Source organism: Desmodus rotundus, chromosome 8 (assembly GCF_022682495.2).
Source record: "Desmodus rotundus isolate HL8 chromosome 8, HLdesRot8A.1, whole genome shotgun sequence".
NCBI classification, from domain to species: Eukaryota; Metazoa; Chordata; class Mammalia; order Chiroptera; family Phyllostomidae; genus Desmodus; species Desmodus rotundus.
The window spans coordinates 123,395,732-123,510,288 of NC_071394.1; the positions used below are offsets into that span (position 1 = coordinate 123,395,732).

The window sequence follows — 114,557 nt, forward strand, 5'->3', positions numbered from 1 at the left end:
ACTCAGGGGCATTCCAGGGAACGGCTAATGAGACTCACGAGTCTCCTTCCTTCTGCTCCGCCTGCGTGAGCCTGGTGAAGACCACTGGCTGGAGAGCACTGGTGGTCAGGCCAGGGGAAGAAGGTGCTCCCCCAGGAAAGGGACTCAGGGAAAGAACTCCCAGACAGAAGTGCCACACCCTCCATTCCAACTCGGGCTCTGTGGTCAGGACACCACACGTGATGGTGGACTTCTGCCATCCGGCCTTAGGGTGGAGGCCCAAGGTCACTTAGGTGCAAACTTCCCCTGTCAAAAGCCAGGGATGGGGTTCATTGCCCTAGTTAAGGTCAAGCTTTATGTCTTAATAGCAAATGGTAATTTTTTACTTACCTAAAAGAATAAAAAATATAAACGAAAGTAATGGCCCCTCATGGCCACAGCCTGCTTGAGCTTTGGCTGCTGGGCTCCTCTCCCTAGGGGGCCACGTCCCCCCTTACTGCCCCTGGGGACCACAGGAGGCCGTCCAGGCCCTGCCAGCTTTGGGGCAGGGATTTCCCAGCGTGGTGCACTTGAGATCCTGGTGATCCTTTGGGTTCCCACAGTGTTTCTTTTTGAAACACAACTGAAAGTTGTAGTTCTTTATTCCAATTAAAATTTGTTTTTTCAGTCTTTGGAAAGCAATGAAAAAAAATCTTAAAGAAAATATGTACAATAATAGCAACCCAAATACAGAATAGAAAGGGATGGTGGATTTACAGGAAATTTTATTGCTATAATTTCTATACCTCTCTCAGCCCCTGCATCTACTTCCCCACCAAGTCCTGACATGACCTCTAAATCAGCAAATCCACCCACATCTCAGCTACCGCCACCCTCGTCCAAGCTACTGTCACATCCTGCCTGGACCGCTGCCATCAGCTCCTCATGTGTCCCGCTCAGACTCTTGCTCTCCTCAGAGCTATTCCACTCCAGACGCTGAAGAGGATTTCTTAGAATGCAAACGCCACTGAGTCCCACTCTCGCAAAGGAGTCTTCAATGGTCAATAAACATTTGAAAAGATACTCCCCTGTTTACGCACTTGACAAATGCAAATTAAAATCACAGCAAGATATCCCTACAAAACAGCTAAAATTAAAACGATGGAAGAATAAAAAAATTAAAAGATGCAAAATGCCAAGTTTTGGCAAGTAGGGAGAGAGACTGAAACACTCTCACCGCACAGATGAGAGTGTGAAATGATGCCACCACTGAGGAAGTCAGTTTTCCAGCATCTGCTAAACCTGGTCCATCATCCTGTGACCCTGCAACTCCACCCTCAAGTGTCCCTGCCAACGGAAATACATGTTTATCTAGACACGGCCCCAAGCGTTCCCCACAGCTTGTAGGAGCACCAAACTGGAAATTCCCCGGTGCTCATCCGATCACAAGGGGTAAAGCACTGCGGTGCATTCACACAGCGAGGATGGATGATCCACAGGCACAACTACAACGGATGAATCCCGTGGGTGGATGTTATTCTGAGCGCAAGAAGCCACACACCAGAGTATGTATTATATGATTCCACTTATATCATGTACAAAACTAGGCAAACAAATAGATGGTGTTGAAAGTCAAGACTGCTTCCTCCTAGAAGGAGGGGTGTGGCCGGAGGCAGGTGCAAGGGGAGAACTTTTGGTTTCTGCTAACGTTCTGTTTTCTGATCTGGGTGCTGATGATATGGGTATTCCGTTTGTGACAACTTCCACAAGCCATGTGCTTCTGTGCACCCTTCATGTGCGTTTAGAGTTAAATAAAAATTACTTAAGAGAAAATCCCAAATCCTTCACATGGAATGCAAGACCAAAAGTCATCTAGCGCCTGCCTGAACCTCCACCCTTCTTTCAAACCACTCACTTAACTCCAGGCACACTGACCTTGAACCAGTTCCTTATTGTAGCACCTTCCTTCCCACTTCAATGGCCTTGCACCTGCTGCTGCTCCCCAGGTCGAGAATAGTGGCTGGCAAACTATGGCCGGCCCACAGGCTGATCCTTTCTGCCACTTGTGTTTGTAAATAAAGTTTTATTGGTCACAGCCATGCTCATTCATTTATGTATTGTCTATAGTTGCTCTGGTAGTAGAACCGCAGCAGAGACTGTATGGCCCACAAGATTGAACATATTTACTATCTGGTCCTTTATAGAGAACTTGGCCAAGCCCTGGCCTAGACCCTTCTCACAGGCCTACTCTACCCCGTCTAACTCCTACCCACCTTTCACAATCCAGCAAAGACTTGTCCTCTGTTCAGAGAAGTGTAGGTCCACATTTTGTATATTCCTGGACCTTTCTTCGATGTCTCTCTCCTGCTTCAGATCCTCAAGTGGCTTCCCTTGATCTTAGCGCAAAGCGCAAAGTCCTTCACAGCCCACAGCCCCTGTATGGTCCAGCCCACCATGTTCCACCCCAGGCTTTTCTCCCATACTTGCTCATTTTGATGTGACCTGAACTTTGGCCTCATTCGAAGACTCAGTCAAGTTCTCCTCCACCTCAGGGTCTTTGCCTGTGCTGTACCTCGGCTTCGTATGCTCATTCCTAGCACCTCATCGAGCTGACATTTGCTCTTTCTTCACATGTCAGCTTAAAGGTCACTCCTGCACCAGGCCCCTCCCCTAGTGGGGTCAGCGCAACAAATGCTGGAGGCTCCTCACTCAGCGTTGGGTCCTGAGGTCCCCCCCTCCTCCAACTCGGAGCCATTTCTTGACCCTGCCCACACCAGCCCTTGCGTCCTGCTCCCACTGTCCCCTCAGCCCCCATGCAGAGCACACCACTGTCCCCTCATAATGAGCCCTTCTCGGGCTCCTCGCCCAGCTGATGACCTTTACAGGAGTGGCTCCCACGATGTCTTGCCCTCTTCCCTGTGTCCTACCCCAGATCCAGTGGTGCTTCTCATGAGGAAGGAAACAGAGTTACCTCAAGGAGGGGCTCTGGGCCTTCTTTATGCTTCAGACACAGAGATGAGCGCCCCCCAGAGCTCCCCACCAAGGGAGGACAAGTCACCTCCATTGTCAGTTCCTTCAGGGTCAAAGCTGCCTCAGCTGAGGTGATGCCCACATCGGTGACAGGCTGGGGTGAGAACATCAGGGCCAGGCATCCCAGTCCACCCCAGGGCAGCTCCGATGATTAACACTGCAGAACACCTGTATTTTGCCATGTATAATGTGCATTTTTTTGCCCAAATTTTTGAGCGAAAAATAAGAATACATATTATGCATGAGTAATACTAATTCTGTATCTACATAAATATTTTCAATTCTTTTATTTATGCTTATGCATTAAAAGTATAACTCTAGAAAGCAATAATGATTCCGTATGCAAAATAATTCCTGGAATATGATCATTGGTTTTGTTTCTAAATAAATTTTTTTTAATTGGATTAAAAAATTAAAAGGAAAGATTTTTTCCCTGAATGTTTGGGCCAAAAATGTGCGTGTGCTATACACACGGGAGTGCATTATACGTGGTTGAGATATGGTAGTTTTGTATCCTGATTGTGATGGCGTTATACAATCACCTACTTCTGTCAAAAGTCACAGGACTGTACACCTGAGGAGGGCGGATTTTGCCACACATAAACCATACACGTCATGAGAGGCGGGAGAGGAAAGGCCGTGTGTTCTTTCCGGGGAGCAGGTTGCCTGCAAGGAGAGCTTCGTTTGCTACTATGGACCCAATGACGCTGAGCTACAGACATTCTCTTACTTAAAAGGGACCAATAAAGAGAAGACCAAGCCCAGCAACAAAACTTGAAATTAGCAATTGAAAGTAAAAGCAATGTGAGCGATGTTTGTTTAGTATACCAGACACCCTGCAAGTGTACCTTGTATGATGCCTCAGACTGAGCTGACATTTAATAAATGCTAGTTTTCCGCCCTGAGACTCTTTTATCAGCTGTGCAGAAGACAGCAGCACCGCGGACGTCAGAAAACAAAAGAAGAAAGAAAAATAGCAGAGAACTTGAAGGAAACACCCTTGGAGACAAAGGTAAGAATACTCTTAGCACAGCTTTACTGCCTCACACAAATCTAAAGTGCGGTTTCTTGCCAAATGAAAGACGAGCGGGCAACTCTGAAATATGAGGTAATTCTCATACAAACTGTATGATGAACACAGAGAATCCACCACAGTGTCCCTGCGCTCCCACCTGAAATCCGTCAGTGAAAGGAGTGGTTTCCTGAACAAAAACATCACAGAATCGGCTATTAGAATAAATCACAGAGTTCATCCTGGTTTTCAGAGACGTAACAAAAATCGACATGGGGAGGAGGGATGGAGAGTTTCTGTTTATGGCTCTAGAGCTTCAGTTCACAAAATGAAAAGAGTTCTGGAAATGGATGGTGCTGATGGTTGTATATCATGAGTGCATTTAGTATCATTGAACTATATACACTTAAAATGGTTAATATAGGACATTTTATATTACGTGTATTTTACCACATTTTAAAAATTGAAGAAAAAGTCTATAGCAATTTAACTATTTTTGGAAAATCATTTGGCAATATCTACTAAAAGTGACTATATGCAAACCCTATTCTACTCCTTGATGTATAGAAATATGTATATACGTTCACCAAAAGGTGTGGCCAAAAATTTCTGCAAGCCATACTATTCATCGTAGCCCATAAACTACAACGTACCCAAATGCCCATCAGTCGGAGAATGCATTAAATAAATGGGCATACTTTCACACAGCGAAGTACTACACATTAACAAGAGTGAGTGATTACAACCACAAGCAACAATATGTATGAATCTCACAAACCCGCCATGGAATAAAAGAAGCCGGATGCAGAAGAGTACACACTGTCTGATTCCATTTATACAAAGGGTGAGTGAAACAAAACTGATATAGGAAGTTAGAAGTCAGGGCAGTAGTTATACCTGCAGCCTCAGGTCCCTACATCACCTGCCTTGTTTCCTAGAGGGATCCTTCTGGATCAGTCTGGGAGTCTGCTTCTCCCTCAGGGGGGACTCAATACCATGGTGGCAAGAGTCATCTCATGCTAGGGTCACCTTGGGTGGTCTCAAGGGGCAAAGGAGTGATAGGCAGCCCCTGAGCTGTGAGGGACAGGGCAGGCCGTGTATCCAGCTGTCAGGAAACTAATTTGGGACCTGGGAGTCCACAGGAGCAGGCAATGAGGAAATGGAGATGCACTTTTATTATCAAGTGACAAATAACTGCATTGGATCAGGAAACTTTAGTCTGAAAAGATGGTTCCTGGAAGGAGAAGAGACAGAGGCTGGGCACACAGCAGGATCCTTTCTTGGTGTGCCTTCCTGATATGGTTTGATGATTTTATTTTGCTGTGTTTACATGTCACTCCCTGACTATATTAACTGTCCCCAGCTGTAATCTCCCATGACATGGGGACCACTTCTCCCTCACTGCTCGGGCCCTGCTCAGCACCCCTTGTTAACAAGGCGGTCTGGAAGTGGGGAAGCACGGGAGGGAGCCCCAACTCAGCCAAGCCAGGCTCTTCCAATGGCTTGGTCTCAGTTTCTTCCTCTTTAGTTCCGTCATCCTCATCGTCGTCATCATCCAGCACTTTCTATGTACCAGGCACTATTCTAAGCACTTTATATATGCGCATGTGTTTTAACTCAATCCTCACAACCACACTAGAAGGAGGTACCAGTGCCACCCCATTTTACCCCTGAGGAACCAGAAGCACGAAGAGGCTGCAGTACAGTAGCTAACTTGCCTAGACTCACGTAGCTACTTAGTAGTGAAGTCTGAATGTGGACTCAGGCAGCCTGGCCTCCAAGTCCACACTCTCAGCAAATAGGTTCGATCTTATTGGAAACACCGATGACTACGTAATGCCACGGAGAAGGATTCTGAAACCACGTCTGGACCCAGGAGGAAAAGTGTCGTAATGGACGGGCAAGGTCTGCAGCGGCCGCGTCTATGCTGTTTTTTACCATCACGTGAGGGAACAAAAAAGACTCCATCCTTAACCAGACTGTAGTCAGGCTCCTCTGAGCCCTCTTTTCAACCAGGCCTTGACATTGACCCTCATCCTGTCTTTGGCCTGCCTAGTCCAGTCTCAACACAAATCCTGGAAAGCCAGGTTAGCAAGACTCCCTCCCACCTTGCTCTCTGCCCACGTTCCTTGTCCCCGGCCACTGATGTACAAGTTCTTGCTCCACCTTCAGTGTGAATCCTGATAAGTCAGTTTAACAAAATCCCCCTACATTTCATGTCTCCTTTGAGTGATTTTCTGTCCACTGACTCCATGACTCTGCTTGTCGGCCATGAATCCTCACTTGTCCTTGTTATATTCCAAGTTTGGCCTCATCTCTCTCCCCTGTTCCAGAGCCCCTATTGTCATAGGCTTGAATAACATCTTTCTCACCATTTCAACACGTGTCAGAATGATCTGTTATGTAACGATGATCTTCAGGGCGATATCTCAGGTGGTGAAGGCTTTTCAGCCCGAAGGACCAGCCCGTGCTGAGGAACGAAGTGCTGTGGACGGGAAGGCCATCAGGAAAATGGGAGATGACAGGAAGAGCCTTGTCACAGGTACTTTGGTTTGTGCTGAGAACACACAGAGACCTGTAAATAGACCCGAGCTTTATTTCAGAAAAAATCCCTTGGTGGTTACGGAAAAGAGAGGTTGGACTAACAAGAGTAAGGAATACAGGTGTGCGAGGTAAAGGCCAAGGGGAAGGACCCAAGGGATCGGGACTAGGAGAAGACACACTGAAGGCACTTTGAGGGTAGACCCAAAGGACTGGGTGACAGACTATGGAATGCGAGGGGCCGTGTGGACTTTCCAGGAAACACGACCGGAACAACATGATTCGCAAGCGAAATCACTGTCATTAACCTTGCTGCAAGGAGGAAGAGTGCCACTGTGACTATTGTCAAAGTGTCTCAGCAGGACGTCGGGAGCAGTATCTATAGGGTTTGGGTCTGGGGTCAAGTGGTTTAAGACACGTCTTCAAGGTGGATCACAGTCAGTGGCATTTGTAAGGCGACTATAATTTTTGTAGAAGGGGCTTAATTCTCCCTTTTGAAAATAAGGGAAGAGACTTCTCCCCTCTCTTTCTCTTTCACAATTCCTTTGTTCTTTTCAAATATATTTTTTTCATATATATAAGTACATAAAGATATAGATACTTTATGATGTTTTCATATATATAACATTGTTATCTTTGTATGTTTCATATATTTATATTATCTTTATATTTTTCATATATATATAAACATATATATGAAAAATATATATGTTTATATATCTTTATCTTTATAATGGCTACATAAGCCTCTGGCTGGTCTCACAACTCAGGAATGCGTCCTCAAAACCCTGGGAGCCGTCTTTTTGAAATGCGAATGTCCAAGGGGGTAGCACCCCGCCTCCTCATTCCTGTGGGAGGGTAAGTTCAATGGATATCTTGCTCCAATTTGCAAAACTGTCTCCCGTTGTAAATATTTGAGAAGTGCCTTTCCCGCAATAAAGCCACCACAAGGAGCCTCCCCAGTGACTGTGCTGGTCAGGACAAATTCCTGTAACCAAGGGTGCTGCCAAGTCTCCTTTCTTGAGGACTAGTCATCACATACCTGGGAAACAGGTATGTCATGGGAGGTAGCTGCTGGGCTGTAAAACAGGGTGCGATTTCTTTCTGTCTTTGCAGTGGCTCATGGGATGGCCTGTGCTGATTTACTCAGTCACATCCTGCATACAATAATGGACGTGTTTTCTTTTTCTACTACCTTTGTGGCGAGGACTTCTGTGTCAGAAGAAGATTCTGTTTTTAATCTAGTTCCCCAACACACTATAGTTTAGGATTGATGTTGTAGCAGAGAAAAGAAAAAATCCTTCTCTACGCTAAGCATCCTAGGTTCTCCCTGGGGCCATGTCAACGAGACGGACCAGAGACAAATTAACAAGAGAAAAGCACACAGATATATTCGAAAAGCACAGGCATCTCTCATACACCTGGGAGCACTCGGTGATGAGTATGTCAAAGGGATGGTTAGACTTGGGCTTAGATAGCATCCTGAAAAAAGAATAATACATTTCTAGAGAAGGGACAGAACAAAGGAATGAAACTTGAGTCTCTAGGGGCAGCCAATTGTGGGAGGCAAATGTAGGAAGAAGCTGAGTGTAGATAAAGCTTCCTTGGTAAGGTTTGTTATGTAAATTCCTTTGGTGTCCTCTCGGGATAGGACCTAGGATCTAGTCCTAGGATCCTAGGGATCCAGGGATCTAGTGGATCTAGCATTGACTCCAATGATTAACTTTCATTTTTTTCTGGTTCGGAGGGGCAGGCGCTGTTCTAGGTGCTAAAGAGGCAGGGGTGAATAAAACAGACAAAATTCCAGCTCTCCAGGAACTTACATTCCAGTGGGAGAAGACAGACAGTAAAGAAAACAAATACGTGAGATAATGTCTAATGGTGGTAAATCCCCTGAAGTGAATAAAACAGAAAGCCGTGACAGAAAGTGCCCAAGGAGTTAAGAAAGGTGAGCCTCTCCATTGCTTCTGGCCTAGCATGGGTCTTGGCAACTGAAGGCTATAGTCCTCATCTTCCAGGGGAAGAAGAGAAACACCTTGGAGAGCGGGGGTGGATCCCTCTGTCATTTCATCAGATTGTTGTCATCTGAGCACTGTTGCCAAGCAACCCAGACAAGCCCCAGGCAAACCTGGCAGAGAGCTTGGAACTCAGGTAAGCCAAGACTGGTCTCATTCAGAGCACCTTGGTGTCTGGACGGTCTCGCCCACTAGGTCCTTGAAGGAGAGAGAGGGAAGAAGCCCTTGTGAGGGGCAGAGCCGACAGTCCTAACCCTTGGTGCACCGAAAAAGACAAGACTGAAACATCTTTTCAAAAAGAACAGTGTCGACAGCAACAACACTTAGCATGAGACCAAGCAAATCTGGTTCCAGAAACATGGTTCCATGTCTGCCTTGTTTACGCCCACACTCCAGCTCACTGCCCCTCGCACAGTTTGATTATGATGTGTCGAGGCGTGATTTTTCATTTTTCAGCTGTCCTTTTCAACCCCCAAATTTCTATTTGTTCCCTTCATATAATTTCTATCACTTGATCGACATTCTCCACCTTGTGAGATGTTGTTCTCCTGGTTTCATTTAGTCCTCTGGCCCTGGGACACTAGGGCAGTGTCCTTATAATGTGTACAGTGGCCTTGAATGTGAAAGCCTGAGAGAGGAGGCGAGGGTATGTGAACTTAACTGGCTGTTCAGGAAGGAGAATTTACCAGCTTCCAGCCAGGGCCTTGGAACTGGATCAGGACAGTCGTTGTCAAACCCACAATGCACAAGGCCACAGTCGCTGTGGTCTTCCGGACTTCAGTCTACAGGGTGTGTGCTAAGGAGCAGCCAGAGGCGGAGGTTCTGGCGGCATTTGCTGAAAACGCTTACAGGCTAACAGGCAAAGGTCTGAGTTGCTGCTGCCTGAGATGTGACATAGCAGCTGGAGAGAACAACAGACCAGCCTAAAACTTTGGGAGGAAAGGCTGGGGGGGAGGGGTCAGAGAAGGGATGTATCAATTATTATTAATTATTGGGATTGAAAATCCATTGAGGTGTTCTAGTTACTATGGCTGTATAGCAAACTACCCTAAAACATGGTGGCTTAAAACGACAGCATTTATTTTGCTTACAGGTCTACAATTTGACTAGGTCTCGGTGAGCACAGCCTGTCTCTACTGCATTTGGCATCGTGGAGAGCAAGGACTAGAAGCTAAAATCATCTGGAGGCTTGCTCGCTCACAGGTCTAGTGGCTGATGCAAAAGAAAAAATGATTTGCGCAGGGTATGGAGAAGGTGCTGTGACTGACTGAATGTGTCAATAGTGGTTTGCAAAGTTTCTTGGTGCTATTGACATTTTGGCCAAACAATTCTTTGTGGTGGGGCTGTCCTATGCATTGGAAGATGTTTAGCAGCACCCCTGGCCTCTACCCACTAGAAGCCAATAGCAGGAGATACACATATTTTGCCATGCATAACATGCAATTTTTTGCCCAAATTTTTGAGAGAAATATAAGGATGCGCATTATACATGGGGTATAAGGATTACATACCATGGGTATAGTAATCCCATATAATAATCTCATGGGCACAAAAACGTGGATGCACATTATACATGGAAAAATCCAGTAGCAGACATACTCAAAATATCCGAAGTTATTGATGGAAATGGAAAATGAGTCTTTTATTTTATGGAAAAAATCATATGGACTCTTTGGCCAACCCAATAAAATGAGGTTATTAGAATGGGCCCTAATCCAATATGACTGGTGTCCTTATAAGAAGAGGAACTAGGACACAGAGACACAGAGAGAGGGAAGACCGTGTGAAGACACAGGGTGAAGGGCCATCTAAGAGCCGAGAGGTCTCAGGAAAAAACAAACTGCCAACCCCTTGATCTTGGACTTCCAGCCTCCAGCACTGTGAGAAAGCACATTTCCGTCGCTGAAGCCCCTCAGCTGGCAGTACAGGCTTACCTTGGAGATACGGCGGGTTTGGTTCCAGATCACCACAATAAGCGAGTATGGCAATAAAGCAATTGTAATCTTTTTTCTGGTGGAGGGTCTTGCCTTCAATTTATTAAAAACACCAACACCTGTGAAGCACAACACGCTGACCAAAAATATCATTTGTTACAGTGGGCTGACCAAGAATATCGTTTTTGACCAAATATATCGGGCTATCGTTAGTGGGGTGTGGGCCCTCGTCAGGAAGGTCTCGGTTCTCTCCTGAAGCCAAATAGGCAGTCCCCTCCCCACGCACACAGCATCCCCAGGCCCTCCCTGCCTGACCCACCCGCACACACCCACTCCACCAGTGCAGGATGAGAAAGGGATTTGTACACCCTTTTAGGCTGCAGGTTCCCACTTTATTTTTTAAAAATATCTCCTGGAAGAAGGGTAGACAAAACAGTGCTAGTTCCTTAGCAAAGACACCTTCTCAAACATATTTGCGGATTGCGGTTCCCTTGGACTAAAATGTCATGACTTAATTCCACCTGGACATCCCCGCGGCAGCCTGTGCATTGTTTTCCTTGGGATCAAATGCAAAGAAGAAACAGGAGGGATGAGAAATTCAGCCACTTGCACCCTCTTCCCCATGCCCCAACCCGCTACACACACTCGTATACACACACAGGCATGTGCGCACGCACTCTCACAGATTCTGGCCCCGGGCTGTGTCCTACCTCCTCACAAGCTGTGCCCTCGGGGCCCAGGCCGCGTCCTCCAGCACCGACCACCTGACAGCCCAGCACCTGCAGCATCTGTGTCTCTTCTAACAGGATTACTGCTGCTTTGCAAATGTTGTTCGGAAGCCCTTGACAGGAGAAAGATTAGAGTTCTTCTAGGAAAGTACTGTCAGGCCTCCCTGAAAACGCTAACCTCACTTGGGTTCCTAAGGGCTGAGTTTTGATGAGCCCAGAGAACTGATGATCGAAGTAAGCAAACCTGCAGTTGGTTCCCAGGCTCAGGTGTTTGGCATCAGGCATGAAAACTCCAGGACAGCAGACCGCATCCTCTACCTTTCGTCCTCGGGGTCCGACACCTCACAGCCCCAGTGGAAGGAATCGACTTTTTTTCCCAAGCTCTGACACAGAAGCTCTGAGTAAAGTTGAGAAAGTCACCACCCTGGTCTGTTCTGTCTCCTTCCTTGTGAAATCAGGAACTTGCCACTCGAGGGACCCTTTCTCTTCCTTGGGTGTGGCCCAGCTCTGTATTGTCCCAGGGGTCCCACCCGTGGGCTGACATGACCCAGGACATGGTGGGGAAGAGTCCCTGATGCTGGGTTTACCATTGGAGCTCTCAGCCAGAAAAGGGGACTTTGTGCTCAGTGACGAAAAACATGCTCCCACCTCCTTCCCGCAGCCGAATTAGCACCTGCAAGGCTGGCAATCGACACAGCCAAAGGACTCCAGGGAACTCTCAAAATCACAGAGACAGGAAGTAAAACGATGGTGGCCAGGAGCTGAGGAGGGGACACACAGGGGCTGTCCAATGGGTACAGAGTTTCTGTTTTGTAAGATAAAAAGTTCCGGAGGTTGGTTGCACAACAACGTGAATGTACTCACTACTGAGCTATGTGTGCCAAAACGGTCAAGGGAGTAAACTGTATGTTAGGTGTATTTTACCACCATTAAAAATAACCATAAACCAAGGAGTGGGAACGCCAAGTCCAAAGGCGAGTCCATGTTTTCATTTGAATAGGTGTTGGCGGATGTGTCCACCAGAAGGGCTGTGAGGTGTGACTCCCACTGCAGCGTGAGCGTGCCCTTCTCCCAGCCCAGGCATGGTCCACCCAGCCCCGGTCGTGACTTGGAGATGACAAATGGGGACTGATAGAGGGCGGACATGGACACTCAGCTTGCCCAGCACCTGCAGAGCCCCAAGGGTGGCCACAAGGAAACTTCGGTTGCAGGCGTAGGTCTCCGTGGACGCCGCCTCTGGAAGCTCCCGAGTTAGTCCTGCCCTCATCCCCCTTCCCACTCCTTACCCTTAAAATGCTGACACCAAATATCATAGACTGGCCTACATATTTCCCTGAAACAGCTGTCCTGCAGAATCACTAAAACTTGGGTTAAAAATAGTCTCGGTCTCTGAAAGAACAAAGCCCTCCTAGAAATGCCCCCACCTCCATAAAGGTCACCCAAAAGCTGATCCAGCTTTGTGCCCAGGGCTCATCATTGCTGGTGACCACCCCTCCCCGCCTTGAAATCTGGACACTTTCTTGGTCCACCTATGGAAGAGAGGCAGCGGGAGGGAGAGTAATGATATCACAGCCAAGCGACAAGCTTGTGTCTCTATTTCCACTTTATCAACCTCCAAACGGCCTCAGAGACGGGGTCTCCCCCGATTGTCCACTTCTGAACACCCCCCACCAACACCTACGTCCAGACTGCATTGTTTGTTTAGTCTCTTCATTGTGTTTTGTTTCTTTAATTTTACAAAATATTTTCAGTAACAGTTGGCATTCAGTATTATATTAGTTTCAGGGGAATAACACGGTGGTTAGACATTTAGCTAATGTACAAAGTGATCCCCCAATAAGTCTAGTACCCTTCTGACGCCGTACATAGTTATTGCAATAGTATTGGCTATATTCCCTCTCCTGTACTTTACTTCCCAGTGACCGGTTTTGTAACTGCCAATTTGCCCATTTTAATCCCATCCTCTTTTCTACCCATTCTTCCAATCCCCTCCCATCAGGTACCCATCAAAATAGTCTCTGAATCTATAAGTTTGTTTCTATTTTTGTTTGTTCATTTATTTTGTTCTTCAGAGACTTTAAATAATGTCTCTGAATTCCCAGGATGAGAAGCTAAATTTTAATCTTACGGCTCATTTCAAAAAAACTGCGATGAAAGTACTGTTTCCCGAGGGCAACCCCTCCCACAAAAAGATCCTATTGGGTTTTCAGGGCACACTGCTGAGGAGGGTAAGACCGTGTGTTATAAGCAGAGAACACAGAATTCTGACCTGGGTTAGCATTCTGCAGCACCAGGAGACGGGTTTCTAAACACCCCACCTGGAGAGCACCGGCTGCCTTGCTGACGGCTTCTCCCTCCCCCTTAGCGAGCAGGGAGATACATTTTCCTGGGCGGGAGGTAGGAGGGAGGGAGGATCAGCTGTCTGCTGTTATGGGCAGACCCGTTTCTCAGCTGGGGGAGGGAATGCCAGTCCATGGGGTTAAACAGGGAGGGTCCCCATGAGTCCCGAACCTCTGAGCTCTGTGGAGCTTGCTGGGTGGGGAGATGGCTCTTCATGCCGCCCACTTGGCCTTGCGCTCTACAGCCAGAACCTCTGAAACCTAGAGGGACAGGATCCAAAGCGAGTCGCAATCGCTTAGGAAAGATATTCGTGGCAGCAGGGAGAGCAGTTACCCACTGCCTCGGTTTACCCATCCTCTGGATCATAAACTTAAGGATTGCCCCAGGGACCCAGGTTTCTGGCAATTACATGGAATTGATCAGGAACACAGTCAAGTCATCCCAGCCCCCAGATCAGCCTGCTGGAGAAGGCCGGGGAGGGAGAGTGTGCGCACTACGTTAGAAGCATTGGGATGGTTATCGTGGCTGGAGAAACCGTGAGTGCTGGAATCCCGTCCTGCAAGAACCCTGAAGGAGACAGATGCAAAGGGACAAATGACCAAGAAAAGTGGCACAATACTGTGTTGTTAGCTAAATACTGTGCCCCAAACCTGCAAAGACAGTACATTTCCACAGCCCCCTCTGGCTCACATTCCAATACCCAGGACCGCCCCCAACAACTCAAATACCCCTGAGCCCCTTCCCTGTTCAGGAACTGAGCCCAAGGGGTGGCCAAGGGTGGCTCTTTGGGGAGGAGGGGGTACAGGTATAGAATGAGCTTGCACGTGAGGCTGGACTGTCCACACCCAAGCAACGGAAGTCCTTCACGGTGCAAGATAAAGTGAAGGGTGGGTGGGAAGAGAAGGGGTGGGGGAGAGGTCTCTTATTGTATTCACTCCCCACAAATGTGAGGGGCAGACGTGCCCTTTATGTGGCAGCTGGCAGTGGTAGCTGCCAGGGTCCCAGAGGAACCAGCCCCAGGAGCTGAGTGGAGAGAACCCTGCAACACTGGTCAGAGTAACTCCGCCTGCTGGCTGCCCTGGCAACCAGGTCTCCAGGGCTGGCAAAGCCCTGCACAGCCAGCTAGCCGTCAGGGTAGGGAGGGCAGGTGGTCAAGATAGCAAATGGTTGGTTCCAGGGATGGGCTCTGGGATCCCTCAGGGGACTGGGGTGCAGACTGTGGAATAACAGGGAGCTCTGCTCGTTGACCTCAGGCAAACCCCTCCCTTTACACATGTATAGATTAGCATGTACACATGTATGATCAGCATTCCATATTTTAGACAGCTGTAAGACTCCACAGATGCAACATGTCAAATAGTACCTGACACGTAGTAGGCCTTTAGTTCAGTTATCTATTGCTGTGTAACAACCTCCCCCCACCAAAAAAAAAAAACTTAGTAGCTTAAAACAATAATGCTTTCTTTATCCATTCTCCTGATTCTTGGCGACCAGAAATTTGGGCTCACCAGGTCTCAGCCGGTGGTGGCATCAGATAGGGTCACAGACTTGGCTTCATGGAGGGGGCACCAAAGGTTCCATTCCTGTGAATGGCACCTGCATAGCTTCTCTGCGTGGCCTCTCCACCTGGCTGGCTTGGGCTTGTCCACAGCAGGGTGAAGGGTATCACAGGACAGCTGCATTCCCCCAAAGAAAAGTCGAAGCTGCCAGGCCTCTTGGAGGCCAGGCGCAGAATCGGACAGTGTCACTTCTGCCACCATCTGCTGTTGACCTCAGCGTGTGAGTCCTCAGTGGAAAGAGTGCTGGCCAGAACACCCAGGTGCAGAACACTCAGCCCCGACCCAGACTGGCCCTGCCCCCCAGAGGAGGAAACAGCCATTAGACCTCAGTTTCCCCTCCAGCAACTGGGTGAGGTGCTGAGGTGCCAGTGCAGAGTGGGGCGGGAGAAGGAGTGTGCTGTCAGCTCTCATGTCAGTGTCCTTCCTTCTTTCCTTCCTTCCTTCCTTCTTTCCTTCCTTCCTTCCTTCTTTCCTTCCTCCAGTCAGTGAAAGACTGGAGTCTCATCCCCAGAGAGAATTTGAAAAGAATGAGGGCTCTTGGCTAAGAACAGTCAGGACAGCACATATCAGTGATAGTCGGGGGAGGGAGGGAAGGAAGAGCCCCCGGAGGTGCCAGGCCCCATCCCATTCCCAGCAGGCCTCCAGGGACCCAAAAGGCAGAATGGTGCACAGCAGCTACAAAGAAGAGGAATAAATGTCTGAGAACAGTCAGGAAACGGTGGTTCTTCACGATGGGCTTTAGGAGATGAACTAGCCCTGAAAGTCCACTCCCTTGCCTGGAGAAACAGACAGCAGGCATGCACATGCTTATCCCGCAGCTGGACCCATGGGGGGACCGGGAAGGCAAGCTGACAGGGTGATCAGGACGGAGCCCCTACGCGGGGAAACCCCCAGCACAGAAAAGCATTCTAACACAGCAGGCTCAACTACTGTCTTTTGAACGGCCTGCTTACTGGGGTGGCCCCTGGCTGGTGTCAGGGAACCTGGATTTTGGGAGGGTTCCTGCAATTCCCAGGACCAGTAACTAGCTCGCAGCGCCCCAGCAGTTCTTGCAAACAGTGTGGCCTCTGCTGAATACCTGCTGTGCACCTGAGGTTCTGGGACTTCCATATCCCACGTCGGGCTGGCCAAAAAGGCCATTTAGTTTTTTCTGTGAAATAAAAGACTTTTTTTTTCATTTTCACCAATAGCTTTATTGATTTGGATATTTTGAGTATGTCAACTATCTCCTATGTGATATAATGTTGATTGTTTTCAATTAATGTTGCGATTTGATCACTATCAACTTCCACTGGTCTACCCAACCATGGAGCATCATCCAGCGAGAAATCTCCAGCACAAAACATCACAAACCACTTCTCACTCGTTTGGTCAGTCACAGCGCCTTCTCCATGCATGGCACAAATCCTTTTTTTTGCATTGCAGTTGCGTTTTTACCTTTCTTGAAAGAATAAAGCATAACATGCCAAAAAGGTGTGTATTTTCTCCCACCTTCAATTCTAAAATGGCTGCACAAAAAAATCACCGATTGTGATAAGTATTTTTTTAAGTGCACACTGATAGACAGCTGTCACCATACGATCTAACAAACGTGTATCGAATGAAGTTAAAGACAGCTAAGCACCACTAGAGCCATCCTCCGGAAAAAGCCAAGTTAACTTCTCGGCCAACCCAGTGTATGTGCGGCAGAACGTGCCTGTGGACCAGCACCCAGTAAAAGCCCTGAGCTCTGGGGCTCCAGCAAGTTTCCTGATTGGCAGCACTGACACATGTGGTCACGCTTGTTGCCAGGGACTCAAGCACATCCTGTGTGACTCCACTGGGAAAGGACCCTTGGAAGCCTGCACCCGGGACCCTCCGGACCTCGCCCACACGCCCTTCCCATTGTGAGTGCTGTGTGATGTGCTTTCGCTGCGATCAACCAGAACCACGAGCAAAGCTCTGTGCCGAGTCCTGTGAACCCTCCTTGTGAATTATGGAACCTGAGGGTGGTCTTTGGGATCCCTGACACACACCCCCACCCTGGACTTCCAGGCAAGGCCTAGGACACCAAAGCGCCTGCTGCTGGGCTGGGCCTCAGGAGTCAGGCTGTGGGCCGGAGTTACCGATTCTGCTGCTAAATCTCACTCTCCTCCCCCAGGCTCCTCACCACACTCTGAGGGCCCTTATGAGTTGAGGACATGGATTCCTGGGAGCAATGCTCACGAGGCAGTTCTTTCAGACAGTGCTGATCTAGAGAGTAGCGGGATTGTCTTCCCTAGTCCTGGGCCCCTGGACCAGAGGACACGTGGCTTTCTTAGACCCGGCTGTCCTGCTCGCCCAGCACCGAGCAGGCACTGACATCACACAGCCAAGACCCGAGGGTGTTCGAACCCATGGCAACAGCCTGCAGGGCCGCTCTGCTGCAGGGCTGGGAGAAGGCGTAGACCGTTCATGTCCCACAAGGGTAAACGGAGGCCCGGCCGGGTTATGTAAACGCTGCTGCTACCTCCCCATGCGATCCACATTTCCACCGCGCTGCCTTTCCCTGTCTCCATCTCTCCCCCACACCAGATCACGAGCCCCCGAGGGTGGTGCTGCATTTAGGCACAGGGAGTGTTGACGGATGTGACTCACCCCGGGTTACCCGGCTCATGGGGGGCAGGATGAGGATTAGACACCAGGTCCCTTGCCTCCCAGGACAAGGGTCTTGTTAGGGGGCAGTCCCCATAGACGGCTGTGACAAAACTGTACAGTCCACACAGCACATGCTCAGGAGCATCCAGGTGGGAAAGAGCCCCTGTGACCAGCTCCAAGGCCCGGGCTGTGCTTCTCCCAGTCCCCGCCTTAACTTCAGGGGCCCAGCAAGCTCCGTCCCAGTCAACATCCACCCACTGACCAGAAAGACCCGCCCCCCAAGACTCATACTCCTTTACTCTCTGAGTGGAGCCTGGAAATAAACAAATGGACAGCGGCATGTAAGAGAAATGATTTAACTTTATAAAAATGTGATCGTATAGCAAGATTTGGTTGGGGTTTTTTTTCCTGTTTCTTTTTTTCTGGCAAGTGAAGTTCATTAAAAAAAAACCTGGAGTAAAAACTGGAAACATAACTAATAAAAATTAGAAACAAACATTTCAAGGAAATAGAGCCATCTAGAAAGACAGTGAAAACAAGGAGCAGCAAAAGCAGCAGCAACATGGGGGGAAAGTGGGTTCTGTCGTGATCACAGACAATGGAGGGCCGGGGGGAATCTGACCTTTCACCTGGGGTGCACCAAGGGGCTGAGAAAACAAGGGGCGGTAATCTCGAAAGAGGCAGGAAGGCTTCCCAGAGGGGATGCCATTGATGGCTGTGGGCCCGGTGGGGCGGGGGCAGAAGGCAGCAGCCTCCTGCAGACAGACCCAGCCCTTCCCTCCTCTCAGGCGCCTACCAGCCCCAGGCAGTGATTCACAGCCCTGTCCCTACAGATTGGCACTGAACGACTGGTTCCTCCTCTGTCCACTTGTCCCTAGCCTGCACCACTGCAGGTCCCTGCCCCACCGTGGTGAGCTCAACAGGAGAAAACTCTTCCAAACATCAACCTAAGCCAGGAGGACAAACTTGCCAGGGAGGACTGAGAAGACTAGACGTACAAAGCTACAAACAAAACACTTTTGGAAACGTCTGTACCATAGCCAAGGCAGAGTTAGGACCACCTTGGCGAGGCAGGCTGGGAAGCCCCCAGCAATGTTCCCCAGCCTGTCCTCCTAGGGGGAAGGTCCTGCAGCTGACCCCCCAAGGGACACTGGGCAGAGGGGGGTTCTTGACTACATTCTGAGGTAGTCTAACCGTGACTGGCACAGGATGAGGGTGGCAGTGGGGGTGGGGGGAAGGAGGGCAGAAAAGTCGCCACAGAGAGAAGAGTCTAATGTATGTAATGAAACAAACTATGCTACAAGTAGGCTCAGAGATGACCAGAGTGTGGCTGGGGGTCAGGGGTGGCCGGCGGCAGGACCCACACAGTCCCAGGCACACACAACTCTTGGTGCAGCCGTGCAGAAGGAGATGAGTGAACCCGAGGAGGGGTCTCCTGGCCCGGGGCGGCGCTGCCTCTGTGGTGAGGGGCATGCCTCCTACTGACGCAGGTCATGAAGGTTTCGGGCCAGAGAACTTGGGGGCTTTGGGGTGAGGAGCCCCAAGGTCCCCCACGGTGATGACTGCTCTCATCTGACGAGTGTAGGGGAACTGATACCGCTGGACTTGAACTGGGAAAGCACGAGAGGGCCCTGCTCTGAGGGGCGGCAGCTCCTCAGCCACCATGGAAAGAGAAGGAACAAGAAGCAAAGCGAAGAGGTCGGTAGGCTGCCCTGCGTTTTCATGCCAATCGACATTCTTTCCTCCTCTGCCCCAGCACTCAGGATGCGGAGTCAGGACGGAATGTTCTGAAGGTTCAGGCGGCGGCAGCTGTGTGGACCTTAGTATTTCCTTTGCTTTCCACATTTCCGCGGACGACTTCTGGGGCGGAGCTCAAAGAAGTCCTCAACCTCATTTTCATAGTCGTCTTCCTGACCGATACCTGTTTGACAAGCGAACAAACAAACAAAAAACAAAAAGAGAAACACGTGCAAAATGGTGATTTTTCCCCCCACTCCAACGCAAAATACAACATCCTAGTGAAACCAAATGGCTCTGTGATTGTTATTTTAAATTAAAGGGGAAAAGGCCTTCCTTCCACCAGGGGCCAGAGAGTGAGGATTTTTCTCTGAGTACCGATGCTGCTCCCCGGGATGAGCCAAACCCAGAGTCGCCCTCTTCTCTTCTCTAGAATTAACTTCTCCTAAAGGCTGGCTCCTCTGGCCTTTTATTAGAGGCCCTTTAAAGGAAAGAAATCAAACAAATCGTAAACTCAACCACAGACCTAAGTTGATATATCAGTTACCTTCCTTTTGAAACAATAAAAAAAAATCGTAGTCCCGGATTTTTTATTGGCACAGACAGTTGTGCCAAGTCCCCTCCAATTTTCCCCAGCTCTGGGGTCGGGATTTTCCAGTGGCGTTTGGGTTAAAAGGACTCACAGGAGGGCAACCTGGGGTGAGCTAAATACTCAGAGTAAGGAGTGACATCGGGCAGGGAGGGGGCAGCAGCTGGAACGGACGAAAGAGAGGCCTTTCCAGATGAAACAGAACTTGGCAGGACAATCCCGTCATCAGGGAAACCCGAGTCACTCTGCACAAGCCTTTAACGCTCTGCAGGAAGATGCGTGCGAGTGGCCCCAGTGATTTTGTTTTGTTCACAAATTCGTTTGTTTTATATCCCCAAGCCCAGAACCATACTGATACATACCAAAACCTCAACAAATAATCATTAGCTTACATGCCACCCCGTTGGTCAGAAATGGGCTTTGCAATACTTGGTGTATCCTTGGGGGCCACTGTTTTGAGCACGAGCAGTGACTGAACATCACCGATAATAGCTCTTGGGTGGCAAAAGAGGTTTTATGCAAAAGCAACTAACCTGCGCCCAGAGTAACACCCTCCCAGCCCGATGCAGAAACTCGGGTACTGTGTGGTTATAATTTGTCCCAGGGCGATGCTCCGGGACAGGGGGCAGTCACTACTGATGGCACAGGCAGCCCCCCTTCGGACTGACCTGACAGTCAGCAGCACCGAGAACCATGGGACCCAGAGCATCGTCCCAGGATAAAGGACTCCTTACCGTCCTCCTTTAAGTGGAGTTCTGTTTTCTTCAGCCACTCCCTCGCCTCCTCGACTAAGGGGATCAAAAGGCTGACGAGCCTGGCCATCACCTCCTCCGCTGTGGGAACCAAAGAACAAGGGCTCTGAGCGAAGGGGCCGCCTTCGGGCCTCGAACACCCAGGACTAGAGCCAAAGCCCCCACCTCCCAAGACCTTGCCTCTGCGCTTCCCCTGAGGAGGATGCCGGGGTGAGGACCCAAAGCCGCCCTCTGCCCCCAGGAGCATAAACCACAATGAAATGCTAGCCTGACGCCATGCCTGTGTGTCTGCAAAGGCTGCCAATAGCAAGCCATTCGTGGAAGCTTTGTTCAAAGTGTCACTAAACCTTAAGCAGCAGTGTCTGAATTATAGAATGATTCTGAAATACACAATCTCACTAATTTTATCTGCGACATAACTTCTGCTGAGTGTCGCTAAGAACTCACTAATAAGGAAGTTGGGGGAAATCTGATTCAAAGTCCACGTTAGAATTCTTGGCATTAACGGCTCACACTGGGTATGGTTTAAGGACCCTCCTCAAAGGAAGAGACCAGCTATGCACCTCCAGATCTTACTACAGAGTGGGTGCTCAAGGAATGCTCGCTGAATGAATCAGAAGCTTGAAGAGTTTCCTCAAGACTTTAAACATTCTCCCTATCCCATCTCCACAGAACCAGTTAGCAAGCCCTTTTCTTGTCTATGCAGCCAGGGGAACCATCCTGGCCCAAGGTAGTCAGGACATCTTCATGGGGTAAGGATGGTCCAAACCATGGGGCTTTGCTCTGATTTGAGAACACACAGTCCTCACGTGTATTTCTGCAGATGCCAAGTTCTGTCGCCCCAAGGCAGACTTCAAAACACACAGGACTGACTCTGATGTGTGTTCTCAAGCCCAGGTTCTACCACTACCTGAGCCCCCACTTCCTAGGACCCCTTACCGCCAGCCCAGGCCTTCTGCCTGTAGAGGTCCTCCACCGCGTCCGACACCTTCCTGATGTTCTCCTGGACCTTCCTCTGCAGCATGTGGCTGTGCTCTTTGGGGCCCCGGTGATTGCGAATCCAGACACTCTGCTCAATGTCCTGCACCACCAGTCTGCCTTCAGCAATGGCCGGGTCCACCTTCTCATGGAAAAACTCGAAGTACTTCTGGTAGGCTGTTTGCTGCTTCTGGTGCCCTTCTAGGAGGACGTGCTGCTCATAAGACTCGCTGTTCCTCTCCTGATCTGCCTCGTCGTCCAGCTCAGCCCCAGAAAGGGCCACAGCCTCTGAAGCCTCTCCCTCAAAGGCTTCACTGGGGCTGAAATAGTTCTCAGGGCCTTGGGTGAACTTCACTCCACACAGGTCGCACTGGGTCCTGTCGACGTCGGCCTTTTTGAAGATCCCGGTCCCAGGCTCCCCGGTCTCCTCCCTGGAGCACCCCGCCTGGGCACTCACCCTTCTCCTCCAGCTGATGCACAGGGACACCACCAGGCATGCTCGCCTCAGCTTCCGCTGGATGGAAGCCTTCCGCTGCTTCTGGAACAGGATGGTGGCAAGGAGGTGGTCTCGGTCCTCTGAGGCCAGTTCCTCTGTCTCGTCCTGACCAAACTCACCCTCTGGGTCGGAAAAGTAGTCCACGGGGGCCACATAGAGCAGGCGGGTGAGTTTGACCTCCTCATGATAGAGGCCGTGGACCCCTTTGGTGTGCACGCCGTCCCACCGCCAGTGGCAGTCCATCAGGAACTCCTCATCCCGCTCGAAGAGCAGGTCCTGCAGCGCCTCAGCCACAGACTTCACGTCGGCCGCCACCAACACCCGCTTCACCACTTTCCGGAGCCTCTCGGGAACCTGGTCCGGGTACTCCATGCTCATGACCTGCAGCCTTGTCTCAATCCCCTGGAAGTGGCTGTACAGAAGAGGTTTGCAGAACGACAGCAGGACCTCCTCAGCATTCACCAGCATCACCAAGCACAGCACCAGGGTCCGCTCCGCCTCACCGGAGACCACATAGTCTATGTCTTCAAAGGCGTCGAGCAGGACATTGAAGTGCACATTCTCAGAGCCGCATAGCACCTTGACGAGGTAGGAGAGGTGGAACCGGAAATCCTGAATGGCTCTTGTCACATCCTTGGGCTTGTATTCCTGAATGATGGAGAACACGCCTCGGAGCTCCCTGTCCTTCTTGCTGAACAGAAACTCCCAGTAGTGCAAGAGCGCAATGTAGCTCTTGGGGAGGCACAGGATGGCGTTCTTCCGGAGGCGGGCCAGGACCACCCCGCAGTGCACGAACTGGAACTCCAAGAGGGCCACTGTGTTTCCAATGCTGGGGATGAGCGGTTCTTTGCACCTCTTGACAAGGACGTTCATGAAACGGAAAAAGAACCTCTTGAAGTTTTCTGGGTTCCTGTACACGTAGAACTGGTTGATGCAATTCTCCAGCAGCCGGATGAAGCACACGTGAGTCTTCTCAGTACACTCGTCATCCTTGTTGGGCGCCAGCATGCCGAATTTCCCTTCTGCTCCTTTCGCCCTGCTGACTCTCCCCCTGCCCCTTTCCTCTTTTTCAGACTCGAAAGCTTTGAGTTCCCTATGGTAGTTGTCTTCCTCCTGGTGCAGCAGCTTTTCAAACTCCTCCGGGTAGTTGGAAGAGAGCAGGAAAGCCTGCATGGCGCTCAGCCACAGGTCTGTCGACTCCCGGCGGCTCCGTGCCCTTTCGCTTTGAAACAGAAAAGAGATGTACTCTTTCAGAGCAAACCTGTAGAATCGGAAGGACTTGTAAATTGGTCTGAAGATTTCTTTGCATGCCACGGGGTTTTCCGACAACACTCGTTGATGGAAATGCTTAGGGAAGAGAACATTCAGGAAGGATTTGCAATGGCTATACACATCTGCAGACAAGATATTATCGATCCCTTCAAGTTCTTCAGCTGAGAGTTTAGGGAATACTTTCTTGGCTTCCAAAAGCAGCCCATTGATTGCGACCTGGTGCATTTTTGACTGAACCAGACTCTTGGCCTCACAACGCCGCAGGGGTCTGTGGTAATCTTCACAGTTTTCATCCTTGCATTTTAAGCCAATGATAAACCTCTTGCAGGTGCCCGGGTAGGTCTTCCCACGCAGGCTCTGCGTGATCTGGCACAGCCTGTTCAAGAGGTGTTTGTTTAGGGCTAATTTCACTTGGTTGGTCATTATCATGAAATGGTCTTTTGTCTTCTTCTCTCTCAAGTTCAAATCCAGGTCAATAAGAATTTTTAATATGGGTCCAGGGTCATTCTCAGCTATCTGGCAATACTTGGCATCCACTTGCGAAATCCCAAAAAACTCAAAGCAAGATTTGACCATATCCTTCTCAGCATTGTTGGTTACTCTTTCGAGGGCCTTGACCAAATTGAGGAGGATCACCAGGCCCCCGGAAGCCAGGGCCAGAACCTTCTGAGGGTCAGCCTCACATTGGTTGGTGGCTTCGTAGAGGGCTTCCACCACACCCGCCGAGTGGTTGAGAGCGTCAAACCTAACGAAGGCGTCCTTGAGCTTCTGAAAGTCTTTCAGGATCACCCCCAGCAGAAACTGGGCCTCGGCGATGCCAGATAGCTGACTGGTCTGATTGCAGAGTTCCAGGGCTTCTTCCAGAATGGCCTTGGTGTGTTCTATGTCCGAATCCCTGGCCACGTTGAGGCGGGCAGCCTCCAGCAGACATGAGGCCTGGAAGTTCTTGTCAGCGGTGAGCCGGGCAGCCTCCAGGAGGCAGCCGTGTTGCTTCATCAGCGAGGCAGCCTCTTCCCTCCGGCCTTCCCTGTTCAGCAGGTCGGCGGCTTCTGCTAGTCGCTTCCGAGACTTCAGGAACACCAGCTGGTCGTCTATGTCTATCTTTGAGAGGACGGCCATCATCTCCTTGATCTTATTTGCACTCAGGTACTTCGCTGCAGCCTCCAAGTAAAACTGACTGGCTGAATAGGAGAGCTTGGCTACGGGCAGGGTCTTGGCCCTTAGCATTTCTTCATACCTGCAATGACAGATGACCCAAATGATAACTCATCACCCCAACTGACAGAACATTTCCTCCAAAACACAGCACAGAGCAACTTAAATAAAATTCCCACATGTAGACATACATTTATGCAAAACAGGACCTCAACTTATGCAGCTTCTTTATAAATGCTTCACTTTGCAATGATAAAATGAATTCTTTATTCTCCAAAGAAACTGAGCATTAGAGTGTTTAATTAGGGAAATATAGCAAGAGTTGCAACCTAGGTAAGTGAGAGGGAAGATTGAAAGTCAGTCTTTAGGGCAAAAATGATGCATGGCCAAAACTGCCCTTGAAAAATAAAGCCCGTCAGCTTGCGTGAAGGCACGATCCCCCGTTTGGGCACACAGCCCTGTTTAGTTTGATATGTGCTCACTGAGAGAGGGTGCAGATGGGGGCCGCACGCGCCAGCGATCACATTATCTTCCTCTCATCAGCCAGCCCCTGCTGTCTGTCTTCGTCAGGGCTGTGTGGGGCTGAGTTCTCTGAGGCTAATGAAGCTCTGAAGGGCTCCCTTTTACGCTGCCCATCAAAGCTGGTACATATTCCACACTGCCAATTTTTAAGGCACTGGCATGATCCAATAAAACATGCTTACTTTTGATCTCCCCTAGGACAAAATCCTTCCTCGCGACCAGAGAAGCGCCCAGGGACCTCACAACGCCCCAGGTTACCCTACAAACAACAGGTTTCCTAGCGTCACAAGCCCCCTGGGAAGGGGTAGAAATGAAGAGGAAGGAAGGGGACACACTGCTCATGAGAGCACTGGCTGATGGGGTACGGAGTGTTTTTAGCAAGTGGAAGAAACCGCTGAGGTATTTTCTTTTCGAGTCTAAAACATCCTCAGTGTATTCTGAGGACGGCCATCGAGCAATTGACCTCCACACCCGGAGCACCCGATGTTCAACGGACTCTCAGGCACACCCAGCAAGAGGTTCCAACAACACTTAGATCTGCACTCCACCCATCACTAAAAACTCTGCTGCGTACCCGATAAAGCTGATAAAAATAAACAAGGTCATCAGAAGCTGGAAAAAGATGTTGCAGGGGGAAATCTCTGATTATTCAATGCTCTTCTGTGAAAGCGAGAACAGAAGGTTAAATAAATAGTTGAAAGTATAAAAAAAAAAAACCAACACTCCATCAGTTTTGTCTTATGAACTTACAAGGGAGTCGGCCTGGGCCATCAACACCACTGCACAGCACCCTGATAAGGGGGAACCCGACAAATGTCACAGCTGGCACCTGGTATGGACTGACAGGTCGTGTCCCCGCAAATTCCTGGGTGGAAGCCTGAATCCCCCGTGTGGTTGTATTTGGAGACAGGCCCTCCAAGCAACTAATTAAGATTGAATGAGGTCATAAGGGAGCAGTCCTGGTCTGATAGGACTCATGTCCTTACGGGAGCAGGTGCCACAGAGTGAGTGCACTCCCCCCGTCCCTCCCTCCATGGGTAAGCACCAAAGAAAAGGCACCTTAGGGCGGTGAGAAGGCAGTCATGTGTAAGCCAGGAAGAGAGCTCTTATCAGTAACCCATTTTGCCAGAGCCTTGATCTGGACTTCTAGCCTCAAATTTCTCTGGTGGAAGCTGCCCGATCTATGGCAGCTCGTCATGGCACCCTGCGCTGACCAACACACATTGTTTTGTAGACCACGTCTCTAACGGCATCAACGGCCTGCGTAAAGGGACATGCTCAGTTACCAGCCACGGCACTGGACGGCCGCTTTCCCATTTCCAAAACTAAAACTCAATTTCTTTATCTAGGTGCTGGCTATGCAAGTGTATTTGTGGTGAAAATTATGTGCACTTGTTTTTGAATATTGGCTATACTTTAATAAAAGCAAACTTAAAAGTTAAAATCTAATGTTTAAAGATCAATTACATTCATTTCATCACATGCGTAATTTGCTACAAAGTAAAAAAGATAGAGAACAGACCCATAGCCTATTGTTTCTAGAACCGAGAAGGGACTCAAATCCCTGCTGAGCGGAAACGCAGAGCAGCAGACACTGATTCTAGCTGTCTCTCATCCCCAGATCTCCAGGGGCGTCAACCAGGCGCTGCTTCTAGATCCCTAGTCAGCCTTTAGCCCTCCCATCTCCACTTCCCTTTGGAATGTCAACCAGGCCAAAGGCTCAAGGAGGCCTCCACTGGGTCATGTAGGAAACAGATGTGCCTGACAACTGAGGGTACGTGCACATACGTGTCATACACATGTATGTGCGTGGACATGGCTGAGCATCTGCCAGTGATCACAACGAAGCAAGATCCTGACTGCCCACCAGTGCTCTTACCTTTATGCAGCCACCCATTGGTGAAACTGTCAACTCAGCAGTTACAGGTGAGAGGGCAGAACCGTCATGAAGCACAAAATTGCTGTGCGTTTTATATACACACTTGTAACATCTTCTTCAGCCCCTTCTCTTCACGACACTGTATCGAGCTCATAAATGGAGTGGAGAACAGAGAGTCCTGCCCTCCTGGAGCTCCTGCCCCAGCATCGAGGCCACCACTCAAGTGGAAGAAGGGTGACATGGTGAAGCCACTATGGAAGAACAGGGTAACAGCACCCAGGGAAGTCTGCCCCAGGGAGGAGGCAGGGAGGGAGAAAATAAAAGCACCTACTTTTCCACGGCAATGGCAGCTTCTTCATAGAGCTCCTCTTGACAGTACATTTTCAGTGCTAGATCAAATTCCTGAATCTGCTCGAAGCATCTGAAAGCATCTTGGTAGCACTGGCTTCGCTTATAGAAATAGGCCGCATCTCTTATCTAAGACGGAGTAAAATTCAGAACATAAGTCTGTCTCTTTGAAATGAACCAACACCTTCAATAATAAAGAGGGTGGTCATATGTCTTGCTATTTGTTAGAATCCAGTGAAAAACACTAAAACATAAGTAAGGTGCGGAAAATGAATTCTTTATAGGGAGAAAAATGAAGCTAAACCCCACCTCACGCCTTACACCACACACAAATTTAAACTCCAGCTGGGTTAAAGCTCTCTACATGTGAAAGCCATCGGAGGAAAGCGTGTGAGACTACATTGTGACCTGAGAGGTACAGAAGGTCTTCAAGTAAACGAACTCCAGGGGGGAAACTGAGGGATTTGAAGACATCGAAACTGCCCAACGAAGGACACGTGAACGCAGTTACCGGAGAGAAGATGAACATTAACGTCTGGGGCAGCACCGTCCCGTGGACCTTTCTGTGGAGACGGAAATGCCCCGTATCTGTGCTCTCCACTCTGGCAGCCCCACGCTTGCCATGTGTGAAGAGTGAGCGCATGAAATGTGGCTAGGGCAACCCAAGGAACTGATTTTTTATCTCATCTCATTTTAATTAATGTTGATCTCCACATGCAGCTAGTGGCTGCTGCACTGGACCAGGCAGGTCTAGAACGTAAGATGGGTTCCTGCAACCACACACACACACAGACGAACACACCGGAGAAAACCACATCAAGGATAGAAACAGGAAGTTCACGGGGCGGGGGGGGGGGGGGGGGGGGGAGGGGGAGCGGACTTAAATGATGACCAAATAAGTGAAGACGCACGGCCTCACTGATAATCAGAGAAATGCACATTTAAAGCACAGGAAGATCCATCCATCAGGTTTGCAAAAATCAGAAAGTCAGTCCCCAGAGTGTGGGGCACGTGGAACCCTGGGTCCGAGGTGGCATCACCGTCCTGGAAAGCTGCCACTTTCACTCAGTGACATTAAGTACGTGCATCCTGGGGGCCAGCAAGCCCATGCCCAGCCCATGTCCAGCACTGCACCTCTCGGCCTCAGGCAGGACTGGGGTAGATATGCTGCACCACGGTGCTACGTGTGGCAGCCAGGACTCGGTGGCGACTTGGATGCCCACCACTAGGGAAATGGCAAGTCAGGCGCTGTGGATGCCCGCTGGGGGACACCATGAGTGGTCAGAAGCCTGGCCAGACACAACACCGTAGCAGGAGGTGAGAAAAGTGAAGAACAGAACAAGATGCTACTTAGATAAGCTTAGAAGACAAGATACATACGGAAAAGGCTACTATTGATTCTTCCATTGCGCATGTACACGGGGACATATACTAAGCGCATCGGGATGGCTGCCAATGAGAAGAGAATGGGAATGGAGACTAGCTGTCAAGTGGAAGAGGGTGAACAGAACAAAAGGCAATGGGTGGCCTTGCACCACGCTCATTGGTGGGTGTGCGTGAATAGAAGAGTGCATCCCACTCCACTTCCTCGCAGCCTTCCCACAGTTCACCCTGTGCGCTTGGCTCTCCCAACATTTCCCAGATCTGGCCCCTTCCCACCACCTCCATCACCACCCTGGCCACCCAAGCCACGCATCTCGGCCTCAGCCCCCATGAGATTCTCCTGGTGTTTCTGCTTCTACTCTTGTTGCCCACAGATCTCTTGACAGAGCATCCAAACAATGAGCTTCCTGCCAGCCCCCCAATCCAAGCCTTCCACTGGCTCCCCACCACACACGAACCAAGTCCAGTCCCTACCAGGGACTCCAAGGCCCCGCTTGACTTGTTCCTGCCCTGCCCCTTGCTCACTTTACCATTTCTACCCCGCTCACTCTCTCACTCTGCTCCAGCCAAATGGCTTCTTTGCTGTTCTTCAAACTCGCTCGCACGCACCCCCCTGGTGGCTCATTGCCTACAGGGGTCCTTGGCCTGTTGTGCCTTCCAGCAGTTGTTCTCAAAGTCTCTGGTCCAAGGTCAGCTCCCTGACTGCCCCCGGTCTAAGGCAGCAATGCCTAACCCCCTCTGCCCTCTCACCTAGCCCTCCTCCCTGCTGACCTCTCCTGTATCACTGGCTTATCTACCATCTCCCTCCTGCATCAGAAAGGGCAGCTCCGCAGGGACAGGGACCCTGCTTTCATCCCTCCAGCTTGCTGAGCAACCACAGTGCCTGGCACATGGCAGGGATCTGTGGATTTGTTGAATATTTAACTTCATAGCTCGACTTGTTGACCTGAGGTCCAAAGAGAAAACACAATACATATGCCAGGCCCTCTGATAAACCTTAGCTGGGTTTTATTTAAAGAGACAAGCTACGTGAAGGGCCAACATACACAACAGATTCAGGTGTGAGGTTCTTCTGTGTCCAGAGAGCTCACGGACAGGGGAGCTCTGGGACCCGTCTTGCCACATCACTAAAACCCCATAACCAGCGCCCCGTCTCCTTTCCCCTCCTTGACGATGCTGATTACTCAGGAGAAAATTCCCCGAGTGTGGGTGAGGGCCCCATGAGGTTCCAAGTGTGCACCCAGGTGGAGAGAGAAGAGGGGGTGGCTCTAGGAGGCAGCTTCCCACTAGGCCAGCTCTGTTCCGTGGGGAGGTCCCCGCTGCTGTGCAGAGCAGGGGCTTTGAGAGGTTTCCAGGGAAACCAATGCTGCTCTCTGGAGAGAGAAAGGAAGCAGACGAGGCCGAGGGATCCCTGGAAGGAAATCTTACACTCCCACAGCCCCTCATTTCTTCCCACAGGCAGCTCACAGGCGGGGGCTGGGAAGAGGGAGGAGATTTGGCTTCTGGATTTTCACAAAGGATTTTCACCAAGCTGGTCCATTTGAGCCAGGCTGCTTGGTTAGTTTGAGGGGATGACCCCAAGAGGCCTGAAGCTGGCTGAGGGTCGAATCCTCTTCCAGGGAGGGGCCTGAGCAAAAAAAAAAAAAAAGTGGGGGGATGCAGATTCTGCCCTGGCTGGGGCTTGGAACTCTCAGAATGTACTGGTCGGGCCTGTGGAAGTGGGAGGATAGAGGGGCAGGGTGGCCTCCACACTCAGAAGACACTGAGTCCTGGAGAAGGGAATGTGGGCATGTGCTTGGCCTCCTGCCCACCCCCTCACCCCGCCCTGTCCCACTTTCAGAGGCAGAATTTTGCAGGCTGGGGAAGGTGAGGTGAGCAGACAAGGATGGGGTCTCTGGCTCAGCCATGACAGGCACTGGGAGGCAAAAAGGGGAAAGCAATGGGCTTAGGCCTATCGTTGTCACTGCTGGGGGCCCAGGGGGTGGCCTAAGAGACTGGAGGGTGGGGGACTCAGGAAATGGAAAGATCGGAGACTATTCTAGCTCCTGGAATTGTAGGACCCAAAACTTCTGCCCACACTGAGATCTCTATCCCATCCCCATCCCCCACATCTCAAGCAGTCACATCCCAAAACAAACACGGGGCGGGGCAGGCAACATTGGGGCCACCCTTCTAACATCCCAGAAGGTACCACCCACCCCACCCAATGCCCAGGATGCTCTGAGGATCCAGGAGTTACTACATTTCACATGGAGACGTGGAAACCCACCCCCCTGTTGGAGGGTCATAAAGCCCATCGAGAAATGCAGCAGGCACGGCTGGGCGCTGAGGAACACAGCCCCTGAGACTCCCCGTGGTCAAGGACCAGGTGGTTTTACACGTCCAGTCCATCACAGCCGATACATTAAAATGAGTCCTGTAAAGTCCAGCACGGGGACTCCTGTATATTTGAAAGTTGCTAAGAGAAAGAATCCTGGAAGTTCTCATCACAAGAAAAACATTGTAGCTATGTGTGGTGATGACATTAAACTCATTGTGGTGTTCATCTCACAGTATATAATGTATCAAATCACTGCGCTGTGCGCCTAAAGCTAATACAGTGTTGTACGTGAATGATAACTCAATAAAAATGATCACTGCGAAAATTATCACCACGTGGCTGCCACAGCGATGCTCAATGGCTATAAGAATGTCTAGCTTCTCACTTTCGACTTCTTTGTTCATCTTCTTGGAGACAAGCGAGACCGTGCAGCCCCCGGCCTGCCGGCTGGCCACCCCATGAGTCGCTGTGCTCTGGACTGGCAGCTCTGTCCCACAGAGCTTCCTGCGAGGATAGAATGTTCTGTAACAACAAGCACTTGAAATGTGGCTAGTGAGGCCGAGGAAAGGAATTTTTCATGTTCTTACATTTTCATGAATTTGATTTTAAATGAAATAGTCACACATGAAATAGTGGCTGCCAGAATGGTTGGTGCAGAGCTAGAGCAATTACAGGGAACACAGAGAAACCGCCATGCGAATGCCAAGCCATTCGCCAGGCCCACCCCAGACTGCGATCCCAGAGAAAGAGAAGGAATATTCTGAAGTTTGTCTTCCCTTTGAACACTTGGCCTCCCGCGGTTAATATCAGGTCTCAAACATCCCCGTAGACCCGAACACACACATTCCACACACACGGAAACTTCGTGAGTTTCTGGAGCTGTCTCAATTCTTGCACAAGTGGAGGAAGAAGGGCTACCCTAGAGCCGACAGGGCCCACCTCTCCCACTTCGGAGGACTGGAGCCCCTTTCTGAAGCATGCAGAGGCAGGCCTCCCCACCCCCCAATCTACCCAAGGGGAGCCCCGTTCTCCCAAGAGCAGCCACGGGCCAGGCCGTACCTTCCCCAGCCTCTCGCACAGCTGAGCGGAGAGCTGGAACTCCTTGGCGTAGCTCAGACACTTAAGGGACAGCTTTGGCTCCTTGCATTCCAAGTAGGTCTTAGCCAGCTCCAAGTACTCCGCCTGCTTTTCCCTGGGAGGACGGGAACAAAAAAAGAGTTTTCGTGGGATGTTGGCCTAACGGCCACGTACTTACCTGCTGGTCTCGTCAGGGCAAACCCGAAATGATCTGAGACTCTTACTTGGGGCTGACTTTCTTGGATTTCATGTTCAGGGCGGCGTTGTGGGCCAGCGCCAGTTTCTCCTTCTCAAAGGCACCTCCTTTTTGGTAACACTTGGCGGCAACCTGGAAGAGGCAAAAGGTTTTGACTCCCTGCCAAGGTAGTGGGCGTGAGGAGCAGAACCAGAGTCAGAGCGTGCGCTCTGTGTGCTCTGCCGGCACAGCGCCCTCTCACCACAGCCGACCCCTGCTGGCCGGCAGGAAGGTGCTGCCGAGCTCAGGAAACCGGCCTCCGAGGAGGAAGCCCAACGGTGTTACCGGTTAACGCTTTGCATGCAGGGGTTCATTCTGGAAGTGCCCAGAAGCCATGGACAGGGCGCACGATACAGAGTTTACAGGCCACCACGATAACACCCTGGATTAACCTTCCGACAGCCACGCCTGAGGAAGTTACAGCCCTCTCTCTCTCGTACACAGCAGCAACTGCAGGGGGGAGGCACAGAGTGATGGGCCCATAGGCACCCAGTGGCTTTTCTGGGCTCAACACAGGTCCCCTCTGTTGGGTAACTCTAAACAGTGAACCGGTGCTGTTGCCAGAACAGCCTCAGTACACTTACTGGGAATAGAAACGGGGATAGACACGGTATCACAACACACCCCGGAAGACAACCCACCAGACCCTTGGGACGTGCACATCTGTGTAAACCTAACAGAAGGTGAGCAGAAAAGTGTCACAGGGCAGTCCGCCTGCACCCTGATCCCTGCCCCAGAACGCTGTGTTCCTCAAACAGGAATGCTGACACCATGTCTCCAAGCACAGGCTACAGCGGCAGAGAGTTGACCCTCCGCCTGGCACGTAGAAATTGGGTCTCAGTGTGGGCAAGGGACAGGATGGTACCTCTCCCCCTCAGGCCCTTTCCTGCAGCCCTGTGGGCCTCCTTTCATTCCCATGGTCTGTGCCATGCCCCTTCCCACCACAGGGCCTTTGCACATACTGTTCCTCTGAATGAACTGTTCTTCTGCCCCTTCTCTGCCTAGTTAACTTCATCCCTCCCACAGGTCTCAGCTCAACGCTCCCCTGCTCGAAGCGGCTCTCCCTGTCCAGGACAGGTGGTTCTGGGGGGCAGCAGGTCTCTCATCTACAACACCTGCAACAACTGGGATAGTGCGCTCTTCTGTGTGCCGGCCTTGCTCACCCGCACATCCCCACCACTGAAACAATGTTGGTCCCTAGCTTAATAGGAATCTGTTGACTGAATGAATCTCAAGCAGTTTCCATTTGTACGGTGGTTCTGAAACATTCACTGAAACACAGCCAAAAACTCAATAAACCACCTGAGTCCTGAGGTCCCTTAGCAGAGCCAAAACAAACCCAGGCGAGGAGAATGACTTTTGTAAGATTCTTCTCTGTGCTGGCTCCCCCAAAAAGGTTTTAGGCGCGCCTATTCAAAGGCATTTTTAAAGGGATAAAGAATTGGAAATCCATGGGCAACATACGGGTAACACCAAGAGTGTTCTGAAAGAATAAAGGGAGAAACTTTATCTAGTTTTCCAGTTCACCCATACCTGCTGCCCAAAGTACCCTCCCTCCTCTCCCTAGCCCCTCTCCAAAAAAACCCCCCAAAAACCCAATCTCGGTTTTATAACGATAGCCCAGTGTTCAACTTTCTTTGCAGTTACCACAAGGGTGGGCAGTGAGTAAAGTTTCGGGGCTGTGTCAGCTTCTGCGGAGAAATACTACGCAGTTATGGAAATACTTCCCAGACACGCCCAACAGTATAAGGCCTGGTTTCTTACCCCTTAGGGTTGATTCAAGGGTGTCCACAGTCCTTCACTCCTCCCTGTATCTGTCCACACCCCTTTACTGAATGACCCTTCTCCTTCGCCCACCAAAAAGGCTGCCTTTCCCCCTCCATTCTGACCTGAGCCGTGACTTGCTAGGCCAGCAGAGCACAGCAGAAGCAACAGTGGACCAGGCCAGGCCGGAAGAGGCCTTGTGCTTCGGCTCCCCTCTCCAAACCCCGCTCAGCCATCATGTGGACACGCCCAGGCCAGCCTGCTGGAGACTGAGGGCCTGTGATCCAGGAACCCCACTCACCCCCATCACCCGAGCCCAGAGCCGGCCGACCCCCCGAAGCCACCCGCTTGTCAACTGGCAGCTGAGTTCACACACGTGAGTCCCCCAGCTGAGACTAAACCCCACAGCTGGACTCAGCTTTGCCAACCCACGGAACTGCGAGCCACATAAGTGACTCGTTTTAAGCCACTAAGTTTTGGGGGTGTTGGTTATGCAGAAAAGGTGAACCCCAGATACAAGTTACGTGCTGTAGACTTAGGCCCTTTTCCCTGCCATGGGAAACAAAATTCTCCAAGGAACTGGGGGAAAGAGAACCCTCAGAACCCCTTCTCCAGGCGTGTCAGAGGGAAGACCCCTGCAGCAGCGGCTCCTAGGAAGCCCTGACCCGCATTTGGACTGTGCTCATCACTTCTAGGGCCCTCGCTTGGGTCCGACCCTGAGAGCGTCCAGTGAAAAGAAGGATTATTAAGGGAGCAGGACAAGCTCTCCAGAGAAATCGCTGTCTCAAACGTTTGTTCAGGAGCACCAAGAGAAGCTGCGGGCACGCTTCCAGTAGCGCTGGAGGAGCTGGCCCAGAGCCTGGTGTGGAGGCACGGGAAGGAGAAGTGCTCTGCCCAAAGCTCAGCTCCAGGTGCTGTCTCAGGAAGCGCTGCCTGCTTCTGCATGCAGGGAGGACGCCAGGCACCTGGGGGAGTCAAATCTTAGGGAACTGCGCCTTTCCCTGTGGTCCTGCCCATGGCAGTCAGTCACCCACGGCGCCCACTCCGCCCTTTCTTGTCTGATGGCAGGACCTATGTGCCACTCTCCCAGACTCCTTTACAGCCAGGCATGGGCATGTGACCCAGCAGTGACCAATGAGAGGCAAGAAGAAGTCCACTGGGGACTTTGAAACAAAAAAGAGACCCATGAGAAGAAAGTGCCTGCCCTTCCTTCCCTGCTGAGGGAAATGAGATGGCGGGCACTGCCACAGCCACCATGCAGCCACGAAGGGAACATCTGTGACAAGCTGCGGATGACCCAGGGAAGAAGAGATGGAATGGGACTGAGCTCACGTGGACTTTGTTGAGCTGAAGGTGCCCGCGACCGGCAGGTGAAGGCATCATTGATGCTACATCAGGGCAGACACTCCCGCAGTGGTGCCCCACCCGAGACCACATGACAGGTGGGGACGCTGACTTCGGGGAAAAGGATGGGGCTCTTCAAGCGGGTCTCACGATTTCGAGAGGACTGCCAGTGATCACAGCTCTCGGACTAGGATGGCATGCGGCTGGAAACTAGCTCAGTCTAGTGGAAAAGCTTGACCTGTGCCCACCAGACTCAAATTGGCAGCGAAGTCGGTGATTAACTTAAAAAAAAAAAACACAAGACGACCAATCTGTTACTGTTTTTAAAATGTCATTTGATGACAGCAGAAGCTCTTACGCGTAGCACTCAGGAGGGAAAGAAAATAACCAGAAGTGTTCCTCAGTGGGGTGAAGACCTTCCGTTTTGGCAGCGGCACATGCTGGCTCTCGGCCAAAAGGAAGGGTGGTCATGGCCGCACTGGGGAAGGAGCATGGAGGGGACCTCTCCGCGTCAAGGGGTGGCCTGACGTTTCAGAAGAAGCGGCACAGGCAGCACGACCCTCGCCCTGTCCCGGTGCAGACCGTGATGGTGGAAAACCTGCCTGTGAGGCCTGCGAGGCCACCTGTCGAAAGACCTCGGCCCTGGCTCCCGGCCCAACCCTTACCTTCCAGCACTGGTGTTTGGCATAGTACTCCCCTTGCGCGATCCACTCCTCGAGGGTGGAGGTCTTCACGAACATGCTGTCATCAAAGTCTAAAAGGAACAGGAAAAGTTCGTTTGCTTCTCTGGGCCTTTGTTCACTTAAACCTGTTGTTATGGGGTGAATTTTGTCCTCCCTCCCCGCCCTCTGAAAATTTAAATGTCGAAGCCCTAACACCTACTAGTACCTTAGAATGTGACTGTGTTTGGAGACAGGGCCTAAGTGAGGCTGTTCTGCTAGGCCCTGACCCTATCTGACTGGTATTCTTATAAAAAAAGGAGATTAGCCCTGGCTGGTGTGGCCCAGTGGACTGAGTGCCAGCCTGTGAACCCAAGGGTTGCCGGTTCAATTCCCAGGCAGGGCACATGCCTGGGTTGGGGGTCAGGTCCCCAGAGGGAGCCGTGCCAAGAGGCAACCACACATTGATGTTTCTCTGCCTCTCTTTCTCCCTCCCTTCCTCTCTCTCTAAAATAAATAAAGTCTTTTTTTTATTTTTAAAAAGGAGATTAACAAACACAAAAAGACCCCAGGGGCTTACACAGAGGACAGGCCATCTAGAAGCCAAGCTCAGAAGAAGCCAAACCTGCTGACAGCTTGATCTTGGACTTGTAGCCTTCAGAACTATGAGAAAATACATCTCTGTTATGTAAGCCACCCAGCCTGAGGTGTTTTGTTAGGGCAGCTCTTGCAAACCAATATACCTGCGGCGTCTTTCTGACATTCATTTAAGGATACAGCTTCCTGGGCCGGGTTGTTGCAGCTTTTGGAAGGAGAGGGGGTGAGAAAAGACACTGTTTGATTTTTGAACTTTGCTCTACCTTCCCTTTCTATGTCTATGAATTAGAATCCAAAGCCAGTAGATTTTAGCAAACTCACTTGGGGGGCCCTTAGCAAGGGACAAGGAGACGGAATTTTCCAGGGCTTCCAAATGTGCAGACTTTGCCCTCATCGTGGTGAGCAATCTGACGCTCCCGTCGGGGACACAGACTGTTAGAACTGCCTGCTGTCGGACCACCTGTTATCCGCACTGGCCTGCTGGCGACTGCGTCCCCCTTCCCCGGCCCCCGAGCATCACCAGCAGTGGGCGACACTCTCTGTGGGATCTGAGCCACAGCTTCACCAAGTCCAGGATTGACAGTGGCTACCAGGACAAATCTGAGCTGAAGGGGTCAGAGATACTCAGGATAATGGATGTCAACCGGGAGCAAGGCAGACAGGCCTGCTGTGTTGAGAAGGTGCAAAAAACACTCGGGAGGCGGCCAGCCCGACACCCCCTGCTGGCCCTCGGCTGTGCCCTCCAGCACAGTGTGCAAAGATGATTCACAGCATCTTGTTCAGACTCCGTGTGCACTACCGGTACCCTGGTGACATGCTATCCCCACAGCAGAGCTCTGCGGTTTCTCTGCAGAGGGCCCGTGAGCTCTGCGGGCACCATGGTGCAGAGACCCAAACTGCACAGTCACCACACTCGCCCCAAGCTCTCTTGCACAGTGGGAACAGATGTTCTCCAGTACTTTACTGTGTGTAACTCAGAACACAGTTAAGACCGTACTTTGCTCGTATCCTTAAAGCTACCAAGACAAAATGAATTGTAATCCTCCTTCATTTTAGAATTTTAAAAATGCGTATCTTGATGATCTCTTATCATAGGTGTGTGAGCAGATTCTGAGACTAAAAGACGCACAGGAGAAATTAAGAGCGACCACAGAAGGCCAAGCCACTCGTTTTCATTTTAGTTGAGGAAGTGAAGGCCTAGGGAGAGAGAGTGGCGTCTGAACAAGGTTCTGGGCCTGCACAGGTGGAGAATTCTAATAAGACCCTAGGTTAACCCCAAGCCTTCGACTTTCCCACCACACCACAACCAGACAGGGCCTGGGAGCAGGATGCCTAATCCTGGTTCGCAGCTGAGCCCCAGGCTGTACCTAGAAAGAGCCTCCATGAAATGGGCTGCAGCATGCTCAGGACACGGGCAAATACCCCCCCCCCCCCCCTGCACAGCAGCAGCAGAGCCCTGGCTTCCCCACCCTTGGAGAAATTCACTAAGACCCACGGGGACCAACCCAACCACTAGCCCACAAGAGAGACAATTTTCCCCTTCAGGAGGGGCTGATTATTTCTGCCCTAGTTATCCTATCAGGAGACCTTCACACCATTTTTTTAATTAACTAGTCTTTGTAAATTATGAAAATGTAAAAAAAAAGCCTTGCTAACAGCCCAAAAGGGTATAAAGTGAAAAATTAAAGGTGCCCACATCTCCACACCCACCCGTCCCACCCAGTGCCAGAGGGGCCACTGTGAACAATTTTGTGTGGGGCGGGGGGGGGGGGGGAGGGGGGGCGGGGCACGTAGATCATTTTCAGTTTCTTACAGTACAGACAGGGCTGAGATGGGCACCTGTGTTCAGGTCTCTTTGAGGTTTTATACTCGTGAGTTTCTCTAGATTCCCGGAGTGGAATTACTAGGTCAGAAGGTATGCTTATCCTTTATTTCAATAGCTATTCCCAATAGTTATCCAAAAGCCCACAGCAGTTTGTAGTCTCCCGACTGAGCCTACCTCCTCTAACCCTTGACCATGACCCTCACGATTATAGGACAAATACAAGCCCTTTCCTAAAGGAGTTAACCCCCTGACCCCACACAACCACACTGCCCAGCACACCTTACTCATTTCTCAAATGATTAGAAAGAGACTTCAAAGACTATATACCCTTTACACCCGACCACAAGAACCGTGGAGAGTAACATGCTTTCTGCCCCACAGGCAGAAGATTTTAATGAGATCTGACCTTTATTTTCATCTGTCTTCACCACCTGGACAAAGTTTCTTCTAATGAAGTATTTGAAAGCAGGAGCCCGCTTCTCCGGGTTTTCGTCGAAGATCCAGAGGTTGGCGCGAGCCCGGGTGATGGCGGTGTACAGCTGCTTCAGCTCCCCGTTGAGGAGCTGCGGGCATGATGGAGGACAAAGGCAATGAGCCTCGTGTCTGGAGCTATGAGGTGACACCCCTCAATGGGCTTACTCCGATTGTGGAGAAATACAGCCAGTAAGCCACAGGGAAGTCTAGCACCGGCCGTGGAGACACGGGGAGCGCCCTGTGGCCGCAGCACAGATGAGCAGAGCTCTTGCAGGGAACACACCATGCAGTCAGGACCACCCTTGAATTTGGGGTAATGTTATCTTGCAAAATAATTATGGATTCATAGGAAGTTATGAAGAGAAGGTCCCATGTACCTTCCACTCAGTTTACCCCAAAGGTTACGTCATACACAATGACCATAACTTTTTTTTTTAATGAAACGAGTCCTACACTTCTGCCAGAACACTAGTGCTAAGTTACGCTTGACGTACCCCGTGACTGAGCACTGCGGCAATAGGGGGATCAGGACCTGGACATGGGGACGGCCCCCTTGATTAGGAATGCTCATTTCAAGACAACAGTGCGTTTGTGGCTGCCTGGGAGTTTGCAAAGCTTGGCAGTGATCTAACTTCCACTTCCGCAGAGACTCAGAGGCATTTACAGAAATAACCGGAAAGCTGTTATTCTGTTTGTCGTATGAGACATAAAACGAGGACTGTACTTTCTCCTGAAGTTTTTGGTTTTGCTGGTTCGATTTTCTGTGATGCCTCCCTCACGCTCTGGAGTTCCCCATCCACCCCTCTCAGGCGGGAACTCCATGGAACGTCCCAGCTCCGGCCTCCTCCTCAGTGATGCAGCTGGGGTGTGAAGGGCAAGGAAAGCCAGCTCCCTCAGCAGTCAAGGCTGCTGTGCCGCAGTCTCTACTAACGATAGTTCTGCGCTTCGCATCTGAGCTCCCCATCAGCAACATCAAAATTTCTGGACAGAGCCAAGTTCCCGAGGGGAAGAGAAGGTACGACCCGCCCCTCCCACTTTCAGACAGTGCCCTGCCCATCAAGCCCAGCTCCCCGCTGCGACCAGGGAGGTCGCCAACACCGAGATCCCTGCCGAGCGAAGCACAAGCCTCCATCTTTAATCTCAACTTCTTGTCCCAGCCTGGTCACTGGCTCCCTGTCAGGTAAGTGTGTGAACAAGGGCAGAAAATCACCTTGTGCATTTCTGGGTTCACCATGAGAGACCGGCCCTGAGCGGGGCTGAGTTTCTCCAGGGGCACTTCAATCAGTGGCCGGTTTTCCTCTCTGGAGTCAGATGATGAAGGCATGAAGGAGGAAATGATCTTCCATTCCTTGTAAGCCTGAACAGCAATGACAAATTCAAGACCAACGGAATATGCTTTTGAACTCTACACACACAGCCTCCCTGGGCCTCTGGAGAACTGAACCCCCCTCTCCCTAGCCTGGGGACCAGGCCTTCAGTCCCAGCTGTGAGGAGGGGACATTCCTATGGCCTCAGAATGGTGGGACAGGACTGAGGATGCACAGGCAGGGATCAGGGAAGCATCCAGGAAAAACCCCCAGAGGCTGGGGCGAGATAGCTGAGAAGCCAGGACGTGTGCCCGCTGCCAGAAGGAAGGCTAAGGGCCCAAGGAGCTCTTGTTGACAGAATTGCAGCAAGCAGCATGGCGAAAGGAGCCCAGGGTCCTCACCCCTTTTCACTATATGCGTAAGAGATGCCACTTTGGATCAGCTGCTAAAATACATGAGGCGGAATTTTCTAACTAAATTATTCAACCAAGGATGGAAGAATATTTCAGAGCTGTGGGGTATACTATGCAAGGTAGACTCTGAGGCCAGACAGAACAAATTCAGACCTCAGTTCTTCCCCTTATTGACTATGGGACCTTGGGCAAATTATTTGTCTCTTCCAGGTCTCATTCTTCTGCTCCATAAAATGAGGATGATAGAACAATCCAAGTTTATTGGGAAAATAAAAGGAAATCATTGATGTCAACTGTCCAATGCTATGCCTGACACATAGTTAGATAGCTCAGCTATTTTTCCCTTTATCTAAACTCAAAGCACAAAACCACACTGACTGCAGACAAACTTTTTCTCTAAAGGCTCAGATAATAAATATATTTGGCTTCGTGGGCCCCGTGGTGTCTCTTGCAACTGCTCGACTCTGCTATTGTGGTGCAAAAGCCGCCGTGGGCAATGCGTAAATGATTGGGCACGGTGCATTCCAATAAAGTATATTTTTCAAAACGAAATTGAACGTAATAGAATTTTCCTGTGACACAGAATACTACTTTCCTTCTCATCTTTTTAAACCACTTAAAATATATAAGCCATTCTTAGCCCACGGGCAGCACAAAAAGAGCTGGAGGGCTGGACTGGGGCCCTGGGGCCACGGGTTGCAGGGCTGGCGGAGTTAAAGTGCCCAGGTCACGTGCAGAACTTAGAGTCCAGAGTTCCCACAAAATTTTAGACTTCCTTCTTTACTGTGTCTTTTGAGAGTAGCTCACTAACTCTCCTACACTTTACTTTCTTCTATTCCCAAACCAGTGCTACTTGCCACCTATGTATCTTTTCAAGGAAGATGAACCAATGGAAAGGATATCGTTCATTACCTCTTTTCCGTAATTTAAACTATATAAACATTAGGTTAAATGCTTTAAACACTACCTATTAAATAAGAATGGTTACGCTAGGAACCAATTATGGAATTAATCACCAGGTTCTGAGAAGAGATGCGTGTCACATCACATAATCACGTAAGTTCTTGGGCGTTAAACATCTTCAGGGCATATTCTGACTATCCTCTTTGTAAAGCCGTTTACACAACTGAATTGTGTGCCGAGGAAAGCAGGCAAAAGACACAAGTACTTGCCGTCTGAGGACCTCCTGGCAGACATCAGGACGTGCAGGCTGCTGCCCTGGGATGGGCCACTGAAGCCCGATGTGCTTTAGAGCTGCTGGGTGGTAAGAAAAACTGCTCATACAGCACACAACTAACTGTTTCCATGAAGGAAACACATGGGACTTTCAAGACAACGCCCTTTGGGATGAGCACATGTATTTGTGCGCAAAGGCACAAGAATACAGGCCTGCAGCACTTCTGGCAATAAAGCAAGAAGCGTTTCAATCTTTCAGCTTCTCTTGGGATTAGTCGTTGTGAAGGAGTAAGGTTCAGTTTCTACTGCAAGCCTGCTCTCTAGGTTAGCTAAGCAAACTGCGAATGGTGTGGCTTTCAAAGTCCCCCCAGTCCTGTTTGCACAGGAGTGTGAAGGAAAGGACTGCCCCACTGGGGCAGACTGGAGATGGCAGGTGCCCTTCCAAGGCCCCACAGGAGAAGAGTTTGGGGGTGACTGGGAGAATGACTGCCCCTCCCCCAAATGAGGCAAGATCCTACAAGAGAAGGACTTGGTGTAACATTCCCTGGTTCCTTCCCCATCTCAGAAGATGGCCCTGGTGACCCGTGGTTGAACAGGTAACAGTGAATCCTCTAGGGTGAACAATCACAAACCAGGGCAATAAGAAGCCCCGTACACACGCACGCACACACACATACTCGCACGCATGCACACCCGAGCGACAGATGCTGCAAAGAGAGTGTCTGCCAGAAACATAAACGGGGTGAGGGGTGGGGGGCGCTGGAAGAAGAGGCCAGGGATGGAGTGGAGCTCTCCATAGTTCCCCCATCTCACATAGCAATTACTATTGAACAGCCTTCTGCCAGTCACCCCAAAAGAAGCCCCACAGGAGCAGCTGGCCCACAGGCGACCAGGGACTTATGTGATCCCTGTCTTTCCTCTGCTTTGATGAAAGCATTTCCTCCCGTGTGCTGACTGACACTTTTGGGTCTTGAAGTTGTAAATGGTAGACTGAGGGCGTGCTTTGTACCGGGGACACATAATTACATTGCCGGTACCTTGGAAAGCACCACAGCAGAGGTCTTTCTGTAAGTCTTACTGTGTACAAGGGAGGGAGTGGATGTTAGCATAAGATTCAATTTGTGATGGTTTTAATTGCGTGCATCTCACCGAGCCATTGGTGGGAGCACAGGGTCAAGGTATCCAGGCCCTTGCCATTTCCAGGATCAAGGTGAGACAATCACTGGATTTGGTTTTTTTTTCCTCACAGAGGCGACCACAAGTTACAGATCCATAAGTCCAGAGCTCCTTGAGCTTCTTACTGGCACAAGCATACAACTGGCACTTAATAAAGGACAGGAACAATGAAGTCTTACCCCTTTCTCTTTAGGAGAGCCTCGGTCCAACTATGACCAATGGATGTATTATGAGAAAAAAAAGTTAGTCCTCAGAGATTAAAAAGTGGTTCCAGGGTTAATGAGAGTGCATCTGATTTCATTAGCAAAAGTCAATAGAAAAGGAATGTACTTAAGGTATGGCAATGATATACTCATTGTGGAAGGTTCTGGAAGCTGATTGGCATGCAGGGCTTTAAAAGGAAGCGAGTACAGTGGAATTTAGAACTCAAAGCGTCTGAGTTCATTTCAAGGCTCTGCCACTTACATTATCACTACAGGCAATTTACCGAATTTCCACGACCCTCAGCCTTATCTCTAGAATGAAGGTAATAAGAACACAGAAAACCTCAGAGGGCTGGTGGAGGATAAAGTGAGACAAGGCATTCAAAAGGCATTTCATAAACTGGAAAGCACCCATAGCAACATTCGTCATAGGTATTATCAAGTCAAACGAGACATTTTTTCAAAGATTGCAAAAGAGTAAGCACTCCATGTAAAGGGTCAATTCTGGGGCAGATTTTAAGGTGTCAAAGTTAATGGTACTCCTGGCTTGGCTTTGAAAAACAGCCTCTTCAAGCATGCACCGTGTGCAGTGGGGAGTCTGCAACAGGGACCAGGGCACAGCCAGCTACGTCCCCAAAGGAGACCCCACAGCACAGCCAACAGCCAGCCTGAGTCCCCACCAAAAGACAGTGGGGAGGAGAAATCAGTGGTTAGAAAACCAAGGACAATAAGTCTTGAGTTAGTGGCTCCACCCATAATGCACTGAATTTGGGGAGAAAGACCATCAGGTCAAAGCAATGAGCTGACACGAAGTCACTGGGGGTCAGTCTGGGGACACTTTTGCTGCCATTGTCTGCATGGGTGGCAAGCAGTGGTGGTGAAGCCATGCCAGAAGGGAGCTCCCAGGCAGGGCGGCTGTTCTCGTCCCCCGCATTACCTGATCCAGTGGGCAGGAGCCAAGCCTCATTTGTCTTCCCGGAGTAGTCTCTTTCTATGGACTGACCTTGCCCAGTTCTGTCCTCATTGGGTGGACACTGCTAACCTTGCCTTCCTTTGTAAGGCTCTCCTTAGAGCTCACTCCAACTTGAGCATCCTTGGGAGTCAAGGATAACAGTAGCTAGTGAAAACCAGAAGCTGGCACTTGGGTACCAGGCATTTAGAAGAAGACGAATACAGGAGAACAGGGAAGGGCAGGGCACGGGGAGAACCAGCCCAGGACCCACTGTGAGACAACCCACAGCCACTGTCAAAACCCACGTCAAACACTCAAGCCCCACACGAACCAGATAATGCTCCAAACCAGAACAGGCACCTGTGACAAACTCTCTCCGACTCAGTTCCAAATTCTCTTTCCAGGAGTGGAAGTGTAACTCAGGCATACACATGCGTTGTTGAAAAGAAGTCAGTATGACATACCTCGGAATCAGTAAAAAAGTTGTAAAGGAGGACATCATCAAATTCTAAGCCTTTTGCTTCATAAACTGTTAGCACAAGTGCTAACCCCAGCTCTTCTGGAATCTTCTCCTTCGCCATTTCATTGGCGACAAGGATTACCTAGACCAAGAAAGGAGAGGTGAACACACAATACAATATACAGATGATGTATTATAGACTTGTACACCAGAAGCGTGTACAGTTATATTAACCAATGCCACCCCAATAAATTCAATAAAATTGTTTTTAAAAATTAGAGATAGGAGAGAAGAAAATATCAAATAATCTGAAGATAAATGTGGCAAAGCTCAGTCCATTTCTATAGGGGCAGGTGACATTATTACAGAGGAGTGGCCGGCGTGGACGTGGTCAGCCAGGCTGGTGGAAATATTAATAACAATCGGCCACTCCCCCATCACTGAAACGTACCCATTACGGGAGAAGGGCTATTGAATTCTACCTTGTAGACTAATTTAGCCTCTCAAACCTTTTTTCAACGGCAAACTACCTATTATTTTAAAACACTGAATCCTGAGAGGCTCACCTGGTGGGCCCCAAATTCGATGGGCTGGGTTTTCCTCTTGTTCCCACGCAGCAGAATCGCCAGGTCGCTGACACTGCAAGACTCCAGGACAGTTGGTTTGGGGCCGTCGAAGAGGCCAGAATCCCTTGGAAGACGATCGAAAGATTCTGGGAAATAGAACTGAAGCAAATCCACCACGCCCGACGCCAGATTGAGGATTCCTGGGACAAAACAGAGAACACACACACACACACACACACAAAACAGGACACACGTGTCAGATGCCGAACAACATGACAGTTTGCCTTGGTTGAAGCAGTGTCGGCCCTGATGGTATGTATAATCATAAGCTAATATCCAGTTCTCATTAGATTATCACTGGGGCCCCGAGCTGCTTTCTTCCGGGGACAATAGATGAAGGCAGATGTGTGTTGCTAGGAAGGTTCCGTGGGATGTAATTCGCAACCTGTATTCATACTGGAGAAAACTACTCCATAAGGAAGAGTCATAGCGGAAATGTAATCTGAACTTGGATTAACATGCACTTAGAGCTGTTACAGTGCCAACATAAGGGGGCTAGCAGAGATAGGAAGGAAGCAAGACCTACCCTGTCCCCTCTCATTGGTGCTTAGAGCACTGGAGACAAGGTTGCCATGGCAACATCAGTGCTGGCTGTTAGCTGGGGCTGCAACCAAGGCCTCTACTGCCCTTTCCCACCAGGTTTCTATCCAGCTGCCAGAGGACTAGACCAAAAAAAATGGTCAAAGTCGGAGAAAAGCTCTTCTAAAGAGCTTTCTGCCTGGGTCCCATGTTCTGCCTAAGCTCTGCAGTAACACCAATGGTGACGCTGACCAAATGCCACCAAACAGCAGGCACCCTCACAAAAATCACCCCACTGTATCCTCACAACTGCCCAGTGAGACAGACCAGCTTAACAAACGGGGACTCTGAGGTCCAAGAAGTCAGTCAACACCGTCAAGTGACCAGACTGGAGGCTGGACTGACCACCGGTCATGCCGGGTCTCCCCACTATTCTCAGGCGTGTGCGCCCTGTGCCTGACATGACAGAACAACTATATTCTTGGCAGATGCCTGTGAAATGGGCATCTATGTCCCCACTGCTACCACCAAACAGTAAAGGGAAATGCTACCATCGATACTTGTTAAAAGTATACAACAGAAAGAAATCATGAGCCCAAGTGGAAATTGCTGAGTCTAAGAAAATCAATTGGAAAAAGACATAACAAGTACGTAAAAGATAAAAACTGTTCCTATCTGCAGAAAAATGCCAAAATCCAAAAGTCAGAATGTTCAATAAGATTGTTAGATACCAAATCGACACACAAGAATAAACAGCATTCTAGACTATCAATGACTGATTGGAAAACGGGAAAAAAAAACAAGGGCAGCCATGGCAGTAACAAAATGTATAAGGTACCCGGGACAAAACTAACAGCTGTAAAACATGTCTGGAGGAAATTATAAAATATTATTTAAGGCATTAAACAAAGACCTGAATAGAGAAATATGTCATGTCATGGCTCAGAAATCACAATTACATAAAAAAGTGCCTCCTTCCCAAAGCACAATAGATTAAATGACCTTCCAGTCTGAATTACAGAAAGTCACTGAACAAGTTTGATAACTTCCATAAAGACTATGGTATTAATAGCACAGAACAGACAAACCAAATACAATAGTGAGCCCAGAAACAGACTCCCGGACATGAAAAACAGCATCACAAACGAGAGGGGAGGGTGGACTATGAGGTGGACGCATCAGCACAACTGATTATCTCCACGGAAAAAAGGGAAACTGCCGTATTTTGCTGTGTATAATGCACACCCATGTTTGTGGCCCGAACTTTCAGGAAAAAAGTCCTTTGTTTTAATTTTTTTAACTCAATTTTTTATTTATATTTAGAAACAAAACCAATTATCATATCCCAGGGCATCATTTTGCATATGGATATTGTTATTGCTTTCTAGGGTTACACTTTTAACGTACAAGCATAAATAAAAGACTTAAAGATATAAATAAAGACCTAAAGATATTCTATAGATACAGAATTATTACTACCCGTATATAATGCACCTCCTTATTTTTGCCTCAAAAGTTGGGGAAAAAAAGTGCACATTAAACACTGCAAAACACAGTAGACCACAGAAGGGTTATAAAGTGCCAAGGCTGAGAAACGCTGAAACAACCTTGTAATATTCCAGTAAGATCCTCTACGTCAGGACGCTTGCAACGTTGTAAATAAATGGACAGAATGTGTCGGCTATGGGCAGCCAGCAGCGAAGCTTAACTCACCCCAGGACTGCATGTCACAGTAAATACCTGGCAGGAACCATCGCCGGAAAACAGACAACAAAGTGTGCTGGACTCACAAATGGAACACTAACAAGTTAGCATTGCGTGGACTGCGGCTCCACACTATCGGCATGCAGAAACCCGACAACACGATGTTAAGCAGAAATGCACAGTTGCAAAAAGAAATGTCCGGTGTGACCCATTAAGTATAGTTTCTAAACATGTCAGATAATGCTGCATGTTATTCACGGACACATAGAGGGCGTAGGAGGTGAACTTGTGAGCGTTCTATAAACCATAAAGTAGTATTCTGGCCTTGGTGTTGTGTTGTTTAAACCCTCTGTGCCTCAGTTTCCTTCTCTGTAAAATGGGAACGATGCCTACTTCATGGGCTGAGGATAAAGCACAGGTAACTAGACGAAAACTGCCTGGCATCATGCCTGGCACAGAGATGGGGTACTAGAAAGGTACAAGTTCAAAGCACCTAAGTATGTGTTATCTCCACCCCCTGATACTCCTGTTTTTGTGGCTTCTCCTTAATAGAAGAGCTACTTAAAGGATTACTAACGTGGAATCCCTACGCTACTTTGCATTACATAAGCAGGTGCTTCCAAAAGTGCTTTACTGAAAGTTCTCCAGCAGTTTAAAGGTCCCTCTGACATGTTTTCAACCCACGGCAAACTCCCTAAGATGTAATTCCTTACGGGTCCATTTCCACTCAACCACTCGTTCTTATCAACCTAAGAATGAGTGGTGGCAGAAATCATAAGGCCTCTTGCTTGTGAGCGTATTTACTTACTAACAAGCTCCAAAATACTACCCTTACTGCAGCTACAAGACCCTAACAAAAGCTAGGCCACAGCTTCAAAAGCAGCCCGAGGCCAGTTCCCAGGCACCTCTCCCTGGACATACCTGAATGGGACCTGTAGTTCTGATACAACTGGTGGATCTTCTTGGGCTTGCGGACAGCACACTGCTTGTCCAAGGTGCTTTTGCTGGCGTAGTGGAACAGAGAGCGCAGGTCGCTGAAGCGGAAGGCCACGCCCTTCATGATGCTCTGGGCAGTGTCCCCGGTGAGGAACATGGCATTGGGGTCGTTGATGCACCTCATCAGCACAGCGAGCTCGGCCTGGGTGAAGTCCTGAATTTCGTCGCCGTAGAGCTCGTGGATGGACCACGGGAGCACCTTGAGCTTCGACAGCCTCCGGGACAGGTTGAACAGAACATCCTCTTCGTCGAAATAGCCTTTCTGAGACCTGATCTGCTCATACAGGCAGAAGAGGCTGTAGATCTCACTCCGGTCTTCCTTGAAATTGGGGGACCGCTTCCTCCCTAATTTCTTATACTCTTCTTCCATGAGTCTCCCCTGGGGGCTGCTGAGGGCCTCAAAAGATCCCTTCAAAAACGATTTTATCTCTTTCCAAATCAGCGCAGGGTTGTAGGAGGTTTTCCCTTTGTTCATTCTGGGCCATATTTCACTGGTGAACACTTCGAACGTCACATATACCCGCGGGTCGATGTCGCACAAACGCGTTTCCACAACTTTATCCTCCTCGCCGTTGTCCCCATCGGCCTCGGCCTCTTCTTCATCCTCCTGCCAGTTGGGGATGGCCGACTCTTCCTGTGTGGACCAGCCCACGATGGTTCTTTTCAAGCTGCCATCTTCATTTCTCAGAAAAAACGGTTTGGGCAGAGAAGCGTCAAGCAGGAGGAGCAGCTGCTTGGAAGTGACAAACAGAGGAAAGTTCTCGTCCCTCAGGTCCTGGAGTTTGTGCACGTTGGGTTCCAGCGGTCTGTAGTGACTGGTGGCCTTGGTGGACTTGGAGAGCTCGATGAAATTCCGCTGCACCTCCTGGCACAGGACGTGGTTCTTGGTCACGAAGACCTGGTGTAAGTGCTCCAGCTGCTGGGCAGGATCTGGGGCACCCACTTCTGCTCCTGGGCTGGGCCCCCCAGGCTCCCCGCTGGCTGTCCCTGCACAGGCCTCACTCCCCTGCTCCTCATCTATGCTGTCCACTGTCTCTGCTTCAATGGCAGCGTCCTCTTCCTCCTCCTCCTCCTTCTCTTCCTCTTCCTCCCCGCCTGGATTCTCCTTTCTGGGTTCCATTTCCAACCTTCTCTTCAGCCAGACCTGTTTGGCCAGCAGCGGGCTTCCCGCCTGCTCAGCCTTTTCCCAGTAAATGTGGAATTTCTTCCACAGCCTGTACAAGCAGCAGGTGGTCTTCCCGGTGCCACTCCGCCCGATCAGGATGATGGGCTCCAGCGGGCTGGGGTTCAGGTGGATCACGGCGTACTCGAGCTCGCCCACCCGGAAAGGGTACTCCACCGTGGCCGTCATGTCATTGAGGATGTTGAAGGCCATGTTCGTGCTAAAGCTGTGGAACTTCATGATGCTGTACTCGGTCTGCACCGCGCTGGCCGGGGGGAAGTACTCAGGCTTCACGCGCTCCCTGCCCTTCTCCGCCTCTGTGTCCTCCACATAGCAGCGGGGTATCCGCTTTCGGACTCTCATGTTGGCCGACACCTGGCCTTTGTTGATGCCCTTGAGCTTCTTCCGCAGGATGCAGGACAGGCCCCGGTTGTAGGCACTGCAGATGGCCCTGATGGAGTCTGACAGCTTGCCATGGTCTAGGACGATGTCCCAGATCCGGATGATTTCTGTATAGACCTGCCCCGACTTCCCCACGGAGTGGGGGTTCCGCTCCGTGGTGATGATCTTCTCTGGGTTCTCGCTGCATCGAGGGGAGAAGTCGATGGCGAGCTCCCACAGCATCCGGGCTCCTTTGTCCAGCTTGGCCTCGAAGAGCTGGATGTTTCCTTTCAGGTGCTTCAGTCGCTTCTGCAGGCTCTGGGTCCACTCGCCGTTGCCCAGCTGCTGGATGTCCTGGATGATTTTCTTCTTCATGACCTTGGTCATCACCTTACTGGACAGCTTCTTCAGCACCTCTGAGGTACATTCGATCTCCCACGTCATGTTCTCAAAGTCCTGGAGGCAGGCCTCCATCTCCTGCTGGTTGTCCTGGTCGCTGCTGTCCTCCCTGCATCTGCGACCAGCAGGGATGAGCTGCGAGGTCCCAAGGCCCACCTGAGCCTGTTCGCCCCTTGCCTCAAGGACAGCAGGGTTGTTCCCATTACGGTCAGAGTTCCCCACCCCCAGGGCTCGCTGGAGCTCGTCCTTCTTCACTTCTGTGCCAGCTCCTGTCTCCAGAGGCTTGGGGTCCTGAGGGCAGTCCTCTGGGAGGGGTGTATCCAATTCAACCCTCTCTATCAGAGCCCGGATCTGCTGCACAAGGCGGTCCCTGAGAGAGCAGGGCCGGCCCGCTCCAGGCTCCTGCCTCGCCATCTGGGCCTCTGAGAGAGTCTCCCAGCTCTCAGGGACCACAGCTCCTTCAGGCAGGCACCTGTCAGTGCCACCACAGGGCAGCAACTTGGACGAAACCTGGGACTTAAGCTGAGACGTGTGACCAGGGGTGGCAGCAGGCCTCGGGAGCTTCCCCAGGTGGGCAGCTGGGTCCTGCCGGGTCCTCCGCCGGCTCTCCGACAGAGCTTTGTTCCAGGCCACAAGCAGAGCATCATTCTTCTTAATCCGGTGGCGCACGTCTTTGCCCTCTTTGTTCTTCAGGTTGAAGTGGATGTCAAACTTCGCCAGCAGGTCTAAGAGCTTCTTCATGCGCCTCAGCATGCCCCTCTGGAAGAGGATGTGCATCAGTGTGTTCCCGTTGCTGTCCTGGGTGTTGGGGTTGAGGTAGTCAAATTCGGTGGGGCTGGACCAGAAGAGATCCAACAGGTGGTTGAGGAAGCTAAAGCCGATGTCAGCTGAAAGACACAAACAAAACCCTGTGAGTGCCCAGGGGCTCGTCTCCAGAACAGAGGCACCCAGATTTAAGAGAGACACCAGCCAGGAGCATCTCAGAGCACCTAACTCCTCTAAGTATTTGATAACCCTGTGGTTCTCAACCAGAGGCGATTTGCTCCCCACGAGACATTTGACAATGTCCGGGGACAGTTTTGATCGCCACCATTTGGGAGGTGCTACTGGCATCTGGTCTGGTGGGTGGGGGGTCAGGGATGCTGCTGAATATCCTCCAGGACACAGGACAGCCCCACCACAAAGAATGAGCCGGCCCAAATGTCAACAGTGCCAAGGCTGAGAAAGTCTGAGATAACCTTACAATTCTCCAGTAAGATCCATTATGTCAAGACCCTTGAAAATGGTGTAAATAAATAAAAACTTTTTGTAAGCGATGGACAGCCAACTTTGAAAGTTAATGCCCCTCAGTCAACCCCCCCTGGCCATTCACCATGGTGGCCATTCCTTCCCATCAAGCTATGGGCAGGCTGTGCCGAGAATGGGCTTCTTCCAGATCATTGGTGTTCCCAAGAGAAGGAAACGAGAAACAAAACACAGAGCATTAGTGCTATCACCCAGCCTCCTCCTCAAGGCAGAGACCAGCTAAAAACCAGAGGCCTACCGTTGATATCTAAAAAGATGTGGAGTGCTGCGTGCAAAGGAGTGTCGCCGTCCATGAGAGAAATGCTGCGGGGGTCTGCGCCCTTGGTCAGGAGAAGAAGAGCCAACTCCAAGTCCCCGTGTTTCAGGCACATGGTGAGCGGCCTCTCCCGGCTGTCCTGGAGGCCCCCCGGCAGGGCTGCGGGAAGCAGAGGAGAAGGGCACCTGTGAGCTGCGTTCACATGATGAGTACAGCCCGGCACACCTGGGGAGGGCAGGGCCACCGCTGCCATTTGTTCCAAGGGAGGAGCTGACATGCACCTGACTTCTGAGGCCCTCCTAGGACCCCCAGGGAGGCAGAGGCTTCCCAGCGCCCTCAGCATGAGAACCCAACTCCTTCAAGTGCCCTCTCTGTGGGACTTGCCTCTGCCACCTGTCTAGTTCCCCCTGTTGTCTCACCACAGGACCACGGACCCCAGCATTAGCACGGCCGGGGAGGAGGGACAGGGCCTGCAAACAACTGGGACACCAGTGCTCGCCTGACACCGCACCCACCGCAGAGTCAGTAATCAGGACATAACTACCACTCTCTACCTCCTGGGCTCCTGCAAAGCTGCTTCCCAAGAGCGCCCATCTGCCAGCAGTCACCACCTTCCCCGACACCTCTCCAGCCCCCACATACCTTCCTTTAGCTCAGTCCACGCCTCCCCTCTGCGCTGCAGACTCCCCAGCCTCCACCCGCTGTGCACCTGCCGCCCTCCTGCACGGGCCTCTGCAGCCACACATTCACTCTCTGTCCTTGGTCCCCAGCACCTGATCCCAGGGTGGTGCTCCCTAAGTGCTTGGTGAATCAGGAACAAAACTGCATCCCGTGACAGCCATAGTTTCTGGGCAGAGGGAGTAACGCTCCATACAAGGAATAGGTTTGAAGAAACAAACTATACGAGGCATTCCTTCCATCTGCTCCCTGAAACCTGTGGGTAGAACCAATGCCTGAGGGCTTCGGATGGCACTTTGAAAGCTGAGGACCAACGTGTCACCGCTCCGCTGAAACGGCAAAGCAAGCGGAAAACCCACAGCCACGGGGCTCTTCTAAGAACTGTTTCGTGAACTCACCTAACACTCCAAACACCCCTAAGAAAGGGGGACTGCTACCATTCCCACTTCATACACGAGGAGACAAAGGCACAAACAGCCCGCCCACGAGACACAGCTAGCCATGGCGGTAGTGGGGGGCGGGAGGTGGGGGCCGGAGGAGGTTGGTGTTTTCAGATTCGTTTGAAAGTAAAACCCAGTCCAGCAAGATGTCAAACGCTCCAGACACCCATCCAGCCAAGTGCGACTGTGCTGATTACAGCGGCAGATGTTTCCACCCACCGATTGTTTGACTGTTTCTTTAGAAACAAGCATCTCAGATCCCCGCGTGTTGATTAGAAAAGAATGTGGCCACGCTGACGAGGACCCACGCAGCAGATGCAGCTTGGGAAAAAGCCCAGCCAGAGGTCAGGAGGAAGGGACCACGGTGGGCTGAATCAGGGCCAAGGGCCCCCTCCACATACCTGAGGCCCCTCACATGAGAGAGCGAGAGAGAGAGAAGCCAACAGAGGTAGCAGTAATTCACAGAAGTGTGGAGTCCCAACAGGACAACACCCAGGGACAGGCCTCTGTGTTTCCAAATGAGAAGATACAGAGGAGGAGAAGGAGACAGATTTAAAGGAGCCTCCAGAGTTGAGCAAAAGGCCCCCGTGACAGGCAGCGGCCTGAACGCCCTCTGGAGGAACCCCCGCAGTGCTGAGCATCTCGCCAGCTCGGCACTCTCACCTCCAAGGTCTATCAGGCGGCCCAGGAGCTGCGCCCTGCGCTGGTCCCAGGCGCTGAGCTGGGGGATGATGGTGCAGAGGTCGAGGTCCGAGAAGTTGCAGTCTTTGATGAGGCAGTCTCCGAGCGGGGGCTCCCCGCTTACTTTGCGGGTCAGCAGCAGAAGCACTTCGGGCCATTTCTGCTTTTCCAGTAAAAACTTGATGAAGGCATTGGCACCGTCGCAATTAATGTCACAGACCAGGTCAGGAGGAATTTCTTTCAAAAATAAGAATACACCACAGTCCAAAGTAAGGTTCATATGGTTTCTGCCCCCAACCACAACTTAACACACACATATATAATTAACACAAGTCACTGATCAGTACTTTTAAGTACTAGAGAAACTATAAACAAGTAACGAATTACTCTGGCAGGCTACTTAGCCACCCGCGAAGACTTCTTGGGAAGGTTGGAAATACCCTGAGGAGAGCAGAGCCTGGTCCAGGAGGAGGGCAGGATTTTGGCTGTGTCGTAAGGAAGAATACCTGGGTTAGGACAGTTTACTGAGATCACAGGGCAAAAACCGGGCTTAAATTTTGCATAATATAAAGAGTTTGTCCTGCTGAAGGAGCACAAATACAGGGAGATACTACAGAATGATTAAAAAGCCAAGAGTTACAGGGTAAATGGTGAGAGGATGCTTTAACCCTCTATTCTTTGTACCTTGAGGCATAAAGGTTTCTATCTGATCTCTGATGACCAGGGACAGGATCATAGTTATCCCAGTTTGTGGTGCTGGTGTATCTTAAGTGTGGAAAACTTTTAAAGAGATCCTTAGCAAGTAGATTTTGCAAATAAAAATAGAGAATGCCAGTTCAATTTGAATTTCAGATAAAGTACAAATAAATTTTCAGCGTTAGTATGTCTCTTGCAATATTTGGAACACACATATACTGAAAATGTATTCATTGTTTATCTGGAATGATAATTCAGCTGGCATTCCGTATTTTGTCTGGCGATCCTATCAGTAAGAAAAGCAGGAAGGCAGAGAAGGGAGAAATCAGGGTTACCTGAGATCAGTCTGATGTGCATTTGCTAGTTTTTGCTTCCCATCTTTTTCTAAGTTTTCTAAAATGAATATTCATTTTACTGTTTAAAAGAAGCATTTGAAAACAAGAAAAAATATTTAATATAGGCTACCCTATCATCTTAACAGGAACCAGCAAAACAAAAGTGTAAAACAGAAACTTTTATAACAGTTGCAATTGTTGAGGCCGCAACCTACACTCCTGTCATCGGGCGAGAGCGCTCACCCACCCGCCAGCCCTCTCCACTCCCGTGGCAGAGATGGGGGCAGCACTGGATGGGGGTCTGAGCCAGTCGGTACTCTCCATCCCCCTGACCACAGATACCGGTTTGGAGGTACACCCTGTGACCAAAAGCAAAGGACTTTTGTTCAAACAACTCAGACAGAGGTGAGTCCGTGGGTCCAGAAACCCTGGACAAAGTTAGTGGTGAGAGACCTGGGTCTTGTCCCCAGAGTCTGAGAGGACAGCAACCAGAGGACAGCTGGGCTGAAAGACAGTACATACTGGGTCCTGTTGACATTGGTTCGGTCCCTGAGGACAGCTGTACCCGAGGCCAGGCTCACATTCCTACTATGACTGTCAAAAGTGTCACTTTTTTGCTGGTGTAAGCCAGTCTGAGTCAGTCTGCCACTTCCTACAGCAACAGTTCTATGTATTCTACCCTGTGGCCAATGAAGGAGAGAAAGGGGGAAAGCAAAAGGAGAAAAAAAACCAGAAGAGTGGGATGGATTAGAGATGGTAGAAGAGAGAAGAGGAAGACCTTTGGGAAAGATAGGCAGAGTGGGGAACAGAGAGAAACAGACAGAGGGACCCAGTGAACGTGAGAGAAAGAGGAGCCACGCCAGCAGGCGCCCCCCCCACAGAGACACAGAGACACAGGGGAGCACAGAGCAGGGCCCAGAAGGACTGGCAAGTAGCAGCATTTCTGCCTCGCAGCCTCCCAGATGTTTGCCAAACACCCAGATCTTCTGCTCCGACCTACGTATGAATGAGGACGGTCTCCATGGGTCACGAGTTGGAGGACATCAAGTCCAAAAGCCACAGGCTCCCTAGAAATAGGTGCACAGCATGGCCTATATCTACTAGGTCCTACACAAGGTGGCCCACCCCAGAGTCTCAGGTGAGCTGTTTACCTGTGACCTACTCACATCCAAGAAAGAAAGATCATTCTGACAACCTTGCCTCACCTCCACCCAACCTGCATTTTATGTGCGAGATATTGGACTACGTGCTCGACACCCATCACCTCATGAGGTTCATGGTCCACCCAAGGCAGAGAGGAGGAACACACTGAAGTGCGAAGAAGTTAAGTAATTGGCCCAAGGTCACAGGCCTGGTAAGTGGTAGAGTTAAGATTCAAAAGTCCAAGCCTTAAACTCTAAGTAAGACCTGCTGCTCACCCTGAAGAGCAGGCTGGGTCCTCTGGCCATGCCTCCCTGTGTTTTCTGTGGAACTGGGGAGCCTCAGCCCTGCGAGTGATCCGAGTGAATGCTTCACAGCCCATGCTGACTGGCGATCTTGACAACTAAACTTCATCTACTTGGGATTTCTAGAATCTTCCCTAATTATCTAAAGCCTGTCATCCAAAGTTCTTTTCTAGAACTTCCCTGATATCCCCATAATGAAAAAACATTAAAATTAGCCCTCAGTTCCACAGTAACCATATGCCCCAATGTTAGCCAATATCTATACAAGAGAGAAACATCTGTGGTCTTCTCAAAAGGTTAGTCTAAGCAAAGGGTAATTCTAGGAGGATTCATGAAAAACCAGTAACGGAGGTTGCCTCCGGGATGGGATTAGAGACTGAAGCTCACGGGTAGATAACAGACTTTTCACTGATGGATAACTGATGTTCTGTGCTGTTTTACATGCAGACTGTTACGTTTTAAATCCATTTCTAGGAGATACACAAAAAGAGTTTGAATGAACACAAACCACCTTTCCCACAAGTGAATTTGTGAGAAAGATTACCTTGCAGAGAAGAAAGGAGGCGCAAGAACCTCTGAACTACATCTTGCTTCATAAAGTTTTTGTGTAGTAACCGGTTTCCTGAGTTCATGTACTTCACCAGCTGCGCACAGGCCTTGCGGAAAATGTCGCTCTCACTAGCGGGTCCATCACCATTGCTCAGTCCTGCAAAACAGCGCCAGGTGATGCATCCGAATACAGAGGTCACAGCTGTGGGGGACTGCAACACTTGCAATTCTCCACCACTCCAAGAACCCACATGCTTTGCCATGTGACTTTGCAGCTGCTCCCATCAAGAGGTAGAGCCCATTCTCCTCCCCGCCCTTGATTTTGGCCTGGTTTCAGGACGAATTATGACCAACAGAATGCAGTGGATGTGATTTTTGTGCTGGAGCTGAGCCGAGTCCTCCAGAGGCCTCATTTAGTTCTATTTGCTCCCTTGCAACCCTGGCCTCTGCCAAGTGAACGGGTCCAGGCTGGTGTTCGGGGGGATGAGGCAGCACACAACAAAGAGGAACCAGCCCAGTTGTCCAAGCTGAGGCCCCACAGATGTGAAACAGCCTGGCCAAGACCAGCAAGACTGCAGACACCTGAAGGAGCTCAGCTGCGGCGATGAGAACGGCCCAGCCTAAACTGCTGACCAGCGGGGTCATGAGCTGAATACACATTTATGGCTTTAAGCCACTAAGCGTCGGGGTGGTCAGTTACCAGCAGTGGGTGACTGATGTAGCAGTTCGGGGAAGTGACAGAGAGGGATGACAGAGTGCAAGCGCGACATCCAACCACAACAGTCCCCCCTTATCTTCAGTTTCACGGTCCGCAGTTCCAGTTACCCACAGTCAACCCTGATCTAAAAATACTGGATGGAAGATTCCAGAAAGGAACAATTCATAAGTTTTAAACTGCACGCCATTCTGAGTGTCATGATGGCATCTCACACCATCTGCTCCCTCCCACCTGGGACATGAATCATCCCTCTGACCCGTATCTCTGTGTGTAGGTGCCCCCTGCGCGTCAGCCACTTAGCAGCCGTCTCGGTTTCAGAGAGACAGAGTGACCAACCACATCCACATATTTTTAATTGCTCTTTTTTATAATTATTGTTAACATCTTACTGTGTCTAATTTATACATTAACCTTTATCAGTGGTATATAAATGTAGGAAAAAGACAGTAAAATAGCATTCAGTATTATCTGTGGTTTCGGGCATCCACTGGGGGTCTCGGAATGTATCCCCTGCAGGTAAAGGTATCACCTGTACATGACTGCCACCCACATGTCTTACTGGCAAACAGTAAAAGCCAAGAGAAAGGAGCCATCTCTCTGACCAAAGAAGGGAAGACAGTATCTCCTTGGTTCAATGTATTCGAGAAAGTAGTTATGATTAGAAAACTCCCACTGATGGAGTGTTGAAAATGAGCAACTGTTATTTATTGGGTATCAGATTCCACACTGAAAGGCACCCTCGGCTAACACGGAACCTCACTGCATAGCGTGGGGAGCAGAACTGGGCATCCTTTTGCACAGATGGAAGGGCCTGGCCCGCAGCACAGGCGCCATCACGTTGTAAAGAGACCAGCAAGTGTTGGGTGTCCTGTTCTGACGGAGGGAGAAAAGTGAGAAAGCATCCTGTCTTCAGTCCAGTTTCCAGCAGCAGCAGACCCCGAGTGCGGGACTGGTGTGCCGCTGGTTTATCAGGAAGGACACCATGGAGGGAGTAAGGGGCAGGGAGCCAGGCCAGGGTCTGACCCGGCCGAGTCCCACCACGGGTGGCCTCTCCTGATCCCACAGGGGAGTTCTGGAGTGAGTGACATCTGACAGCTGTCCCCATCCAGGGCCAGGAAACGAACTTTCAAATTCTCACCCTTCTCTGTCACTAGCTACAAGGTGCCTAGGGGGGATGTCAAGTCCCAGACACTTCTGGTTTGAAGGATCGTGAGCAACACGGGCTCCATAAGCCCCCAGACTGCTGAGAACAAGCCGTGGGTGCTGACTTTTCAGAGTGAAGGCCCAGCCACATCAGGGAACACACAACAATGGTAACAGGAGGTTGACCCAAGGAGAGCTCTGACATCATCTCCTGTACCTTCTGATACACAGCTGGATCACCTGTAACAAATCAAGTCAGAATGCCGAAATCACACACACACACACACACACACACACACCCTTCTGAGGCAAACTTCCATTGCTCTCTAATCCAGAGACTTCAGGTGCGGGACAGAACAAGACTCACTCTAGCACTGTCCTCTGGGGAAAAGAAATGGAAACCATCTGGCAAGGGAAGCCTGTATCCCCTAAGCTAGAAGCCCACTCGGAGACAGAAAATGTGTGTGGGTGTATCAGTGACTGGCTGACTGACCCTCCTGAACTCAGCCCCCGACCTTCACCCTAAAATTCCCAGGAAGACACAGAAGACTGCAAAATCACAATACAGAAAAATAGGGCCCTTGGGAAAGGGGGAACTTCCTTCGCTATCAGGCAGACGGAGACCTGCCTCCCTGCCTCATGCCATGACAAGCTTTTTGGGAACATCGTTCTTCCACCAGGGTAATTAGTTTAGTGTAAAAGTCTCCTGAAATTGAACAGAAATATACTAAGCTGGACAGCAGAGATAATCAGATGCAGCTGTGTGATAAGTGCAGGCTTGTGTGGTTAAGAAGGCAGTTATAGATCAGAGAAATCTCCAGACACCAGGGACGCTACAGAAGGATGTCAACCCTGTAAAACGCATGAAAGGCACGGTGCTAAAGCTCTGAGATGGGTCCCTGGCGGGGCATGGGTAACATGTTTACTACTCTGAACTTGTCTGGCTTTTTAAAATGTTCCTGTAAGCTTAATAAGAGACAAAAGAAACGTCAGGATATAAAGTTGCTGATACATTATAATCACATAATTTGTTTAAAAGGTGAATATGTAAAAACTAAGCAACAACGACCAAAAGACTGGATGAAAATATGCCACACTGTGATTACAATAAATTGTTTTTATGTAAAAGTGCATTTCTACAAACTTTCTACAATAATCATGTTTAGTAGATACATAATAGCAGATTTGAAATTAAAAATGAAAACTAAAGGGGACCTTCTAAAGATGCAACAGTGCCCAGAAGTGTTACAAAACAGAAATAAATCACTTCAAAAAGAGATTTTGTTTTTGCCTGAAATCTTTCTGTCAAGCTAAAAAAGACAAAACTGCTATGTTTTATCACATGAGCTCGTACTTTTTATTATACACATTTTATCAATTTACACGTACATCACCATCTCATTTTTATAAAAGAAAATATAAAAACATATAACTGTAAAAGCATGAAACAAGACTAAATAACCGAATCACAAATATATTAATTTGCAGGGGTAGGTGAGTTCATGGAAAATTAATATTTTATTTTCTTCTCCAATATTTTGTAAATTTTCTTTTAAAAAAAATATATATAAAGAGTATATATATATAACGAGTATGTATGTATATATGTGTGTGTGTGTTTATGTGTGTGTGTATATATATATGTATATATATATATATGTATATATATATATATTACCCTGGCTGGTGTGGCTCAGTGGATTGAGTGCCAGCCTGCAAACCCAAGGGTCGCTGGTTCAACTCCCAGTCAGGGCACGTGCCTGGGTTGCAGGCCAGGTCCCCAGTAGGGGGCATGTGAGAGGCAACCACACATTGATGTTTCTCTCCATCTCTTTCTCCCTCTCATCCCCTCTGTCTAAAAATAAATAAATAAATTATTTAAAAATAAATTTTAAAAAGAATATGTTGTTTTTTATAAGAACCATATTGTGGACATCCCTTGAGGAAATACTGCATGCCAGCATTTACTGAAAACAGGGCACCGTCTTGGTGCTCAGGGACGTGAAGGTGACAAACCCAGGCCTCTGAGTCACAGGCTCTGTCTGCAAAGGAAACAACACACAGAGAAGGCCTCAGTATCCTCTGAGTGCCGTGCTAGAGAAAGCAACTGGCTCCCTCAAAGAAAAGCTTCAGAGGACTGGATTTGTTCCCACTTCAAAGCCGTGCATTAGGGACTGTGAGATCACTCACTCAGTCCAGTCCCGGATCCTGAGCTGAGCTGCTAGGGAAGGTGGATATGCTGCCATCTGGTGGTGGCCGGGAGAGGCACGTAAGACAGTTACATAACCCTGACCACTCAGGAGAAAAAGCCTTCTGTGCGTGGGCTCTGGCCCCCACGGCAGCCGGTGAGAATCTCGGGGCCTGCCCTGAACCGGCTGGATGAAAATCTGCCCTTTAACAGGCTCTGCAGTGATTCGCTTGCACGTTCAGTCGTTCAGTCGGGAAGCTCTGGTTTAGAGAACAGCGAGAATCTTCAGCAAGATCCTTTAATCCTCAGGCTTTATTTCGCACCCAGATGCAAAAGCCACCCTCTCCACGTACACCATCACTTGCCAGGTCTTCCTGATAATTTTCATCCTCCTTTTTTCTGATTTTTATCAGTTTCTTTTGCTTTTTTTTTTTTTCTTGACTCAGTGTTTTCCTATAATCATTCGATACTCCTATAGCGTAGCAAGGCAACCTTCCTTCCTGGTCAATGGTCTGGAAAACTCTAAAGTAACCAGACATGCCATAAGTTTACCGATGAGAACTGGGGACTTCAGGCCTGTCTGTATCCACTCCCTTACCGACTACCCAGTCAGCCCCAGGGCAGGCCTGGGTGGGGCACGTATCTCCTGCGGTGCTTTCCAGCCCAGCAGGGACAGTGAGTCCTTATAAGTAAGGAAGGGACTGGCTGAACGCTGAGTCTATTCTCTTGGATCAGAATTAGTTGGTTGGGAGCAAGGAAGGGAGGAAGGAAGGGAGGAAGGGAGGGAGAGCAAGACCCTGTCTCAGTAGATGAGATGTTTTTAAAATCAGCAGATATTCAAAAATTCTATTATATAAGGAGGCTGAGAAGATCAAAACTTTAAAAACTAAATAAAAATGAATGACTTGTGCCAAAGTCTGTAACACTAAATATAACATACATATACTTTATTCCAAGAATTAACATTAGAATTAATAAACAACAAATCTGCCAACAAAGCAGCCACTTTCTACCATTAACTGGTGGTCGTTTTTTGTTATTTTAAAACTTGGAAATTCACTGGCGAAGACAGTCAGTTTCAATTTCCCAAACGGTAGAAACCATTTTGAAACAGAGATTACAAACACAAGCTCTCAGAAAGCATTTCACAATGATTTAATTATACTGCCTCACAGAAAGAAAATCACAGCTCCTTCAAATAGAGTTTGTTAAAAAACTACCCGTGATACGTCACAGCTTTAAAAGAACATGCATGAAACACAGAGGACACTGTAAATACGTTTGATTCCCCTCATTCCTCTGGTTTTACGGGAACAACAGAAGATATTTTAGATAAATAAATGAAAATGAAAATACAGATGGGGAAATGAGCGGGGATGCTAAATGAAAAGCAGCTTTAATTGCCTCTGTGTAAAATGTTTCTGACCCTGGCTGCCGTCCACTCTCAGCACCCCGGCGCCCGAGCACCCTACAGGCTGCCTGCCACTTGCCACCTACTTACCCATTCCAGGGGACACATCCGAATAGCTTCAGTACATGCACACTTGCCAGCTATTAAGTATTAATCAGTCTAGTCTTTCGTTCATAAATGCAAAGAAGATAATTAAGGAAAACCAACAGCACAAGAGAGAAGCAAGAACATGAACAACTGACCCCAAAGGAAATACAAATAATTCTAAGAGAGGAAGATGTTCTTTTTTAAAAAAAATTCTCGATATTGTTAAATACCATTCAAGAAGTGGCAAATGTAAACAAGCACAAGCTTCCACAGAAAAGAAATCATCAGAGAGCAAGAAAAAGTTCTTCAAAATTAAAACTGAGCTTCCTAATTTCAATTATTTTATTGTTGTTCAATTACACTTGTCTGCATTTTCTCCCCACTCCACTACCCCACCCCAGCCAAACCCACCCCCCTCCCCTGCTTCCACCCTCCCCCTTGGTTTTGTCCATGTGTCCTTTATAGCAGTTCCTGAAAACCCTTCTCCCCACTGTCCCTTTTCCCTCCCCTCTGGTTATTGTTAGATTGTTCGTAACTTCAATGTCTCTGGTTACATTTTGTTTGCTTTTTTCTTCTTGAGCTTCCTAATTTCAAAGTGCAATGGGTAAGCTGAATTATAAAAGGAAAAGCTGAAGACCAAGTTAAAGATCTGAGAAGGAAAAAGGAGATAAAAACCTTAAGGAAAAGGAGAGAGACATGTAATCAATTCAGGAAGCTCATCTGTCTAACATAGTGACAAAGAGACACCGAGGGGAATGAAATGAAGACAATCGTTTCCCGGAGCTAAAAAAGTTAGATTGGAAGGGACCAACAAGTGCCAAGCAAGAAGGACGAATAAAGACCCATACCCAGACACATCCCAGGGAAATTTCAGAACTCGAAGGACAGAGACATTCCTAGGAGGGAAAATAAATGGGACAGACATCAGACGCAATCAGCAGCAAATGGGGGCCGGAATACAATAAAACAGTTTCTTCAGTGTGGAGGAACAAGGGTTTGTAGCACAGTCATACATCTGACAAACCTCAGATTGTCAGACACACCAGAAAAGGCTGGGACATGTCAAAGATTATGAAACACATTCCAATTTCGAAGATGTTAAAATGTGGGGAAAAGTGTAACTTGGAATCAATGAAATGCAATGCCTATATTCCTATTATCAACCAATAAAGGATGAAATAAAGACTTAAAACTCCAGAAGTCTACTATCCGTGTCTCCTCCGTGAGAAGTTTACTTGAGTCAGTGCCCTAGCAGAACAAGGGAGAAGTCTAAACCGACAACATGAGCCACAGGGTCACGTCTGAATAGAACAGAAAGAAGTATAATGTCTAAGTAAGTCTACGTAAAGTCTAAAGAGTATATGTGTGCATGCAGACATACACATATATGCAATAATACACATGTATGTTTCATTAAACTGGAATGCCTAAAAAGTGCCACATTTAAACTGGTTTTTTCACCCTGGCTGGTGTAGTTCAGTGGATTGAGTGCCAGGCTGCTAACCAAAGGGTCACTGGTTCGATTCCCAGTCAGGGCACATGCCTGGGTTGCAGGCCAGGTCCCCAGTAGGGGGCGTACAAGAGGCAACCACACACTGATGTTTCTCTCCCTCTCTTTCTCCCTCCCTTCCCCTCTCTCTAGAAATAAACTAATTAAAAACTTTTTTCAATTACAATTGACATTCAATATTCTATTAGCTTCAGGGGTACAGTAGAGTGGTTAGACATTTATATATAACTTACGAAGTGATCCCCCCTATATATCTAGTAGCACCTGATGCCATACATAGTTATCACAGTTTTTAAAGAGCAAAGTTTTCAGGACATGTGATAATTCCCTTCAATGGGTCTGGTTATATGTTACTGGTTGTAGAAAGTGTAACATTTCTACAATCATCCTACCCTGCCAATGCCACTTACTGGTTTCCGAGTTTTAGAATCAATCCATAGATGAAGCACAGAAAACTGAGGGTTAAGGGACATAAGGCAAATGACACAAGTAACATTACTAGACAAAATTCAACAGGATGGGCCAACTTGCTGCACTTCATCTTATACAGCAGCCAGCCGATGGACGGTGTCCCAAACTGATAAACCAAGAAGTAGAAACAGAAGTTCATATGTAAGTGCATAAGTGTAATTGAGTGTAGTATACGTGTGTTTTAAGTTATTGGCTGTGTCTGTTTCTGAGGAGTAGGAATGATTTTTGTTATCTCCTGTTCTGATTTTTTTCTCTTTTACTCTATACATGCATTGAAAAAAGAAAAATTCCCCGTAGTACCAAAGGTGAACCTGTCCAAGTTCCCAGAAGGTCACAGATGCTCTCTAAATAAGGGTTCTCTCATTCTATCTTCACAAAAAGAAAAGCAAACAAGTTTTCTATAGATTGAGAATCTCATTTCCGTCGTCATACACCAAGAAAAGATGCACCGATTTGTATCTAATATCACAGAACCAGTTTTACCCACCCGCATGCCCCCAAAAGTTAGTTCACGGGAAGCCGTACCTGATAGGTCCTTGGAACACGCAGCCAGTTTCTCCAAGTGACTATTGATTTTCTCGATGGCTTTGAAGTTCTTATTCCTCTTCAGCACATCCATGGGGGTCTGGGAATACCGGTCCAGCAGGGTGGGGTCGGCCCCGAACTGCAGCAGCATCTGCACATCCTCCGTTTGTCCTAGGGCGGGCCAGAAGGAAAGGGGGGCATTGTCACGGTTCCTTCCGTAAGGAGATGTCCCCATGAGTGCTCGTCCTCCCAGTTTCCTGCCTGAGCTGCTGGGGCAAGGAGACCAAGATCCCTCTGCTCACAGGTCTTGAACTGCTGGCCTCGGGCAATCCACCCAACTCCCGGAAGCAAGGAGTCCTGTGTGGAGTGGGAACGACAATAGCATTTAAGAGGTTTAGAAGTGCGCTCCTCTATACCTTTCTCCCCTCTCCTTGGCAACAAGCAAGGAGAGGGGGAATCTGGTTACTAGGCAACAGTTATAGCTGTAAGGATAACAGCAAGCTGTGACTTCAGATTTCTTTATTCCCTAGAGAGGAAACAAAATATTCTTCCAGAAAAAGAGTCTGTCTGGGGACAGGAGAAGAAAGTGGCAATTGCTCTTGCATCAGGGTCTTTTTGTCGTCGCTGTTTCCATCCTCCCAGCCCCTACCCTCTGGCTGCCAGTTCCATTTGCGGTTTTGACGAATCCATTTGCCAAGCGTCAAGGTGTCTCTGTTCTCACAGATGCAACAGTTTTCGGAATGTAACAGGTGTATCCCCAGGGTACAAAGACTCATGGGGGCAAGGAGAGGAGGATGAATCGATGCCTGAACCCCACTTCCACACCCATGCTTCCTTAAAATCCACCGCCTTGACCAGGCACCTGTACGCCAGGGGCTGTCCTGCTCATGGTGTCCACCTCTCACATCTCCCCAGTGACAACTGCCCTTCTTCCACTTCACAGAAATAAGGCAAAATTCAAAAGTCCTACTTTTTCCTTCCCCATCGAATCTCTCACAGGGGAAGGCAGAATTCTAAGATACCCCCTGAGGTTCCCAGCACCTGGTGCACACACACCTTCTCCCAGTTCTTCACTTAAATACTAATCCAGGTTTTGCTGTGATGAGACTCTGTGACAATGTAATTAAGGTCCCAAAGTAGGTGACCTTAAGATAGGGAGATTTCCCAGGAAGGCCTGACCTACTGATTACAATCCTGAAGGTCAAAGGTGTAGAGGTCAGAGATTCCAAGTACAAGGGGGGAATCTGAAGCACAAGAAATTCTCCCCTGCTGGCTTTGAAAATAGAAGGGGCCCCATGACAAGAAATGTGTGTGGTCTGTAGCAGCTAATAGCCAGCGAGGAAACGGGAACCTCAGTCCTACAACCACAAGGAACTAAGTTCTGCCCCAACCACGTAAACTTGAAAGATGGCCTGGAACTCCAGATACCAACACAGTTCCAGCCAATAGCTTAGGGAGACACTGAGCAGAAAACTCAGTCACGTGGATGCCTGTCTTCTAGAAGGGCTGCTCTGTGTCCTCTAGGGAGGACAGGGGATGGAACCCCGTGCCCACCGTGTCACTCATCTAAGAGTGACATGTTCGAGTAGCCCGAGCTTTGTCTTCTGTGAGGTGAGACTCAGGATGCCTTCCTCACGGCGGCCCCGGAGGGTGACTGAGGAAACCTGTCCAAGTACACGGCATGTGATGGGACTCCAGGGCCCTTTCAGCATTGGGACACAGCAGCAGGGGCTGGCCGGGCCCCAGCGCCAAGGCTGGCATCAAGAAAAGTCATTCCTCATTGGTTCTACTAGTGAGAATGTAGGTATCTTTGGAAGGAAGCAAATCTCTCTCGGATATGCCTTTGGTTCGAAGTTTTCAATACATACAAAGCAGACTTCAAAACACTGAGCTGACTGTGTATGGGTGCGGGCGGGCGTTTCTATGTCCCCTCTAGCTCTGTCATCTGAAATACGTGTTCACCCGGGAGCTTTATCCTCAGTTTAGACCAGAGCTGGACTTCCAATCTCCAGGTTAGATATCCCAGAAAAATGTGCTTTTCTATCCTAGACAAGTGATGGTTACGGTAGGATTGCTCCAGTTAAGTGAAAGTCCAGGAAACACTGGCTGTACCCACAAAATCAAGCTCCCAACCTCCACCCCTCTCTCCCACTTCGCTGCGCAACCCCCCGCTAAATTCTCAGAGCTGCAATCCTGGACCTGGCCACCAGGTGGCAACATATCTATTTGCATTTTTGTTCTTTTTACTGAAAATTTGGGAGTGTATTTTGCAAAGAGTAAAAAATATCATGAAACGGTTTGTTTACTAAGAAACCAACTATGTTTGAAATATCTGTATGTATGTTAAAGCAGTAACCTCTGCTGCTGACTTACCCAAAGAAAAGAAAACTCAATCATATCACTCTAGTCTACCGACCTGTGGAACTGTGGGCTAACAAATGGGTGTTGTTTACACCACTTGGTTTATGGTGCTTAGTTTCATAGCATAGAAAACTAACACAGTTACTGGGGTGTACTGACCCAAATGAGGTGAAAACTCTGACCTCCAGGGTACCATCTATGGGAAAATTAGTGCCTGCCAAACCCCTTTCAAGAGGCTCTGTGATCCATCCTCCTTTGATCTCCCCAAATTTTTATTATTATCTTTATTGATTACTTATATAAACTGTTAATATATTTCTGTTGTTTTGATTTCTGTGGTAGTGATTTTAGAAATAATTCAGTCCAAAAAATAAAAAATAAACCCTTACAATATTACAATCAATGAAATTTTTTTTGTTAAAGTTATTTGAGTACTTTTCTTCCAGAAGAGTATCACTGAATGACCACTAAGACTGTGAAGTGTGAAGTATATTGGAGCACACTTCTTTTCATAAAATAAACTGGAAATATGAGTTAAAAATTCACATTGGATATTTTTGACTACTGAAGAGCTTGTCCACAATTTTTAAAATGAATTTAAGGGGACATACAATTGTTGTGTGCTTCTATTCTATTATATATACAAGTAAAGGAGTAAGATCGAAGTTTTACTTTAAAATACCAATGTGTACAAAAGTCTGAAAATTGCCTGTCCTTACAATTATGTAGATTTACAGATTATAGGTTCTAGATACCAGCTTAAAAAGATGTATAGTGGTACACAGGTTTCTTAAATTCTTGAAGGGATAAGAAAGCCAAATTTAAAGACCACTGACATACCAGACTTCTCATTGTTTTACTTGACTAGCACCCATTCCCCCTTTTCTGATAGCGACCTCCAGTTTTCCTTTGGGAAAGCACCCCTGCCCCATTCCCAGCCCACCCAACTTGATAGGAGTGAACACCAGACACACAAGGCTGTCACCTCATCCTCCACCACTGTCCCTGGCCGCGGCTCCAGGGGCGAACACCTGACCGGGACCTGGCCAATGAGATCATTCCATCCCTCTGGCTCTAGTGATTAGTTCATTGTGGGGAGGGCAGGCCTGTTACAAAAGTCAAAATCCCAGCGATTCTTTCCTAGGACTTTTACTGAAACACTGGGAGAAGATGTTCTCCTTGGCTGAGATTGGCAAAAGGGCAGAATATAAGCCTGAAGAGTCTGGTGGCCTCAGCAGAAAGGAAGCCTGTCTAAGAAAGGGCCTCACACAGAAAGGGCAGAGTTCAGAGGTAAGACCTATTCTTGAAGAGAACTCGGGAGCAGCTCGACCAGACTGGACTCTTCAGTCACACGAGCCAGTAACTTCCCTTTCCTGCCTCAACCAGCTTGAGTGTCTGTAGCTTGTAACCAAGACGGATGCAACTACTCCCGATCTGTCCTCACTTTTTCAGTTCGAGGTGATGACCAGTTCTAGGCTTCGGGGCCCGCTGCTGCCTGGCTCTGATGCCTCCCTGAGACTCTGTCCCTGGGCCTTTCGAAACCACTGCTCCCAAGCCAGGGGACCATCGTAATGACCAGCACCCACCACAATGCCAGCAGAACTGAAGCTGTCTAAGGCCCTAGGATGCTGCAGGTATTTCAAATGGTGGGTTTGAAACCTCTCTGGGGTTCAAGTTAGCAACAGCTTTCGTCCAAATACACGTCAATATGCTAACATTTTAAAGCTGGATGTGTGTTTCATCTGTACATACGTAAAATATTTATGGAAGAAAACAGAAGATATCGATAATATTGGTTCCTCAGTGGCTGAAGGACAGACATAGGATTGAGACTCTCAGTGTAGACCTTGTGCACCTTTTGATTTTTTAATGTAATCTATTTAAAATTGGAATGAAGTTAGAGTTCGTCCAGATAAATAAAGTGTACACATTCTTTCAATAAGCAATTTCTCAACTAGGAAATTGTCCTGTAGAGACATTCATGCCAGTTCAAAAAGGTATAGAAAAATGTTCTCTGAGCAATGTTTTCAGCAACAAAATAACTGCGAACCATTTAAACATCCGTCAGGAGGGTACGGACAACACGGTGAACAGAGGCACAGACTTTAACCACAAATTACTAGGCTAATGATGGCTTCAGCCCAGGAGTGTGCTGGACCATCTCAGACCAGCTCACAAGGAACAACTGTTACACATCCAGGAATGTTGCAAGCTGGTTGATTAAAAAAAAAAAAAAACAACCAGCCATCATTAACAACAAAATTATTTCAACTTACAACTAAATTATTTAAATTTAAACAAATAAATTATATGAAAAACAAAACTCATCCCTTCCTAGTTATTTTTCCCCATTTTGCTATTACCTATGATGAGGTTGCTTTGCATCTGTGTTAACACGGACCTGCGTGGTGAAAATGCAGTACAACCGTGCGTCATTGCACAGAGCCCAGCTCCATGGTCAATGCCATCGGAAGCTTGCCATCAGCCACGGTGGGAATATTTTCACCAGGGAAACCAGCAAACAGTGCAGTTCAGGACTTTTCTTTTGGAAGGCCCCGTTGTCAAACATTTGTCAGGACACCACTGCCTTTAAGAAGCTACTAAAACATGTAGGACATCAAAAGCTATATCATAACAAGTGGTGGCAAGGATATAGGAAACCGGGAACCCTCCCACACTGCTGGTGGGAATGTGAAATGGGGCGGCCACTTTGGAAAACAGTCCGGCAGCTCCTGACAAGGTTAAACAAAGAATTGCCACATGAGCCAGCAATTCTGCTCCTAGCTACCTACCTGAGAAAAATGAAAACATATTCCAACACAAAAACTCACACACCAATGTTCACAGCAGCATTATTCATTATAGCTAAAAGTGGAGACAAGTATCCATCGGTGGACGAATGGATAAACAACACGAGACATACGCGTACAATGGAAAATCACTGGGCAATAAAAAGGAATGAAACACTGATACACTGCAACATGAACGAACCATGAAAACGTGCTAAGTGAAGGAAGCCAGTCACAAAAGACCACATAGTGTAGGGCTCCGCCTACAGGACATGGCCAGAATAGGTGAGTCCCCAGACACAGACAGTCGATGAGTGGGTGCTTAGGGCAGAAGAGGTAGGGGACACGGGGAGTGACTGCTCATGGATATGGGTTTCTTTTTGGGGTGATGAAAAGGTTCTGAAATTGTGATAATGGTTACACAGCTCTGGGAATGTACACAAAAAGCCCTGAGTTGTCCACTTTACACAGGCGAACTGTATGGTACATGGATTGCATTTCAAGAAAGCTCGAAATAAAAATCCACAGACACCCCAGACCCAATTCCTGGGACCCAGTTCAGCGGGGCGGTAATGACAGAGGACCGAACCTCACCGGGCTGCCCCCGGGACACACTGAAGAGAGAACCACACTTTCCTAGGAGGACCCACTAGGCCAGAGGCCCCCGGCCGCAGGACCTCCGGCGGGGTCCAGTCCACAGCATGTTCAATTTCAAGCTGACATTTTATGATCGTGAGTTTTCTTATTTTTTTTTAAATCCAGCTCTCCAACACCTCTCACCATGGAAGGTGGCAGCACGGCCCGGTTCTCACAACCAGCGCCAGAAGGCAGCCACGCCGGGCACAAGCCCCCCATGGTTCCGTCCCCTTCCTTCCGCTGGGGCTGAAAGTCCATTACCATTTCTTCTCACAGCTACCCTGTTTCTATGGAAGAAATATTCATGGTTCTTCCTGCGTCGCAGGCTAGCAAGGAACGTCTGTGTCAAGAGCCAGCTTCGCCTCCCAGGCGTCAGCCCCACTTCTGCTCACGGCCTGTCTGGCCCTGGCGCACAGGCGGACTGCAACTCCTGTGTTGGATTCTAAGTGCCAGGAAGGCAGGACTATGTCTGTGCTCTGGTTCACGATTTATCTCTGCTGGAGCACAGACTTGGCATAAAATACAGCAATGAGTGACCACGTGATGAGGGCGGGAACAAATGCGACGGGAAGCCCGCGTCCTGGAGTCACCCGACCCCACAGAAGCCATGTGAAGCCGACGGAGCACAGAGAGCCAGCAACCCTTCCCTCTCTCGCCCACCCCCTTTCTGCACCCAGCCTGCCCTCCCCACCACGTTTAACTCCAAGCAGTTTACCCCCTGAGCCTGCCACGGGACGGCACAGGTAAAATGTAATGGCCTGTTGTGTGGGCTCCCCGGCACCAGGAGTCCTCCAGCCCAGCACACCCTCCACTGTGGCGGCGCCACTCACGCTTGATGAGGTATCCGGGGGAGTAGGCGGCGACCACGTGCAGGACGGTGCAGCCATCCTGGTCCTTCTGGTTGACGCGGCCTTTCCACTCGGGCTGGAACTCCATCAGCCACCTGAAAAGACGGCTCTCCCCTGAAGGGCATTGAGGGGAGTTACTGACGTGCTCTTCCGCACGCAGGCAACCAGCACAGCGATCCACCGGCCGCACACTGGGGGAAGCGAGTGGGGGATCCAGCACACGCCGCCACTCGCCACTCACAGGTGTGGGAGACACAGGAGTTTGAGAATCGAAAGGCTGGGTTGTAGAAGGTTATTCTTGATGCACTCAAGTCAGATGGCCTAGAAGCAAAGCCTCAGACAAAGCTTCTTGGCCATGCAACTTATTGAGAGAGGGAGCTCAGGAGACAGAGGGAGGGGCCAGGCCAGGGCAGGGGAAGGAGGCAAGCAGGCCTGATCCCATGGGGAGCTCCAGGGCATGGAGTGCACCACAGAGTTGAGCCACCTGGAGGCAGAGGCTGACCTTCTGTACCCCCGTGTCATCTGTGGAGACCTACAGAGTACCCCCAGGGAGGAAGGTGAGGTTGACGGAGAACCTCCCTGGGATGTGGTGACCGTGGGCAAAGAGCAATCCTCTGTTGGGGCCTCCAACACTCATAGCGAGAGGGGCTGGTAAAGAGGAACCCTAACAGCACCTGGCAAGTCCGTATCTCCGAACAGATGACTCTACTACATGACTATCAACGGGACGTGTATTTTAAATTCTTTTCCCAGAGTCCCTTCCTTGTAGTGCCTGGAACTGAGGAAAGCCACACACTTCTGCCAACACGGCGGACACCACCTGTCCCTATGTCAGAGCTTTCCGCGCAGAAACGGATCCAGGACAAACTTGAAGCTCGCTCTGATCTGTGGGTACAGCTCCTGTGCCCATGGGAGCCGACTTAAAGCACGGACACATGAGGAATCAGGACTTTCATAACCAGAGGCACGGTTCTCTGGGCTCCAGATCCCTGATTTGAAACTGGGAAACTGGATTAGACGGCTTTTAATCAAACTTTCCTTGATGTTCTATCCACCAATCCCTGTGTAAGAATATAATCTCTTATAGATTCCCCAATACACACAATGAATAATGGCAGAGCAAATCTAGTGGAAGCAAAGATGGGGGCCCAGGTCTGCAAGCCCCTGGCCACCTCCACGCCCTCGTTCCCAGGGAGACAATACAGCCAAGAAGAGGAAGACTGTCCAGACAAGCTCTCATGGCCCCTTCTGGCTCTAAAATGACGTGGTAAGTGTCCAACCGGGATACCACGTCTGCCTGGAAAAGAATAGCAGCTTCTATATAAAGTGTAAAATGTGTGTGTGTGTTTTGAATTGTATGGAAATAGGAGTCCTTTAAAAGAACCACGAGCGATCTGTATCGGCAATAGCCAGTGCTTCCCTTGGGATTCTACCCCACAGCATTCAGCCCTCCAAGCTACAGAGAAAATGAACCTGAACCTGGAAAAAGACCACATCTGCCTTTGCCAGAGGGAGGAAACTCCACAGCTCTCCTGGGAGCTCTGCCCAGCAAAGGCTGCCTGTCCCATTCCACTCTTCGAGTCCCCGGGCTCCACCCTGCTGCCTGGGTCTGTCTAGGAACACAGAATCCTTTCAGTCTGGGCCTCCTGGGGCTACTGGGTCCCAGGAGAAATAAAAATGATGCTGTGTCCCTGCTGTCTTCAGTCATTTGAATAATCAATCATTGAATATTCAAAACATCCAAATTGCCTCCATTCAGGTGGCTAAGTTGTGCTTTCCCTTGAGCTCAGCAGAGTGCCAGAGCTCTGAGCTGGAAGGGCGCCCGGGTGGGTGGGTAACTGGGAGAAGACTCACTTGCTTGGATACAGAGCCGCATGAGGGCATGGAGCGGGTACGGTCCTATAGTCTCGATACTTGCGCCGATGGAGATGAGCCACTGGACTAACTTGGGCACCTGTTCCATTTTCTCATAAAGTCCAATGACATATTTCTAGGAAAGAAAACAGGGGAAATCATGGGTGTCACTATATCAATATGAAAGTTCAAACCCCTTCACCCATAAAGTTTGAAATCAGCAAAACCTGGATTTGTTGTGGCTCAAGCGTAAGATTATTATAAATAACACATCTGCAGTTAGGCAGCCGAAAAGGAAGGTCCCCAACACAGGCCCGAAGTAAAACCATATCCTTCCAAAAGCCACTTTACCTCAAAGAGACTCTTCAGGGATAAGTCTGGGACATGGATATTTCTCGGTAGCCGATCTTTTTTCGCTGACAGTAGTAGAAATGACTGACAAGGGGAGCAAAAGAAAAGGTTGATGCTTTAAAACAAACAAACAAAAGATAAAACAGAACACCCTCTGGCCCTCTCTCTTTTTTTTAAGCCATCTGCCAAGCTTTTCAGCACAAGCCACGATAATCCACGTCTGTCTGTCTGTCTGACCTCCCCTTCTTGACAAGAGCTAAACTCTCTCCACATTCCCTCAAAGCCTGCTGAGAACAGGAGCGGTGGGTGTCAAGCAGGCTTACAGAGAGCACAGCGGCAGAGTTCTTAACGCCAAGCAAGCAGAACACCCAAGTCCTTCAGAAATATCCCAACTAAGCCTTTGGCACATAAGCCCCAAGTCTCTGGGGTCCATGAGACCCTATCAAGTGGTGGGCTGGAGCCGGCTCCTACCAGCTAGTGAGAGTTGACTGCGTACATCTCTCCCCATCTCCAAGTCCTGTAGTTGTATTAGGCGTATTGGGAGCTTGGAACTGGCCGTGGTCCAGGTATTTACACTACAGCAATTGGCAAACACTACAAACCAGGACTTTGTTTTTTCTCAGAGAGCTTGTTGTCAGACCCCTGAAGAAACAGAAGCCCAGAGAGGTTACGCGAGGTTTCCTGGGTCACACAGGTAGCACACCCTGAGAGGCCCTTTACTGAGACCGCCCAGGTACGCCAGCAGGTCTAAGGGTTCCAGGCTCTGCTATGGCCACGACTGGGGGCCCGGTCTCAAAATCAACTTTCTTCACGTGTCCGCTTGTCACTAACTGAGCCTAGGACCACGCTGGCTTCCCCACTCAGTTGGGTCCCCACTCTTAACAGCTCGCTCTGAGCAGGCCCCACTGCCGATAACCAATTCAAGTTGACAGTCTGAGGCTCTGACAGTCCTGGTGGCTAGCCTGGCTTTTTGTTTTTGTTTTTGTTTTTGTTTTTTTTTTTTAAATAAGTGCCTCTGTGTTTCATGTTTGAAAATGACCTAAGCCCCATGGCCAGGAGGATATTGGACCTGCCGTTTGGGCTGGATTCCTGGGTCTTCCCAGCTGTCTGTCTTCTCAAGACCTTTTACTATGAGAACAAGCTTCCGGGACCTCGTGGCCAGACACCCTACAACCATACCCGTAACTGTGCGTGCACGCAGAGATTCCCACCGATTTCATTAGACTTCCAACGGAATCCATGCCCTTCCCAAAAAGTGAGGACTTCTGTATTGCAAAGTCGTTTGGCTTGCCTGGCCCTAGAGTCCTTGCTTTGCCCTGGCAGGCTGCCCTTGCTTTGGTGACATTCCTGGACTTCCCAGCTTTGAAAGCCCCACTAGGTCCTTTCCGATGACACTCCCAGCCTAGGCCAGCCCATTCTCAGAGCACTGATAGGCCACCATCAACGATATCTACTATCTAGTGGGCACTTAGCATATGCCAGGCATTGTGAAAGTCCTTTAGCTCAGTCCCTGGCACATGGTAGGCCCTGAATAAACATTAGGTGAGGTTATTATCAGGTGCTCTTGGCCCATTATTTCTAATCCTCACCAGAACCCTGAGGAGATATATCCTTTATATTGCTTTATATCCTGCAACTTACAAATGAGGAAAGTGCGGCTGAGAGGGGAAGTAATTAGTCCAGAAGAGGAAGTGGAGGGTTAGGGTTCAGACACATCCCCATGACAGCACAGCCAGGCTCCACAGTCCACTCTGCTCCTCCGTTCGCTGGGTGCCTGGCTCTGGGTTCGGGTCCTACAGCCTCAAGGGCACCTCTGGGCAGCAGTCCCTTAAAAACAACCCTCCGAGCAGCACAGGCAGGCCGTCCGGGCCCACACCAGCCAGGGCAGTGTACAAAGATTGTGAAGACGAACGTGCTCGTGTGCTTCCCCCACTCCATGCTACTGCTCACGTTCGGACATCGCAGTTCTTTGATGGCGTTGGCGACACAGAGCAGGGAGCGCGGGTGCCACAGACGGGGCAAGGGTCTTTCTATTTTAAAAAATGGAAGCTAGCTAATTCATATATCTCAATGACTTTCCATCTTTAATGACATCAGAGTTAAAAAGTTATTTTGGCATAAAGATGAACAAATAATAAATTACCATCCCCCAGGGCCCGCAGAAAGAAACCATTTAGTGTAGAGTGCGCTCTCCCACAAGGGAGCCGTCTCCTTCTACTTACATGCCATAACCCTTTCTTTCCCAGCTTTTCTATTACAGATTGCCACACTTCCGTTGAGAATCCAGTAGAGAAAATTTGATCAAAGTGGGGCATGAAACTTTGCAAAACAATGGGGTCACCTGAAAAAAAAGCGCCATAGTTCAGAAAGTTTAACTTGGGGAAAGTCCACAACCTTTGGGGAAAGGCCTTCCAATTAAGACTGCACGTAGACAAATGATAAACTAAACACATGTGAAGTTGCAATCACTTGAAATTCAGGTGACAGTCAATCCCCCAAGAGTTAGCATCAGGTGAGCCAACATTCACTTAGCTTTTCTCTTCGCCAAATCCAGTGATATGCACTTATATTTAATCCCTCAACCAAGCCACGAGGGCAGTGCCTGTTATCTCCATTTATGAAGGAGGAAATGGAAGCTTAAGGGAAGTTACAAAGTCCACTTCCTAGAAGAAAAATGCAACAATTACTATTCTCATCCAGCAGGTGAGAAACTATCACCAATGAAGTCAGGCTTCACGGCATTTCATGCTGCTGGTTCATGACAAAAATCAGGCCTGGAACCCACATCAATATTCATTCTTCTAACCTGGTGGCCCATCAACCTTGCATCTCGTTATCCTTCAAACCCCATTTCTCAAACTCGTGGATAACAAGAACATCCAAGGGGACAGGGCAGACAGAATAAGACGGCATTTCTTCCAGAGTATTAATTTCCAATGAAAAATAAATATCTACATAACCATATATTATGATGGTGAAGGGGTACAAAATTCCCATAAATATATTTTTCAAGATTTAGGAACTGGGCATGGGCACACTGTCCCGCTGCAAATAGGAGCACGTTGGTAGGAAAGTATGGGATGCGTTGCCCTAAGAAGTCCTGTTAACTGCTCTCTCTAACGATGGGGGAAGAATGGAAACCATCCAGATTTCTTCAAGGGACAGCCACCAAGAGCAGGTGTTTGGCCAGCGTGGCTTCTGACAGAACGATGATTTTCAGAAGACACAGAGAAGACAATGAAGAAGTGTACGGAAAGGACAAGCCATGGGGTTCTGAAACTCCCCCACATCAGACTTACTGCCCATAGTGGTGAAGACTCCAACGAGGAAATCGGCGAACTGGCTCTGGTCGCTGCTGCCCTGCAGAAGTTCGAGACCCTCAAAAAACATGCGCGCAGCTTCATAATGCTTGAGCAACCGCAACAAGGAGTAGCCGGCTCGGTAGTATCCCTGGAAAGGGGAGAAAGGAAAACCTTAACGATACCCCTCTCTTCTCTGTGCTGCTGAAGAACATGACTGATGACACGGGAAACGGGCTCTAGAACCGCACTTCTGTGTAAACACAGGTTTCCAGCAGGCACTGCATGCACAAAGGGTTGCCACATTAGATTCTGTGCCGCATTTTTCCTATGGTTTTCTAACTGTTAAGAAAATAATCACTTTCAAATCTATGATGTACACAGCATCTAACATTTGACACAGACAGAGAAGGATGCTGACCAGCTTCCAATTACATGTGTGGTTTATGTATTCATGCCTCAAATCACAGCCTAAGGGAGCCAGAAGAGAAGAATGAAAGAAAATGCCGTGACCACAGTGTTCTGGGAAAGAGTGAGATTGTCGTGTAAACACAGAGGTCATTCCCTGGTCCTTTCGATCAATGAAACCCAACTTGCACTAGACATGTAGGGGGAAACTGCCATCACAAGCCTTGAGATTTACAGACATCCACATTATAGGCAATATATACCAGAGGCAAAAAAATTTTTTTTTATTTCTGTAGAGAGAGGAAAATTATAATGCTTAGTACAGGAAAATGGCCTGTGATGCAAAAGGCCTCCCGTGCACGCTGTACTGTAGACTGAGTAAGAACAAAACGATACCTACGGCCTTCCCCACTTTGCCCATGCAACTGCAACAGTGCTTAAAACTCCACTTAACACAGATCTTTAATTATTTATTAATTTGTCTTAACCTTCATTTGAAGGCCTAAACTTTAGATAACAATCAGGAAAAAGAAAAAAATGTGTTTTTTTCCCCAAGCAGACAAGCTGGTACAGAATTTCCCACTTCTTTGACTTCCTCAGATTTGAGTCCCATATTTTTATTTTAGAGAATGGTAAGAGGGATCTGACTATGCCACGCCAAAATATGAGAAAGGAGGACTGCATAAATCCCCTCTCTCAGGCAACTTTTATGGCCATGAAGAAGACAGAAAGTCGGCACTGAGACGAGCCTGCAGAAACAACCCTTGTTAAGCTAGCCCTTCTCTTCCATTAGTTTCCCCGTATAAGTACTTCTCTACAGTTTGCAGCCCATAAAAGTCTTTAAAACACTGTCCTTTGTCTTGCCGCATCGCCACAATTTATTGCTCTTTGTTAAGACGGTGTATAAGCTCCTCAGCCCAGCCACTTCTTTGGAGTCCTCAACTCTTTTCTCAGAAGTCTCCCATGTCACATGAAAATTAACATCAAATAAAATCTGTATGCTTTTTGATGAGACTTCCACTCAAGATGGAGGCATAAGTAAATACACTTCGCCCCCTCACACAAGTACAGAAAAAATTACAATAGACTACAAAACAAATATTGCCCAGAACCATCAGAAAATCTAGCTGTATGGAAGTCTGACAACCAAGGATTTAAAGAAGCCACATTCATCCAGACAGGTAGGAGGGCAGAGATGTGGAGACAGGTGGAGAGGTGTGGAGAGGTAGTGCGACAGGCAGTCCCACGTTCACATGTGATGGATAAAAATCAGGAGGGATACCTTAGGAGTGAGGGATTCCAGCCCCAAACCAGACCACCCAGCCCAGGGTTCCAGCACCAGAATGATAAATCCCCATAACTTCTGGCTGTAAAAACTAGTGGAGGTTGGGGCAGGGGAAGAAACTGCCAGATTTTCAGGAGACTCCATTTAAAGGGCCTGCACGGACTCACAACTTATACATACCTACCCCCTCTGGGATTCAGCACCAGGACAACAGCTGGAAGGGCACCAGTCCCATATGGGGAGAGAGTGAAGTGACTGGAAACAGGGCAAGTGCCAAGCAAACCCCCAGAAGCCAGGCAACAGCACTGTTCCCTCTCCAAGCCCTCTCCCCATACAGAGCCACAAAGTGGTGAGGCAGGTTGCCCTGCCCTGGCAATTACCTAAGGCCCTGCCCCACACAATTTACAGGTGCCTTTTCTATAAACACTACTAAGACTGGGAGTCAAAGCAGCTCTACCTAATACACAGAAACAAACACAGGGAGGCTGCCAAATTGAGGATACAAATAAGGCCCAAATGAAAGAACAGAACCAAACCCCCAAAAAAGAACTAAATGAAACAGAGATAATGAACCTATCAGATGCAGAGTTCAAAACATGGACCATCAGGGCACTCAAAGAACTCACTGAGCAGGGCAACAGCATAAAAAAGGCCCAGGCAGAAATGAAGGTTACACTAAGTGAAATAAAGAAAAATCTACAGGGAAACAACAGGGAGGGGATAAAGCTGAGATTCAAATCAACAATATAGAACGTAAGGAAGCAATAAGCATTCAATCAGAATAGCAAGAAGAAAAAAAGAATTCAAAAAAACAAGGATAGAATAAGGAGCCTCTGGGACCCCTCCAAACGTATCGACATCTGAATCATAGTGGTGCCAGAAGGAGAAGAGGAAAAGCAAGAAATTAAAAACTTACTTGAAAAAATAATGAAAGAAAACTTCCCTAATTTGGTGAAGGAAATAGACATACAAGTCCAGGAAGCACAGAGGCCCAAACAAGTTGGACCCAAAGAGGACAACACCAACACACATCATAATTAAAATACCAAAGATTCAAGATAAAGAGAGACTTTTAAAAGCAGCAAGAGGATAGGACAGTTACCTACAAAGGAGTTGCCATAAGACATCAGCTGGTTTCTCAAAAGAAACCTTACAGGCAAGAAGGGGCTGGAAAGAAGTACTCAAAGTCTTGAAAGGCAAGGACCTACATCCAAGATTATTCTATCCAGCAAAGCTATCATTTAGAATGGAAGGGCAGATAAAGTGCTTCCCAGACAAGGTAAAGCTAAAGAAGTTCATCATCATTGAGCCATTATTACATGAAATGTTAAAGGGACTTATTTAAGAAAAAGAAGATCAAAACTATGAACATTAAAATGACAACAAATTCACAACTATCAACAACTGAATGTAGAAAACAAACTAAGCAAACAACTAGAACAGGAAGAGAATCATAGATATGGAGATCATCTGGAGGGTCATCAGCTGGAAGGGGAGGACAGGGCAGGGGGGAAGGTGCAAGCATTAAGAATAATAATTGGTAGGTACAAAATAGACAGGGGGATGTAAAGAATAGTACAGGAAGCGGAGAAGCCAAAGAACTTATATGCACGATCCATGGACATGAAATAAGGGGAGGGGAGGTTATTGCTAGAGGGGAGGGGGGGTACCAGTCAGAGGAGGCAAAGGGGGAAAAATTAGAACAACTATAATAGCATAATCAATAAAATATAATTTTTAAAAATCTGTATGCTTTTCCTCTTTTTGTCTCTCTTTTTAGGCACATTTGTGGGACTCTAAACCAAAAGAGGGTAAAGAAAAGGTTATTTTCTTCCTCCAGTATGGTAGACACTTGGGGGAGGGATGAGCAGAGGGAAAGAATGGAGAAAGAGAGAGACACCCAGAAGCTCTGAGTAAAAATGGGCAGCTGGTCCTGGTGGCTCTGCCGTCAGGGGCTGCTGCAGATGTGGCCACTCAAGGAAAAGCCCAGAGCATCATCCAGGACCCCATGCACCCTGTCGGCCACAGCCAAGCCTCCACGTCCGAAATGCAGGCAGACCCCAACTACTCCCCACCCTATCCCAGGGACAGGGTGGGAAACTTCTAGAAAGTCTTTGGGCAGAATTCCTCAGGAATGCATTACCATTTTCAAAAATACTCAATAATTCCTAAAGTATCCATCCTCCAAGAGAAGAGGTTTACTGTAAAATACATAAATGCCTTCCTCCGGGAGGGTATGCTCTGTGGGCTGAACTCCCCGGCCCCTGCCCACTGTGTTGTTTCTAGCAGTCGCACGCAAACGCAAACCCCTGAGGACATATGCAGACTGCGATTTACTGAGCGTCAACAACCATACTTCACATCTCCTTAATCCCCGAAGCAAGTCTAAGGCATAGGTATCATCTCATTTTACAGGTGGGGAAATGAAGGCTTAGAGGGAAAAGTAACTCATCCAAGCTGTGGAAACCAGCCCAAGCGAGCGCAAGGGAGAAAGGGCTCGGCTCTCCCCACCTTGTGGTGGAGCCTCTCTATAAACTGTCTATACCACTAATTTGACACTTAGGTGTATATTATCGCCTCAGAGAGTCCCATGATGTAATTCAAGGCCCCTGATTTTGCACGTGGTTTTCCTCTCCCCAGCCTGACTGTGGATTACCCAAGGTCTGGGATGGTGTCATCCACTCCTCTCATCTGCCCCGACACCAAGAACTTGAGGGTGCCTGGCAGAGAGGGCACTCAAAGCATTTTAGCTAAAAAAAAAAACAATCAAATGATTACTTATGGACCTTTGTTAACAAACCTAAAGGGCCTTCCTAGCCTCTCAAACTTCCCTGATCCCTCCAAAGGGCCTTATTTCTACTGTAAGAAATGCTACTTCAAGAACCAGCATCACGTCGTCCACCGAGCTTGCATCTGAAATAAAGCTTTGCTAAAATCAGACTTCAGAACGGCCGAGAATGTGAACACCCTGTGAATTTTGATGTAACTACTTCAGGACAAAATGAGCTCCGAGAGGAGCTCCCCCGCACTCCACCCGCCAAGAGGCCCAGCGCTGCTCTCCCCTGCCAGGGGGGCATTTCAACACCTGGCCATCGCGGTTTTCACTCTTCTCTGGGCGCCACTCACGTGCCCATGGACATCCATGTGAAGTGCAAAGAGAGTAGAGTGAGGAGCACTCCCCCTTTAGAAAGCAGGGAGGGACGGAGGCAGGCTCAGGGAGGGGGGTGGCAGCTGCCCCGAGCTGTCCCTTGCACCATACCTTCACGTAGGACGGGTCCCATTCCAGACATTCCTTGGCAGCCGCAAACGCCTCCTTCCATTTCCTGAGGTTGTAAAATGCATTGGATTTGTTGCACAGTAGTACAGCCAACTCCCTGGGGGGAACCCTGTGAGAAAGAACAAGCTGGTAATCGTAAAACTATCTTCCTGCAAATGCAGAAAGCAATCCTTGAAGGCACCATTTTGGTGCTGGCTGCCGCCATCACGAGGAGGTTTCAGCAGGAAATGTCCCAGTTGTGCCTGTCAGTGCTGACCCTTGTTGACCCTGAGAGAGTCTGGGGCACTCGCAAGGTATAGATCTGTCCTTCCTCACTGACTAATCCTCCACTCTCAGCTTTTACTGACAAATGTTCTCAACACCTTGGTTCCATTTCCTGTCGATCACCAACGGTCACCTTGGGGACTGTTGGTGAACCTGCTGCAAAAATGGTGCCTGGTCCCAAGGGTGGGGAGGATGGGAGCTGCCCACTGCGCATGAGCAGAGTCCAGACATGGTGTGAATGTACGCATGTCCCTGCCGCAAGGAGGCAGAGCTTATCACAGGAAGGGCCTCTTCAAACACGTGAGCACACCAGCCCCATGGACCCACCCCGAGAGGCCGAGGATGTGCCCTCTTGTGTTACATTGGCAGGGCCACCCTCACATGGCGGGGACCGGAGCCAGGGCACCAACAGAGGCCCACGCACCATGTGGCTAATCTGCACTGCCCAACACAGTGGCCGCAGGCCACACGTAGCTACTTAAACCTAAACTACTTAAAATTAAATAAAATTTGAAATTCCGTTCCTGCGTTGTATCGGCCTCTTTTCAGTGCTCAGTAAGCACAATCACAGAAGGTCCTGGTGGACAGTGCTCGTCTCAATGTGTGGAGGCCACCACTCAAGCTTAAAACGTCAATAAAACATGTTCTACCCTCACACTGAACTAACCAGCAAACAGAGACAGACGCATAGATAGAGAGCAGATGACAGCTAGTGGGGCGGTGGCAGGGGGATTCAGATGGTGGAGGGACTGAGCAAAAAGGAAAAAGGACTCACGGGCATGGACAACAGTGGTGATTGCTGGGGGGAAGGGAGTATAAGGGGACCAAATGGGAATGGGAAACACATAATAAAGATTTTATATATGTGTAAACCCTCCCAATGTATAATAACTGGAAGGCGAGGTTCAAACTTAGAACTGCAAGCTCTCCCGCAGGAGGCACAATTCCAAGGTCCACACCCCTGACCTTGGCCAGCCCTCAGAAGAATGGGTACAGGGAGGAGGCTTATGCAGGGCCTGGGAACAGGGTTCTAGGCAGAAATTCCAGGGTCCCGGTACCCACACTGTGGACCAAAGAGGACGAAAGGGCTCTGCCTGTACAAAGCCCCTGGCCCCACAGACTCCTGCCTGTGGGCAGTGGTGCAGCAGGGGGCCGGTAAAGGGGCCTCTCTGAAGTGGGGCAGCGCAGGGCCCCTCGTGCCTGGATCTCGGGGTAACACAACAGCAAGGTTAGGGCTGAAATCAGGTCAAAAAAAGAAGGAAAAACACAAATTATATCACAATATGTTAACAGAAGCCCAGGTGCCACTGAATTCAAGACGCATGGGGTGGGAGCTGGGGGGCAAGTAAGGCTTATGCTTCTCTTTTATGGGATTTTTGTAATGGTGAAAATGACACAAATCGCTATTGAAAGGTTAGGTAATGCAGGTAAGCACAGAAATAAAGCAAAGAAAAACATCACCTCTACTACTGTCCCCACCTCAATGCTTTGTGCCCGGCTTCTCTTGGCGTCCATCATTCCCTCTAAGGCAAGAGATGAGGCCCCAGAAGCCCAGAAGGGGCACTGGAGCATCCAGTGGGTGACTGGAAAGGGAGCTGAAGTGTAGCAGGGGCCCTGGTGTCCAGCCCAGAGACGCTGCCCAGCGCAACCATCCCCATCTGCAGTGAGTGCTGGCTGCATCTAGGGGCTCCAGAAACTTGTCCTCAGCCTAACGGGAGCAGCCTCTCCACAGGAAGTATGCTCCTGCTATGAACTGAATTGTGCCTTGCCCCCAGTTCATATGTGGAAGCCCCAGCCCCCAATGTGATGCTGTTTGGAGATGGGGGTTAGGGGGTAGTGATCAGGTTTAGATGAGATGATGGGGGTGGGGCCCTTGCCATGGGGTTAGTTCCCTTATAACAAGGGACACCTCTTCTCTCTCTCCACCACACGAGGGCACCATGAAAAGGTGGCCATCTGCAAACCAGGAAGAGTTCCTCCCAGTCTCCAGCTGTGAGAAATAATTCCATGCTGTTCAATCCATCAGTCTATGGTATTTCGTTATGGCAGCCTGAGCAGATGAATACAGCCCCACTCCCTAGGACAGCTCCGGCCTACCACCAGTGACGGACTAACATGGGAATCAGAACATCAGTCCCTGGCCCCAAAGTGGGACCAGCTCTGCAGTACAGCTCGTGCTCCCAAGTTCCCAGGAGATCCAGCTGCGGGGACTCCAGATGAGACAGCATCCCTGCTTGCAGTCTCCCTCTGCCCCATGCTCCTTCCCTCAGTCCCACTCTCCTGAGAGCACTTGCTCTGTAAACCACAGGCACCTACATCCCTTTGTCAGCAGGAGGGCAGGCAGCAGGTGATGGGCGAGAGACACAGTGTCGGGAAGGGCCACCAAAGGCAATGTGTGAGGGTCCGGGCAGAAGTGCCATCCATAGTCACACAGCTAGCAAGCGGTGGAGCTGAGATATGAGCACGCATGGTGTGGGGTCAGTCTATGGCCGGAACCACTTTCCAACGCTACCGCTTTAAGAAAGCTGGATGTTTTGCCCTGAAAGAGGAGCTCTAGGCCCAGCTCTGACGCACTTCTGATCTGAACCAGAAGGGGGCAGAGTGACAGAAGTACGGACCCAAGCCAATTACACTCAACTCAAACCCAGCTAGAGTATAGATACACCATGGTGATAGGGGGGTAGGAGGCAAGAACCATATTTCCGTAATTTAATTGAGTGTCATTTCTGAGTACAAGTTTGGGCTGCACATGCCCTACAAATGCCAAGTTCTGTTTCTTCTGGGAACCTCTGGGAGGTCCCCAAGGCCATTTCAGGTGGACCACAAGGTCAAAATATTTTCACAATTGTAGTACACTTAATAATGATCCCCAAATGATGCTGGCAAAAGGGACTTGGAGATGTGTTTAATTTGTGAATCTTGAGAAGAGGTTTTACCAGATTATATACAATCACAAGCATCCTTATGAGAGAGAGAGAGAGAGAGAGAGAGAGAGAGAGAGAGAGAGAAACTGGGTGATAGCAGAGGAGAAGGTGATGTGATGACAGACATAGAATGGAATGATGTGCTTTGAAGACGGAGGGAGGGGCCATAAGCCAAAGAAAACAGGCAGCCGCTCAAAGTTCAAAACAGCAAGGAAATGGATTCTCCTCTGCAAGGACCCAGCCCTGCCCAACACCTTGATTTTAGCCTTGTTAAGACCCATTTCAGACTTCTGACCTCTAGAACTGCAAGATAATAAATTTGTATTGTTTTAAGTCACTAAGTTTGTGGTAACATGTTACAGCAGCAGCAAGAAACTAATCAATAATAATACTAAGTACACCTTTTTCACGCTCATTCCCTCACACGTGTTCGGGGGGCTTTCTAGAGGCTACATGATGTGATATCACAACAGATTGAACGCAGAATCAGATGTGAGAAGCTAGATGTTTTCTACTGAGACAGATGTTAAAGGGATTTGCAAAAATGTAAAATGGCCAGTCTTCTCACCAAATTGTTTGCTTTGGAAAATAGAGTTATTTTTCTGTAAAATATGTTATTTAACCCTGACCAGGGTGGCTCGGTTGGTTGGGCGTCATCCCGCAAAGCAAAAGGTCACCAGTTCAATTCCCAGTCAGGGCACATACCTAAGTTGTGGGTTTGGTTCCCGGTTCGGAAACATAAGAGAGGCTACCAATCGATGTTTCTCTCTCACGTCAATTTTTCTCTCCCTCTCTTTCTCCCTCCCTTCCCCCTCTCTAAATAAATAAACTAGTAAAATATATAAAATACGTTTATATTAATATGTAATGGATTTCTTAGTGATATTTTTAAATAGATGAATAAATATGTATTTTAAATTTCTCTCAGTTGTAAGTTTTGATACAGACTATATTAACAGCTAAAAAACCTACATAAACAAGAGCTCTTTGGGGTCCTCCACAATTTTTAAGCATTATCGTGACACTAAAATGTTTGGGAACAGGTCTACTAGAAGCAGAGGGGGCGGGGGAAGAGGTGAGCCTCAGTTCCCGAGTGGCGCGCACCGCACGTGGCCAGCGGGTAAACGGCTCAGGTAATCAGGAAGGAAGATGACGCGGCCCAGGCCGAGTAGTGAGTAGCTCAGCTGGTTGGAGCACCATCCCAATACACCATGGCTATGGATTTGATTCCCAGTCAGGGCACATACAAGAATCAACCACTGAATGCATAAATAAGTAGAAGAACAAATCTCTCTCTCTCTCTCTCTCTCTCAAATCAATCAATAATTTTTTTAAAGAAAAAAGGTGACGAAATGAATGACAACTGAGAAATTTGGGGACTTCAGTCATCCCAGAAACTCTGATCCTGTCCCCAGACAGAAGCAAAAGTTTTGTAATGTTTATCAACAGTCCCTAGGTTTCATTTTCTCTTTCCCCTGTTAGTCTAGTGTCGTCAGTTCAGTTTCGGAGCTAAGGTAGAGAAGATCAACAGGAACTGAGCGAGAAAGGAAACAGAAATTAGGCAGTGTGGTCAGAAATGTCAAGAAAACATAACCAACTGAGTTTCCACTTACTTGCCCTCCCCCCCAAAACAAAGTGGAAAGAAAATACAAACACTTACCCCCACTGGAATAAATGCAGGAGAACCTGAATGGCTTCATCGTACTTCCTGATGGCCAAAGAGAAGTTGCCATTCCTAAAAACTTGGTTGCCAGATTCTTTCAACAGCTCAGCATAAGCTATAGGGTCCATCCTGTAAGGAGTGAGAGGAAAGGCTGGCTGCCAGGTCTCCACATAAGGAGCCAGAGGAAAGGCTGGCTGCCAGGTCTCCACGTAAGGAGTCAGAGGAAAGGCTGGCTGCCAGGTCTCCACGTAAGGAGCCAGAGGAAAGGCTGGTTGCCAGGTCTGCATGAGGCCGGCCTCCTTCCCATCTGCACTTCTGAGAGTCTGGAGAGGCAGTTAGTTCACTCTATCCCCGCCCACCTGTCTAGGGCACACCCTTGCAACACCCCTCACCACCAGGAGTCCCAACAAAGAGTCTGCGGAGGTCATTTTTATCTCAGTCCTTTTCTGGCCTCAGGGCAGAGGCCAAAAGGATTCCATTCATTCTGTGCTAAAGATCAGCTTGGTACTGAGCAAGGAAGCTGCTTCCATTTTCAGGACAACACAGTTGGTGGATAGTTTGGCTCAAGAAGTGGCAGTGGTTCCTATAATTGGCACTGTTATTATACTTTCATTTACCCATCACCACAGCCCATAATAAGGGGTCATTGTTCACATCACTCAGATTTGGGAACAATTCTCAAAGAGGTTCATGTCCACGGGCCTCAGGATTTGCTAATGGCATTCCCTAGTTCAGACCCGAAATTCAGGTTTCTGCTCTTGAGCACGGTACCCTATCGCCCATTGGTGCAAACAAAACTGAGCTTGATAGTCCTACTCAGAAGGACGGGGACAGGGGCAGGGGGGGAGGTGCAGTTCCGAAGGCCACAACATACGAGGGACTGAGTCACAGGGCCATAATCATTGCCTCCTCGCCCATCCTCCTACCTTCCTAAAATACTGTGAAATAAGCCTCAGAGCATTTGTCCCTGGGATTTCCCTGCCCTTGCCATTGCCTGCTTCCTTGTCTGTGCCTCCCCAAAACACACTTGCCTCTTCCGGGTCACGACTTCTGTTTTACTCACCGTGTGCCCCTGCTGCCTAACATATAATGGCTACTCAAATATTTGAATGCAGGACCCTGAGGCTGCCTCCTACTGACTGATTCTCTGCCTCCGGCATGGCCTGGAGCGTCAGAGAGAAGTGCTGCAGCCCTGCCCACGTGATGAACCTCAGGGACCACCTTGGGGGGCCTCCAGGAGGTGGTGGGGGACAGCAGGCAGCTGCAGAAATGTCCTTTAGGATTTCCTCTTCCCAAGATGGCAGAGAAAAGGGGAAGGCAGCGGGGAAGGTCTTACATGTGAGGACAATTCAGGTGTTTGCAAATGCCATGTACCTGTGGGGTCCTACAACCTATTGGGGGTCTTGTTGACCAACACAGTTCTAGGATATATGATAACTCCTATTTTTGGTTTTATTGTTCCAAATCTCGATGAGGGGTTTCAGGTCAGGGGAAGCAGACCCACGCAGATACAAGTGGTGGCTTCTTTTAAACCCATATATGCTTATCAGATATGGGTTTGTTTGTTTGGCGTTTTTTTTTTAACTGTGCTGCATTCCTCAGGCAGAGCTGTAGCAGAACAAGACACAGATTCTTAGAACAAGTCAGAAGGTGAGATTCTGCCTACCCCCTTCATGAAATGATCTCTCAAATTTATGGCTCGCATTTACACAGAGAGGACTGAGAAGAACATGAAAAACATTGAAGAATCAATTGACTAGAGAATAAAAACATGTTTCTTTTTCAAGTATTGTCAGCCATATGTCCCATAAACCGTTTTTAAACTGGCCATGATCAGACAATTAGGAAAAGGAAATCACTATTAACAACTGACAAAGGGTTAAAAGCCCTCTTTGGTAAATACCTTTCCAAGGCAAGAAAAGATGCAACACCCTGACCAAAATGTGTAAGGTCCTCAACAGACAATTCGCAAGGAATACAAGTAAAGGCTAAATACATGGAGGTAAGATAAGCAGGATCACCCTCACTAGTGAACAAGAAAGAAAAAATTAAAACAAGGTATCACTGGAAAATAATTAAAAGAGTGACCCCAAGTATTGGGCACTGTCATATTCTCTTACAAGGGAAATATTATGTATCAAGGATAGATTTAGGCCTGTGGACATTCGCCACAGTGTAAACTGGAAATAACCCTGAATGCTCCATAACGCGTAATGGATTAGAATCAGTTGTAGAATATCCATATGGTGTAACGCCACGCAGTTATTTTTAAAATCATTCATGTTTTAAATGAATGTTTTTTGTTACTACCTTAGGCTATCATTGAATGTTTTAAAAAAGAACATTCAATGATAGCCTATGTTAGGAAATAAAAAAATACAACCCACACGAAAAGGTATATAATCCAAAATTCAATTTTAAAACCATAAAAGGTATTGAAAATATGCCAGATGTTAGCAATCACGCATTGGGATTAGGCAGGGTTCTACTTTTCCAACTTCCAATTGCTCTACAATGTACAACCTTAATAATCAGAGCATAAATGATTTTTTTACAGTTCTGTCTACACTAAGCAGTGTAAGCCCCACCCTTTATTCATTTTGCTCCTAGTGCTGCTCTTCTTTCACTCACTTATTAATTCGATTAAGCATGTGCTCCGTAGGCATTAAGGAGGACCTCACCTCTAGTCACCAAGCAACATCTCTGAGTGTATCCTTCCTTATATTTTACAAGCTGCCTACAGGCACCTCAAAGTGGAAGGAGGTGTTAAGGGGATGGAAGCCATTGCCATCAACCTGTATATTCTTTATTTTAAAATATATGTTATTGACTGCTATTATAGTTGTCCCATTTTTTTTCTTCCTTTTATTCCCCTCTGTCCTGTACCTGCCCCCCTGTCATCAGCATTCCAATACCTTAGTTCATGTCCATGGGTTGTACATGTAAGTTCTTTGGCTTCTCCATTTCCCATACTATTCTTAACATCCCCCTATCTATTTTGTACCTATCATTTATGCTTCTTATTCCCTGTACCTTTTCCCCCATTCTCCCCTCTCCCTTTTCCCACTGATAACCCTCCATGTGACCTCCATTTCTGTGATTCTGTTCCTGTTTAGTTGTTTGCTTAGTTTTTTTTTTGGGGGGGGGGGTTAGGTTCACATGTTGATGGTTGTGAGTTTGTTGTCATTTTACTGTTCATATTTTTGATTTTTTTTCTTAGATAAGTCCTTTTAACATTTCATATAATAAGGGCTTGGTGATGATGAACTCCTTTAACTTGACCTTATCTGGGAAGCACTTTATCTGCCCTTCCATTCTAAATGATAGCTTTGCTGGATAGAGTCATCTTGGATGTAGGTCCTTGCCTTTCAAGACTGAGTACTTCTTTTCAGCCCCTTCTTGCCTGTAAAGTTTCTTTCAAGAAATCAGCTGATGTCTTATGGGAACTCCTTTGTAGTTAACTCCCTGAAAGAGGAGTTCCTCTTTTCTTGCTGCTTTTAGATTCTCTCCTTTCCTTTAATCTTGAATAATGTAATTATGATGTGCCTTGGTGTGTGCTTCCTTGGGTCCAACTTCTTTGGGATTCTCTAAGCTTCCTGGACTTCCTAGAAGTCCATTTCCTTTGCCAGACTGGGGAAGTTCTCCATTATTTTTTCAAATAAGTTCTCAACTTCTTGCTCTTACTCTTCTCCTTCTGGCACCCCTACAATTTGGATGTTGAAACGTTTAAAGTTGTCCTGGAGGTTCCTAAGGCTCTCCTCATTTTTTTGAATTCTTGTTTCTTCATTGTGTTCTGGTTGAATGTTTATTTCTTCCTTCTGCTCCAAATCATTGATTTGAGTCATGGCTTCTTTCCCTTCACTATATATTTTTCTTTACTTCACTTTGCATAGCCTTCACTTTTTCCTCTATTTTGTGACCATATTCAACCATTTCTGTGAGCATCCTGATTACCAGTGTTTTGAACTCTGCACCTGATAGGTTGGCTATCTCTACATTGCTTAGTTGTTTTTCTGGAGTTTTGATCTGTTCTTTCATTTGGGCCATATTTCTTTGTCTCAGTGCACCTGTTGCATTGTAAGGGGCGGAACCTTAGGTATTCACCAGGGCAGGGTAACCCACATCAATGTGTTGTGGTGCTGTCTGTGGGGGAGGGATCCAAGAGGGAACAATGCCACTTGCTTGGCTCTCAGGTGGCTTTCAGTCACTTCCTCCACTACCCGCAAGCAAATCAAGCCCTTCTGCTGCTGATTCCCAGGTGGGTGGGTTTGTGTACGTTCTAAGATCCTGTGGGTCTCTCCAATGAACTCTCCTATGAGGCTGGGAGTTTCTCCTGCTGCCGCAACCCTCACAGCTTTTTATGGTCAGAGGTTTTGAAGCTTTATTTCCCCGCACTGGAACCCTGGGTTGCACAGACTGTCTCGCTCCCCAGTTGTTCCTCCCAGTTTATCCGCACACATATGCGGGACCACTGGGCCTACCAGCCACCACTTTGCCCGCCCTGGTCCTCCAGCCACCTCCTTGCCACGCATCCTCTCTGCCCTGGCTTCCTGTCTCTACCCCTTCTACCAGTATGGATGATTGTTTCTTCTTTAACTCCTTGGTTGTCAGACTTCCATACAGTTCAATTTTCTGGCAGTTTCAGTTATTTTTGGTTTTTAAATTTGTTGTTGTCTTTCTTTTAGTTGTGCAAGGAGGCAGAGTGTATCTACCTACACCTCCATCCTGGCCGGAAGTTCTCTCAACTTGTACATTCTTAAAAACCATTAAAACGTCAGGCCCTGTGTTTCCCCCTTGCTTATTTCTGCACCGGTGTCTCTGATGGACAAAATCAACCTTGGGTACTTATTGAGGGTGCTAACAAATCCTTCTGGGCCGCCCTCCATGCAGGGGTCTCAGCCACTCTCATTCCCTCCCTACTTGGCCTTGTCACTGGGGTCCTATTTTCCCACGGGGGAGTGGGAAGGCATTTTTGTTGTCATCAAATGCAACCTTCCCAGCAGCTTCCCTCAAAAGTCAGCCTCTCCGGATGGATGTTGTTCTTCTGGGAAACTCAGACCCACCGTCTCCACTCTGGGTTTAGCTCTAACAGACACCCCTCCACATGTCCATGGACTCTGCAGGCCCTGTTTACGGTCCTGACGTCTCCAGCAAAGACTTCCAAATGCAAACAAGATGACCTCCTGTCCTCTAAATATGGAGGATTTGTCACTGAAACCTCTCTAGATGGAGCCCTACTGCAGCCTGAGCAATCAGTGAGACTAGGCAAATCTGAGCTTCAAACCCCAAAACTCTCCTTCAGTGAGCCCCCAGTGGGCTTCCAAAACAGTGCTTTGTTTTCACTCGGGAGCTTGCTACCTGACCAAAATTCACTGGTGAGCCATTTGGTCCTCGATGAGCTGAGGTCCTGATCTGGACCCGTCAGTCCCTTCAGAGGTCCTGTTGCTGGAATTCAGCGATATGAGGCCTGTCAGCTCCGTGATATCCAGATGGGACCAGGTAAGTGCTTCCATGTTCTTGCCAACACTTGTTACTTCTTATTGTTTTATAATAGCTTTCTGATAGGTGATATCTCACTGTGGTTTTGATTTGCATTTCCCTGATAATTAGTGATATCGAGCATCTTTTTATGTACCTATTGCTATCTCTACATCTTCTTTGGAAAAAAAAGAAGACATTTTGTTCTGTCCATTTTTAAATCAGATTGTTTTTTCTGACTTTGAGTTGTATGAGTTCTTTACATACTTTGGATATTTGCCCCTTGTCAGATACATGACTTGCAAGTATTTTCATTCCTCCATTCGGGAGGTTGCCTTTTCATTCTGTTGATGGTTTCCTTTGCTGTGCAGAAGCCTTTCAGTATGCTATAGTCTCATTTATTTATTTTGTTTTGTTGCTTTTCTTTCCATTATCAGATTCAAATGTTCATCACCAAGATCTACATAAAAGAGCCTAAATCCCTCTAGGAACTTCATGGTTTAGGTCTTACATTCAAGCCTTTAACCCATTTTGAGTTAACTTTTGTGTATGGTGTAAGACAGTGGTCGAATTTCATTCTTCCGCATGTGGCTGTCCCAATATCACTTATTGAAGAGGCTGTCCTTCCCCCCAGTGTGTATCTTGGCTCCTTTGTCATATAGGAACTGACCCTATGGGCATGGGTTTATTTCTGGGCTTCCTATTCTGTTCCATTGGTCTATATGTCTGTTTTTACATCAATATCACAGTGTTTTAATTACTATTTTAAATAACATGTAATCAATGTTGAAGAACTCAAACACAAAATAGTTTCCACTCTGCTTACAAATGTGCTAAAAACTATTCATGTCAGAATATTTGGGTTTTTTATACTCCTCTAGAAACCAGGAGCGAGCTCTTAATGCTATGCGGGCAAACATCCCACGTATTCATGCACTTATGTTTCCGCTTTTTGTTGGTACCGACAAGCCACAGGGGAAAGTGAACTGCCAAACACACAGAAGGCTTTTCGCTTCTTATTAGGATTTATTGACAGTTACATTTTTATGATAGGAAAGAATGCTCTTTCTCTCTGCTTTAGAGCACAGACAGCTCAGTTGTTGGGTCTTTTTTTCTTTTTAACAACTGGGTGGCCTATGTGTAAGGTGAAATCATTAAATACAAGTGGCAATAATTTAACAGAATGACAATATGCTTGAGCACCGACTATGGGCTTTTTATATCACTGAGTCATTTTATCCTTGCAAAAAGCCCCGTGAAATAGGCATGATTACGTCCCCATTTGACATACAGGGAACCTGAGGCAAAGAGAGATCACACTACCCGCCACAGTCACACAGACTGCGGTAGAGCAGGAACCCAAACCTAGATGGCCTGACTTTAGGAGCTCAGCTCCACTCTGAAGGGCCAAAAGGGGGGCTAAAGGTCAGAACCCAGTCAAATCACTACAGTGTGTAATGTTCTGGCTGGCACCCAGCAATCACTCCCCTGTACTTTTGGTTTTGCTAATGGTGCCAAACTAAAAGATAAGTAAGAGACATTTTCACAGCTGCTGCGTTGGCTTTCAGTCAATTTCACTACGCGCCTCTGAGAATTCAAGGTCCAGTTTTTGGGAGGTGTCACGGGCCGCCTAGCTACACACAAAGAAGTAGAAGCAAGAAAAACACAAATGCACTGAGCAGATTTTGAAACAAGCAAGTTTGAAGGCAAGTAGACCTGGGATGTTGTGGTTTGTATTATTCATTATGTATCTGCGCATGAAATTACACAACTGACTTAAAGGAAGAGAGCAAAACCTGCCAACAGGAGCGGGCTGGGGGCCGCTGAAATGGGCAGAGGGAACTTTACTTTCGCAGGTTATCTGGGTACTACTTGAAATCTTGAAACCAAATTAACTTGCTTTTTTGGTTTTTAGTGGTATTCTTTTTTAAAATAAAATCCTTTCAAAAGACCCTAAAAGCAGTCAATGATCCAAGATCAACTGTGGAGTGCTGGGGGGAGAGCTAGTTCCAGACCGAGGCCAGAGAACAATTCTTCAAACTGCCTCCTTCCTACTCCCCACAGGAAGTCGGCCAGGAAAAGAATCCAAGTCAAACTCATTCTGGGGACTCCAGTTTATTTTCTTTGCTTTTCTTTTCTTTCTTTCTTTTTTTTTTTTTTTCTTGAGGGAAAGAGGGCAAATGCAAAAGGAGAATAGTAGGGATTTTCTTGAGAAACTCACTCAAAATCTATCAAAAGGCCTCTGGAAAAATATGAAGTAGTAGGCCCAAGCCTTTCCTACTTGGGTGTCAATATAGAACAAGAAAAAACAGACCACCCTGCCATCCTACCTCAGTTCTCTCACCAGCCTGCCTTAAACCTCGGGCTGTCCCAGTCCACCACTCTCCTTTGTCCACCAACTTTAAATTATTCTGCCCTGCCTTGGCTGGTGTGGCTCAGTAGATTGAGTGCCAGCCAGTAAACCAAAGGGTCACCAGTTCAATTCCCAGTCTAGGACACATGCCTGGGTTGCACATTAGTCCCCAGTTGGGTCACGTATGAATGGCAACTGATTGATGTTTCTCTCTCCCATCTACGTTTCCTTCTCTCTTTCTCCCTCCCTTGCCCTCTCTCTAAAAATAAAAATAAATGAAAAGAATAATCTATTTTAAAACAATACAGGAGGTGTCCAAGCAAGGGGAACAGTATGTGCAAAGGCTCCTAGCTTCACAGTTCAAGAACTGTCGCGTGGGTAGGGGACAGAGGAAGAGCTGCATCAGATGGGGGGCCTGGGACCTTGAGGGTCACCCGAAGGTCTTAGAATTCATCTTAAGTGCCACTGGGAAAGGGCTGTCCCTTAAACCTTTCTGTGATGATGAGAATGATCCATTCTGTACTAGCCAGTATGGTAGCCACTAGCCGTTTGCGGCTTGTCATCCATTTGAAATATGGCTAGTACAACTGAGGAACTACATTTTTCACTTTATTTACTGTTAACTAACTTTAACTTATATAGCCATGAGTGAGTAACTAGTGGCTACCATACCGCACAGTACGGCACTAGAGGGCTTTAAGCTGGCGATTACCAAGAACTGGCTTATACTGGCTGCAGGCCAGATGGACAGAAACAGGCCAATGTAAAACAAACTCGGGAGGCAGAGTCAACGAGAGTTGCTGATGGTACTACATGGGAGTAAAGGGCCGGCAAATCAACTCCAACGCTTTTAGTCAAACTCTACTTTGCATCCCAGAAATGATGCAAGCTTTGGTTTCACATATAAATGTATATAATATTGAACTTTCAGCCTAGCCCCTGAGAATAACCATTCTGATGCCACTGCCTCTAACAGGCTATGGTATATACTCTATGAAATAAATAATGCAGGGAAATACGTGAAAGTCTGAGAATGGGTCACTTGTGACTGTCAAGGACACACCAGGGAGAAGTACAGTCCGTGGGAAAACATCCTGCAAGCCAGACACAGCGTCATGAGCCCGTTACAGCGTTCCGACAACAGCGGCCGCTGCGGGGGCCGGGTTGGGGGCAGCGGCAGGCAGGCACGGAGAGCCACTCCCCGCTCTGGAACAGAGGACGCCATCCCCACTCCGGCACTGGAAAAGACGCTTCTCTGCTGCAACCAAACCAAAGTCAGGATGCTGCCTTTTTCTGTTTGCTTGTTTGTTTGCTGGTCTGTTGGCTTGTCTGTTGAAGGGGCAGAACGTACAATGGGGGAGGTTGAGTTAGCAGGAGAAGGGAGAGTGGAAGTGAGTTTAGAATTGTCTTCAAGTGTCATTTCTTTCATTACCAGGACATTTAGCAAATTTGGGGCTCCCTCCATGTACATTAGTCTGGAAGTGATTTTCTCTATAGCATGCCCCCTCAACAGAGCTAAATTGTCCCCCAAAGGGGTGAAAAATGGTTCTAGAGGAGTGAAAATTGTTATTCCTTTTATGTACAAAGCACAGATATATCTATCTATCTATCTATCTATCTATCTCTCTCTCTATATATATATACACACACACACAATACACAAATAGATATACAGTGTATCTGTGGTGTTAAAATTTGCTACGGAGGCAAAAAAAAAAGTTACATGGTTGGAGGGGTGGCTATAATGAAAAAAATTAAGAAACACTGCCCTAGGGATAAAGAAACCGAGGGATAAAGAAACGTTAAAAGTAAACAAAAGATCCGTTTGCAGGCAAATGGGCAGACAAAATGTGGAATACACATACAACAGAATTCCGCCTACAAAGGAAGGAAATTCTCACCCATGCTAACGACATGGATGGACCTTGGGGATATGTGCTGGCTGAAATGGGCCAGCCACAAAAAGACACGCACTGCGTGATTCCACCTGCATGAGGTCCCTAGAAGAGTCAAATTCATAGGGACAGACAGTACAATGGTTGCCACCTGCAAAAAGTAGGTGGCTGCCGGGCTGGAGGGAGGAGGCAGAGTTACTGTTCGCTAAGCACCGGGTTTCGGTTTTGCAGGATGAAACAGTCCTGGAGATCTGCTGCTCAACAGGGTGAGCACACTCACCATTAAAATGGCCAAAATGGTAACTTTTATGTTATGGGGGGTTTTGCCACAATTAAAAATTTTTTTCAAGTAAAAACAAACTAAAAGCCCAGAAAGGAAGAATATTTTTCCAAACTTGTATTTCCACTCCAAGTTTAACAGAAAAATCATTCACTTCGCCTATGTGTGCTATGTTACCCACAGATACCCAAAACCAGGTACCCAAAACACGGCAGGGCACCCAAACCTCCCCGACTCACGCTAGTCCTGATGTACACGCACACCCAGGAAAGGGAAGGCAGCCAGGACACTAACGGAGAGAGCCAGGCGGACGTGCAGGCCCCACCGGGAAGACGGAGATCAAACCCCTCCCCCAGTCAGGGTGAGCTTAAGTTATCTGAATGTCTAATTGCTCTGCGGTGCACCTGAAGTTAACATAATACTGTATGTCAACTGTCATTGAAAAATAAAACGTTTTTAAAAAAACATCCTCCAAATCCTGTCTCAATGTATACATGTATCAAATCATCAGATTGTACACTTTAAGTATCTAACAACTTTATTTATCAATTTCACCTCCACAAAGCTGAGGTGGGGGAACATCCTCCGGAAGGCATCACATCGTGTGGGTTATAGTACTCAAAGAGTAATTTCTATGAGCATAAAAAAACGGACATTATGCAAATAATGTGTTTGGACTTAGTCAAATTGTTGGACAACATACATCAACAATTACATGCCATACTAATGAAAAGATGTCTGTAACTGGGGTGTCCTAACCCATTACCTTCAAAAGGCCCGATTTTCTTCTTTTAACATCCATTGCCAGCGAGGTAAAACCCAGTAATGCGCAGTACACGCACCAATCTTGGGTGCTCAGATCGATGAGTTTCTAACCCGTGTAACCCCATCCAGATCAATATACAGCACCCTCTTACCCCTGCCTTGTGCACACACGCCTTCACCCCTATTTTGATCTCTCAACTGCAGATTAGCTTTGTCTGTCCTTGAACCACCTAATCACACAGTGGGAATTCTCGAGCCCGGTTTCTTTCCTTAAACATTGTATGTGTCAGACTCGCCTGTGTTACTGTGTATGAGCCGTTCACTTATCTTACCGCTGTGCGGTGTTGCACTGACGATTTACACCACATTTTATTCATCCAGGCCACTGATGGGCACTGGGTTGTTTCCAGTTTGAGGTAATTATGACCAAAGTTGTTATAAACATCCTTGCGTGTGTCTCCCAGTGAGTAACTGTCTGCGTTTCTTCTGAGAACATAGCCCAGAGGTGGAACTGCTGGGTCCCAGGGTGCTGTATGGCTTTGGTAGACACTCCCGGTCTCCCAGGTGGTTGGACCAATTTGTACTCTCAATAGCAGTGTGTTGGGAGCATAAATTGCCAACATTCGTCAGTACTAGGTATTGTCAGTCTTTTTAATTTGAACCAAGGTGGGATCTCATTGTGGGTTTAATTAGCATTTGCCTGATGACTAGTGATGGTATGTGCTTTTACATAAAGATGTTAGCCAAACAGACCCAATCTTAAAAGGAAAGGGTTATTTGTTTTGGCTTTAATAAGTAACCACTAGGTGACCACATGCCAGACCCACTTTAGCTCCTTTTTTTTTTTTTTAGCAATAATGTCTGCTTGGTGACAGGGAGAGGGCTGGACTCTGACCTGGACACCCAACAGCCCTCACCCAGCGCAGCAGCACACAGGTGATAAGAAGCCCAGGACCCGGACTTCCTAAAGAGGCTTTACAAGTGCATGGCTAACGAGCACTCACTAGATTCTATAGTGACAGCATGGTGTCAGAGCCAAAACTAAACACAGGTTGGCTTTTGTGGCAGCCACTTGAACGTTGGCTCTGAGCATCAATTAACAGTATTTGTAACTCAGAAGGCTTGGAGTCAACCCATTTCGCTACAGTGAGCCATCCTGGGGCCTTGAAATTGGCCACCTCTGCTTAACTGAACCCCAGTGGTTACGTTACTTCCCCTTTCCCCTAGAGCCACTAGTCTCGCAGGAAGCCGACCGACCCCACCCCTAGTTCCTGAGCAAATCCTCCCTGCCAGGGACTGGCTCAGTGCTGGGTGTAGGACGCAAACTGGGCCCTTGAAACTTATACAGGTGTTTGTTAGAGGCTTCCGGGAGCATTTTTTGCTCACTCTTCTGAACAAGCTTCCAAAGCAAATTTCTCTGTTATTTGGGGCGCTGTCCAGTGTAGAAGTGAGGTCGTGGCTCTAGACACCAAACACGCAGGTACACAGCCCGTGTCAGCCTGGAGCGGAGCCAACACAGAGTGGAAGAGGACAGGGCCCAGGGCATCACGGGAAAATACATAGGAGCCATTGGTCTGAGAGAATCCCGAGGCCTGCCTTATCCATGTAGCTATTTTACATTTCAATCTAAACTAAAACTAAATTCAGTGGAAAGCCTCAGTGTCTCGGTCACTCTAGCCACATTTCAAGTGCTCAGTGGTCGCATGTGGCTACCGTACCTGACAGGACAGGCATCGAGAAAGTTCTATTGGAAGAGTGGCATGTCACTAGAGAGCAGAGTAACCTGAGTGCAACATCTGAAATATTGCTTTTCTGCTCAGTGAGCAATGGAGCCTTTTGTCCCTCGTGCGTGAGAGTGGTAGACGTGAGGGCTGTTGCCCCAAATTTCGGCGTGCAGGGTCTCGGCCCAGGGACTGGGCGTCCACGTTTCTTGCGCTACCGTATTCCCACCACTGCGTGTCGTGCCGTCTTTCTGTCCCGCACAACATCTAACAGACTAACAACACCTGCAACCAGGGACAAGTTTGCTTGGAATTGCTTCTGCACCATAGTTTGGATAGAATGCGGGGTCACAGGTTGTACTGAGTGAACCTGTCCTTATCTCCTCCAAGCATCCCATTTAGTGCCCGAAGTAGTTCACCTAGAAACTAGCTCATTGCTCCATCGCTTCCCCATGAACACAGAACCTTAAGTTTCTCTACTTATTCCCTTAACTGAGCAAAGACCTGCAAAACCGAGGCACAACCCAAGGAAACTGCTGCTGACCTTGTAGAGCAAGAGTGAAAGAAGTTTCCTGACATGATTTCATAAAGCAACTTGGATATTTTATTTGAGACAGGGATAAAATAGTTTTATTCTGCGATTCCAGTTTTATCCTTGCGGAGTGACTGTCCAGAATTTTCAATGCGGCCAGCTTCCCCTGGATGTTCCCATTAAGACTCGACTCACCTCAGACGGCCTCACTCTTGTCTTTCGAGCAAGCAGCACAGCAAACCACGTTTTGTGTTAAATTCTAGATCATACATGGACCGTTTCACTATGTGGAGAAAAGCAGAAAGAGGAGTCCTGGGAAGGTAAATTATATTCACACTGCTTTATGATTTCATGTTTATAGGCTAAAATTGACACAGGAATGAAATAACCTGTATCTGTTCGAGCTGAGGGAACAAACATATCTAAACTTCTCATAGAAGCTTCTTTTTTTAAAGCTCCTGCTAGAATATCCACTACCACTCGTAAAACTGCAAGACTTACAGGGATTAAAAAAGAAAGAAAAAACTTTACTCAAAAAACAGTCTTGACTTTTAAAAATACCCAACATGTTTCTGTTTGAGCAAATTACTATTATAAAATGTCAAATCCTCGCCATATTAATGAATTAATGTATATTTTCAACAAAACTTCAGTTAAAAAACAGGATGTTGAAATTACTAATTCTCAACCTCATCGCAAAGAAAAAACAGGCCAGGAGAGCCGACATACTTTTAACAAAAAGAGAAGTATTAAGAGGAAAACTTCTGTGCCATTTTAAAGTGCATTCTCAAACTCATCTAACTTCTAAGCGTGACGCTGAACTGAGAGGAAGGAAACCGATGGAGCACGCGGAATAGTGGAAATAATGTGCACTATGCAAGAATTTCACCCGTGATAAAGGTGGTCATTTAAACTGATAGGAAAAGACCGAATCAGTTGCTACAACCGGCCAGACGGAAGAGAATTTAAATTTCTCCTTCATACCATGCGGTAGACCAATAATGGACACCTCCCCACAAAAAGCCCACACCCCAACCCCCACAACCAGCAAAAGCATTGCACTGCATGGCAAAAGGGACTTGGTAGATGTCATTAAGATTACAGACGTTAAGATGCGGATGTTACCTGGATGGCCTGGTGAGCCCAATCCAGTCACATGAACCCTTTAAAGCAGAAAACTTCCTCTAACTAGAGTCGGAGAGACCCCGGGGAAGAGGAAGGCAGGGGAGACGCGGCAGGGGATGGGAAGCATGGAAAAGACACCCATTACTGCAGGTCTGGAGGATGGAGGGGCCAATGTGATAAGGAAGGCAGTGGCCTTGGAAACTGAGAGGCTCCTGGGTGACAGTAGGTAAGGAAACAGGAACCTCAGCCCTACAGCTGCAGGGAACTGGGTCCTGCCAACCCCGGGAATGAGCCCAGGAAAGGGTTCTATTAGGGCCCAGCTTGATTTCAGCCTTGTGACACCCGCCAAGCTAACCCAGACTTCTGACCCACAGACTGTGAGATAATTGCGTAACTTGGTTGTCATAAGCCACTAAGTTGGTGATCATCTCTTCTGGCAACAATAGAAAACTAATACACATCATATACCAAAGTCCGTTCTAAATGAATGAAAAAATGTTAGTGTAAAAAGAAAAAAAACCACAGCATAAATCGTCTAACCGCTATACTATACACCTGAAACTAATATAAAATAGTGAATGTCAACTGTAATTGAAAAATAAAATTACTGTAAAAACCCATAGCAGTAAAAAGGAACAAGCTGATGACATAAACAGCAACATAAAGAATATTCAAAACACGTGATGCGGAGCCAAAGGAGCCACACGCAAAAGAGCACATACTTGGGATTCCACTTAGGTCAAGTTCTAGGACTGACAAACGTAAGGAACCAAAGGGAGGGAGGGGTACTGACTACAAAGGGGTGACGCAAAAGCACTTTCTGGAGGATGAAAATGTTCAATATTCTGACAGGGAGGAGGTGGTCATACAGGAGTATGAATTTGTTAAAGCTCATTGAACAGTATACTTAAAATTTGTGCCTTTTATCACACGCTAGTATCTAATTTTCTTTAACAAAAAAGGCATTGGGACAAAGAAACCATAAAAGCCAAAGAAAATATATAGGTAGACATTTTAGATCACCTTCAACTGTTCTGGGAGAAAATCTGGTTAATATCTAATAAGTGACATGTACATATGGCCTTTGGCCCAGTAATTCGGCTTCTGGGGATCAATATTACAGACTGATTGCACACATAGGAAATGGCAGACGTACAAGATTATTCACTGTCAAACTCGTTATAATAATAAAAGACTGGGGCCAGCCTTTAATGGCCAGCAACAGGGGACTGGTTTAATAAATTAAAACACAGGCCCCATACAGAGCATTACACAAGTGTGGAAAGGAGGAAAGAAGGAAGGAAGGAAAAAAAGGAAGGAAGGAAGGAAGGAAGGAAGGAAGGAAGGAAGGAAGGGGCGTGCTTTCTATGTACTGATTTGGGAAAGTCTCCAAAATATATTTTTAAAAAGCAAATGCAGAACAGCGTGTACACTCTTCTCCCTTTTTTGCAAAATTAAAAAAAAAAAAAAGAGGGAAGGGCTGAACAAGAATGTATATTCGTATTTGCTTATATATGCATAAAGAAATTCTAGAAGGATCCACCAGAAATAAAGTAATTACCCTTATTGGGGAATGGGGTGGAGGGCTGAGTAGGAGAGCCTACTCCCACCTTTTCTAGTTTTTGATTCTTGAATCACATAAATTCAAAAGTTTTAATACCACAAAGAAATGTCATGCCAGCTTCACATTCCAGAAAGCCGTTCTAATGATAACAAAAGCAGAAACCATACAGTGATAGTCACAAATCCATGAAAAATGTAAAACTTCTATACATCAAAAAGCCCTGACAATAGTGTCATAACACCCTAAATCAGCGACATTACGGATGGAGGGCCACTGCCACGGGCTGCTGCCGATGGCAAGACTAGGTGGTGAAGCGTCTACCTATAGCAATGTTAGATGCACTGGGAATTTCTTCTACAAACCTATTTCATTCAAGCACTGAGGACACTCACTGCCTCGTTCTTTGTAGAAGCAAAACCAACAGAAATCCAAAAGCCCAACAGCTGGGTTTTATATATTTTTTTAAATGGTATAGCTTGGTACAGAACACCATACAGTTGTTAAAAACTATAAGGCAGATCTAGATAAAGAGGAAGAAATGTAAAAATATGCAATTAAGGTGAATTAAGCAAGTTGACGGACAATTTGTCGTGCAACTCGAAGAACTGAAGGACATAGCTGTGTGTGTGTGTGTATACATTTGATCTATGAGGAGAATTTTTGGAGGGACACTTACGAAACTAACAGGAGTGGTAATCATTGGGAAGTAGATCTGGGAAGCGGGAGATCACCCAGCAACCCTCTCTGAATATGTTCACAGAATCATACAAATAGAAAGGATTTAACAAAGTGAGATGCTTGGACTAAAATCCTGGAGCAAGGAACCCAAAGCTCAGAGATTCAAGGGCCTAACACAGTGGTGAGTGAGCACAGGAGATGAGACCCCAGCTTATCTCCAGGCCCCCACTGTGGCGCCCTGCTCCACACCTCCCGGGGATGGACAGGAAAGCCAGGACCAGAACCCAGGTCTCGCCCCTGGTCCGCAGTGACTCAGGGCACTGGTTTTGGCTGTGGTGGTCCCTGCATGTAATTTGAGTGTAAACCCTGCAACTTGGACAGAACCTTTGCTTTGTTGACTCAGCAAAGAGAAAATATTTGCTAAAAACAGCCCTAGTATTTGCCTGTTTTCATAGGGCTTTCCTGAAATCACCAGTCAGTTAAGCAGCTGTAGCTAAGAGAATCTGTGAGATTCAAGGCCTTGGAGGAAGGGCAGGAGGGGTCAGGGCTAGCATGTCTGAAAATGGCCCCAAGTCTTTCTCTGTGATTGTTCCTTTGGGAAGAAGGGCCCAGCACCTGCTCACAGGCCCTAGAATACCCTTTGCAGCTAGAGGACTCTTACCATGGTAATCATCCACTGGGATGGCTGCTCAGCTCAACACACAGACCTGCTCAGGGGAGAGCCAAGGTGCACAGAGGCAGGCCCTTGAGTACAATCTAAGCGTCAGACCTGAAAGCTCGAGCCCCTGCAGGAGTGTTTGAACTGGCACTTCTGGAGGAGTTCCTCCCGTGGAGGCAGCTGAGGTTGGAGGCTCCAGATGGAGTGGCCTTGCCCCTACCCTGCAGAAAAGCCACTTTGGCACGAGAGACTCCAATACCCAGAGACAGGTGAGGCAGAAAGCGGGGTACCACTGCCTCTGAGGCCAAGCTGCTCCCTTGCCATTTCCTTAAATACCAAAGACATCAGCAGTCTTCCAGAACTTTCCTCTTTTTTGCTTAAGTAGCTCTTCTCTTTCATTCCCTAGTGGCATGCCTATTTCATCTCCTCCTATCACTTCACATTAAACAAGGTCTCTATCAGGGCTCTCCTGCCCCCATCATCTGCTAGGTCTCCAAAGCTCCATGCTAGACCTTTGTTTTTCTTTTCCCATTAGACTGAGCTCCTAAGACAGAAACTAAGTCTCACTAAGTTTTGTTATTTCTGCAACTGGAGGGCTCAGCGCTGTTGCATGAATAAATGATTTCCTGGCTCTTTACTTATCAGAGGCAAACGATTAAGCTGGAGGAACTGGAAAGGAAGAAATGTTTAGGGGGGTGGCAGTTAATTTCACTGGTGGTTTTGGGTTTCTCACCATCTCCTGGAAAGCCAAGAATTGTTGAACTGTCAGCTGTTCCCTTGGAGGACACAAATTTAATGAAAGCCAACCACACAAAGTACAAACCAGAAACCACGAGATGGATCCAACCAAAATAAAACTGCCATAGCGGCTGGCTACTCTGCGAAAACAACGGAGAGATGTTTACACATTCATAAGCACCTGTTGAAAACTCAATGGTCAGCAAATAGTGCCACATATTCCCGTGTGAAATTATATATCCTCCCAGAGATGCAGAAATGCTCAGAGCAAAGAATAACCCTGTAGATCAGTTTGGAGCTGGCAAGCAGTAACATTTGCACACACAGAAAAGAAATGAAAAGGAACCTAAACAGGGTTGCTCACTCCTTATTTTGCCACATAAGAACATTTTTAAGAAAGTGTACCATCTTCTCTCCCCGTAATTTCACAAAAGAAGGAATATTTTAACTCCCCCCAAAAAGGAGGAAAATGTAAACTGGGACTAAAGAAAGCCATTCTCAAGGAAGGATGAGCTAAGAATCTTACAGCACCTTTTAGACTGGACGGTGTGCAGATGGTTTGGACTTTGAAAGGCAGGTCCAAGTCCCTAAAACCTCACCAGGTCCCTGGAAGATGCTCAAGAAATACCACGAAAGGGCAAAGAAAGATCAATGTCAACCCCTGATTCTGCAGTGAAGTCTCGATCACTTGACCTCCAAAGAGAAGGGTCATAGGGAGGGCTCCTCCCAGTTGGTGGCTGGTGACAGTCACAATTTCTCCTCAGTGTGTGCCACAGACTGGCATTTTTCTATTCTGCCATCTGAATGTCAGTAGTCCGAGGCAGCTGCCTAATAACAAGTACATTTTATTAAGCACTTACTATGTTCCATATACTAAGCTCTTCTTGGGTATTTTCTCATTGAATGTCCCTAAAATGCCAGTGAGAGATGTATAATTGTTATCTGAATTTCCCAGGTCAGAAAACAGGTTTAATCAAGGTGCAGGGACATCTCCAAGCAAGACACAAATCCAAATCTGTACCCAAATCAGTGTTCACAAGCCCTAGGAGGGATGCGTTGAACAAAGGGTGAGGGCAACTGGAGAAAATGGGAAGGATGGCCTATAAAATTAAAATCAAATCCCGGCAACAGCAAACCCAGAGAAAGCCCCAAAAGTGAGCATTCCACTGTCTGCCTCAAGACAAATGAGGAAGTTAGGATCAGCCGGCACAGGTTGCTCATAAATCTTGACTCAGCATCTGAGCTAAATCCAGGCTGCCCAGCAAGCACCACATTCCTGTCATATTCTCCACTCGCCCCCAAAGCACCTGGGAGCTATAGATGATTACAAAGTTTGCAAAGTTTGGAGCAGCCCCAGAGAGCACAAGGCCTGTGCTTTCCCAGGCACCGGGGAACTTGAGTTGAACAGCAGCAGCCCCATCATCCTCTCTTCCAGATCCCTCCCCAACCCCCTCTGTGATATTTTAAATATCACATATTTAATGGAGGCTGGTTGGCCTCCATTCCACCTTCCAACTTCCAGACCAGAATAAGCTACTTCTCCCTCCCTGAATGGAGGGCAAGACAAGCCCAGCAAAGAGGCTAAAACACCATCCACTGTGACATGGGGAAGAGCAGGGAGGGGTTCAGAGATGCCCTGGAAATCCTCATTAAAAAAGTCTCCCCCAGACAGGGACCCCTGAAGGGCAGCCCCTCAGTAGTGCTAGTTCTAGACCCAGGTCTAACACTAGCTAACAAGTTTCCTGAAACACAGGGCCTTGAACTTGGCCTTGAAAAAAGTGGCCAGATGGAAAGATCTGATCACTCCCAGCCTTCTAAATAAAACTCAGAACTGTTAAACACACACACACACACACACCACTTTTCATGGCTCCGAACTCCCTGTAGAATAAAGTCCAATAGCTCAGATTCCCATTCTAAGTCCTACGTACACACACAGCCTCCACTTACCTCTCCAGCATTCTCCAGCCCTGTGTGCCCCACAGTGTTGTCACCCCGTGGCCCCAAATGCATCTGGCCGCCTCCCTCTCACGTGCCTCTGCACAGCAACGCAGCAGGGCCGGGCCTGGTGCCAGGAGGAGGACAGGATATGAATGTGTCCCCCCCCCCATAGAAGAGAAAATCTAGAAGCCTGGGATCAAGCCTCACTGTACTTCTTCCGGGCCTGGGGTCAGGTACCTAATTCACTCAACTCCAGGCCTCGGTTTCCTTACTGGAAAACAGACAGTATCCCCTACATGACCGGACTCCCGTTTCTTCAGTCAGTCAACAAGTACCGAGTGCCAAGCACTCTGCTGGGGGCTTGGAACACGTGAGCAAGCGAGACCAGCCCAAAACACTCGTGACGTTTAAATTCTAGGGCAGGGGACTACTCATAATATTTCTGTCAGAATTAATTAAGATAATATATGAAACCCACCTAACATAGAGCCTGGCACAGGATCAACTACTACAACTATTATTACATCATCATCATCATTATTATTATCATTTTGATGTTTAAAGTAAAGCCCTTTTGCTCATCATTATTCTTAAATAGAAGCTGCTCCTTTTACCAGGAGTGCCTATCTCTCCCTCCTGGCACCCCTCAATCTGTCTGCTCGAAGTTCTCTTCCTCAGTCTAGACACAGCCCAAAACTGACCTCCCAGACCTCCCTCCGGAAGGCTTTAGGGGCTGGGAACGCTCTTGGAGTGCCTGTCTGCATCTCCAGTAACCCCTTTCGCACAGGCCTGCCTGGCATTCACTCTGTTTGGCCACCGTTAGCAATGCCTATGGCTTATATGTTGACATCCACCATAGGACTGGGCCCTGACTTTTGTGAAAAGTGACACTGCCCTGAAAAACAAAAAGTGAAAAGAGGTGACAAGGGGCCAGACACTGAGGGGAGAAGAAAAGGCATATTAGACAGAACCTTAGTACCTGGCTAGTGAGTTCAGATTTGAGTGAGCCCTGGAAGTCACCAAATTTTGAGCCTCCGGGCAGAGTTTGAGCGGGCCCACAGGTGACATAAGAAGAGTGCCCTGCAGGCCACAGCTGGACAGGAAGCTCATCCCAGTTCAAGGCTCTGACCCAGGTATCCTTGTCGCAGTGAATCAAACTGCCCAGTATAGCACTGGGGTCCTCTCCATTCTCCGAGTTGTTCAGTTTCCTCCAAAATGGCCTGGCTTCCTCTGATGCGGAGCAGAATACCTCTCTTTGGCATATTGATTATTTGGAGTTAAAGGTATTGAGAAACAGCCAGGGAAAGGACGCTCGGACCCTCCTTTGTGAGAGAACTCTCCCATGCGAAAGGAGCTCTCCCTGTACCAGGAGGTAGAAGACATTCTTCCCGCCACAGACAGGGAGTGGAGGGCAGACCAGGCTGGATAAACAAACCCTGTTACTTCCTCCCTGATTTACTGCCCCCCACTCACACCCCTCGGGCTTGTCACTTTTCCACAAACGCATTGTTTCTTTGTCTACAAGTACGAAAGCTTCTTGCTCTGCTCACTTCTTTGAGTCTCATATTTTTATGGGCCTCCCCCCCACAAAATTAAATTTATTATTCTTCTGTTAATCTGTCTTCCACCAGCTTCACTATTACCACAGCCAAAGAACCTGGCAGAGAAGAAGGGGGAAATTTTCCACCCCTATGCCTCCAAAAGGTCATCACCATTTTCTAGGAAGAGCAATCTGGCCCCATTCCAGACCCCGCCCCCATCACAGGGGGATCCGGTACTTTAAAAAATGAAAAACATCTCGATCTAAATGCCTTCGGAACTTCAAACACAGAGACAGGTAGCCCTACACATGGCGCGCCTCTGGTAGCCACAGAGGGCCCCCCCAGCCCACCGGGCTCCCAGGCACTCAGGCACACAGGCCACAGTGAGCACAGGTGGGGACGGACACCGCAGCCCAGGGCAAAAGAGGGAGTCAGTCGGGTAGACTGGGTCAAGGCGTCCTAGGTAAGGCTGATTCACGCTTCCAGAGTTCCCACAAGAACAAGGAAACCAGGCACTGCTTAAAAACAAGGATGTGAAGCGATGCTTAGTTGAGGAATTTAGACCAAGAAAAATGTCTGACCAGGCGGAACGGACGACCTCGCTGCTCTTGGCTTAGGCACTGTGACATTTGGGGGTTCCAGAGATGCCTGTTTACCCGGTTTAAGACTTTTTGAAAAAATTTTTAAACCTGAATGTTCTCCCTGCCACCGCCACTGTCCCCACCATCCATCTCTGCTGTAACTTAAAGTGTCGTTTTTGCTACAGAGACAACTTCCCCTCCAACCCTCAAATTTCTCTTTCATTTCTTAGAGCAAGGATTTTTTGACCTGAAGAACCTCAGGCTACACACTAAGGAAGCTTGTTACAAAAGCCCCAAGTCTACAGTCAGTGCGTCACTGACTGGGAAGCCGAAGGCAAGGCACTGACCTCTCAGCTCCACTTCCCCCTCTGAAAGGGCAGTGGACAGCTTATTCTTCAAGGTCAATTAAAACAATGCCACGCTCCTACGTGACAATGGCCGGAGGCCCACACCCCAACCTCCACTTCACTTCTTCAAAACATCCTGGGGTTCTTTATCGTCCCCACCCAAACGTGGGGCTTGAAGGCTTTATGCTGCTAAAAGAAACTTCATCCCAAGAAACAAAGAGGAGAGTAAGAGGGAATATACCACAGTGATGGCCCTTTGGTATCAGCCACAGGAAAACAGAACGAATCAGCAAAGAGAAGTTGAAGAATCTCACAAGGGCTAAGTCTCTATTTGGTCCCTGAGAGCCACCGGCTGGGAAGTCAAGAGAATGGGTATCTAATCCCAGATCCACCGCTAGTGACTAACAGGCGATGGGCCTCAGTTCCGTCACCTGTAAAATGCTCATGGCCCGCCCATGACACAGCAGGTGTGAAATTCTGAGCAGAGACTTAAAGAATCCCCTTTCCAATTTATAAATCCAGAGTTTGTGGCAGCCTTGCAGCACTCTCCTTCTCTCCTTCTTCTTCTTCTTCTTCTTCTTCTTCTTCTTCAAAAATAACAAAAAAGGAAGGTACAATGGCAAGGAGCCATTATTCTCCCCTTCTCGCCCCACCCCCAACCACGAGCACCCATGGCCAGCAGCCAGGACGGTGTGGGCAGACGAGCAGAGTAACCAGAAGCATCCTGTAGCCTACCTTTGCACACGCTGCGGGTATGAACCACACAGCCATGTCCTGTGGTACTCTCAGTACTCAGGCAGGAATTTCCTTACTCAAGTATGAGTATCAGCCTCCATCTGTCCAACACCATCTCCTCCCTCCCAAAGTTCCTTCCCAGAGAAAGGCTGATGGGCCCCTCAGCCTGCCTGGAGATGTCCCAAGGAGAGCTTGTAACTGCCACCTAAAGCGGTTCCAGGTGGGTCCAACCCGCAGCCCAGGATGGCTCTGAATGCAGCCCAACACAAAATCGTAGATTTACTGAAAAAAAAATTTTTTTTTGGTCATCAGTTTTTGTTCGTGTTTCTGTATTTAATGTGAGCCCAAGACAACTCTTCTTCTTCCAGGGTGGCCCAGAGACGCCAAAAGGTTGGATACCCCTGGAGGCCTCAAGTTAATGGATTATGACTAGCTTTAAAAAAAAATAATGATATAGAAAATGTTATTGTGCCTCACCCTGAGGAGAGAATAAGCATACTGTGAAGCTCTTGTTGAGTTTTATACTTATGTATGTATGTGGGTGGATGTGGTCTCTCTTGCTGGTTTCGGTCAAAAGGAGACTGAGAAACCCATATGCCTGAAGGAGTGGGATCAGACTCCACGGCGAATGGCACACACCCCAATCCCACCTCCACCCCCTCGGGAGGATGCAAAGGCCAGCAAACGGGACTGAGAACCCAAGCACCCATCCTTCAATTCCACAAAACAGGGCTGACGGGCAAACACTTGGAACAAACTTCTCACTCCCCTTCAAGGTGGTAGAACTTCCTATCAGGTTCAAAACAGGATGCTCAACAAAAGACCAAGCCATCTGTGTAACAATCTTGCCTAAGAAGGGTGCCTGCCACCGGGGAGGCTCCGCAGGGGGAGAACCAGGGTGCTGGGCGTGCAAGCCCTTTGCTCCCTGATATTTCTTCCAGCTAAGTATTGGTTGAGCTAATAGCAACTGGGCTGGGGACTGGACACCTCGGGGTCCCCTTTCTGTCTCCTCTTTTAAAAATTATTTTCTTTATTATTCAAATTGCCCATTTCCCAAAGAATTTTCACAGCAGCACCAAAGCTGGCGGCCACCCAGAAACAACCCCAACCGGGAAGCGGGCCGGCCCGCCCTGCACGCGGAAAGATAGGCGCTACTTCAACGGCGTTGCAAATGCTCAGGGCTTCCCTTCAATGCACCCCCAGGCTCCAGGCTCCGAGCCTCGGTTTGAAAATGACCGAAAGCAGAAGCCTGGGCTTCTGGGGACTCCCCTTCTCGGCCTTGGGCCCCTGCTGCATTCCTGCCCTATACTCGTTTCGCTGAGGACCGTGGGCGGTGCAGCCCCTTTCAGGCAAGCCCTGCTCACGATCGGGAAGGCTGGGCAAGAGGCCTTCCTGGGGCTGGAAGCGTGATCCTCTCCCTGCCGGGAAGTGGTCACTCTCTAAGTTCCCCGCAAATCCCGCCCCGCTCCGGGGCGCCGGCCAGCCCGCGTGCGTGCCCGGGGGCGCGTCCGCAGGTCTTCCCATCGGAATGTGCTGGTGCCCCGAGGGACCCCCCAGGAGGTGGGAGGGGCGCTCAGGAGCCGCAGGTTCAGACCCCTGGTGGGAGACAAGGCAGGCCGCGCGCCGCCGCAGTCCTGTCGCAGCGCGCGCCCTAGTCCCCTGGGGCCCGGAAGGCCAAAGCCGCCCCCCGTCCGACCCCGCGCGCGACAGGCCCGGGTCTGCACCTGGAGGAGCACGGGGCACAAGGGGATGGCCTGCTCCGCCTCCGCCTTGGGGGTCCCCAGCCCCAGCGCACCGCCGCTTCCCGCCTGGAAGAGGCGCGGGGCCCGGAAGGCCGGCGGCTCCCCAGCTCTTCCCGCGCCGCTTACGCACCTAATTGCCCGCGGGTCCCACATGGCTGGGGCCTGAGAGCCCGCACCGGGGCCGTAGCCGCCTCGGGAGCCGCTCCCCGGCGGGCAGGGCACGGCGGGCGGTGTGGAAGCCCGAAAGCCGCGGCGCGGTGCAGCGGCCGCGCGGGGCCCCTGCTCCCGGTGGCGCGGCGCCCGAGCCGTGATGAGCAGGGCGGGGGCGCGGGGACCCCGGCGGCCAGCTGTGTGCAGCCGCAGACCTATTCCAAGTTTCCACGTAGTTGCAAGAGCCCGAAGACTGTCACGTGCACGTCGCCTCTGGGTGGGAGGGGGTGTTTGCCAGTGTGTTCAGAAGAGGCGTTTCGACGTCTCTCCTGGAGCCTGGGTGAGGGCTGCCGTGGAGTGGCTGTCGGTTGCCTTTGAAAATCGGGTTACCTCGGGCCGGCCACCACGGGGACTGAGCACACACACATCCCACCGACACGTTGTCCTCGGGGAACTCTGTTCGCCTTGGCCAGGCCGCCGCGATGGCCTTGGAAACAGAGGCCACGGTGAACGCATGGGCCTGGACTCACCCGGCTTTCCATCAGCCCCTCCTACAAAGAAACTGTGGGTCGCCAAGCCCGGCCCTTTCGCTCCCATTTCCTGTTGCTTCCAGTCCACGCTTCGTTGGATACCGAGTGACTCTGAGCTCAACCCTCCATTCTTGGGAAGCTGAGGATTCAGGTGAAGAGGCCAGCGAGGCCTCGGCCTTCTTGACGCTGACAGTGGTGTTCGTGGCGCCCACGGGAGAGGCAGGAAGCTGCAAGGAACCCCCTGGAAGGGCAGCGTGGGTACTGAGTGGGCGGATGGTCAGGCCAACCTCAGGCTGCCATTTCGGCATGGATCTGGCGCTGCAAGCGGCCCAGTCTCTCACTCACTGCCCCTGTTGGGTCCTCAGTTTCCCCAGGAATCCTCCCCCCACCTCCCCCAGCCCACCAGGGCCTGGCCACAGCAGGCAACAAGGCAAGGTGCTAGTCCACACTACCTCCTGGTGGCTCTCGCTTCCTTCACAGGAACCACAACGCCAGGGCCCGTGTGGCCCCAACGAAGGAGGACCCCACAGGGCTTGAGAAACAGCTCTGTTTCCTGGGAAATGAGGGTGTGGGGACAGCGAACACAATGCACGGAGTCGAGTGCTCGCCTGCGCTGCTGGCTCTGAGTGGAGAACTAGCCTCTCCATCTAGCCACGCACTCCGCGCCTCTGGAGCCTCACCTCCAGTTTCTTCTGTGCATTAAACTTGCCCCAACATCGCTGTGCATCACTTGTAGTTCAAACGCCTTCCGGAGCATCCCATTGCCACCTAAAGACCAGAGCAGGTAGCTGGGCATTTCTGACATGTGACAGTTTCATCCTCCCCTTCCAGTCTTAGCCTCTGGGCACAAACCCTGTATTCCACTGGGTCCCAAACTCGGCCGAACACTGGAACGGTCTGAGAGCCTTATAAAGTTACTGATACCTGGCTCATTACTCGCAGATGGTCTGATTGAATTCATATGGAGTATGACGTGGGCATGGGGAACAACAGGGGCCTTTGTAAAAGCTCTTCGGGTGATTATAACATGATGCAAAGTTGGGGAAACTCTCCCAGTCTTCAAATAGTAGGAGTTACTTGCTATTTCCCAGACATCATCGATCTTTGCCCTATTGGGAGACTTTGCCTGTCTTTTCTCCAATGTTTTCCCGACATCTCCCAGTTCTGTATTTAGGGAAGGCCCATGCCACCTCTGCTAGTGTGTCTCTTCTTTTCGGCCAACCGGGGAGTCTGCTTCCAGAAGGCCTAGCCAGCTTCATCCCTAAGCATCTCAGAAACTTTTTGTCATACTTCCTCAGTAACTTTCACCATAGTCCTCCCAGCAGTCACATCAGCTCAAAGCGGTGCTCGAAACAATCACGTCTTTCTTTTCAAAAACTGTTTCTTTACTTTCTGATATTTTTGTCAAAATGATATATTCTTACAGTTAAAGGAGCAGTTGCCCCTCACACCCGACTTCCTCCCCAGAGGCAACTTTTATCTCTGTTAACTGATCAGTTAGTTGATGGTTATGTTAGTGTCTATAAATAACACTGCTACTTCCTGTTGTTGGGTCCCCCGCCCCAGTTTCATGCATCATCAGGTAAAAAAAAGAAAATTTAGGTTGTGCTGGTCTGAAAACCTTCACCCTCCATATAGTTTGCTTGGGTATAAAATTCTAGGTTGGAAATAATTTTGCTTCAGGATTTTGAAGCTAGTACTCCAGTGACCACTAGTTCCCAGTAGTGCTATTGAAAATTCTGCAAACATCCAATTACCCCTTATATGTGACTTCTCTGGGGGGCTTTGTGTTTTTTTTTTAATTTCCGGAAGCCTGAAATAGCTTCTTTTTCTCCCCAAATGTTTCAAAAATACGCAGTGATGTGCTTCAGTGTGGGCCCGTGCACCATCCCACTGTTTGGATGGGCTCTCTCAGTCTCAGCACTCAAGCTCTTTAGTTCTGGGAAATGATCTTGAAATACGTTGTTGGTTATTTTTTCTCCCCAATTTTTCCTTTTTTATCTCTTTGGAAATCCTCTTATGCCAATATTGACCTTCCAGGATTATCCCCGCGATAGAGTCCCCTAATTTTCAAATCATTTCTCTCCTGAAGTTGAGATTTCCTCAACTTTATCTTATGATTCTTCTTAAAGAGCTTTTTTTTATTTCTGATACCATACTTTGACTTCTGCTCTCTCTTATTCTGTGAGCATT

General features: G+C 48.5%; 1 protein-coding gene across 3 annotated transcripts; it reads right to left on the reverse strand.

The window, feature by feature from the left end:
• Positions 1–18,081: 18,081 nt before the first annotated feature.
• Positions 18,082–112,284, reverse strand: TRANK1 (tetratricopeptide repeat and ankyrin repeat containing 1). 3 transcript variants are annotated; one of them, XM_053929721.2, is made up of 24 exons: positions 111,815–112,284; positions 87,008–87,139; positions 82,142–82,268; positions 77,190–77,340; positions 76,113–76,231; positions 73,891–73,974; positions 73,540–73,675; positions 71,668–71,799; positions 65,052–65,222; positions 56,994–57,155; positions 53,956–54,210; positions 52,157–52,333; positions 48,597–51,500; positions 45,393–45,592; positions 44,831–44,968; positions 40,350–40,496; positions 39,072–39,228; positions 36,250–36,338; positions 32,466–32,569; positions 32,224–32,356; positions 27,445–27,590; positions 21,751–24,794; positions 20,794–20,892; positions 18,082–19,654 (listed from the first exon to the last, which is right to left on the reverse strand). In XM_053929721.2, the coding sequence occupies exons 1-24, from the start codon at positions 111,835–111,837 to the stop codon at positions 19,554–19,556; spliced, it is 8,931 nt and encodes a 2,976-aa protein (XP_053785696.1). In that variant the 5' UTR covers positions 111,838–112,284; the 3' UTR covers positions 18,082–19,553. The 3 variants fall into 3 exon arrangements, with proteins under 3 accessions (XP_053785696.1, XP_024421690.3, XP_045055792.2); XM_024565922.4 differs by lacking the exon at positions 111,815–112,284 and having other exon boundaries at positions 87,008–87,376; XM_045199857.3 differs by lacking the exons at positions 76,113–76,231; positions 77,190–77,340; positions 82,142–82,268; positions 87,008–87,139; positions 111,815–112,284 and adding an exon at positions 74,362–74,477.
• Between the last annotated feature and the right edge of the window lie 2,273 nt (positions 112,285–114,557).

Bases quoted from the DNA above. Each gene is read 5' to 3' on its own strand.
- TRANK1 (XM_024565922.4), bottom strand. From the start codon at position 87,297: ATGCAGACCTGGCAACCAGCCTTTCCTCTGGCTCCTTACGTGGAGACC. The intron at 39,229-40,349 runs GTGATTTTCTGC...TCATGCCCGCAG, and splicing joins TGAACCCAGAAATGCACAAG to CTCCTCAACGGGGAGCTGAA. The intron at 32,570-36,249 runs GTAAGGGTTGGG...TGCCTCTTCCAG, and splicing joins CCAAACACCAGTGCTGGAAG to GTTGCCGCCAAGTGTTACCA.